The 123,289-nt window shown below is 40.8% G+C and overlaps 3 protein-coding genes across 6 annotated transcripts; 2 read left to right on the top strand and 1 right to left on the bottom strand.

Annotated features, from left to right (window-relative positions):
- The first annotated feature begins 4,276 nt into the window (after positions 1-4,276).
- On the top strand, positions 4,277-10,870 carry CABYR (calcium binding tyrosine phosphorylation regulated). The gene is given in 4 exon segments (XM_055703561.1): positions 4,277-4,450; positions 5,719-5,845; positions 9,901-10,187; positions 10,190-10,870. Coding segments are annotated over 2 exon segments (609 nt in total). The 5' UTR covers positions 4,277-4,450; positions 5,719-5,845; positions 9,901-9,902; the 3' UTR covers positions 10,514-10,870.
- A 1,172-nt stretch (positions 10,871-12,042) lies between these two features.
- OSBPL1A (oxysterol binding protein like 1A) lies at positions 12,043-90,458 on the bottom strand. 3 transcript variants are annotated; one of them, XM_055703555.1, is made up of 29 exons: positions 90,309-90,456; positions 89,509-89,688; positions 84,806-84,928; positions 80,101-80,186; positions 77,898-77,972; positions 76,668-76,779; positions 75,471-75,556; positions 71,778-71,922; positions 70,960-71,027; positions 70,835-70,879; positions 69,744-69,817; positions 69,602-69,665; positions 68,542-68,643; positions 66,998-67,123; positions 65,760-65,841; positions 63,026-63,132; positions 42,342-42,504; positions 33,945-34,098; positions 28,840-28,915; positions 26,199-26,333; positions 25,786-25,883; positions 24,873-25,055; positions 24,260-24,367; positions 24,079-24,168; positions 23,702-23,828; positions 20,298-20,414; positions 19,393-19,516; positions 16,838-16,928; positions 12,043-13,218 (listed from the first exon to the last, which is right to left on the bottom strand). In XM_055703555.1, exons 3-29 carry the CDS (start codon positions 84,924-84,926, stop codon positions 13,116-13,118), a joined length of 2,862 nt encoding a protein of 953 aa, XP_055559530.1. In that variant the 5' UTR covers positions 84,927-84,928; positions 89,509-89,688; positions 90,309-90,456; the 3' UTR covers positions 12,043-13,115. The 3 variants fall into 3 exon arrangements, with proteins under 3 accessions (XP_055559530.1, XP_055559528.1, XP_055559529.1); XM_055703553.1 differs by lacking the exon at positions 12,043-13,218 and adding an exon at positions 13,225-15,922 and having other exon boundaries at positions 90,309-90,458; XM_055703554.1 differs by lacking the exons at positions 12,043-13,218; positions 89,509-89,688 and adding an exon at positions 13,225-15,922 and having other exon boundaries at positions 90,309-90,414.
- A 7,148-nt stretch (positions 90,459-97,606) lies between these two features.
- On the top strand, positions 97,607-116,821 carry IMPACT (impact RWD domain protein). Of its 2 annotated transcripts, none has more exons than XM_055703557.1 (11): positions 97,607-98,901; positions 99,575-99,703; positions 100,470-100,522; positions 101,511-101,573; positions 104,595-104,680; positions 106,379-106,507; positions 106,794-106,891; positions 110,569-110,642; positions 112,155-112,245; positions 114,796-114,930; positions 116,620-116,821. In XM_055703557.1, exons 1-11 carry the CDS (start codon positions 98,206-98,208, stop codon positions 116,686-116,688), a joined length of 1,623 nt encoding a protein of 540 aa, XP_055559532.1. In that variant the 5' UTR covers positions 97,607-98,205; the 3' UTR covers positions 116,689-116,821. The 2 variants fall into 2 exon arrangements, with proteins under 2 accessions (XP_055559532.1, XP_055559533.1); XM_055703558.1 differs by having other exon boundaries at positions 97,610-98,901; positions 106,797-106,891.
- Positions 116,822-123,289: the final 6,468 nt, after the last annotated feature.

The raw sequence follows: 123,289 nt of genomic DNA, 5'->3' as shown, positions 1-123,289 counted from the left end.
TTCAACAGGCATGAGAACCTGCTGTTTCTACACAGTTATCTGTATCTATAGAGAATACTTCTAATTCATGCCAAAGCAAGTTCCTGTATGAAATTAGCTGGTGTACAAGGTACACTAGAAGAAAGATTGGGTCCTTTTACGAAAGGCTTACTTTATCACAGTGTTGCAGATCTGTATTTTCCCTGAACTTCAAAACTTGTTCAATTAAACAGTTATAAAAGTGTGCTGATGCTAGATGGCACAAAATGATACTCCTGCTCCACCCCCACCCCCGCCTCTTATGAGACAGGAAGAAATTCAACTTGAGGCAGGCTTTCCAGAGTTAAACACTGAATTATTTCTGTTTTTTACCACACTTCTATGTGTGTTTGGGACCCCAAAACTGAACCCAACATAGGTTAACAGGTTAGGTGCATGTTAGAGTTGCATATTGCCTCCCTGCTTCTGCTCAGAATCTCGATTAATTACCCAATTCTGTATTACAAATTTTATGTATATAAATTTTCATGACCTATTTAGCTGCTGTGTTTTGACCGCCAGTGTGTTTTACCACGGGGAGTTCATGTTCAGTTGCCTTACTGTTAGCTAGCCCTCGTATTTTCATTGCTACTTTTTTGAAAATGCTCTTTACCTTTTGATGGGACTTCTTCCAAGACATTCCAATCAAGTAATCTGCTAAGCTCCGCAGAACTGGCTGGTCCTCAGTGTTTTTCAGTTGTTTTTTGGCAAGCTGTGTTTATCTATAGGAGATGCCCAGAAGGGTTCCCAGGTAAAGGGGTTAAGAGAAGGAAAAAAAGCTAGTTTGAATTGAATAGTTGAGGGGGGAGAGAGATTATCAGGCTTTGCCGAGCAAAACCATTACTTAACAAACACCTCCTAGTCTTTCACTAAAAGCAATTTGTTTACTGTATTGCAAAAAAGATAATTGTACTGCTGGGGCATACACTTCTCCCCACTTGTAGCAAAGGCCCCAACAAAGGTAAAGACAAGAGTCAGATATGTGTGAAGATACCTTAAATAAAACCAGTGTATTGTACCTTTGGTAGGAAAAGCAAGAAGGTTTTCATGCAGATGAATGCAAAAAGCCCTACTTGGAATTCTACTGAATTGGCAGGTAGAAACACAAAGATGGTGCTTGCAAAAAATGCAAGTCCTCCTGCCTGTTTAGCTGAAGCTTTGAAAGAGATTGCAAGTTAAAAAAATTAAAACTGAACACACCCCACATGCCCCCAACCAGTATGTTTCATTAACCTGTTGTGAACTCTAATGATTCAATGAAGTGGATTTTTTTTTTTGGCAGAAAAATAAGGCTCATCTGGGACCTTGATATGCTGAACTTCAGTCCAATCTCTTACCTTCTTAAGACTTTAATGTTGTCTGGAAGCTGTTACTTCTGCAGATGGGGCAAAGGATGGTAGGACAAGGTAGTTACCTTCAATTGGGCAAACTGCTGTTAGGCTGAAAAGCTCTTCAGCTTGGGGCCAAAGGGTAACTAACGTATGGAGTAACTGGTACGCTTGGTATGATGGATTTACTCTAGATGGCTTCCAAATACAGCATTCAAGTTCCAGCACAGTGAATTAGTTTCCAGTCATATTTTTCCTGTAGCTCTTCGAAAGTTTGAGACATGCAGACTTCCTTGTTAAGGGCTGAAGCCTTTTTAAATATTTAAGGAGGTTTATGCTTCTGTTACCTCTGATAATAAATTTTTCTGTGGTGTATGATATCTGTACTTAATCATCTTTGAAGCTTTTGCTGTGCAGAGCTTTGCAGACCTAGAATTTTGGAAATTTCCAAAAGAAGCAAATTTAGAAGTCCTCTTCTGGTCTGTATTTGTTAAGGATGGTTCCAAAGTAACCTTGCGACTGCCTTTGCACCCAGGTATGTTTAACGCCTTTATGGCTTCTCTATGTTCTCCATAGTAATCTGAAATTTTGATTTCTGTATCTCAGCTGTAGAGATACAGATATATCTCTACATATATCCTTGAAGTATATCTTATTCTTTCTATAGGATAGCTGTTCTTCCTAATTTCATAAGTCATAACATATTCCTATTTAACTTTTTTCATATTATAGTATGTGTTATCACTCTTGAGAACTGATGAGTTATTGTGAGAAGTTTTCTTAATGAGAAATTACTTGCTAAGGATCCTTTTATGGAAGAAGCATTTTGTGGTGAGTTTACTGTTAACATACTTTCCAGTAAACTAATTTGAAAGTGATACAATAGTCTGTTAATTTTGAATGACCTCTTACGAATATGTTGATTACTAAAGGAAGCTATTGTAGATAGTCAGAATGTTTTAGCAGCAGCGACACTTGAGTCTTCAGTACTGTAGGAATTCCTCTTGGGTTTTTATAGAGATGCAGACATCCAGGAATGCAAGAGCAGGTAGGTAAATTATGGTTTTCCAACTGTGATGAAGACTGAACTGTAGCTTTGTTGGTGGGTAAAAGTTTTTATCCTGTGGCAGACTCCTGATCATGGCTTGCCCCCATGATCTTCCTGCCTTCATGATCCTCAGAAACACAGTGGTAACCTTCAAAATACAGCACTGTACAGTTACTTTTCTTGTGCTTCTTTTATTGGAACAGAAAAATATGTGTGTATCCACTGAAAGTATGTACTGGAAAACAAAAGTTGTCCCTGAGGCTGTTGAGGTTTGTTTGAAGTTTTGCCCTTCCAGTCATTAGGTTCTGCAGTATGAATGGAACCATATTAAGGAATAATCTTGTTGTTCTTTGGGTGTAGCTGCTGTGGCTGAAGAGATTACAGTCCCCAGCCATTTGCTGTGAGCTCCTGCCAGAGGTCACTGCAGAACATCGCTTCTCGGGTGCTATATTTCGTAGTCTGTTATGTCAGTTTAAATCCCTTGGGTGTTGTGTGTCACCTATCTTAAAAGGCCAGGCTGTGAACCAGGGGATGGGTCTGTGCACCCAGCTCCCTGGTGTGGCTAGCAGAGGGGTGGGGGGGATGTGGCTGCAGCCTTTCTGCAGGTTGCAGCGTTGGATCGTGTGAAGTCATCATAACCCAAGACTGAGCACAAAGTTACATTCTTCCTGTGCTGGCAGGAAATGTCTCTGGTTTGGCTGCCTGCTGCTAGCGAGGAAAACTGGTGTTTCAGCAAAGGCAAAACACTTTTCTTGAAGGTGTTCTGCATGTGCTGCGGGTTCAGCCAGATAGGTGCTTGAAGGCAAAAGCTGGTGGCAGAAGCAGGGAGGGGTTTCATGGTGGTGTGGGAAGGGAGAAAAGGCAGCAGCGCAGGGGGTGTGAGCTTCCCCTGCGCCCTGTGGCAGGCAGCACCCACGGGTGCTCAGCCTCGCCCTCGCAGCCCTTGCGCTGCTCATCCTGAGTAATGGTAGCCACGACACTGTACTTTGGTCTTAAAAGACGTTATTGAGAGGGTTATAAATAGAGTTGTGCTCAAATTGTTATGTCCGTTAAATGCACCGGTTCTTGTGTGGCAGTGGCAATCAGGGTGTTTATTGCAGGAGAAAAGCTCTTTCTGGTAAGTGGCAGTGTCACCTGGCCGCAGAGTGCTCTACTGCCCAGAGGTAAGTTTTAATCATGTATTTTTGCCTCCTACTCCTTCCTGTAATCCTTTATGACCAACAAACTTAATGCTGCAGACACTGCGCAAACCTGTGGGTGATGCAAGGGCACTGTGACCATCCCTCCCGGCTGGGTGTGGCACCACCCTTGTACGGATCTGTTGGTGGGAGGCCAGGACCAGGAGAGAGCAAGTAGGGGAGGGGATGGATGAGGAGGAGAGAGGAGGAAGAAGTGTCCTGTAAACTCTTTGTTTGAACACGAATGGCTGTTCTGGCTCATTGGGTGCTTTAGTGGACCTTACCTTTAAAACAGTGAATCCAGGGCATGGGTTTGAATTCACATCGTGGTTCCCTAGTTGGCTGGCCACCTGCCGCCTAAACGTGCAGAGGGGAAGTAAAGGATTTGGTCACTGCAGATGGTGGATATCCCCTTTAAGTTAAAGGAGTGTTTGGGAAGGGGTGGAGGAAGGCTGTTGATGGCGTGGCAAGGGAATAGCAGCTGTGATCACACTGTTGGCATTAGACACCACGCTGGAGTGGGGCAGATGCTCAGCTGAGGTTTTCTGTTTGTCTGTACAGATGGGAAACTGTCAGCCAACTTGAGAGGGTGAAGATGCAGTCTTCAGTTTGGGCTGCTTGTTCCACACAGCCTCAAGGGCCTGCTCAAGGGGGTGAGCTGGGCTGCCATAGAAGACGACCTGGACAACATTGCTTAGTGTTTTGCTCTATTTCCAAGAGCTTGTCGCCTTCCGAAAAGGTTTGTTCCGACTGGTGCTTCATCTGAAGAGCTGAGCTGTTTGAGAGTGCTATCCCACTGCAGCTTCATTTCTGCTTTTGTTTTCAGGGCATCCAAATCTGGATATAACAACTGGTTGAAAAGTTTGAGATCATTAGCGGTAAGATGGTTGCTGTTTGTTCTTTCAAGATATTTTGAGATAATGTTCTAGCCTGAATGGATGCAAGTAGTTTTCACTTACGGGTTGCATTCCATCTGTGTCTAGTCATGTGAAGGATGCACATAGGCTATGGGCTATCAAAAAGTCTGGCATCTTCAGAAAGCACTTGATTCTATTTAATGTGGAAAGAATTAGTCCCCTGGATGCCGTACTTTCTCCTTGAGTATAGAGAGCAGCCTTGATGCCTTTAGTCATTCTAATTTTAAGATACTGCAGTGCGAACTGTCACCCTCTAAGCAGATAGTGACTTTCTGCCTACATATTCCTTGTAAATAGATATTGTATCTCTTTGTTTATAAAAACATTATTTAGTTCTGTGGGATGCTGATTCCTTTGGGAAGTGCTGGGAGCTTTCAGCTGCTCCTTGGGTTTGGCTGTAAGGCTGGAAGACCTCGTGCCGCCTGCAGGTTGTGTGGGACCAGTGATAGGGGTGTGTGTCTAGCCCACAGCCTGTTTGTATTTGCCCTACTGGTTTGGGGCTCCATCATCTGGTTACTATAAGGTTCAGCAGCTTCAAATATACCTTTTATTCAAAAAGGATGCCTAAGCTGGGTTCCAGGTAACCCAGGAACCAGCCAGCATTGAGACAGCCTTGGTCTGTAGATTGAGAGCTATACACTAAGGTAATTACAGCAATGAAGAGAAGCCCCAGCTATGAACAGAAAGTACTACTATCTTATTCCTAGCTTAGGCTCTCCTCTAAAAAAGCTAACCACTGCCGACTTCAGCACTTGAAGCAGTTTCCTTGTAAAAATGACTGGTGGATGTTGCAGTGCAACTTGGCACCGAAGGCTGAATTTTGGTACATTTGCAAATGTTGCATTGATGATACTACACAGCAGGTTTTGCATAATCATGGAGTAACGGAGTAGTTTGAGTTGGAAGGGACCTTTAAAGATCATTTAGTCCAACCCCCCTGCCCTTGGCAGGAACATCTTTCACCAGACCAGGTTGCTCAGAGCCCCATCCTACCTGCCCTTGAACACTTCCAAGGATGGGGCATCCACAGCTTCTCTGGGCAGCCTGTCCCAGGATCTCATTGTAAAAAATTCCCAATATCTAATGTAAATCTACCCTCTTTCAGTTCAAAACTGTTGCCCCTTGTCCTGTCCATGCAGGCCTTAGTAAAAAGTCTTAGTCTTTTTTAAAGCCCCCTTTAAGTATTGAAAGGCCACAATAATGTCTCCCCGGTGTCTTCTCTTCTCCAGGCTGAACATCCCCAACTCTCTCAGCCTTTCGTCACAGGAAAGGTGTTCCAGACCTCTGATCACTTTCATGGCCCTCATCCATGTCTTTCATCCGCTGTGGATCCCAGCGCTGAACACTGTACTCCTGGTGGCTCTCAGGAGAGCAGAGGGTCAGACCCACCTTCCTCCACCCACTGGCCATGCTTCTTTTGATGCTTTCTGGGCTGTGAGCACACATTGCTGGGCCACACTGCGCTTTTCATCCACCAGTACCACCAAGTCCTTTTCCAAAGGGCAGCTCTCAATCTGTTCCTCCTCCAGTCTTTATTGATACTGGGGATTGCCCCAACTCGGGTGCAGGTCTTCGCACTTGGCCTTACTGAACTTCATGAGATTTCATATGGGCCCACTGCTCAGGCCTGCCCAGGTCCCTCTGGATGGCATCCCTTCCCTCTAGTGACTCAACTGCACCACTCAGCTTGGCCTCACCTGAAAGCTTGCTGAGGGTGCACTCAGTTTAACTCTGTCATTGATGAAGATATTAAACAGAGTTGGTCCCAGTGTGGACCCTTGAGGGGTTTCCACTTGGACATTGAGCTGTTGACTGTAGCTCTTTGGGGGCAGCCATCTGGCCAGTTCCTTATCCATCAAATAGTTCACCCATCGAACCCATCTCTCTCCAATTTAGCGGCCGGGATGCTGTGGCAGACCATACCAAAGGCCTTACAGAAGTCCAGGTAGATGGCTTTGTAGCTCTTCCCTTGTCCGCTGGTGCTGTCACTCCATTGGAGAAGGCCACTAGATTAGTCAGGCACCATTTGCCTCTGTGAACTTGCCCTTGCTGGCTGTCTTTAATCAACTCTCCGTCTTCTGTATGTTCTGATGGATCTTCCAGGAGGATCCGTACCATGATGTTACCAGGTGTGGAGGTGAGGCTGGCTGATCGGTAGCTCCTAGAGATCCCATTACAGTTCTAAAAACAGGTATGATATTCCCCTTTCTCGGCACTGGGGACTTTGCCTGACTGCTGTGACTTAAGCGTGTTGGAGGGTGGCTGCTTAACGCAGCAGTTTTCTGTCTGAATGCCTGTCAGTGGCTTGCTTATTGTGACCTGACCCCTGCATGCTCACCGGTCTCTAATACAGGTCCTTCTCTGACCCCTCTCTTTCTGTGTCATCCATCCCCGACTATAACTGTGTTATGAGAGGCAATGATCAGAGAGGAATTCCTTTGCAAGCTCGAGCAAGGTTTCCTCTGGAGTCTCCTGCCCACAGTGCCAGCATGGGTTTTGGGACTGTGCACCAGTAGGTAGCTAGCTGGCTTGTATAGCTGCAAGGGAGCCTTTCTTTTCTGTGGCATTGCCTGATACTGACACTAGATTATAAATGGGTATGAGTTGGCTTGGGATGGCAGTCAGACTAATGTGGGTTTTTTTCAGAGAGGATTTAGCTCTATCATCCTTTGAGTTATGGCTCTCATACCTCGTCTAGTCATGACTTCAGAAAAAAACCTCAGTGCTGAGCTATGATGATGTATTAAAGACATCTCTTCTGCTACTGTGCTGGTTTTCTGTATTGGCCAACTCTTGCCCATCATGATAGAAACCAAATCTCTTGGTTTGTTGGGGTTTTTTTTTTTCAATGCTGAGGGTTTTACTAACCATGTGATGAAACACTCTTTTCATCTTCCAAGTACTCTCGTGTTCCTCCCCGATAACTAATCTAGAGGCCATTTTTCACTCTGTATTTAAAACTTGGTCGTGTCTTACCCTGTTCTTCACTTCATTAACGTGTCAGTTCAACTACTCGAGACTCTTGAGGAAGCTAAAATATCGCCATATATGCATCTATAATAACTTCTGTGGATCCAAAGAGAGTTCTGAGGTATTGCAAAGAGGAGCTGTACTCATCCAGCTGAGATATCTGATGTGCTTAATGTAAAAGGTTTAATCTCTTAACCCTTCAGTGTAGCAATGTTTGTGGGCAGGAGGTAAGAACGTAGCCATTACTGCAGGATCAGGAGTACCCTTGAGGCTTCCTAGGTTTTGAAGTGCTCTCTGAATTCTTATTTCCCCCTTATTGATAGGCAGGGAGCAAACCCCCTCCTTAAATTATTCAGTCTTTGCAACCCGGGAAGCCTCATAAATGTGCTGTAGAGCATCTAATTGAGCTGTTGTTGAAATCACTCTTATTTCAATGGGAACAGTTGCTCATGTATTGCCATTATGTGCTTTTTACCTTGCTGAAAATGGGAATGAGGGACTGGAAGAGAAGACATCACAGTACACAGACACTTGGTTTTCTGGGGAGCCTAAGCAGAGGGACAGGTGTACTGACACAGAAGAAGACCAGCTCCTTGAAAAACCTGATACTCAATATAGCTCCAAAGTAACTCAGTACCCATCAATTGCCAGTTCCATTGCAGAAAGCAGATCCTGCCCTGGATCTGATGGAGCTTCATCCCTTCAGGGACTGGTGTACATCCCTGCTAAGCCTGCACAGCTTGCTGCCCATGTGCTATGTAACAGTGATTCTTTTTATTCTGTGAGGGATGCGGCAGTGTGCAGACTCTTTATGAAGACTCTCAGTTCTCAGAGAATGAACTTACACCAGTAGAAGGTGCTGCTGAAGATGATGCTGCCGTGGAGGCCGTTAGGTCACAACCAGGAGTGCCGAGTCAGGGCCCTGTAGCTGGAGAACTAGGGCCTGCAGATGGACAGGCTCATGTCTCAACAAATGATGCAAATCGAGGTCCCTCAGTCCCCTTTTGGGAAGAACCATCACCTCTTTCACCATCACCTACTCCTGAAGATCCATTGCAGGCTGTGCCTTCCTGCAGCAAAGCTGAGGTTGCCTCAACCACTGAGGTTGCATCACTGTGCTGAGATGATGAGCCAGTTATGGATGCAGAGGTTCCACCTTACGTAGAGAGCAGTTTCCAGAGAAAATAATCATTCCCTTTGTAGACCAAACAGCTTATCTGTTGAAGATTGAGCAGCCATTAAATGCATACCAGGGCTCAAGTGCTACAACCTTAGGTCCATTGGATGATGATCTAATGTGCCATCCTGAGAGAATGGAATCTACAGCACAAGTGGAATCAGCTGAAAAAGTTTGTCTGGTCAGGTAAGAAAGTTTGGGGTCTTTGTGTCATCTTCCTGTTCCAGCTTCTAGCTTTGCAGCTTCATCTGTGGTCATTAAATGGAAAAGCATCTATGTCAGCGCAGGGCAGGGTAGAGATGACTTCTAAGAAACTACTGTATCAATACTGTCTGCTTGGCCCCAGTGCACGTGTGTTAGATCTACTGCCATCTACAACGTCTGTTCCAAAAGATGTGGCTAGCTGTGGGCAGGACTTCCACAGGCAAACATACAGGTACGAGTGATGGGAAGGTGCCTATCGATGCCAAATGGTCTTGCTCAAAACAAGCTGGATTTTCTGAAACAGGGTTAAGATACCTAATACGTAATAACACGTGCTCTGTGGCTGAAGAGAGATGACCAGCTGGAGGCTTTGTTTTGATTCTCCTCCCTTGAAAGTTCTTATATTACAGCACTGACCTAGGCGGTTTTCCATTAGAAAAAAAAAAAATACAGTGGTGGTTGCCTCTGCTGTCTTGAGCTTGGTGAGTTTCTGTAGCTGGACTAAACACTTGTCACCAGTTCCACAAACAGCAAGAGTGCTGGTGCTCACCTTTCGTGGTGAGGCTGTCACCAGCATCTCTTCCCTGTGGTGACACGTGCCCAGCTCATCCCTTGCCCAGCTGGAGAAACCCTCCACGGTGGAGCTCCCCTGCCCTGAGTCTCCCTGGTACTGCAGAATCCATCCCAAGCCCCAGGAGAAGCAGTACAGCTGAGGTTTCAGCAGAGCATTTTGTAGAGGAGAGCTGAGCTTGGGCAGATTTGTAAATTAACATTGGCTTTTCTTAAAAAAAATCAAACTTTTAGGGGAGTTTGACAGACTTTGGTTTCAGAAATACCTGGTAAATACTTTTCCAGAAGAGCCTCTGCTCTGACCATAGAGAGTTTTACTTTTTCTAGGCTGCAGGTGTTTGTCAGCCCCATACCAAACTGCTAGGCCAGCTCTCTTCTCTAACATGCTTGCTTCACCAAGTGTAGCCATGTCTGTTTTAGACATAAGGATTTACAGTTTACAGAATTCACTGCTCCTGATTCCAGCGCTCTTATTTTTGTATCTTTGTAGCCATGGTATCAAGTGAAGCGGGACAGCTCCCTCCACATTCTAATGTGTGGACCTTCTGTCACCTAACTGACTTGAGACCAGGTCAGAAATCGCCACCATCCGTCTCTCCTGCTGGAGCTGGTGTTCCTTATTCCCAGTCAACCCTCAGCCTTCCCTGGAGGGAAGGTCATCAATGTGGTCAACTGTCACAAGTATCTGCTCCAATTTCTGTGATGCAAGAAGAAAGCAAGAGAAGTGCTCCACCTTTCATTTCAGTGGGTTCTAATGTTCAGAACACACAGGACTGGGGAAACCTATTCCTCGCCCTGCTGTCTTCGCACAGCAGGAAGCAGGTGCCAGGAGATTCACTACTGTCCTGGTCTCAGGTGCCAGGCCTGCTGTTGAGGAAACGGATACGGCAAGCCCCAATTCTAATTCTGCAGAGGAAACTGCAGTGAAGCCATGCACACCCGGTGTTTTCTCAGTTGCCATCCCTCTGGATGATGCGATACCTACAAAGAAACGCTTTCCAGCTGATGCTAAGCGCCCAGGTATAAATGCTCTTGCAGAAAGCTACGGCACCACAGGACAGATCACCATTACTCCAGGTCCTCTTGCCAGGGCAGGGTCCTGAAGAAGTAAGCTTGCTTCTTGCATGGGTCTTGCAGAGGGAGATGCTAGCATTTGGATTTTACTGCTAAAAGCTTAATTAGGTTTAAGATCAGTGGTTAAAGTACTTGTCATATATACCAGGCCCAGTGCCTTCCTCTGCTTGTTACACTTTGCAAGTAGTAGTACCAGTCTTGCTCTGGTTTTAGCCTAAAGTAACAAAGTTTTTAGTCTCATATTTACATACGTCTTTATGCCTGCAGCCTGACCTCTCACCATTTGTGTAATATTCAGAATGGGACAAAATACCGTCACCTTAGAGTACACTTAAGTAGCCATTAAAGTAGTTCTTGCTGTGTATTTTCTACCGCGTTCATGTTATTTTTTTAAACAGGTTGAGATGAGAGGCTGTTTGTACTTCAGGAACAGTTCAAGAGGAATGGAGTTTACACTGTAATAAATCAAATAATGCAAATGCTCCAAAAAAGCCAGCAGTTAAAATGCATGGGAATGCAATTCTGTGTTCTCCTAGCACAGCACAACATCCTGAATGTTGACTCCATGTGAATTACGACCACTGATAAACATCTGTTGCAGCTGTTTCACTTCTTCACTGTGCTAACATCATGTATGCATAAAGCCCAATGATTCTGACAAACTACACGCAGAGCCGAAGTTAGTTCCTTGTAAGCAGGCATAGTCTACACTGTTGAGGTTCTGTTCCAGGAAGGAACTGTACACAAAAGTCAGGAGCAAGAGGACAGTCCTACTATCAACTAAAGGAAAGAATTATTCTTGCACATGGTCAAGTCATTCAAACTAGAGGTTTATCAAGGAGGACAGCTGAGGTTATGCTTCTTGGAAGGGGTTACAGAATAAAATCTGTTCTTATGAAACAAGTTGCTCAAAACAAAAGAAGCAAAGTTGATGTTGTGTAGAGGTTTCCCCTTCTTGAACCTGGGGCAGGGCAGGAAGGACCTAAATGCTTTGTTTAGGAAGAATGAGCACTGGGTGTTCATGCTGTGTGACCGGCTGAAGCACTGACCCAACAGCTAGACTTTCTACAGCTCTCGGACTCACAGTTGAAGTTGCACAGGAATTAAGACAGGCTTCAAGAAATTCTGGCCAGAGTCTTGGATTGGGGGCAGAGATGAGGCTCCGAGAGACAACGCAGGTATTCAGTTTCTGCATCTACAAGTCCCAGTGAGATCTAGGCCCTCACTCGAAAGGCTGCCGAAGAAAAGTCTTTCCCTTACCTATGCAAATAAGCACTGGCATCACTACCTGGGTAATTCTAGTAGTGCACAGAATAAAAATAGAAAGTATCTTATTGCCTTACTAATGGTTGCAGTAGTCTACCCTCGAGCTGCAGCCTCACTGCATCTTTAAGGAGGAAGCGCTTGGCTCCCCAGCCGCCCCCCTCCCATAAGCAAACTGTTCCTGCTTAGGGGAAAAGAGGTCCCTGAAGCACAGGAAAGCACATTGCAGCAGCTTTTGGAGTAGGCTTGCTCAGAAAGGGTCAGCACTGTCAAACACCACTCACTTTAGACTAGATGCAAGAAGTTTTGAAGCCTTTATTTAGTAGCAATTAAATTATTTAATTAACACTAATCTCCAGACAGCAGTTAAAATATTGTACAAAGAGCAGCTTGCCCTCTAGAAGCTCTGTACACAGTTCAATATAAACTTACACTCTAAGATTGAACGCACCCCACTGAAAAGGGGTAAAGCAGCTGTGCACAGGAGGCCTCACTGAGGTGCTGTACTACCTTTGAAATGCACAAGACTTCCTCCCAGGGCATTTGCACGGTACAGACACTGGTCCTGTGCCCCCTGCCATGTTCTACCCAGTCCTGGACTGATTAGGTTCTTGCCTTTTTGCAGTGGTGCTGGGCACCAGAACTTCTAGTGTGTGAAACAGGTTCTTTTAAAACCTGTAGTGTGCAGTTCAATCAAATCTGTAGGTTATTTAAATGGCTCTTAATTCCTTAAACCATAAGGCTGGTAGCAAAACAGGAGAGCAAAATTCAAAACACACTGCACAAAACATTGAATAAATACCTCTGAGTAATGTTACCAGCTTAAACAACTGCATTAATGCTCCAGAGACAGGAACGCTTCTGGAATCTCTGGCCAGGATTCAAGGGAGTTACTTTAGTAAAAGAAAAGTCACTTTATGAAAAAATTACATCTTTACAAAAAATGACACACCCTTCTTCATTTAAGAACAGAATATTGCAGTTACTGTGTGTGCTTTGAAACATTCCCTTGTCACAATAAATAAAACCAGTTTTACTTGTGCCAATGTTATCTATGAAAGAAAGTATTCACAGAACAGCCGAAGGTGTTCTATTGCTCATACACCACAACCTAATACAGGTGTACTCGGCAAACAGGGCAGCTTGAAACCATGGCAATTTACTTCATCCACACAGGACCCACCATTGGCCAGAAAAATCATTCCCCAACCTATGGGACTGCAGATCGTGTACCACCAGATCTACTGCGGAGATGCTTAATATTCCACTTGATACCATGTCAGTTTTTTCAGGAGATAAGTAAAATAAGGGAAAACATTAAAACAGATTAAGACTTATTTGTATCAGTCACAGGCTCCTTACTGCATTTTAATAAATATCGGGCAAGTTAAAGTAGTTTCTGTCCCAGTAGTTGCCAGAATAAAGCCAGTCCTGTGTACCAGTATAGGGATTGGGGCCTTGGTGGAACCATCTGCAAGGAAACACAGCATGTTAGTGAAGCTGTTAACACACACTATTACAGAAGTTCAGAACTGCTTTGCTGCATCTTCAGCAGTTCATTGTTCAAAGTAATTACTGTGATCACAGAACCCCTCTTGGTTTAAAATTCACGAGTGAATTTGAAGTCGTCTTCAGCGGCCAGGATCTCCCCATTCGTCACACGACTTACAATGTCTCCTAGGGGAAATTACTGACACCAGTGTTTTGTCGCTTGAAGCAGTCAAGACTATCACATAAAAAAGGGCCGGTACAGTTTCAAAGCAGTTGTGAACAATGATTTTGGCATGCATAAGCAGTAACAATTTTTGCAAGACATGTAAACACCACAAGCACTGCAGTCCTGAAAACAGAAAAACATTATTTCCCCTTGGTTTTTAAAGCCTTGTTTTGCAATGCACTTAACTCGGACCAAGTGTAGATGAAATCACCCACAGGCTGCAGGAAAAGGCCTGGCTTATTACAACTTAACTGTGTTGCATTACGCTGTTAGCCATGGGAGGCTCAATCTAAATGCCCAGAAATCTGATTCCACCTGCCAGAAGTCACCTGCACGCTCTTGCTAAGCTGGTCGTTGGTAGAAACGCTTCTTTCCTTCCCTCTCCCCTCCTACCTAATCTGGAGGCACCGTGTGTACACGTGCACTGCTGACACCTGCATGTGTACGTAACCTTTTGAGGGGGGCTGTGTATCGGAGGTAAGGTATCTGTAAATAAGGTGCACCCAGAAGGCCATACCGCTGGCAAGTTATCTCAGTGGTGAGTACAACCCTGCCAAATCACCGTGGCACGGACATTTGTCCTTCCTCCTCTCGCACCGCTGTGTCTGGCAGTCCTGCAGCCCGTTGCCGAACGGCACTCTCGGTTTGGGCCCAGTTACTCCATAGTCTGCCTCAACAGCACACACCGCACAGTACCAGACCTTTTAGCTTCTTGTTGCATTTTGCCAAGCCATGTTTGTGGCACAGATCAGCTTGCTGCAGGCTACTTCTCTGCTTAATATGCTCCACAGCTTCCTTTCACCTCCTCAACGGCCACAAGAGCCAGTTCTTTATGTGCTTCACTGCAGCGAACACTCAAATAAATCATGCGTGCAAGGCAACCCATTTTAACTCAGGTCTTCCCTTGGAGGGTACCGTAAGCTTTCAGAACAGAAATTAAAGCACGTTCGGACCAAATATGACTTAACCTTTTTAAAAAGCAAAACCACAAAGGCCACCAGTATCACAGCGTCACATTACAAAGCAGGGCTGCTAACGGGTAAGTCTTCCTTGGCTCAAAAGATCTGAGATGTGTATCAGAAGAAACGCCTTGTACCATCTTCACGGTGGTAAACTGGACAGTCGAATGCTTAAACGGTTCTCCTGCTGTCCTGGTTAAATGAACCGAAGTCAACAGAAGACAGAAGTCATTCACCCCTGGTGCTGCACGTGGTTCACTACTGCATCACCTCCACGCAGGACAAGGCAACTATTCCGAAGTAACTGGTGTGTGCGCCTGTGCGTGTGTCTAGTTCACCTGAGCTCCCAGGAAACGGCAGCTCATTCCAGCGCGCAAAGCCAAGCATTTGCCGAGGGGCAGGGCTGTAAGCGCAGTTACCTCATCTCTCAGAGGAAGGAATTGTGCCACCCAGGACCTCGCTTAGTGTGTCTTTGACACTTGTACAGGTCAGGGCAGTGTACCCCTCCTCCAGTGACGACCTACTTCAGCAGGAAGGGGAAAGGCGATGGGAAAAACTCATTGCAGCCAGGTAAGTGATAGGAGGAGGAGGAGACTGATTTTCATCAAAAGCAACAGACCACTACTGTGTTTCAGAACTGGACTACTCTTTTACCCAAGGTTTAAGACTCCTGGTCAGTCTCTAAAGCATTAAGTGTTCAACACAAATCACTTCTTCAGAACCGCCAAGACCCCGCTTCTAAAGTGGATTCAAAATAATGAAAAGAATCAATAGGCACTTTGGATAACTGTCTGACGAGTGAGGAGCTCTACTAGACAAAGAAGTCTGCTTTTCTGTGGCAAGAAAATGGCAGTTACATCAGAGTTTATATTACACCGCAGATGAAGACCTGTGGTTCACTTTCTGGGAACAGGTAGGACAGCTTCCCTTCGCAGTATGCATTTTTTGCCCCCAAAGCACAACTCTTCCTACACACTTCACATTCACCCTTTGGAGGCAGTCACACCTGGCATGCCAACGAAAGAGATCAGACACTAGGAATTTTCTGCCATAACTTTAGAATCCTGGAAAAGAACTCTTAGAAGATATCCCAGGCAAGTACTAAGCAGGTCTACAGTACCTGCACAACAGCAACTGAAGAACCTTGTGAATGGTTTCTGCATTGCTCTGAGTTGCCCTGTGGAAATTCCCCAATTTCCAATACCAACCTCAAGGTGCTTTGAGCTATACCTTAAGCTACTGCAGGCACCTGGAAGAACACAATATAACGAACCCTTGCTTTGAAAACACTTGGTGAGGGCTAGAACCACTCTGAATTCAGGAAAGGAAGAGGGAGGCGCAAGGCTGTCCAGCACTTAACACATTTACTTGGAAGCATTACAAAGATGTTATTTTCCATCAGTCTCGGGGCAAACAAACCCAAACACTTCAGAAGAGCAGGCACAGGAAAAAGACAAAGGCAGACATGTCCAAACCTGGGACTCTGGGATGATGGGTGACTTCATTTGAGAAAAAAAAAGAAAAAAAAAAAGAAAAAAGTGATTTATAGTTACAAACAGACATTTTAAAGATACTTAATCCACAGTGTCTGGCTGTCTTAATCGCTAGTTGACAGGGAAGAGATGAAGCTTGCTTACTTTTAAAGAGTTTAGCCCTACCTTTTTTTTTCTGTGAAGACACCACCAATGTTATTACTATACTTTTAAATAGACCGTGTCTGGTCAAACTAGACTCATTTCATGATGTTTTCAGTTTCAACTTCGCTTGTGTGTAAGAGCTCCCAACTGACTCTCGCCTTACAGTAACAACAAAAAAACCCCAAACATCCTGGCAGATCCCTTGTAAGCTAACTTTTCCCTTAGCTCTTCCAACTTCTGTAGTTAGCAACCCTCTCAGAAAGACGACCAATGACTTGGATAGCTGGGTGATACAAGTTTTGCACTGACTTTAAGAACTGTACACAGTGGGAATTGCAGTATTGCCAGCAGACGGCAACTGATCTGAGAAGTCACGGCAGTAAGCTATCAGGTCCACCGGGGGAAGCATTTCCTCCTCTCTGTGGCCGAGCATGCAAATTTGAGGCAATTACCAATTTATCAGCAAAAACTGTCCTTACAAGCAGCTATCGGTGGCAACATCTTTTTCGCGTCAGAACCAAGAGGTGCTCAGGAAAGACAACACAGTTTGTATTTGAATACGGGTGTGCAAGCAGTGAGGGAAGGAACTGAGACCAGCCCTGATGCTTCTCCCTGGAAGCACTACAGCCTGCACATACAGCAGCGGTACTACCAAACCTGAGGATGCCAGCTCTTCGTGCTGACACAACACTGCAGGTCACCGGCGTGAACTGGCAGTTAATCTGAATATTCAAAACCTTTATGTAATAACATGAACACAGAAGCAAGCACGCTAACCTCGTCTTCCAGTCTTCCTCTGACTTTGAACGATTTTTGCGGGCAGTCCTTTGTTTTTCTTCTAGCCTCTTCTTTTCTTCACTAGCTAGATCTTGAAGGAATAAAACCACACAAATAAAAATAAAGAGGATGTTAAAGTGTAATATAAGACAGGGCCATTACTCCATCTGAGCCAGCAAATAAATACGGGAACTAGTAGAAGATGTCCGTTTAAAAAGCTGCCTACATAACACAGAAGACTTCTCGTTTAGTCTAATAGCGACGCCAGGCCAGCTGTGGCACAGGGTGAAACTGCTAAATACATGTTTATGCTTGTGGCCCGAGGACCCTGAAAATGTGTTTGCTGTAGACAGCAAATGTGAGCTAGGGGAGGTGGCGTACCTAGAATTTATTTCAGTAGGGAAACTGATTAAGATAATGCTGGATTTACTTCAGAAGTCTGACCTCCTGCTTCTTGTTAAGGTTTGGGGTAAATTGTTACTAGTGCCCAGTCCCTGGGCAATAAGGGTTTGGAATATTCATTTCCAAACCACAAAGAATTGTCTCTCTGCAGTATCCCTTCTTTTTTTTTTGTTAACACACTAAGATAGCACAGATCACAGACCTCAACAAGCAGAGCAGTTGCTTCTGTTTGGCACAAGGGATGGTCAGAAGGTCTGAGGAGTAAGTCAGACTAAGAAGCAGATTAGGTGAAGGGCGATCTCTTTCACACCTGAATCCTCAAAAAGCATTTCATAAACATCACATCTTAGAAAGACATAGTTGAGAGAACCATTTTTGAAGACTATCAGCTGTTCCCAGTTACCTTGCCAGCTACTAACACACTGCGTATTACCAGTCTGTCTGCTAGAGGAACTTTATGGTGTTACTACAGAGCTGGGGAATATGGCCCATTGCAGACAGCGTAACTGTTTGCACTTCAAGTTTAGACAAATTACTGGGGATGCTCTGAACCAAGTACATCCATCCTGCTGGCCACAAAAGAATCACACAGGCTGGAGACTGGTTGTGGGAATTCACTGATCTGCTTTTTTAAAAGTTTCAAATAAATGGTTATCAGCTTCTGTGAAAAAAAAAAAAAAAAAAGCACAAGTATAATTGCACTGTATTATGCCTGTGTCACTGTTTTTCGTACCTAGACCTCAGAGTACCTATCAGATGTGGTCACAGCCATTGCCCTATTACACAGGTGAAACTGAATCAGAGGTTTCATGACTTACCCCAATCACTAAGCAATCCAGAGAAAGCAAGAGCCCCTACGCTTTTAGTCTACAAAGCTGGCCATCCTGCTTTAATACGCAAAATGCCAAAGGAGCAAAAGAGGGCCAGGGGAAGGCTGTTCCACACCGTATTGAAGGATTTAACACCGAGTCATGTGTCAGAATACTAAGACACTTTTCACTCTATGGCATCTACAGTAATAATTTCGATGAGGTTTCCAAGAAGTACACTGTCCCTACTCACTGGAAATCTCATAATGCATTTCTAATTCACTATTCCAGGACAACAGAAGTGTTCAACTCCCAGTGAAGAATGATTCTGTATTAACTATATTTTTTGGCATTACAGTTTCACTTAAATATTTTAGACTGTATTTCTCAGAACTGGTATATCAAAATACTTCTTTTGCATCAGGCTAACAGAAACAGAAAACTGAAAATTTCACAAATACTCCCTTTCGATGCTCAGAGATTTTAGTCTTAGGCTAGTTTCCACTTACAGGGCTTGACTACGGAGCACAGCAGAGGGCCTAAAGCTAAATAAATAGCATAGCATCGTGAAGTTTACGATTCATGCTTACATGGAAGATCATAAGCAAGGAGGTGGCATGGTGGGCTGCTGGCCAGCAGCTAAGCACCCACAAGCCACTTGTGCACTCCTATCTACTCCAGTGGGTTAAGGGAGAGAATCAAAGAGCAAAAGTGAAAAAACCTTACAGGTCAAGGTAAAGACAGTTTAGTAAGTGAAAGGACAGAAAAAAAGGAGGAAACATTGATGCAAAGGCAATCACTACCTTCTACCAGCAGACCTGTTTCCAGCCAGTCTCCCAAGCAATAGCTGCTTCCCCCTGACACAAAGAATTTATTGCTGAGCATGATGTTACATGGTTGGAATATCTCTTTGGTCAGTTTGGGTCAGCTGTCCCAGTTGTGTGCTCTCCCAGCCTCGTGCCAACCCCAGAAACAGAGGGCCTTAACACTGTGCAGATGCTATTCGGCAATAGCTACAACAGTCTCGTGTTATCAACACTGCTCTGGTCACCAACGTGGCCAAAACGTTTGTCAAACACAGCACAATATATGGGCTGCTACGAAGAAACTCCATCTCAACCAGCCCTAGTACAGGTGGATGACATACCTTTCTAGAAGTTTACTGCAACCTGCAGAAGGCTGTACTAAAGAGTTACTGTCTTGCAGCATGGAGGAATGTATCTTTATGGGAAGCTACTTACTCTAACAGTTCATCTAACAGCTTGAATGTGGAATTTACTTTTTCCCCAGTCCCTCAGTTTTAGCATAAAATATAAAACCACCGTTGCCAATAACTGAAGTTACCTATTTCTCCATTTTCCATGGCTCTGATATCTGGTCGTAGCCGGCAGTCAGTTTTGGGAATGACACTCTCCATTTCTTTGTCCAACTCATTCAAAGCCATAGCAAAGCTAGTAAAATTATACATCTGAAATTCAGAGACAAAGATAAAATGTGACTTTACGATGTCTCTAGCTGCTAATCTTAATACACAAGAAAGCTGCCATCTGAAAACAAACATCCAAGCGCTTTTTTATTATTTAGTCACTCAAGATAGGAATACTCAAGATACCAGCAAATCTGCACTGTCAGGCAGCGTGTAGGTGATCCTTGGTGTTTCTGTTTAAGCAGGCCAGCATCCAATTACTCAGTGCACTATTTCTCTCTTATCTTCTTTTTCCAGTCCTACTGGTATTTTCCCTATCTCTGTAGAGAGATTCCCCCTTGATTAACCCACTGAGGGCACTTTTTCTCATTCCAATTCTTTGTCTTTCCAGTTGCACACATACCCTTGTATTCCACCCACTGGCTCTCAAGCTCCACAGCCCTTCATGCACCAATGCACGCTATGCAGGCTCTGCATCTCCTAGCAAGTACATGTCGTCAAATAAAGCACTTCAGAAGAGACTTCTCACAAGGTAGGCACCTCAGCAGGGGGAGCAGGGTAGAAAGGAGAGGTGGGGAAAGTCCCCATACCACTAGCTACACGAAGCGTCCTGTTTTCCAGAGAAATACCACTAACTCTGGAGTCATGCCTGTGGCAGTCATCCTTCCAACCCCCCATTATAGAGTTACAATTGTAGTGGGAAAGTTTGTTGCAATAAACAGGTGACTTGAGACTTAATGAAAAAGACATCAAATGGATTTGTTTTGTGTTGAACACAGTAACAGGATAGCACACACTTTCAGTAAGCAGAAGCATAGCTGACCTGTGCTGAATTTGGAGGTCTTGGAGTTATCTTCCATAGCAAAATACTTCCAGGAATAACATACACACTCTCAGAATCTGGCAGCGGCATCTCATCTGGGTCCTCAGTATTGCCCACCTAAAGGCAGCACACAAAGACAAGAGGAGGTCATAAACCATCTGGAGTCATAAACCATTTACACCCATTCATTTCAACACTGGAACTTACGTAAAATTATTTCCTTGACCAAAAGTAAGTAATTTCAGCAACAAAGAAAGTTTTCTAGATGTTTGGCAAGAAGGATAACAGCACAAACAGCGCACTCCCAATTCTTTCACAATGGAAGACTACCAGCAGTTTCCTGCATCAATTTCCTCATAGATATAATCTGGATGTTCAAGTGTTATGAAATGCCAATTTTTCCACCACAGACATGTCCCGTTTCCTTAAACACAAGCATTTCCATGCCTGATATTTGACTCCATTGCTGCTTCATTAAAGCTGAAGAACAGAACTTACATTCCTCACCCTTCCACATCAAAGGAACACCAGCACATAATGCAAACGCCGCCTTCAGTTTGTGCACGACAGAAAGCCCTACGCTACTGCTCTTCGCTCAGAGGAACCTGCCTTTCCATTGACCACTATACTACTGAAACGGCAAACTGCAAAGGTTAAATGAATACCCCAGATTAGCCACTTCTTTTGGGAAGGGCATCCTACGAAGGCAGACATACACAGCCTGAAGCAGCTGCAGGCACAGCACTGTGACGTGGTTTTCCCAGAAAGGGAAAAACTCCACCCAGGGGTACAAGGGCAGTAGAGAATAACTGGTGGTCACAGTGTAGATGTGACCTGAAGTAGTTCTTAAGCATCACCCTTTTTACAAACAGCTTTAAAGCAGCTGGGGCCCAATGCTGCTGACGCTAATTCTGCCACACAAGCCTATGTTACAATACTGAACTAAAACCAGCTAGACAATGAATACGGCTCTCCTAAGAAAACTTGGTGTCACTAGCACAGCTAAAAACAGCAGCATGTTTCAAAGACACTGGAAATTAAAGCTGCACTTAAAGGCAACTAATTCTTTGAATGCTTTGGCTACATGCCAACTGCTTTAATCCTGCTGTTAATAAGCTTTGATCTCTGATGGCTGCATCAGATAATACAGACTGATGTTTTAGCGCAGAAAAATCCAGTACCCAAACTGGTCTTGGTTGAGCTCTTAGAAGATTCATGTGTTACTCCTCCAAGAAAATTAGGAAGTAGTAAGGATTCCGTTTCACTGTGGAGCACTTGGGTACAGTGCTTTTAATAACGAACAGGTCGCAAAGTAACCAGAACAACATGCAGACCAGGTTCAGTCCCTCAGCTACTAGGAAAACAAACAGGGCTTTTAGTTGACTACATCTGAACTGTGCTGGCAACCTGCCATTCTTTCCTTTAAAGGACACCAATCAGTCTTTCAGAAATAGGGAATTTGAAGCAGAACAGGTTAGAAATATATACTTATATCAAAACAAAGACACTTCAATACCAGACTGTCAAACTCCAAACCAACTTTTATAGAAATGCTACAGTACACACTGCAATTCGTGCTTGCTGGATACATAATCTTAAAAATGTGGTAAGAATTACAAAGAACTAGGTAAAAAGTGAATTTTCATGTGCTCTTGCCACAGTGATCCGTATTTTATACTCGGCACTACTCAACCTCTCAATATATTTCTAGCAGGGTAGCAAGTGACTTTGCCAAAGCAAGACTTCTGGTGTCTGTAAAAGAGGCAAATGTGAGGGCAGTAGCTGTCGCCTTACATTATGCTCTTCCATACATTTGCACTGACAATTCGGCATGAAATGCTTGGTCTTGATTAAAGAAGGCTCCGGTTCATTCAGAGCAGAATCACCCTGGTGTAACCCCAGGTTTACTGTAACTCTCCTGATGTTGGTAAAATACCACCTTAGCATACATGAAGGTTTGCCTAGCTCCCTGCAAAATTATTTTAAGTTTTATCCCTAAAAAAAATCAAAGGGATTTGGGGGGAAAATCCAAGACAACTTGCAAAAAGACTTGCATCCAAGCAGGTCCCCTAAAGGGAGAAGAAGTGATTATTCATTAGTAGCAATGCAGCACAAAGGAATAGCTGGAAAACAACTAAATAAATCTGAAAATTCTAATTGGGAGCAATTTGAAAGGCCATGTACTTTCATGCCTGAATGAACCTTTCACTACCATGAAGGGACAAACCACATCCAGACATTATGCATGAGACTTGGCTCACTTAGATGCTCAAAATTGTAAATAACAGCCCCTCAAACACAAGGCGGCAGCAGGAACATACTCAACAAAGACTACCCGATTCATAAGAGTGCGCTACAAAGCTTAGAGTTTCCTAACACAGAAATAGTTCTATTAAATAAGTAGAAAAAGCATGCTTTTCTGGAGCCAGAGCAACATTGCAGCTTGAGCTTTATGCAATAGGATGCTTCATTTTGAAGTGAAAAGCAAGATCCTTCTTAAGCATTGTTGGAAAATGCAAAGTGGTAGCTGAACAAAGATACAGGGTATGTTTTTCTTTGCTCCTTCTCCCTAGAGCTCACAGGGTCAGACTAGAAGAGAAGCAGTAATCCCCAGTGCTTTAACACTCTCCTGATGACAAGCACTGGAGCAATCTCACATAGAGCAACAATCTGAACCTGCTCAGGAACAACTGCTTTCAGACTTCTCTGTCTCTTTTTCTCTTAAGTACAAAAATTACCAACATCCAAACCAACAAAAAAGGTATCTCGCTTCAGTCAAAGAAGAACAGTCCCTGGTTTAACCTACTATGTGAGTGGTTGTTCTTCATCAAGCTGTATGTTGCCACATTCACCTTAAACAAAAAAGATACTGTTGACCAGAAATCTGGAAGAATTAAGAAAGAGGGTTTTTTCCAGAAGGGGGGGAAAAAAAAGCAACTGTGGAGAAAAAACAAAAGCAAGCTTTTCTATGGTTGTGAAAATTTAACAGCAAGCAATACACAAATTCCTTGTAAAAGCTGGAAAATATGATCTTCTATCAAGATGAGAAACTAGTCTATCCTGCCTCTAAGAGTCCAAATCCTCTTACTAGGATACAAATATTATCACATATGATCAGAACCATGGTCCAACCAATAGCCATGTGATTTTCTGCATGCAACTTGGGAAGAAAAGGCAGGTATATAGACCAGTATTTAGAAGTATCCAGTTTTGGGAAGTCTGGATACAAATCCTTGAGAGAGAAAGCATTTTATCCCTTAGTGCTGGTACTCATCCAATCTGTTTTGTATCCTACCAGGAAAGAGAGAATAAGTGAAAAGAAATCTTAATGCTCTTAAATGCTACTAAAGTATTTAGCTGTGTTATCATACTTTTGAGATACCACCTCTTTACGTGATTAATACCTGTTTACCACTTTTCTTCTCTTCTGCATTCTTCTTGTCATTTTTTTTGTAAGCTTCAAAAGTAGCTGGGTCAACGCTGTACAAACACTCAGTCCACTTCCCGTACAGCGCACAAAGTTTCTTTTTGCTGCCAAAAAAAGACCACGTTTACAAAGGAGCTTAAAGAGATTTAATGCATCATTTCAGACAAAAATATTTAAAAGAGCTTTTGAGAACAACTCTCCAAACTCCATTGCTGGTGCTACACAATCCATAACCTTGCTGTTGCAGGTTCATGCCCTTGACAGGCTATGCAGTTCTACAAGACATTCAGTTCTACAGCTCCCATCAGAAACAGAGGGCAGCCAATTGTTTCCTACTAGGAATGAAGCTGTTACCTTTTGTCCTGAATGTAGCCTTCAACTTTGTGCAGCTCCTTCCCAAAGAGGCCACAGGGCTTGAAGCTTAGTACACATTTCTCACCAGTTCTAAAGGCAGAACAAGAGGGCACCAATTACTTCCAAATGCTTTTCCTTTTCAAACTGGCAGCAAGTGAAAGCACTCACACTCTTGACTTACTTATGGTTAGTTATTTCCACATTTCCATACTGCTCAATCCAAAGCTTGCCCACGATAATGTTATGCACACAGCACGTAGGATTCGTCCACGTGTAGGCTTCATTGTGTCTAAGGGAGTGGAATAAAAATTAAAATACTGTATCTTTGTACTGGATGTCACTCCTGCAACAAGCCATCATCTATAAATCACACCAAGTCTTGAAACGGGCATGGCAGTAAGTCAGGAAACCCAAGAATTTTATTAACCTATTGCTACCAATTTTATCTGTTCCTTAGAACAGCTGCTTCAGTGCAGTCACTGTTGCACTGAATGACACAAGGAAAGCCAACAGCACCCTAAGTGTGCTAGTCTTAGTAGGACTGACATCCAGGCGTCTGCAGAACATACAGACACAAGCCCCAACTACTGCTACCATTAGCATGCAGTATATTAAAAGAAATGATGGTAGTTCCTTTCATCTTCTCACCCCCTCCTCCCCACAAAGTCATCTGCCATCAGACATTAGGATGTGGGTGTTAGACACATCCATTCCTAAGCCACGAGACTTTACTGCACACTAATCGTCATGGATGTGGGCACTTGTGCCTACGCAGTTATTGTTTATCAACTTACTCAAGAAGCTCCAAAGTCATTGTGCCTTTTGGTTCCGCTTCCACACTCTTGCCCCAGAATTTCAGTTTAGGATAAATTGATCCATGAAACACAAAATCATTATGTAAGCCTTCAGCATAGAAAGCACTGATTGGTGGATGATGGCTAACTTGCTCCGAGAGAAGTCTAAATCCAAGATCATCTCTGCAAAATAAAGATTACCAAAAACATGTATCTACATATCAAGTGTAGTGAAGCTGCAGTTCTTTTCCCCAGAGTGAAGCAGATTGGACCCATGCACAGTTGTACTCAGTGCAAGAGTTAAAACTCTAGGACAAAACAAAAAGACAGATCAACTAATACATAGAACATCCTCATTCTAAATAACTGAGGCCATAATGTAAAAAGGTAACAAGAATTACCAAATCTGATCAGACAATATGTTTACTTTTGATAGTGACCTCCTCCTTAAAATGTCACATAAAAATCGGCCAAACCCTCATCTGAGAGAAAAATCTGCTAAGTCCAGCTACATACTATTAGTCTATTAGCCTAACGTTGCCTATTGGTATTCTGGACACTCATATAATGAATATCACAATTCCAACACCTCCCTTATGTACCGTGCATCTTTTCATTCAGAATTCCATTCAGAAATTTTTCAGAAGAAAAGTAATTTTTGTAAAAAAACTTACATTTAAACCTGGCAAACTTCCTTTGACTGCTCTGAGTTGAAAAGTTAAGTAGTTTCCCTTCACTGGAAGGTGCATGGCTGAACACCAAAATGCACTGCAAGCACCTCCAGCAGCTGCTAGGAGAACGGGTGGAATATTACACACCAACGAGCAGTCTGCAAGCCACCTGACAAGTCTAATGAAACATCCATTACACAGAACATCACTCTCCACTTTCCAGTGCATTTTCTGTTCACTACCTGATCAGTTCATAAGTCTCTCCAAGCAATGGGTTGAATGGCTTCCCTGTACGTTCCCACTGCGAGGCTACAGCAGACACAGCAAACGCAGCAACACACTATTCAAAAAAGTAAGAGTACAAAGTTAATCTCCTGAATTTTAGACTTTATCAAGCATCAACAGCAGCCATGGTATTGCAGAATGATTCTTCTGAAATAGCTTAGCAAAGTTCTATTTGCAAGGCAGAGGAATAAACAATTTTCATCAAAAGCCTTTTTTAGGCAAGCCTTAGGAAAAGCAAAACTTTCCCAGATAAGCAAAACTAGGTAACGAATAAGAGAATCTGACATGCAGCGAATTACAGGCGTTTCTCCTATAATAAGACTATCAATGAAGAAAAAAGAGCTAGCACAAATTAGTGCACTCGAAGTACCTGCATTCGCTCGGTTGTGCTGGAAAGTGAGCTGGCTTTGTGGATGAGGTATGTATGCTCCATATACTCTGTAAGTCGCTGTAGAAAGCTCAGTGGCTCGTTGAATATAACCGGCATTGTGATCTTGGACAACTCCTGAAGCACAAATGAAATTTGTGTTAAAAACCAAATGATTAGATACACTGGCCTGCAGTAACCCAAGTGTAATTGGCTTATTACAAAAATAAATGATACTCTTAGGGCTAATGCAATGTGCTTGACCTGGCTCTGCTAATGCTGCAAAGAAAAAACCCTGTATATCCCTTATGAGCTTGATAAGCTTATCTGTGTTGATGTTAAGGCTACTTTTAACACAAAAAGAAAATCAAACTTCAAGCAAACTAACTTCCTATCAACAAATGCATTAAGAAGCTGAGACGAAACAATGGAATGAAGTATTAAGGACCCTTCTAAAGACAAAATTATTTATCACTCTTAAAATAGCTATAGGCCATCTAATTACTTAAACACTATTATCTTTTTTGGAGGCAGGTGGGGGCAGGAGGATGAGAAAGGACAGGGCAACATGGTGGCACAGGAGTAAAAACATAGATTCTGTATTCTGAAGAAAAAAGGTATTTTTTGTAACAGGAATAAAAATGTAAAAGAAGTCCTATAGCTTTGATGCTGTTTATTCTCTTTCCCAGTTTTAAAAAGCATGCTCTCTGAATGCACAACATAGCATGTTCTAAACTGCCTGCAGTAGCAAACTGAAAGCATATATATGACCATTGGCAATGTGCGCAGTAAACAGTACTGTTCTTAACCATAATATCAGCATCTGGCACTAACAACTGGAGCAGACACTTCAGCACAACTCACTCCAAGTTCTGCCGAACCCTCCCTTCAAACTGCAACTTCTGTACAGCAATTTCTGCAAAGCAGAATTAAGACCTTTGTGGATATTTTTCCTGCACACACCTTATGCAAGACAGGTGTTCAATCTACTCTTTGTATCTTAAGGTTACAATGCTTCTCTGCTAAAGCCACTGTGAGAAGCCTCAGATACTTCACAACAACTCAGGAGACTTGGAGCTGCTGAAACATGCACCCCCCGGCATTTCCACATCTCATTGCTTGGTGCTGTTTCTAACTACAGCATGAAGAGGAGGAGAAAACAACAGTGACTAAATATACACTTTCCTTTCTGTAGGCTACTGTTACAGGCTGATAAGAGATTTATCAGCAGTAAGTACTTTCAACCTACTGCAGGATCTAACGGAGAGAAGCAATCTTCTCAATTCACCCTTAGCTGGAAACAGATTAGCTGCCAACCAGCTAACCTCTGATCTGGCCACCATCTGGCCAGTAACACCATGGGGGTGGGGGGGTGGGGGGGGGAGGGGAAGACAGAGATACTAAGGACAAGGGAGAAGAGCAAAATTAAAGTAGCTTTTTATGTTTGGTTTGGTTGGTTTGGTTTTTCACAAAGTAAAAATAAAAAGAAAAATTGCTACCTCGAAGTACTTTAAGGGTTAAAATCGAGAGACATTTTCAGTTCCCCAGGGGTCAGTTTTGAGTCCAGTCTTGTTCAACATATTCATCAGTGACCTGGCTGAAGGGGCAGAGCGCACCCTCAGCAAGGTTGCTGATGATACAAAACTGGGAGGAGTGGCTGATACACCAGCGGCTGCGCTGCCATTCAGCGAGGCCTGGACAGGCTGGAGACGTGGGAGGAGAGGAACCTCATGAAGGTCAACAAAGCCAAGTGTGAGGTCCTGCACCTGGGGAGGAACAGCCCCATGCACCAGTACAGGCTGGGGGTGACCTGCTGGGAGGCAGCTCTGGGAGAAGGACCTGGGAGACCTGGTGGACAGCAAGCTGGCCATGAGCCAGCAGTGTGCCCTGGTGGCCAAGAAGGCCAGTGGGATCCTGAGGTGCAGCGAACCTGGCCAGTAAGTCGAGGGAGGTTGTCCTCCCCCTCTGCTCTGTCCTGCTGAGGCCACACCTGGAGCGCTGTGTCCAGTTCTGGGCTCCCCAGTTCAAGAGAGACAGGGAACTACTGGAGAGGGTCCAGCAGAGGGCTACAAAAGGCTGAGAGAGCTGGGCACGTTTAGCCTGGAAAAGAGAAGGTTGAGAGTCAAGACTCTCTAAGACTGGAACTTCTCAATGTCTGCAAATATCTTAAGGGCGCGTTTCAAGAGGACAGGGCCAGGCTCTTTTCAGTAGTGCCCAGTAACAGGACAAGGAGCAACGGGCACAAACTGCAGCACAGGCAGTTCCACCTGAATATGAGGAAGAACTTCTTTACCTTGAAGGTGACAGAGCAGTGGCACAGGCTGCCCAGAGAGGTTGTGGAGTCTCCTTCTCTGGAGACATTCAAAACCCACCTGGACATGATCCCATGCAACCTGCTCGAGGTGAACCTGCTTTAGTAGGATGGATTGGACTAGATGATCTCCAGAAATCCACTCCAACCCCAACCATGCTGTAATTCTGTGAATATTGCTCTGACCAAGTCTTACCTTCTCAAGTTGTGAAAGGAAATAAAGCATAAGCAGCAAATTTAAAAAAAAAAAATTATCTCCCCAAAAAGTTTTATTTTGGGCTTCAAGTGAAACAATTACTTCACATCTTTTATCATAGCTTTCTGATTACCTACCATTCCAATGCATTTTCTTAAGATACTCCAGATACTGAAGTCATTTCTGGAAAACATCGGAGATGGCAAGCTTGTTCTGAGGAAAGGAACGAAAGAAAGCAGAAGTAAGAAAAGTTTTCCATCACTAACCATTACTAAGAAACCCAAATGATCTTTCTGGAAAGTGACAGTTTTCAAATTTTTAAATTAATTCCCAAGGGTTTTTTACAGTGCTACTTTGAAGAACTTAAACTGTTTTACCTACACAGAAATCTGAATTTCCCCAAAAACAGAATTAGAGCCATTCCCTTCGTTTTGCATAAGTGCAGTGGAAGAGAATTTCTAAATCAGTTATTGAAACAATATTTTCATAGTGGCTATTTAGTTGTGTCTTTGTAAGAAAAAGTTCTTTCTGAGTAGGTACATAAGTATGTTCACTACATCTGAACAGATTTGTGGGTTTGGGATTTTTTTGCTAGTCACTTGTATACGGACAACAAAAGGCCATGAAATTTATTGCCCGTATTAAAACCAGCCCTCAGCTACAACAGAAAAAGCAGCATTGTTAAAGAAAAGAAAAGAGAGCAGCCTGTTCTACAGGAAGCTGATGTATTCTGAAGCAAGTCTTAAATGTACTTTCAAGACCAACATTTAGGCTGAGTAATGCAGACTGTATTTCTCAGCTTTATGATAAATCAGGTACAGATTTCATTCAGTTTTCTTACTGCTACTGACCAGCTAAACTATTAATCCGATATACCTATAGAAAGGCATAAATACAGCCAAAGCCCTTTGTCTACAACACTAAAATCTGTTTGGCTCATGAAGCTATTACCAATGAGAAAAATTCTCAGTAGATAAGAATCACCTACAGCTCAGTCAAACTGCATGAACTGTTTGATTTTTGAAGTTTAGTTAGCTGTCTGAATGATCACGTTGCCCTCCTAACCAAGGAGGTCTCTTCTCTGCTCAAAGCAACTAAAGCAATACCTTTCCAGAGAGTGCAAACAGGCTGTAGCTGCCTCCTCCACACCCCTTTTCTGATAAACAGAAACACGGTCAAGAGAAAAAAAATAACAGAAAATCAGCCTGAGTAGTGGTTAAGTTGTTAGTTTCAGTAGCCCTGCTTGCTGTGTTGCCTCCCATATTTATCTGTTACTGAAACACCTTTACCAGGGCTGATGCTTCAGTTTTCAGAAAGAACAAACCCAAAAAATGCTCATATTTTAAGGAGCACCCATCCAATCAAAAACCTAGCCATATGCCTGAGCTCCTCACAGTACCAAACTGTTTTGTTAGCAAGTAGCTAACAACCTAACACTGAATTGTTTTACTAAGCTCCCATGCAAGGGATGAGTGTGTAGGAGGATTTCTTTTAATTGACAAACATGATATCACTCACTCCCTATTCTGATTTTCCACTGATACAAAAGTATTTCATGAAACAGATAATCTTGAAAAATATGAAGTATAAAATACTTCTGTGGATGCTTTGATACAAATGTCCAGAAGAGGACAGTGTCCACCAAGTATTCAGTCTTACCTTCATTTGTAGTGTTAACTTTTTTCTGTGTGTTCTTTAACAAAAGCAGTTAGCAGAGTGGGAATTTGTGTTTAAGTAAGCCCTTCTGCATATAAAACACACTGATGTGCCTCTAGTTTTCTCAAGTGTATACATTGTTAAAGTTTGCTACAGTATACACATTGCTTTCCTTTCACAACAAAACTTAAATTTCATTAAAGTTAACATGTCCCTCTGTTCAATTTGCTTGCTTACTTGAAAGCTATCATTCAGTTTCATCCATATTTCTTATCTGTATCAGCCACACCTGATATGAGAGCCAGTTCTTTTCCCCACAGAACACACACATACTGAGGAAACAAAGCAGTTTTAAGCCACCGAGAAAGATCCCAGGGACAAGTAAGAACACGTGGAAAAATGACAGGCAGCCAAGACCTGAGTCCTACTAACCTTGACATACTCCCTACGATTAAGGGTAAGGTTTGTGAATGCAAAAATTTCCTTCCAGATGTCAATTTTAGAAACGACTCAGGAAGTTAATTATAGCTTTAAGTGACAAAAACATCTGCTGGAATTTCTGTGCAGTAGAACAGATAAGATGTATTTAAGAGCATTCATTTTAACAAAAACACTTGTCCAAAGCGTTATCTATAGCATATCAACTGTTACAGGAATCTTGTGGGGAAGGAGAGGCATATGGTGTGAAAAAGGCATGTTTAGCTTGTTCTTCATCTGACCGAATAACCTCCTGGCTCGCAAAAAGTTAAACCGAAACACATCTACATTCTGAAAGGCCCCCAGTCAGCGGACCAAAGGGAAAGCTGACTACGAAACCTCAGCAGTAAGAGGTAAACAGCAGCAACAAGTGGCTGTTAAATGTTGACAGGTATTAATAAAACATTTTTGTGCAAGGGTCTTTTGGGGTTTTGGTTGGGTGGTTGGGTTTTTTGGGTTTTGGTTTTCTTTTTGAGGTTTGTTTTTGTGTGTGGGTGGGGTTTTTTTGTTGTTTGGTTTTTTTTGGTTTTGGTTTTGGTTTTTTTAATTTGGCTCAAATGAAACAGTTCCCTCTTAAAAAGAAGTGATTTGAATGCTTCCGGATTACTTAATGGACTATTTTCCTGTCTCTCAAATTCCCTCCCAAAAAGTTTTCAAAAATTAAGTCCACTGTCAAAATACTCTATGAAAAATCAGTAGGATGGAAACTACCTTAATAAAAAAATCAGAATAAGGTAAATGGCACTGGTTCCACCTATATTTATAAGTACATCCCAACACTTTAAATTCCTTGGAAACAGCAGGCTTATTCCTATATCTCCAAAACCACCCTCCCACCCCCACCCCAACCCTCCATTAAAAACTGACCTCCACCTCCCTGTGCAAAACCCTCATCGCTCAAGCGAGGCAGATTAGAGCTCAGGTTTTCTAGATTAAGGTAAGAAATAGTCTTCTTTATACTGACTGCTAAACAGTGTTAGGTATTTTCACATGCAACCCAGATGGAGATGCAGATCCTCGGTTCATCTGAGGAATCACAAGAAAGTATCAAGACTTTAAGCAAAGGACATCGATCTAGGCTATTCTCTAAGTGACTTGTTTCCATGTGGCTAACACAAAAAGAAGTAAACAAAGTTACAGCAAACACAAGGATGTAATCACAGAATTAAGTTCTGTCAAACTATTCTGACCCCCTCATTTTGCACAGCATCAAGAAGTTAAGGTGTCTGCTCCAAAAAGGACGCAGGTGGCATCACAGACGATGCATAGTTGACCACATGCTCTCTAACTAGCCCCAAACCCAAAAGAGGTACTAACTGGAGCCAGCAGCTCCAGGTAGCTAACACGGTTCTGAAGTCACATCAAACAGATCCCATACCAGGCCAAGTATCACTGCCACCAAGAAACTCAGAAATGAGCCTAGAAACACCACACAACTCCCATTCCCTGAGAAGGTTCTCTAGGAGGTAAAGTTTAAATTGGCTGAGCTCTGGGGAAAAACAGTTTGCATCAATATCTTTGTGGACAAATCCTGATGTGTCACCAAGGTGCCAGGTAAAAAAGCTTGAAGTTACAGCTCAATCTAGAACATGCTCTGTAGCCATTTAGTCACATAAATATAACCACACATACTTACCTACATGCAAGTCAGATGTTTCCACTTTTCTTTAGCAGTATATTATTAGCTAGCCAATTTACACATTCATTTTACGCCAATACCCCATACTCTCTTTACCACTAAAGACATGCAACTCAGAGGAACAACTCATGCACAGGTACTTGCTTATTACTTTTCATTCCCCTTTACAAAATCAGCAGATCTTAAATGCTCCTCCAGTCACCGGCTGCCTACAGTTTGGACAGCGTAAGTGCAGCAATATGGAAACCTGCCAATTTTTGGGTTTTTTTGTAGTAAACAGAAGATCAATTTCTGTTAAAACTCTTAAAGACAATGCATGTCAACATGCATCACCATTTTCTTGCGGATCATGAATTGCCTTTCTCCTCATAGTTTCCTAGGCAATGAATGCAATTCAATGTCCACCTTCACCTAGTGCTTCTCCCCCACCCTTGAACTTCCTGCTCTAATTAGGAAAGGCACTTAGCCAAGGCCATAAATACCACCTTGCTAACAGCACAAGAGTGCAGAGCAACACGCTTAGTCAGCTGCTTTATGTTACCTTCCCAAACAACCCCATTACTCCACTCACACCCTCATCTGCACGCCCTCATCTGCCTTATTCTTTGCCTACTATGGGAGGGATACACATGCAAAGGTTGAACCTTGAAACATCAGGTCTCTGGCATTACCACATGCTTCAACAGTCACTGCAATTTAGCTATTTAAGATACCAAGTAATTATGCGTGCCTGTTCTGCTTCTGTAAAATTGAACATTAATTTCCTGTTTTTACAGAAGTGTGGTGCCCCCATCATCATTCTGCATATCCAAAACACTTCCAAAGTAGTCTTTTTGAAACATGCTGAAGTCTGGCTTGATCTGTAGCACAAACTTTATATTGCCCTTTCACTGAAACTCGAGAATAGTGGTGTCTATTACATCTCATTAACTCCAGACCTATTGTCCTTCTTTATCAGCAAGGAAACAAACAAAAATGGATCATTTGACAACACAAAATAAGCACATAAAACATGGATGAGGACTTTTAGAATAGGACTCCCTTTGTTCATATCTGAGTTTCTGATGCCAGGCTAGCAATATTTTTCACTCATTCCTGATACCAACGGAAGGATCAAATGACTGGAAATTAAAGAGGCAATAGGAGGCATAGGTCATTAAAGATACATGAAGGAATTAAAATCCACATAGATTTCAATAAGATCTATTAAAAGCCAAGTGTGTTCATTTTTACATAGCACATTATATTTTATTTTCACTTAATCAGAGTTGATCATCAAAAAACAAGATGCAAAGGAGCATACTAGCCTTGGAAAAATATTCTTTATAAAATCATAGCACAACCAACTACTTGTCAATCATTCCTAACAAAGTTTTGGAAGTTTTCACAGTTAGCTTATCAGAGATTCCTGTGGTCTTTTACTCACCATTAATGCATATTGTAATACCTTAAGAACAGGCAACATCCTACCTGTGTTTTTTGATCCCGTTAGACAGCGACTCCCCACTGCCACAAACCTTTTCTTCAGACATGCTTGAAGTTATTGTATCTTTTGAATCCATGCTGTCCTCCAACGAGTAGGCTGTTGTTTCAAACCCACTTAATGATTTTTCAGATTCTGAATCTGCAAAAGAGCAGGTGCATGTTAATGAATCTACCGCCTGTGCTAGACTTCAGTCACTAACAGATCTTCTTTCTTTGTACAAAACTGAAACCTAAGTAGGCTGCCGTGTTCTGATGACAGCATCCATTTGGTAAGTAACTAGTACTGCCACAGACCACTGCAGCTCTGTATCTAGATATAAAGAGACTGCTTGACAAGCAAGAACACAATACATTAAAAATCACCTAGCAAACAGAGGCAAAATTTGACATTCTTACTAAGCTGAAGCTACTACAACTTGCTTAGGAGAAGTGCCAGTGTCATAAAGACACCAGTACCTCACCTAACTAAACACAGTTACCTCAACATTCAAGTATTGACTCCTTCTTCTATATAATATTTCACTTTGGACTAAATTCTTACGACAGTCACTGCTGTTCAGCAACCTTCACTTCCCACCTTACAAAACAAGTATCAAAGAACAGAAGGAGGTATCACACACAGTGTATTACATTAGCCATAAAAGTCCCAGCAAAGTCAAAATGATGAGCTCTCCAATCAGTAAGATAAACTTTGTACTCTGGAAGGTAGGTTAATAGTGCAATCCACAATCACATCTAGAACTAAAAATAACATTAGTGACACCACTTTATTTCCAACCAGTGTTTTGGTCAGGTAACGCTTAACCAGCTCTGGAGAAGAGTCGGTCTTGCCCCAAATCAGAAAGTAAAAATTTCTTGGCAAAAGGCTGTATTTTTGTTTCATGTTTTTCTTTCATAACTGACAACACTGTGAAAGGATTATCCAATTGCAAGTTCCAGGAAGCAAAGGAACGACTCAAGACAAGTAAAGATGCACCTTCTATCCCATTTGGGAAATCCTTTAGCAGAAACCAGGTACAACATCGAATGGTAAATAGCTTAATGCAAGCCTCACCACTTCTGAAAAAAGTGAACAGAAACTGCAGCAGACACCATTCCAGCTACGTACTATTTCTTTCAGCATATGCTCCTGCTTTTGGCTGCAAATACCCAGAGAAACAATTGCAAGATTAGTCATTCTCTCACATGCTGATTCTAATTCAAAACTAGTAATCAAAACCTGTTGAAGTAGTAGTCCATCCAAAAGAGTATCTCAGTCACAGCTGTCCATTCCCAGGTGCTTTCCTGTTTTCTCTTAAAAAAACCCCAAAACTATGCCAGCAGCTTCTCTACAACATGTAAATTATGTTTGGTGAAAGGGACAGTGATAAGAGGATTTTCTACTACATCCACATTACAAAAGGGTCAAGAATAGGATAAAATCCTGATGAATGGATGGCTGTGCCACCATGTCTCCATCCTCTCTAGAGTGAGATCTAGGAGCATAAAGGAAATCTTTCCTTTCATCAAAAACATCCATCCCTACCCTCATCAAGACAGTACTGAAATTAAGCCAGTTGCTAGGGAATGAAAAAGAACTGCCAGCTGGTGCTGAGGATATGCTAAAAAAGTGGACTGGCACTCCAGAGAATCTTCTCACAAGTTTCCCCATTTGTCAGTCTAGTTCTGTGCCATATTATGATATAACATATCAAAGCATTAGTTTGGTGGTACTATATATAACAAGTAGGATAAGGAGAAGCATTTTTACTTGTGGACAAGTCTGTTACATAAAATACAGATTTCTCCAGAGATCAGGAGCCCAGGTAGTCAGGAAAACACTGTTGTGTATCCAAATATCAGAGAGGCAGAGACACTCTAGCAGTGTAACACGTGGGCCTAAGCATCCTGACCACAGGGCAAGCTATAAATCTCTTCAAGGTGAAGTATTCCACATCTCTATTGAAAGAGCTGCCCAACATGTGGTTATCATGACAAGAAATGCACGAAGCCAACCCAGTAACATAAAGCAAAGCGTCTGCCTCCTGTAAGGTTCCCTTCTTCTGTACCATCCAGCGCTGTCTTGTTTTCAGACAAGAGTCACAACACACAAATTCCGTCAGTCTGAGTTTCTGCAACAGGCCTAGGACTGCACAGGCAGAAAGGGCAGAACAGGTAGGCTGCACCAGAGCTACTGACCACCCTCTGATACGCTTCTCAGTATAACCAAGGATTTTTTACACACATGATCAGTTCTCCTAAGGCTGACCTTACAGTGCCGAGAGGCGATTCTGCTGGACTGAGCTCAGCACCTGGCAAACCTCTCCAGAGCTGTAGACGGTGACCAGCCAGCCTTCTCCAGGGCACGTGCCTTGCTTAATACAACAAAAGCATGCTATACAACAAAGAACAGTAGAAGAATGAATCCGGGCACTGTTATAAGAATCTGCTCCCTAGAGACATCTCTCTGATCTTCCTGAGAAATTGCTCTCACTGAGAAAGTACGTCTACACCAGCTCCTGCCAACGATCTCAGTCTCCAATCCCTCAACCTCAGTTACCTCCTTTGACCCAACAAGCTTAACAAGCCTTGCGTTTGTTTAGGTGTCAGAGGGAACAAGCCTAGTATTGTATTGTGAGCACAGACCAACAGGCAACTCAGCCTGAGCTCTTTCCCGTGTACTTGCAGCTAACTCTTTTCTGAATTAAGATTTGCATACTCCCCCGTCACTGCAAAAAAAGATTTATATTCACAAGTTGCTACAGAGCAGCTGTCAAACAGATGACTAGAAGAAAATGAGGTGGATTTTTTTTCTATTGAACTTAAGTGGGTGTGGGCTGAGGAGAGGGGAGAAGGAATAAGAATGCCTGTTCAGAAGCCAAACTTTTTAAGTGATCCTGAGACACCACCAGGCTGACTAGGAAGCTCTCCAGCTCATGAAACCTGAAGTGTCAGGGTAACAGTAAAAACACCGGCTACATTTTGCAAGAGTGGAAGAGCAAGGGGAAACAGCGGAAGCAATGACAGAAACTTAACTCAAGGGAAGTTCATCTCCTATTGCAACAACTGGTAAATCTTCAGTTCCAAATAGAAAAGTTTGGCCAATGTATTTGATTAACAAATACACCTGAAAAAAGGTAGTGTTTAACCGCTAGCAAGGTTGGGTTTGAGTTCTGACCAGGTGTTTCCCATCCCTCTCTGAGATACCTGAATTCATGCTTTTAACTATATTCAAAGCAAGAAGCCCACAGGCAGCACAGAGGTTGTGGAGCATTTTTGGTAGCGTTCAAAAAAAGCCCTTGACAAGCTACCCTAAACATGGAAGGAAGGGCAGTAAGTTTCTATGCTTTTTGTACAACTTTTAAAGTGAGCTGGTAACGGGAGACAAACTAGGAAGTGAGCAAAAAGCAAAAGAACTAGTCTACTACTTCTCTTGTACCATTTAGAAGCATTCTTTATAAACAGCACCCGTTAGTGGTACCTAACAGCTCAAGCTTTACTATGACAGGTTAGCTTTAGTACAGTCTAAATATTCCTCTAAACAACTGCTTTTATAGTAAGATTGCATCTATGTAAAACCATCAATACCCCCTTTGATACACACAAAAGCTGCGTTTGCAGAAAATCCCCACCTCTCAGATAAAACCTGTTAAAAAGAAAAATTAGGACAGTTCTAAGCTCTTCCCAAATTGGGTATGCAATTTGCATACAACCAACAACCAGGGAGCCTTATCTGCGAGTACCTTCACTCTTTAATTCTTGACATGGTTAGCCATTTTTCAGCATTCTGCACATGTATTCTGTTTCCATATGCTTCCTGAGGTCTGTATTCTTAATCAAAGCTAGTAACTTCCCTAGCTCTCTAGGAGATGCCATTGGTCTTAGAATGTTTTGCTACTTGTTTGGTGCTTCTTCTCTTCCCCAATGCTCCCCCGGCCCCCATCACCTGCCTGACACACACCCCCCACCCCCCGATCACCATAAAAGAGTTTGACATGTTAAGCTTTCAATCCTGAAACCAAGAGCTCTCCTGCAATCCATGTGTTATCGAGTTTAATTACACGTTTCCACCACTCCCATGATGAGAGGATCAGCACACCAGGAGACACTGTTGACCAACCTATTGCTATCAGAGTTCAGATTAATAACACCCTTAACTTTACAGTTCTTAACACTGGATACCATGCTTCAGTAACACAAATAACTCCCATTTCCTGAAGGTTCTTCCTTTCATGTCCAGTGTCTACTGCTCTCCCCTTGCAGGGACTTAGGAGTTACCACAACATTTTGAAAGCATTGATAGTCAGTAGCACATCACTTAAAAAGAGGAGAGAGACTTGAGAAAATAGACTACTACTTCAGTAAGCAATCTTACCACGTTACAAACATTTTTTTCACCACAGTTCTGGAAAAGAAAGAGGATATTTCCGTAATTGTATCTACAATTTCTACACACAGGACCACAGAACAGAGACTTATGAGTGACCAGTTTCATCTATGCCAACATTAGCAGGCAGTATAGCTCAGTTGAAGCAGATTTGCAAGCCAAACAGATAGTGCTGATCACTGGACACTTGAACTAGATAAATTCCTGGTGGTGTTCTCTTCAGATTAGCTGTCCAATAGCAACTGGACTGTATCTTCTGATTCAGCTTCATTCAGGAGCCTGGTTGATGCAATCAGATTGCTCTACAAATGTGAATCACGTCATGGTAAATGGGGACAAGTAGCTGCTGCTGTGGACATATCCTTTCTAATACACTTGTTCCAAAACCTGTTTGAAAATTCTTGCATTGCACTGAATTATCAAAGCTAGAAATACTTTTTTGGGGGAGTAAACATGCAGAAGTGTCTAATATGCAGACAACATTCTTTTAAAAAACGAAACAAAAAGTAGCAGTGGCTTCTTCTTTCAACCTGTCAAGTCAAAGCTAACGATTCTTCAGCTCAAAGTGCAAGCCTAGTTATGCAATACTCTCACTTCTAAACTCACTCCTACGTTGGAGATTTAAAAACTCAGAGAACTGTAGCTAGAATAAGACGGTATCCTAATAAAAACACTCTCAAAGCAGTGGCATCTTCCCACTGACAGACACTATAACTTGTCACATCACCCTGTTAAAATACATCGGTGTTTGCTCCATCTCCTATTATCCTAGTAAGATAATTCAGGGATATGACTATTTATCCAAAATCAGTATCATTTCACTTAATACTATCAGACTGCAAATCAAGTTTAGCAAAAGCTTTGAAGACAAAGTCCTAGTAGTTTAGATTTCTGGAGATAGAAATTTTTAGCTTCTGACAACTAGGCCTAGTCACTGTGCTTTCTTATAAAAATGTTTATGATCGTATTCCTGTTTCTCAATAGCCCAAGAAAGAAGACCCACATTCCCAAATTCTGAGCCAGTGTCAAATATTCCTGACCCCCCTGCTCTCACTGTATCTTGTCATACAGAGATAAGAAGCCTTCTAGCTGAGACTCCATAGACATGGCAGAAAAGCAAGAAAGTATTACCAGGATCCCAGTGATCAGCAAAAAAACCCCACTCCAAATCACACCCACAAAAAACTAATTCCTTTTGTGCTCAAGGTGAAAGTCGTAAAGTGCATCCAGCAGCCAGGAAAATATGTCACATTACCCCTTCTCTAGCCGCACCCCCTCAATCACAAATGGCCATCCTCCAAACACATGCCTTCAGAGACAGAGAGGACCCTAATCACTGCAAAGCACTGAATGTTAACAACCTACAGAAGACAACCTAACAGATGCCTGATGAAGTTGAGAGCCAGTCAAGAAAGTGAGTCTGTGCTGGAAAATTATTTCAAGTACAATAAAGATGAATTTGTCAAGTAACTTCTAATGGAGAAAGAATTTACATATATGCTTTATATATGTATATATGGAAAAAACTGGACTTGTGCAAAGCATTTGACGCTGTTCTTCATGACATCCTCATCTCTAAACTGGAGACATATGGATCTGATGGATGGACTGCTCAGTAGATAAGGAATTGGCTGGATGGTCGCAATCAAGAGTTGCAGTCAACTGCTCAATGTCTAGGTAGAAACCAGTGATAGGTGGTGTTACTCGGGGGTTGGTATGGGACGGGCACTGTTTAACATCTTTGTTGGCAACGTGAACAGCAGGAATGAGTTCACCTCAGTAAGTTTGACAATGACACCAAGCTGTGTGGTGCAGTTGACACACTGGAAGGAAAGGATGCCATCCAGAGGGACCTTGACAGGCTTAAGAGGTGGGCCCGTGTGAACCTCATGAAGTTCAACAAGGCCAAGTGCACCGTCCTGCACATTGGTTGGGGCCAGCCCAAGCACAAATACAGGCTGAGCAGAGAATGGATTGACAACGGCCCTGAGGAGAAAGACTTGGGAATGTTAGTGGATGAGAAGCTTGACACGGCCCAACAATGTGCATTCACAGCCCCAAAAGCCAACCGAATCCTGGGCTGCGTCAAAAGAAGCGTGGCCAGCAGGTCAAGGGAGGTGATTCTCCCCCTCTGCTCCACTCTCATGACACCCTGCCTGCAGTGCTGCATGCAGCTCTGGGGCCCCCAACATAAGAAGGACATGGACCTGTTGCAGCAGGTCCAGAGGAGGTCCACAAAGATGATCAGAGGGCTGGAGCACCTCTCCTACAAAGGAAAGATGAGAGAGTTGGGATTGTTTGGCCTGGAGAAGAGGAGGCTCTAGGAGACCTTACAGCAGCCTTCCAGCGCCTAAAGGGGGCCTGCAAGAAAGCTGGAGAGGGACTTTTTACAATGGCACGTAGTGATAGGATATGGGTAATGGCTTTAAGCTGAAAGAGGGCAGATTTAGATTAGATATTATGAAGCAATTCTTGATGGCAAGACACTGGAACGGGTTGTCCAGAGAAGCTGTGGATGCCCCATCCCTGGAAGTGTTCAAGGCCAGGCTGGATGGGGCTTTGAGCAACCTGGTCTAGGGGGGGTGGAACTTCAAGGTCCCTTCAAAGTATGTGTGTGTGCACGCGCACACACATATACTTAACAAGTTTCACAGTTACACATACCCACTTGATGCAATTTGTTTGCAGCTTCACCTGACAAAACTACCACCTCTCCCACCTAGAGAAGAGGCTTTGGACACTTCCATTCAAGAAGATTTAGAGACTGGTCAGTTATGAGATATATAAACTAACAGTTCTTTAAAGCTGAGTATTCTCTCATATACACAAAGAAAGCCTGGCTGGAGAGACTACGTTCCAGCAACACCGGATAAACAACTGTTCTCAGCTTTGTTGCAACAAGTGAAAAAGCCTGAGGCCTGCCAGCAGAATTGTTCTTTTGGTTCTGGTTGAATAACCTGTTTCTAGTGCTCCTCAATCTCATCTCGTCCTTGAAGGCTTGATAATTTGCTACTGCACCAAGCAGCAAAGCCTGCTGTTGATCCACTGTGTTCCTGTGCTAGTGCTCTACTCGAGCATAGACTCCACTTTGGTTGTTTTTATTCTTTAAGTTGTACACTGCAGAACACCTACCAAGGATTCTAGGAACACTGCCTTTCTCACCCACCAGAAGCATCAGACAGTTAAGCTCGCATAAAAAGCACCCCCACAGCTGCTCATGAAGTATGCCATCACAACCTAATTGACTGCTACAGTTAGATTATGTTCACCCTCAAGCTTTTCCAGATCCTTCATAGTGGTAGACAGCTGTGTGCTGCGGGATCACCCAGTTAGAGTTATTGTTGAGCTGCACTATGTACAGCCTCTCTATACAGATGCACATTGTAATCATCTTATGCAGTTCAGTTTTCCAAAATCACTATTTTTGTGTTTTGCATGTGATAATATGAAAGATACTAAACTGAAGAGCAGACAGAAAAAGAAAAGATATTTCAGAAATACACAAAGTATTTTGATTCATCCTTTTCTTCCACCTGTGACACTTAAGGTAGACAAAATTGAAACAGAACAAACCTCATTATCCCTCAAAACTAGGGATTTTTATGGATCAGTCTTAACAACAAAAGAAAAAACATACACCACCATGGAGAAAGTGAGTCAGAAGGCTACCAGATACAGTTACATCCACTAAAATAGGAGCCTTAACTTAACTTTTGCTATTTAAAAAAAAGGGCGTAGTCACCTAAGGAATCAGACCTTTCATGACCGCCCCGTGGTTTTATAACTTTTTATTATACTAAGGTAAACTAATCCAATTCTACAGCCGGACTCAGGCAAATTTTTAGAGGCCCACTCATAAAGCACATGAAGCATTCTCCTAAAATTAGTTCCACATTAGAAAGGCTGAGACTTCACTTAAAGTGAGACTGTTCCCACCCCCCCACCCCCACTGCATTCACCACAAACATTCACCACAAACATGACTACACACTCACATTCCAAACATCACTACTTACCTGAAACAGCATCATAGAACTGCTCTTCACTGATGATGCTAAGAGGCGGAGACCCCTTAACCAGAGACTGTTCTAGTTCATGGTGTTCAGTAGCTAGCGTCTCTAATGCTTCTGACAAGATCTTGTTTTTCTCCTGCTCATGCTCCAGTTTCAAATTCCTCACCTATAAGTAGATACATGTATGAATAAAATCTCATGTCTCTGGAGAATGTGTAGCTGGAAGCTGTTCAGAAAATAAACTCAAATAAATAACTGGCAAACAGCTGGAACTGAAAATACATGGATTAATGAAAATATTACAGTATTTTTGTGATGAAAATAAGGTTGTTACTCAGCATTTTCAGCAGTTGAGAAATCTGACAAGCTCTGAGGGTATAAACCCCAATTCCACAAATGAATTCAAGCCAAGTAACTAACTATACCTTAAAACTGAGGGGAAATACTTACAACTCTATTTGGATGACCTTAACTATGGAGTTAGCGATTGGTTTCTACATGTACCAAGCTCCTTGTACTAGTCTGCTCTAATTTGGGCTGAGCAGCATCATCTAAATTGAATTACAGAGCAAATGTGAATGCTAGCTACAAATAACTGCGACTGAACTATGAGCTGAAAACATTTAACCCTGAGGATTACAGAGGGAGGTTAAAAAAGACATTCCTCTACTAACTGATTTAATGTCGATATAAACAGCCCTCTCTCCCCGCTCCCAAAACAGTTTACAGAGGAGGCAGAAGATGACAAAACAAACGAAATTAAAAAAAAAAAGTCGTCCAGCCACCAGATGGTGGACATTTTTTTTAAGCCCACACAGGCAATCAGCTCCAGAGAGGATGATGTTATCCACATTTTGAGTCCAGGACTAGTAATGGGAGAGCAACATGTCCTTCCTATTTCCTCTTCATTTTTTTTTTTGCTCATGCCTTCCCACCTCCTCTTTCTGCCAGGGGAGGGGAGAGGATTGGAGCTGAAGGCTCAGGAAGGGCCTCCGAAGCCTTGCTGGGCTGGGAGAAACGTGCTGCTTTTTCTCCTTCGGTTCCTAAACCACAGCCTCTTCTCCTTCCTCCCTTCCCGTCCCTTTTTAAAAGCACCCCAACCCCTGCCTCATCCTCTACCTTACTCTCAAAGGTCAGTTTACAATGCTGATTCTCCCTCCACTAAGAACACACGAGGACATGACAATCTCTTGGAACAGTTACAGGGACAACTCACACATATACCAGCATCACCTTTTTGAATCTGATTTAAGAACCATGGATGTGTCCTATCTGGTTACATTTTACATTACAGCTTTACTTTGGAGGCTTCAGCCCCCTGGGTTATAAGAACCATTCGAAGAGTGGATTTGGAGTTTGGCATAAATGAGGGGGTGCAAATTTAGAGGCTAGGAAGGAAATACTAAAGCAGATTTGCCACTTCCAGAGAAGAGCTGCTATGCTGGCAGTACCATATCGTCTAGAGAAAGATTTGTGAAAGAAGTTTTCACCTCCTCAGTTGTGCCAAACACTGCATCAGTTGGTTTGGTTGCCAGGTTCTAAGAGTAAAGGGGCAATCCAATTAAATGATAATTACCAGAGTATAAAATTGGGTTGCTAATTGAAAGCAATAAAACTAATAAGTCACTTACTGTCTAATAGTTTTACCCTGAACAAAATGAAAGAAGTCTGGACTAGTTACTGTCACTTTCATTTAAAGTTCATTCCAACAATACCAACAAAGCCAATTACTGCAATGTTTCACACACATCAGACACACCACTGCAAAAGATCTGTTATTAAGCAGTTTCTGCAGGGGTTACATTTTCTATACTATCAAGTAGTTAAGGAAATGCCCATTTAGAGAAACAGCATCAGTATTTCACTCTCCTGAAGGAGGGGAAAGGACTGAAAATAAAATGGGACTTTCCATTCTTATTAAACAGCAAAGCAAAACCAGTAATTAATGTGCTATTTGCATTTTTTTTGCAGTATTGAATTAGATGCCTTTATGCTCTAATGCTCTGTTTTGATAAACTGGGTGGTTTAAATCTTTACATAACACTTATATTTCAATATTTAACAGCAAATTGAAAAAAAGTAAAAATGTATCTGACAAAACCCAGATGAAGCTTTTTTCCCACATCCCCTAAAAGCACAGTAGTATGACTGAACAAGCAACAACAGATACAGGCTTAAGACACCACACCTCCCTCAGAAAAGTCTTTTATGACTTTAAGGTTCCTCTGCCTTATCATAATGTAAAGCTATTCACAACTGTAGAAGGTATACTAGAAGTAAATTCCCCTTCTGGAAAATAAACAGCCAGCTTTACAGTAAGGTTCACTCTTCTGTGTACTTCCAGGCTTTCGAGTTGCCCAACACTTACTAGTACAGCAATTACACACTACTAGTAGGTAACAAAAAAAGTTTTTCATCTGTTACATAAGGAACATGACACTAGCCAGAAGCTAAGGAAAAAAGAAAACGTGTTTAAGTTTGTTGCCTGTAACTTTTGGGATGTTCATTTTTTTTTTAAATGGGGGTTCATTGTGTTAAAGCATTAATTCAGTACTTGGGGTGGGAGACGAAAAACCAATAAAAACCTTTTGTCAGCAATACTGAGCTTGTGGGATGGACACACACACTCCAGAGGGCCAAGAGGCAGCTCTGCGAATCTGTACAGCCTAGTACTCCGTGAAGGGTAAGAGTTTACACCAGCAGCTCTCTGAAGGTAGCGGTCTGGAAATACTGTCTGTAACTATACTATGTCCTTAAGCACCAAAACAGCTCCACAGTGACAATGTGAGAACTCAGGGGGGGGTGGGGGGGTGGCTCTACAGCCACTATTTGACTGATTTCACCTCTAGAAAAGCAATGCTTGCAGAGTTACTACAACCTCCACGTACTCTCTTAAAAAAATACAGATATCACTGGAGAAAGAATCTTGTTTGAAATAAGCATACTGTTTATTTTTTTTTTTTTAAACACAAAGCAGCTTTAAGTGATACCACCCTTTTATCACCTTGTCTTTTATTATTGACAAGATATATTTCCTAAACCCTTGGAATAATTTAACTGTAAAGGCAGGATGCTTTGGTTTGGTTTTTTGTTGTCCAGGGGGTGGGGGGTGGTTTGATTTGTTGGGGTTTTTTCCCCCAGAACCACACACTCCTTTCTTCCAAGCTTAACAAGAAATATGCAGGCAGATCGGTACTATTTTCAAAGCATAAGTTTATTGAACAACATAATTGACCAACTGAGTCTCAGGTTTTACCAAAATTTAAGTAGATTGCTATTACGCATAATTTTGCCACACTCCATTTTTCATTCACAAGATTTGACTTATGATTAAATTCTGAGGTTAGTTATTCCATCTTCCCGGCCACTCCACCACCATTTCTGGAGATTAAACTTCAGCTTTATTCCTTCCCAAAGTTTTTTCTTCCCCGTCTTGTCTTACTTCACTGTCCCAACACAAACACAACTGCAAGATTGTAGAAGGACCTTCCAGACTAGTTTTAAAAATGCTTATTGACACAAAATCTTTAGGATCTATGTATAAAGCAGGAAGACAAGCATAAAACGACAAAGAAAACATTCTCTTTCAGAAGCATACGCATTTCAGTCTATTTAACTGGACACACACAGACCAACATTTTTCAGAGGAATATCATGAAGTTTGATTAGCTGAGTGCACGAAGTTGCACTAGCCAAGTTCTGCACTGTTTTAGACAGTGACAAATACTTATGTAAGGTTGTAAATATTACACCAAAATGATGCAGGTATCAGTGTATACACTGGATATAGCTCTGGAAATGCAGTCTGAGCACACTCAGGGAAGTATCAGAAGGGACATTTTATTGACAGCCTGCGTATGGCTGCACAGCTTGGGATACAGCTGTGGTTTCTGTACCTTTAGTAGTGGTGCCTGAGCTGAGAAAGAGACAGATGGCAATTCACATCATACTGGGTTCAGCTCCTCATCTTCCAGCTATGGAACAGCTGTCATCTTTTTGATCCCTGTCACTGGTCCCCACAATGCCAGTACCACCATCAGCATTGTAAGCTTTCCACTGAGCTCCACAGGGATAGTGCCACAGAGAGCTCTAGCAAGCCCAGCATGAGGCCAGCCAGGTTCCCGATCTTCAGCTGGTCAGTCTTCCTATCTCACCCCCTTGTAAGGAGTTATTCTGCACAAGAGCAATTATGGTTATCAATAAAGTTGGGCTTGTGCTTGCACTATCAGACAACAACAGTGAAGATCCATCTTGTTGTAATCTCTAAAGAGAATAATATTATTATGGTAAAACTTTAGGGTTTTAATTGCTGATGGAAACTATCTAGCTTTGTCTCACAGAAGTGTAAATACTCACTCATTAACCTTACAGCTATAGACACGGTTATAGTCTGATACACAGACCTACCAAGATTTCAGTATCTAGGTCAGTGCAACAATTCATTTTTTTTAAAAAAGAAACACTTCTCCACTGAAGAGTTTTGATATCCATGTTCTGGTAACTGGTTTCATTTCTGGTTTAACTGAAAGGGAATCTGATTCCAACAGCTTCCCATAAATATTTGAGTCCTTCAAGCTGCAAGCACTGAATTGCAAGTTTAAATGGTAAAATTATTTTAGCAGTTAGACCTTTATTTCTTTTTTCTAAAGGAATGCAATAAGCTATTTGAAGACACTTCTATTGTCCTTCCATGCTGTTAGAAATCCTGCTAAGCACAAGAACATGTTTTAAAAGTTAACTCCTTCAACTGCATATTACTAGCAGAAAGTTCACATGCCTATTTTGAAATATCAAAAAGCTTATCTGTGTGAACAGACACCAGGCCCATTTCTTTCTGTACCCTCAGCTTCCATCAAGCAGATGGGAGACCAGCGACACGCACCAAAAAACTATTTTCCTCTTTTTTTTTTTTCCTTCTTTTCTTAAAGCCTGAAGTCTTGAACTATATTGTCATAGCCTAGCCTGTAACCAAGGCTTCTCTGTCCATCCTGAAGACATCTCAGTACAACACACAAAATACTTGCTTTGTTTGGTACTGGATGCTTTTTATTTATTAATGCCCAACAACAGTGGCACTTTTGTGGGGTAGGAAAGGGTCACACCACTGTATGCCCAGCTAATAAATCATCATCCCAGCAACGTGCTATTGCAGCTGCAAGTAAATCCTAAAAACAGTACATAGCAAGCAAGGCATAGAACAAATACAGACACCTCAACAACATGTAGGGCTACCTGTCTTTAACATCAGAGTAGCAAATTAAAAGGCAGCATACCTTAGCTCTAGGTTCTCCTGGACTGAGAGAAAAAATTCTAAGACAGTCTTCACAACACTGCAAGGTGGTTTAGTTGAATTTCACTTTCAAGACCATTCAACTTCAGTGTTAGGAATCAGAATGCCCGAAATATGCAGACTTTCAAGCTGTAGGAAGGAAGAACCACCTCTTTCACATAGCAACCACCAGAGGATCTGAAGCCAGACTCTGCCGGAACGTCAGTACGCCGCGTACTGATTCTGCTCTGCAGTAAGCTGAGTGCAGGAAAACAGCCTATGACACTACCTCAATGTCTCTGACTACTCAGAAGTGGGGTTGGTTTTCAAAATGAATGGCTTTGTCCAACTGCCACAGAAATTCCATCCTCCCAAAAACGTCACCGCTTATGGGATGTCTGCCACAAAGCACAGACACAAGGTGCAAGTTTTCAGTAGCAAGCTAAGGGCTAGTCTAACACCTGGCTGGAAATTAACATGTAACCAAGGGATGAGAAAAACACTGCTACAGTAGAATTGACAGTTTTCTGTAGGTACCTCCTGACATTAAGAAATGTAATCCTGCTTTCTGTGATGACGTAAATGTCAATCAAACCTCAGATTTGTTTCACACTGTATCTATTTATATGAAACTGTTAGTTTCCAGGGTCAGATACTCCAACAGGACATATTATCCTGCAAGACAGGACCTACAAAGCTCTGTGTTGTAACACATTACACTATGGAAAACTATTCACAGGAAGCACTGGGAATCCAAAGTGAGGATTCTTTCCCTTCTTCTATGACCTTCATACTAAATGAAAACCCCTCCCAAAACATCTGAGGCAATCAGCGCAAACCATAACTTCAATGCAGTTTGATATGTATTCTATTTGTCTATTCTAACAGACAAGCTCACATTGCTGCAGTTTTGCTGTTAGTACAATACAGTCCCTATTGCTAGCGTCTCCTTACATAAACCAGTTCTTTGTGATGACCAGTTTAAACCAGTGCTGAGTAAATCTGTTATTCTATTACATTTAACGTAGAATGAGAACTACATAGTTTCAAGAAGTCTCAGGTCTGCCTCCATGTCTTGAACAAAACCTGCCTTTTCATTTCATCATGGAAGAAATGTAAAGACTTCGAGTATCTTCCACTAGGCATCTCTGTTTAGAAATTGAACAGATCTACGTATTTTGTTAGCTAACTTTGAAGCGTGCTTCTGCAGCACTAATTCTACAGAATATGCTTCTATGAAAAAGTGCTTTTAGATTTTCCGACAATAGCTAAGTTGTTGCTTAAGCTGCTGAATTGAAAACTGAAACCAGTTGCTCTCACATGGAGTTCTTATAGTTTTAACCACATCTGAAATTTAACAGAGGAAGTTTTCCAGAAAGAAAATAAAAAGGCTTGATTTTTACTCATGGGACTAACTCCCACTAAGCACTCATCAGTACATGATGTTAATGTGTATCACCTGCTTTTTTCCTAACAATCCGTACCTTAAACAAAGGAACAAAAGTTTCCCTATGTTTCTTTGCAAGCACACCTCAGGTATTTGAAGCATTAGGGAAAGGAACAAGTGCTTTATGAATACTCCTATGACATGTCATAAAACTGCAAATGTGACACTGCTCACATTAAAGCAAAAACAAAGATGCAATCAGTTTCATGAACACATCGCTAGATTGCTAAAGCATGTAAATATTTCATACAAAACTTTTGGAGTTCTCATCTGTTTACACACAGGCCTTTCCACACAGCCCCCTGCTGACTCACCACTCCCCACCACCATCAACCACAAGAAACTTGTGATGAACATCTTAACGTGCTGTAAGGCCTTGTATCAGAGCTCTTCATTTGCTGGAGTAAACTAGCTCTTGTCAACTTCATCATAGCCTTGGCTCACCCCAGGGCACAGAGGACTGATCCCAAGAGTCATGCTTTGCTTCAACCATTGTTTCTTGCTTAGGTTTTCTCTCTCTCTGTATTATAAACTTACCATTTACCTGGCTGCAGAAATCTATCAGATCTCCAGTTAAAAATAGAATAGTTAGATAGCACTTGCCAGTGACTTGAACTACTGTTAGTGCGACTACTGAAATGTAAAACAAGATGTTATCAGTTAATCAAGGAGGTAAGCTGAGCTCACTGACGACAAGTAAAGGGTTACTTACTGTATCACAAGACAGCATCAGTCTTCATCTCAGAAGTCTGGCCAGCTGACTACAGCTACAGCATCAGAGTACCACATCTTACTGAGATCATCAAATTGAAAAGCAAACAAAAAACTCAGAAGGCTAACGTAACATTTTGCTTTCTTTCAGATCCATATACAGGATACATCAGCACTAAAGTTCCTTTTTGTACAAAGGCTGAAAGACTACCATACATATCTATTTGAACTCCTGGTAAATCTACTCACATCTCAAAGCCTATAGAAGAAATAAAAGGCTTCGTAAATCAAGTCATAAGACTCTGCCTTAATCATTCTCCAGATGAACACAAGGACTTATTGTTAGTCAACTACAAATGTTCACCTCAAAAGTTTAAGAGGAGGAGTTTAGCAGGGCAGATTTGAAAAGGACACATTTCATTCTTCTGAGTACAAAGTTATAATTTCTCTATATCTGACTGACTTAAATAATAAAATTCTGGTAACGAAGGACCACATATAATCATAAAACTTAAAAAGACAGTGGAACCACTGCCAGAAGCAAGAACCAAGCTATCATCCACACAAAAGAAATTCAGACTTTAGCAGGATCACACCAACACAGACAGACATCAAAGTAGCAACAGAACTGCTGTTCAAGAGGAGAGCTGGAGACGCTGAGAGCAGTCAGTACCCTTCTTGCAACATATAAGTCTATTCTAAAACTCCATGATTCAAGACTGCCTGGATTAACAGTTTCTAAACTATCCACATGCTAGGGACAAAGGCAAGTTTGCCTCCCACCTTTCCCTAAGACACTCACACTTCCTTCTCAACATGGACCTTGCTGCCTTCCTTCCCCTCTCCTGTTTCCACATTTGGCTATGTCAAAGTTTGTTTATTCAGAGGCTGATGAAGCACCGCAGTTTTAACCAGTGGGGAATGTTGTAGTTCTGAGCCAAGAACCTGTCTAGAAGCGCAAGAAAAAATTGCAAAGATTTCAGTTCTGGTTGCAGATTAGAAGGATGGTTATGGCTTAAAAGCTTCGGTTTAAGCTTTTTTTATCAGAGAAACTGCTTTCTTCAAAGTGATTCTGCACTGGTCAAGACTTCACAGAGTTTTTCCTGGTTTGTTTCTGAAGTAAGACTTAATGGCAATTTCAAGTCTTCTTCTTAGAGACTTCCTAAGTCTCTGCTTAGGTTTGAAAGCTGCAGAAGTTGCCAGTTTCCAGAGTGCATTCTGTCCCTACTCATGTTCCAGTATTATAATAATGATCAGTCAAGTATCAGCAGTTCAAACAAAAAGCCTTCTGATTTTGTTGTTTTCCATTAAGTATTGTTTCTATTCTGAGTAAAGCTGAAATTAAATATGGCTGCTATTCATGTTTGCCAATAGCTTATGCCAAAATAAGCTGAGACTGAATGACATCAGCAGCGATGTACATGTTTGGGAAGATTGTTTCAAGTTGCAGAGCTACACTATTACCAGAAAAAAAAACATCTCTGCCATAGCGAGATTAAGCATCTACTTCTTCAGAGGAATGTGTCACAAGTAACCTTACCCAAACTAAGGGTCTCATTCACGCTGATATATTACACTAATGCCAACAGGACTAGAACAGTATATTGCTGTCTGTTTTCAGATCTAGTAAGGACTTTTCTGTGTCTTCTCCCTTTGAGAGACTCAAGACATCTTTGAAGTTAACTAGTCCCACAGACAGAGAGACCAGGCTTTAAGATGCAGGGGTTCTTAAAAACACACACAGGAAACATTTCCTTTTTATTCTTAAGGACTGTTTTGAAAAGAGATTTTAAGGCAGTTTTGCTCTAACTACTTCCTTTAAGTATTTTTTGGTATACACAACTGATTTCTTTGATCAAGCCCTTTGTATTCTCTCCCCCACACTTCTTCCCAGTTGGATCACAGCAAATGCATGTGTATTAATGTTTTATCTTCTGAAGCAACTGTCATGTTTTTGCTGTTTTTGTTGGCTCTTAGTGACTCAGAGTGAAACCAGCTTCCTATTAAAAAAATTAACACTTCTGAAGCTGGTTGTCTGTTCTTCAAGCTCCGTTATTGGGATCCTTGTTAATTATTCATGAAAAATAACTGACAAGTTTTATTAAAAAGCAACTCCAAAACAAACACGCAAGCTGTATAGTTGTTCTGCATTTATGGACAACGCAAATGTCTTATTTGCTAGTTTTTATTTCATTCTGGATGCTAACCAAACCAGTTAAAAATGAAAAAAGTTGAATGTCTACACAGGCCAGAAGTCAACGGTGAGTTTCACAATGCAGTGCTAGAGTTCTGATCTCCAAACAAAACCCACCTTGGAAAGCATTCTCACTTGCTGTTGCCCAGAACATGCTCTTCTCAACTTTCCAGTGTTAAAGAATCAGACTTCACAGAGACACACACATGCCAAAATCTCACCTATACTTCAGATTTTAGGAGGACTTGCAGCATTAAGGAGTTTGTCTCTTCTTAGGGGTAAGGACAGAACAGTGTCTCAGAGGAAAATTGTCCCTAAGCAGGCCACAGCCAGCAGACATCAGCTAAGCCCTGGGCAGGCTGATAAGATATTTCCTGAAATTAGAATATGTCATATGGAAGTTTGTCCAGCAGTTAGGCAGACAGATAACCATGCTTTGGGCTACTGAAATCCAAACAAAAAGTTCACCACCTCAGATCAAATTAGCAAAAATACATTTGCATACTGTGAATGAGATCTGAAATACTGCTGCTCTGTTCTTATTTTTGTTATAAATAATTGCTAGTCTCAAACCACTACCGTTATCCCTACTGGTATATTACAAGGAGACACAACAGAACACCCATCATTGCCATGCAGAACAACTAGATAATCCGAGCATTCAAATTCAGTGGAACAGATCTTCTCTCTTCATGAATGATCTCAACCACTTTTGCCCTTATCTAGTGGTGGCTAGGTTTTGGGGGGGGGTTTGCTTTGTTTTTTTGGGGGGGATTGTTTTTGGTTTTACTTCCTCTGTTGCAAGAATGCAGTATATTACTCACTGCTACTCAGGCCCCCCTTGTGCAAAAAGTAACTAAAGATGAATTGAATAGGTAGAACAAGCCCACTTCTCCTGGAAATATATGCTTAACACTGTAGCAAAGCTATTTACTGATAAATCAGTTTATTACTCCCAGATAGGCAATCCAAGTAGCATCTACATTTCAGAGGAAGAAGTGGCCCTAGCTTAAACTTCTAGTAAGCTCTTTTATGAACTTCTCCAATAAAATCCACTGGCTTCTAAAATAAAACTAGAAGGTAGATTTGATAAAAGTCTAAGGAACACCAAGAGTTCTCCCCACGCCAAGCTGAAGCAGGATCTGACAGCCTGGCGTGACATATCTCTTTTTAGCATCAGTAAATTATACGTGGGAGCAAAGACAATAGTAAAAAAGCACTGACCATATGTTATCGCTTGATCTGTGGAACATGGTTCACTGAAATTGTCTAGAACTACTGGACAGGACTGCCTGGATACAGTACTGCATGGATGCCTGAGGACTGTTCAGGCTAGAGAAGAGAAGGCTCAGGGTGGATGTCAATCTATATAAATATCTGAAGGGAAGGTGCAAAGACAACACAGCCAGGCTCCTCTCAGTGGTGCCCATTTACAGTCCCAGAGGCAATGGGCACAAACTGAAACACAGGAGGTTCCCTCTGAACATCAATAAACACTTTTTTTACTATGAGGGTGACTAAGCACTGGCACAGGTTGCCTAGAGAGGTTGTAAAGTACCCATCCTTGGATGTACTCAAAAGCCATCTGGACACAGTCCTGGGCAACCAGCTCTAGGTGGCCCTGTCTGAGCAGAGGGGTTGGACCAGAGGACCTCCAGAGGTCCCTGCCAAGCTCAACTATTTCCATTTTTTTTATCCTGTGAGATTACAGTTTAGCCCTTAGCCTGAAATGTGGTTTCAGATGGAAGAGAATACTGGTCAGATAAAACTAGATTTCTGCTATCCATAGGCACAGATGCAACTGTCCAAAGTTTCAAGACGTCTTAAAGGCTCAGCCAGCTCATTTTCATCTCAATTTGATTTGTCTGACCTTGCAGCAAAGTGTTTCACTGGAACAATAGACAATCCAATTTGCACGCACAGCACAGAATGTTTCCACAATTGATAATCTTGTGGGCATTTCCAGAAAGGTACCAGCTACTGACATATATGGATTATCACACTACCTAGAGGAGCTATACCATGATCTCGACAACTTAAGATTATTCCGCACCACAGTGGTAAAATGCCTGTGTATGGCTGTGCCCCGTTAGTTCATGCCTATCTGTTCAAACCCTACCCTCCAAGTTCCTGCAGATGTTTCCAGACAAGGCAAGAGTAGTTTTCTTTTCCCTACCCTTTCTCCCACTATAGCTTTTGACTCAAAAAATAGCAACACTATTAAATTATGAGATTAATAGGAAACTGTATTTCTAGTCATGGGCCAAATATCTGAATGAGCTTCAGATGCTGCCAGATGAAAAAGTTTACAGTCTGCTTCTGCGACAAAACTATTCTCTTCTAAACTAAGGAACACCCCTATGGTATGATGTACACTGCAGACTTCCTTCAAATAGGCATGCGTTAAAGCCATTCTCAAAATCTCCTAGTGTACCCGTGGATCCAAGAGTTACCACACTGATGTCCAAGTTTTAAAATTAATAATGTAGCAGTGACAAGCATTAGAGGAGGGAAAACATTCCTATTCAAAACCACTGATAAGTCTACATTTACCTTACAAGTGGCTTAACATCGAGCTATGCAAACAGAGTAAGCGCATCACAGGTGTCAATTCCCAAATGCATTCCATGAAGATGACATACTCAGATGAGGGTTATTCTTACATCAGAACTGGACATCCTCTTATACTGGACTCTTCAGGATATTCACAACAAATGGATATGCTTTATTCATAAGAGGCCTTCTATCTTACCACTCCACTCCTCTGCAGCAACATTCAGCTCAGCTTTTTACTATAAATGGAGCATCATTTGTTTTGTGCGTGCTGATCAACTATCCTTATAGGATTATCACAGGCCTGCATTTCCCCCATTTGTACATAACACTGAATACATTTAAAGTATATTATTGTTGCATTTAAAAGGGGGTGATGTTAAGAACCATACAAGCACTCTGGAGAAAGAGGTTACTAGCGTTCCTTGATGACCAGGCCTGGCATGTACCTTCAAGGAAAACTGTAATATTAGTGATTAATTTTCAGTACAAATACTTTCTAAGCACAGCCCATTTACTAATTCTGGTGATAACCTCAGTGACTCAGCAGCCAGCATTACACTGATGCATTTCTTTACGGGACAGCACAACAAGCAGAGATAACACGGTCCTGAATATTAATATTAAAACAAAAAAGCTTTTAAAGTCACTGGCTGCGTGGAGGAGAGATAGAGGCCATCAAGTACATGTTCGGTTCATGAGATTAAAAATCAGACAAGAGGTCAAATTCCACAATGGCTTACCTCTATTACAAAATGGTATCAGCTCTGAAGAGTTATTCAATAAACAAAGTAAAAAAAAATAGTTTTGGATGAAAAGCCCTGACTGTGGCCAAGTGAAGTGGAAAAAAAAAAAATAGATAACACACCCTCATACTAGTACTGTCTAAACAGGAGATCATCCATTTTATTCTTCATAGCTAGAAGACCCCTATATTTCATGTAACCAGAAGTGACTAAAATACAACAACTAAAAAGACAGCAAAGAACAGCAGAGAAGTAAGTTTAGATTGAGTCAACATGCTTTATTCAAGGAAAGGCTAACACAACTGCACATGGACAGCCTACTAAGCCATAAAGGCAATAGATCTGAAGTCATTGACATTTAAGGAAGTCAAATAAAACACACCAAAAATCCCACCACATGGTGAATTTAAGATGATTTGACAACAGTTCGGTCAAGCCTTAAGTTACTTTTGCTACTCAGAGACAATGCATTAAATAACATCATACAAAATGTATGGGTAAAAAAAAATTAAATAACTTATCTCCCTCAAAAGCAAGTGTTAATATCCAATACTGGACAGACTAAATGAAGTTTGTTTTACATGTGTAGACATAATTTTTTTAATTATTATTCTAAGAAACTAGCTTTTAACAGCTTTACAAGGAAAAACGGCATTATAAAACCCCTAAGTTTAAAAAAAGAAAGGTCAAGAAGGAAAAATATATCTCCAGTGAATTAGTAAATGTGTGTGACTGCAGTTACAGAGCTCAGCATTCTGATGTTTTATGCAGCTGGGAGACAGACCGCTCAGCCAAACTGCCACTGCAGTCATGTATCTCAGACACTAGCATGCAAAAATCCCTGCGAACAAAGTTAACAAGTATGGTGCTATGTGCAGAGGTTCAGCCTTAAATCCCGGGTTTTGCTGCTTCAGTTTTTTCCTGAAATGTTAACAGACCTTAAGTAACAATACACTGGCTGTCTGGGAGCTAGCGAATTTTAGAACTCTGCTGTTCATCCATTCTTACAAAACACATCAGATAGATATTAAGCAAGAACACTGAAAACGTCCTGATCAGCTTTGCATGCCATTATGAAATCACAATGAAACTAGAAGAATAAAAGTATGTACCCTTCCCACTCCAATTTGTTTTCCAAGCATGAAGAAAAAAAAAAAAAAAAGAGAGCAATACCTTCATAGCAGTAAGTAGCAAAAGAAAATTTCCACATTATGTATTTTTTTGTTCCTCTATTAGCTTAGAGACAGCAGCACTGTTTTTCAAATAGTAATTCTGTTTTCTATTAACATAATTTTTATCTGAGAAGCTTACTATAACAAGTACTATTCTATTAAACTTGGTTGCTGCTTGATCTTTCCCCCCTGCAGCCTCATCTAAGCCCCTTTTCTCCGTGTTTTTGCATTAAAAAGTAAAATCCCCCAACAAGTTGTAGACAACCTCAGAAGTAAACCTCAGAATGGGAGCTGCAGAAACACAGTGAGAAGGAGTCTCATTTCAAACTAATATGTTTTTACACTCTGTTTCCCCAGAGGCCCATAAATGGATTCCAAGTTAGTTTACATAAGGCTGCTTAACAACGGCCAAGAAAAAAAACACACCTACAAGCCAAGCTTTGAAAAGTATTAATCCACTCTGGAAAGTGCAAGAACAGGTTAGCAGTGTGATTCAAATTGGGCAATACAGTACTGAGTGGAGAATGCCTTCAGACAAGTTGTGTGACCAGCTTTCATGTAGGCTTGTAGAGCTCCAAGTCAGCAGCAGTTTCACTGTTGCTAGATATTAGCACATAACTTCGAATATAATCTACTGGCAACCATATCACCAGCTACAAGGAAAACTGTTAACTTCTGAAGTACACACTCTTAAGGAAAAAAAAATAACAATAACACAAAAACCAAACCCCAAAAGTTGGGACCCTGCTGTGCTAAAAAGACCAGTAGCATTCATCTTTTGCCCTACAGTAACATCCAAGTGTCATTGTGTCAGCCAGGACCGTCTACCATTCAGAAGCCTTCTGTATACAGCACTTAACCAAGGATCTTATCGACTGCTTCAAAATTTAAGTATTCTGTCAACACACAATACCCTTTAATAAAAGAAAAGCAGTAATACTTACTTATTTTTCCCCTGAATGGAATCCCAGTACTTGTTATTTTAACAAGCTTCTGTCTAAGCTGCTGCTTAGCTTCTCTGCCCACTCTGGTGACCTATTCAGTCTTGGCTGCTCTAGGAAAGTCTTTCAAAAAAAGTTATGTTCTTTAACTCCCCTATTTCCTAGACACTTTGGACTCACTAAACTGCTTCCTTTACATAGTGCTGATAAGGACAGTGTCTTCACAGACATGTAGTTCGTTTTCTATCTGCAAGCCTGCAGTACAGTGGCAGAAAGAAAATGCTTCCAGAGCAAGAACACTATGCCATCTGCAAACATTTAATTATCAAGTTCTTCTGATTTGAATAGCTTCTCTTTAGAGCTTTAGTACATATGAAAGACACATGCATATACAGCACCCAAAAATGAGCACAGCAAGAATCATCAAGGCATGACTAGACCTGCCACCATTCTAGTAGGAGAAACCACCTGCCAAATGATTTTCCTGTCGGTAGCTTTGTTCTCCCACATGCCATGCATATACATGACCCGTAACGCATTATATTTCATGCTCTTCTGTGTAAGGGAAAAATACCAATCTTTACCTGGGCACCTGTTTGAGCACAGAGAACCTTCCAATGAACTTGTTACTTTCAAACAAGATTAAAGGTGCACTAGGTATTTCTAGGACACTTCTACTCATTTGGAGGGGAGGGGAAGAAATAGGGACAAGTCAGAAATGCATACAGCCAGCACAGGTTTTCTTGGTGCAGACACACTTTTAGTTTCTCAACAATTATCAATGATGAGTGCAATTATCAGCTGTTGGAAAACACTCTCCTTTCCCCAAGTTTGCAAGTTGAACAGTGTTTCAGTTGTTTGGGGCATTGCCTACAGGCCTTGACACACTGAGGTCTCACCTTGATTTCCACTATTTCAAGCAAGAGCTGCAGAACAGAATTGACAACAGAATTGCTCTGTTGTGCTCCAATGATTGAAAGAAAGCAAAAAAAAAAATAAAACCCAACACCAAAAACCAACCAGAAAAGGCTGTCATCTGTTTCTAAGCTCAAGGAGAAAAGAGCAGAGAAACACAGGTACTGGTGCCATGATTGAGGGGCTAAAGACTCTATGGTTCTAGGTCTAGTACAACAGTCAGCCATGACACCATCCCCAGACCTAACTTTGAAATCACAAAATTAACCTCTTTCTTAGCTTCCCTGATTTTGAGTCCCTCATCCCTCTTCATCTCTCCCTCCCACACACCGAAGGCTCCCTAGACCTTACAGAGATTAGCATAGCTGACTGCATTGCCAGGTGGCAGAAAAAAGGACTGCTGATGGACTCCAGGATTTTTCTAGACAGATTTGCCCAGGGTGCCCATATCAATAGTTTTCCCTTGACTGCAGGGTGTCATCACTGCTCCCCTCACCTCCACATGGAAACGTAACAAAAAGTCTTATTAAGGTGTCACCTGGACACAGTTTACAGGCACCTTCTTCATTCACAATCCAGTAAGGTAGTAGGTCTAAGTTTAACAGCCACACATGTCTCCCAGACCACAAACCAGACACATATTAAAAGACAATTATTTGTATCCCAAAGAGCATGCATGCATTCATTCACAAGAACACACACAGCCACATCTAACCCTCGGACATTCAATTACATTTCCAAAAATTATGAAACAAATTAAGGCAGTACACCGAACTCCTAGAGATTAATATTTGCTAGTTGAACTGCATGCATTTTTTTATTTATAGTACATCAGTTATATATGCAAGAGATAATCTCTACCATGGCGTAACCTAACTAAACTCAAGGACTATGACCCACAGCATTTTGACCTTAAAGTTTCTCTAAAAGTGACAAGCTTAATTTGTTACGACAGATTCCCTAGTTGAGTATAGAACCCATTTAAAACAAGAAATGAAGAAACCTTTCCTGAATCCCTTGTCTCATTTGCTGAGGTTTTTCATCAGCTTGTAAACAAATGCCCTTTTCAAAAACACACACCCCCCCCACAAAAAAAAAAAAAGGAAGGAATGACACTAGCTACAAAGTAAGAAGATCAAACAGACTACAAATGAAGTCAGTTTACAATTGTTATTTGTTCTAAACTCATGCAATGTGAGCTTTTAATTTACTGTTAAATATAACCTTTGATAGTAAAAGTGAAACTTAGAAGAGTCAGTATACTCATCAGCATGCTTTATCTAGCATTAGTTAATGAAGAAGCAAGTTTAAAATAAAAATAAAGCTGATTCCTTTAAAGAGTACCTTTCATACAGCTTCAGTGCTGGCAGCTCAAGTACTGGAGATAAATGTCAAACTCAGCCAGAAAATCTAGCAGAGATAATAGCGTGCAAGAAACCTTGTGTTAAACTTCTCCTACAACTATATAAAAATACTAAAATCCAACTGCTCTTGGAATGCAGGTTCTGGTATCTGCTAGACATAGTACAAGGGAAGTCCTGGTTTGCAACAATACTTACTAACCTTGTGCCAAAGTCACTGCAGAAAACGTTTCCAGTGGTACGATCTCCGACACAAACGCCTCAATAAATGTTCACATTAAAGCAATCGAATTATCTTCCTTTTTCCCCCTCACATGTTTTAACTGTTCGGCAAGAAGTATCTGCGCTCATCTCCGCCTGACTCTGAAGGGTTCATCCCAATGTCAAGAGAAAAAGCCACCCAACCACACGGAAATGCCAAACCCGGTCCCCCGCGCGCAGCACCTACCGCGGACCCGGAGTCGTGCGGCGGCAGCAGCGGCAGGAGGTGCCGGGGCGCGCAGCGCGGCGGGCGGCCCCTTCACCTTGCACCAGGGCGCGCAGCGCGGCGCGGCGCAGGGCAGGGCCGGGCAGGGCGGGGGGTGGCGCCCGCCGCGCAGCCCGCGCCCCGCCAGGGCCGGCGGGTCCCGCCGAGCGCGGGGCACGGAGAAGGGGCGGAGGAGGCCGACCCGAAATAGCGGGGCGGGCCCGCTCCCAGCCCGGCTAAAAATGGCCCGACAGGCCGAGCGCTGCCGCCCCGCCCCGCCGCCGGGGCCGGGCCATCCGCCCGCCGCTCATGGGCCGCGGCGAGTCCCGCAGCCCGCCGGGCCGCCCCGCACGGAGCCCCGCCGCAGTGGCCTATTTTTGGAAGCGCCGTCGCCGCTCCCCTCTGCGGCGTCGCAGCAGCTCCCGCCGAGCGGGGCGGCGAGGTCACGCCTTCTCCGGCACGGGTGGCGGCCAGCACGGCGCTGCGGGGACCCCGCTCCCGCAGCCGGCACCGCAGCGGGCCACAGCGCCCGCCCCCGGGCGAGGAACCCGGCGGCGCTGTCCCGCAGCCGCTCGCAAGCGTCCCCGCCGCCGCGGACAGCGGCGCTGGGGGAAGGAGCGGCACCGGACAGATGGAGCGTTCCCCGGTCACGCTCATGCACCATTTCTAAGGCAAGCGGAGGATGCTGGAGCTCGCCGTCTTTTTTTTTCCTCTTTAGTGCTGCATTAGCAGTTCCATTTGCAGGCTGCACGCTTACGCTACAGTTTACACAGCGCAGCAATGGGCAATGCTAAACAAAGAAGTTTTCTCTAAAAGACAAAGCATGTTCGCTGGGGTTATCCTTACGGAAGCTAGCAGCCCAGCCTCCCCTCATTAGTCAAACAGTGGCTTCTGGTATGCTGACAATTTAAGTTATAGGGAAAAGAATTCTCCTTAAAGTGGCAAGATAAAAAAGGTACCAAGAAGCTTGAGAAAATGTTCGTCCTAGAGGGAACCAGATTTCACGGGACACATACACTACAACTGAAAGGTCTCACGGAGCAATTAATTCCTCTGTACTCACAGGAAGCCCCCGTAAGACAAGCTGCAGTCAAACAGTTGCCTGGAGACAACAGGACAGGCAGGAAAGAAGCTTTTCGACAACAGTTGCAGAGTTATCCTTCCTGAAGGTCATTCAGCAGTTTCAAGTCGACAGCAGCCAATTATTGCCAGAGCATTCACGGAAGTTGGTCCCAAACATTGACAACACCTAAGCCTTAACTTCATTATTGAGGATCATGATCAGAAGAGAAACAAACACTAAAGATATATAATTTTTTTTTTAGAGTACTTTACACAAGTGTTTTTATATTAGAGTTTGATACTTATCTACTTGGAAGGAATATTAAAGCATTTAATTGGGGTCCTATCACTTGTCAATACAGAACCCAATATATTGTTTTTGCGATGCCAGCAGAACTGCAGCCTAGAAATCAACACTGAATGGCAAAAAACAGGGCCTTTTCTTACAATGGACAACAAACCCAAATGCTGTGGGTTCAATAACAGTAATGCTCAAGGAACGTAACTTTTTGGAAAGGTTCAAGTCTTAGGAAGAGATTGCTGCTGTAATTTCCCTCATGAGCTTATGGCATCTTTAAAAGCCTATATTACATTCTGGAATTGCAATAGTTTTAAGTTTAAAAATATCAAGACGCAAAACTCTCCACAATCACATTGCCTTGTCATGACCAACTGATCTCACTAGCTATGGTGGAAATTTGAGTTCACACCTCAGCCTATCCCTCTGTGCCGAAACCTAGTGCTTCCAGATTAAAGTAAGGCCTCTACAACACCTACTGAGACTGTTCAAGTTCAAGTAAGGTGAAATTACAATTTCACCATATGTTTTGCCATATTCTACTCTGGAAAGCTATTTTAGTCTGGCTTGAAGCAAGATGCCAACACAGTTAAGGAATACTAACTAACACTATACACCCACTGTTGTAACAATTTCCCCCTCATCCACAAATGGAACTGTCAACTTTAATATTAGATTTTCTTAAAGAAAAAAACCCTCACTGTAAAAAAGCAATGCTTGTTCCACTCTGCCAGAGTTTGACTCAAGCAAGTCTAGAAGACTCGTGACTGAAGACAAGAAGAATTGGAAAGGAATGAGGGGAAAAAAAAAAAATGTATCTTAAACCAGCCCTAGACAATGGAGCCAGTGTTTGCAGCTCACTGTTAAAAGAACTGGAAGACTAACAGCACCAACACAAACCTCATTTTGAAACAGCTTACTGACGACAACAGAAGCCTAACTAAGCGATTACTGTTACTACAATACAGGAAGACAAGTTTATTCCACGGACTAAGGTATCTTTAAGAGGGGAGAGAAACACCAGATATCCTACCCCATAAATTAATCAGTTTGACATACATTCGCAAATTGAAGCATTTGCATGATGTTTAACACCATACATTTGTCACTGGGAAAGCCAAGTTCAATAGATAGCATTTGCACACCCACCAAGCACATGGTCTGAAAAACAAATTCAGAAGCAGTATTGTTCAACAATTCAGTTAGCCAGTACAAGAAAAAAAAAAATCTCAACATTTTAACCTTCAAATCAGCAAAGCAACTGCCTTATTGAATTCAAGCATTCAGTTTGAACCTTAGAAGCAGTAGTTTGTAAGAAAAATCTGTGTCTCTTCTGAACACTCAATAGTAAGATATCCTTTTGTAGAGGAACTTAGCTACTCTTTCTTTAAAAGCATGAGTTTTCATCACATTCAGTATGCAAAAGGACAGCTTACCAACAATATGAAGATCTATGTGTTTGCGCATTTATTTTTGTAACAGGTAAGCAGGGAACTAGCAAAATATACTAAGCCATTCAACCCTTTATAGACTCATGCAGCACAATACATACCCCTTCTTGCTTTGCAAATAGGTTGAGGCAGTCAGCCAGGGCCTCACATGTTTCCTGGGATACTTCAGAGACCACATCAACTTTTTGCAGGAGGGGAGAAGATATTCCTGAAAGCACAAAAGATTAGTAGCATTAGGGGGACACTGTAAATTGCAGGATTCTTTTAATTATTTTTTTCCTCCAAGTAATACAGGCATAACATTCATATCCTACAGGAAGGCTGGTGAACTGCAAGATCTGTGTGAGGAAACGGCAAGGAAAAGTAGCACCGAGGGAACATAAGTTCTTTCTTTTGCATTCTTTCCCTAGTACTGGTATAAATGGCACATGAATGGATCAAGTTTCTCTTTCAGCATGGCTTAGAAAACAGAGGTAGTAAGCTATGACAGCAACACACTGGAAAGTTACTAGCAACAATCTCCTTTTAACCACTTTCTAGATCTAAGAGCCTCAGAATTGCCAGCTGACAGAATTCAAATACAAAGGAAACTGCACTGGTTTAATGTAAGTGAGAAATGTAGCTCCTTTTGCCTTCTGCCACGGTATTACATAGAACAGAAAAAATTTTCCACAGTGCAGCTGGAGATTTAGGTTTGAAAAAATAGATGGAGACTTACAAGTGCACTGATCAATAAAAGGGGAAGGAAATCTTATTTTAGTGGACTCATCTTCTGGATAAGTAGCACTGCTTGCAGGGCAACAGTACCTCACATCCTGCCTTCTGTGACCATTTATAGCAGCAGCTACATGCCTAGAACCAGCAGAAAACCATGATAACCCAATCAGCCAGTAGAAGTTATTTAATATTTGAGTTCATCTTTGAAGATTTATGATGTACAGCAACTCCTCAGAAGTCATGCAAACTATTCTCTCAGGAAGCATACTTGTTACAATTAAAATAAGGGTTCATTTAGAGGCCACAGACTCCAGGATCAGTTGACACCATTTAGTAACACAGGTGCTTCAAGTTGATGTCATAACAATATAGACTAAGTAGTCTGGCAGTGACAGTTCTTGAATATTTTGCAACTTATACTGCTCATGCAGGACAAGATACAGTACATATCCACACACTAATTGGTGTCTGATACCACATCTCACTACTGACTTAGGAATTAGGAGTCTCTACTTAGAGCAGCTATCAAGAACAGCTAGCACCTCTAGAAGAAGGGGCAGCACAGTGAGTCAGTACAGGTCCTAAGGTAGCCTTTTTTATTACTCAAAAGCTTTTAGGAGATGTTCCACATGGAAGAACATTTAACTCGAAATCTGCATTCTTCTGGAGCCAGGGGAGTCAAATACTTTAAAGATACCACATCAACCTAATGTGAGAACTGGGAGAGCTGCAGCAGTTCTCTCTGTTAAGACCCACAGAAGTTGCACATGAATGTGGAAACAGTTCACTGACCTGTCAAGTCACAAACATTCATTAGGATGAAAACAGGAACTTATGCCTGCTATTGGCCAAGACTAGCGGTTTCTAGGAAAGAGACAGTATCTGGTTTTGCTTTACTATGGGTTTTGGTTACTCAAGCTGTGTATTTCTTGAGAGTAGTGAGTATCCTCACTAGTTCTTCAGGTCAGCAATATGGGGTCAGAGAAGCTGCCCCTACATCTACCCAAGAGAAATTTTTCCACCTCATGCTAATTTTCAAACTGCTTTTTTTGTGACTAATTCAGATTTTATTGTATTATTAATTACAAAGGCTTCCCAATAAAACACTCATATGTATTATAAAACCTTACTTTTCTTTGTGAAATAAAAATTCGGTAAGAATTCAGTTAGTGCAAGATATGTTAACATCATGCAGTAACTTACACAGTAGCATATGGAGAAAAAGCTGGGGTTAGACTCCTTTTGGGAGGCCACAGGGATGGAAAAGGAAGAATTTTTTTCCACCTGAAACTTGTTCTGTTACAGACTAGGATTTGTACAGATAAACAACTTGTTGTCTAGTTTGAGCTTCATAAATTTTAGTCACAATATGTAACTAGGACTCATGTTCACAAGGAACAACAGTTACATACTCTTACAGAACTCCTTAGTTTAGTACATGAGCAACTTGTGTACATGTTTTAGACATTAAATGAAACCGGTTATAAACTCTTAACAGCCTGATGCCTGTGCTATTTTTTGGCAGTTATGCTTCAAAAATCCAGGTACACATCGAGATTTATTATATAGAAATGAAGCCCAAGAAGTTCAAATCTGGCATAAAACTCACAGAAGTCTGTGGAATATATTCCATCACACCATGGCTCCAGTTCCTTGTATAGTTTTGTGATTTCACTTCACATCCTGTCTATCATGCCTCAGCTTTCATTGTATTTCTACTCACTACAAGTTTTTTTTTTTGAGTAAGACAGCTAGCTCTTTGTAGCTGTCAGGGGACACTTATGCTCTGCAATAAGCTACCAACTATAGATTCTTTTTAAACCTTCAAAGCAAACCCCTATGTGATAGTACTCAGTAAGCACTGTATCTAATGGCAGTTTCACATTTGCAGCCACAGAAAGCTGCTTTCAATAAATGTACTTATTAGTCATTTCTCCAAATCTGAAATCTTAGTTCTTAGCAGTTACTATAATGTTACTTTATTTGAAGCTTTTTCAATGAGGAAGACAATCCTATATTTTCAAGCTCCTGAAAATTTAATTTCAGATTAAAGCACATGCTGCTTAAAAGAAAATAGTTGCCTGCTAACAAACTGCATTTTAGAAGAATAAGTTTTACCTTTTGCAGCATCCAAAGATTTAACCATTGCAAGGAAATCCGAAATCTCTTTACTGAGTCTTTGTTGGCATGCTTGTGCTTTCTGAAAGACAGCAAGGATAGCTAGTTCAGAAATGCCTTGTTCCGAGGGAAGTGTATGTTTATTCTCCATCAACTATATTGAAATGTTTAAATTTGGAGAGCATTAAAACTTAACAAAGATTCCCAGTGACAGATACATTAAATCTGAAAAAAATTACCTGAAGTCCCTCTAAAGTCACAAAAGCAAACAGAAGATTTATGCACATTATATGGCTGACCAGCTTTTGTTTAAATTAGCATAGCAAACCAAACACCAAAGGATGTTGGATGTACCACTTTTGCATTTCCTCCCCTTTTTTATTAAAAAGTTTGAAAACCCAGAAGAGCCAATGCTTGTTCTTTGACAAACCTGAGGCCAAAAGTAAGCAAATGCATAGGTTAACTGATGTACAGCAAGTACAGTGACATGCAGGAATACACCCCAAGATCCTATTCCAAGCCTGCATTTGAACTTGGAGACAGTTATCTATTAGATAATACCATCTTCTTCCATAGGCTGCTGGGAACTGCCAGCACCAGCTACCTCCCGTCTCTGTTCTGCCACGAACCACTTCAAGTTCTTGTACCAAAAGGTATGGTACAAGCCACTTGGAGTTCAGTCTCATGAAGATTTTTGCATGGCAGTGTCAACTTTTCCTTAGAGTAAAAGCTTTTAGAAGTATACGTGTGGCAAAAAGCAAGAAACAGACTGAATGCTCTAATTATCAAGGAAGACTCATTTCCATTGCAGGTCTCTGCGATCACTGTACAACACATCTAACGTGACCTGAGGTTCATTTCTAAGCCATTCCATTGCCTGCTTTATAGAGGTAGAGATCGCTGAAGGGTATTTTTGTTATCCTGCAGTTTTGGTGTCACCAAATAGAGTACACAAGGCTCCCTCTCCTGGCTGAAAATCTCAAGCAACTGTCTACCTTGCAGTAAGTGCTGGTAAAACTGAAAACCACAGCCCTTTAGCTGTAGATTAACATAATTTTACACATAGTCCGAACAGGAGTACATGACAGTAAGCAGTACAAATACAAGCAGCACTTATGCATCCATGGGACAAAAGAATCATTAATTTTAGCTGAAAGTACACTAAAGCATTTCAACACACAACAATACTAAACTGCAACAGCCTAGATGCACGAGCCAAGTAAGTACTTGAGACATACTTTCAAAGTATCCTGTAGATCTGTAACAGATACTGTATCATCTTCCTCATCATCACTACTCAACTGTTCTTGTGTGCAGTAATGAGTGCTATAAGCAGAGTGGTCTTCTATTGCTTCCAGCCAACTCTGAACAAAAAAACCCAGAGTTAATACACATTTGAAAGGTCATCCCCAGAAGGCAACAGCATACATGCAAAAGAAAAAATCAAAATTTTCGATTGATGTGAGATATTAATTAGTAACATGAGACATCTTAATAAGCAGAAAATAAGATTATTAAAAATGGTTACCTGTATTGAAGATGAGATACTCTGTGGTCAGACTGTCACAGACTTATCTGATTAAACTTTAAGCACAAACATAACCCACCCCTCAGCCTACCCAAAGTCACACAGAAAAAAGTTGCACCAATTAAGAAAAGACTGTAGGGAATGTGTTCTGCATCTTTGGTTTTCCATTCAGACAGCAAGATCCCTGTGACAAAGTCTGCTGCCTTATGTGTGACAAACTGTTTACAAAACCGGAAGCGCTATCATAATTAAGAGGTAGATTATTTTCTTGTTCATTACATCAGAGTGGCAGAGTTTGGCAGGGACCTCTGGAGGTCATCTGGGCCAGCCCCCACCCCCACTCGCCCGCTTCAAGCGGGGCCACCTAGAGCTGGTTGTCCAGGACCACATCCAGATGGCTTTTGAATATCTTCAAGAATAGAGACTCTACAGCACCTCTGGGCAACCTGTGTCAGTGCTCGGTCACCCTCACATTTTTTCTTATGTTCAGAGGGAATGTCCTGTGTTTCAGTTTGTGCCCATCGCCTCTGGTCCTGTCACCAGGCATCACTGGAAAGGGCCTGGCTCCATCCCTCTTTGCACCCTCCCTTCAGGTATTTACATATATTGATAAGATACCCCAGAGCCTCTCTCCTCTAGGCTCAGCAATCCCAGCACTGCCAGCCTTTCCTAGTATTAGAGATGCTCTTGTCCCTGTAATCATCTTAGTGGGGAGCCCAGAACTGGACGCAGTACTCCAGTTGCCTCCACCACTACTTCATCATGTTAGTACAGTTACAGAAGCACAATAGTAAATACACTACAAATAACCCTAAAAAAAAAAGTTATGCTCTTGTTTCAGGCCCATCTTTTAAGAAAATATAATTAAGTCATCTAGGAGGATGGCTAAGAGTAGAACGTACCATTAAACACTTTTGTTTAGGATAACAAACGATGAAAGAAAGTGCAACAGAAGGAAGTTGCAATAGAAATTTACCACATGGAAAAGAAAAAGAGGTAGTTAGACTAAGAACATAATACAGGCACAGACCTGGAAAACAGGGTGGCAATAATTCTAAAAAACAGAATGACAATCTGTCCATTTTTGCTATTTAGTCCATAGTCATGCTACAAGATTCAGTATCTGCACTTATGTTACCAAGTCCTGGTGATCAAGATACTGAACCCACTGCTAATGCATTCACAGCAAGTAGTACGCAAATTATTCATTACGGAAATTAGATTTTAAAGTCTTTGATGGAGAGTCATTATTACCTCTCTAGTCTGAGAAGGAAGGCTATTTTTAGGAATCTTGAAACGATGAACAGTGTCATCAAAACATCTGACAGAAAAGAAGCAACTGTCTGTAGATTTTACCTAAAGCATTGTGGAGAAAACACAAAATTAGTATAATGAATTAGTAAGAAAAGAGAACACTTAGGAGTAACCAAGGAGGAGAATTACTTCCAAATCAGATGGTTTTGCTTCAGTTTTGACACAAATTAACTATTGTTTACAAAACCTGGTCAGAACAGTTTTGCAAAGTATGCTGTCTTGCATTTTACATCTTGAATGAGAATACAGAGGTTATGTCAAAATACTACATTTGCACCACTTGATTCAGGCAAAAATCACAGCAATGGTGCAAGACCACCAATATTAAGGAATTTGTAGATACGGGAAAGTAAGAGTGACTTTTCATGTATTAAGCGTATATATAACTGTAGTTTAAAAGAACTTGTTGTGCCAATCCACTAGGACAGGTTTACTTCTAAAACAAAAAGTATTGAAATGATTCTAAATGCATTTTCCTTACACACTTCATCTTCCTTTGTATTATAAATGACACCTGGCCTGTTTTTCTTCTGTCCTCTGTTCACCCCTTCCAAAAGGAATACCCACAAGCATAATAGAATTTAAGAAAGTTTTCAAAAAATCACCTTCAGAATTGATCATCTCTGCAACTTGAGATCAGCTTAAGTTACACAATCAGTCACAAGTAGCCAACGACAGCTACAGGAGGAACTAGAGCTTTGCTATTCTGTATCACATGCCCCAAACAGTTGTTTTGCACAACTGAAGAGGCATGGTTTTAGGAAGCCTTATGTTTGTTTAAATCTTGAAGACTTTAGGAAGAAGTGAAGGAGCTTTATGGCCACTTTACATATAAGAATACTTTGCTTGAAAAGAACTAGCATTTTTTTGCAACACCACAAGCTTTTTCCCTTTTTTATAAACTAGGGATGCCTACCAAGCTAGCTGAAGTTTTCATTGCCTAGGTATGGACTACCATGATACAGAAAAGCCAGTAGACAGAAGTAATTTCACTTCCTACCGTGCAGACAGCTTGTGTCAGATGCTTGCATCCCTGACGATGATCATTATTCACTGCATCAGCTCTTTAAAAGAAAAAGAGATTTAATAAAGTGAAGACAGGAATTCAAAACGCTTTTCAGAAATTTAAACACAGAACTTACTGTCTCCGATACCAGGAAAGGACTCCATGTTCTAGAACTATCCAGTAGAGTTTCCAACCAAAAAATCGTGAGCTCTAAAAAACCCAAAAGAATTGTAAAAGGCCAGGTAAGGTTAACAGCTGAAGAGTTAGCTTGAAGGCTCTTACATAGAACTGGTAGTCATTAGGAACACATTTCAGGTTTTACATATCTTGGTGATCACAGCAACCTGAGAATACTTCACAGTTACAGTGCTATTCTCTTTTTTGGAAATATCTAAAGACAAAAGTGCTGTTGAGCCTGTTATTCAGTTAGAACTTAAATATTAAATATTAAAATGCTGATTTTTTTAATATTACAGGGGTTGTTGATCACCACAAAATTCTACATTGTAAAAGCAAATAAGAAACAAAAGACACTGGGATATCCAAATACAATATTTTACCTTCCACAAGCTTTAGTATATAGTCCTGGTTTAAAAACAGTTTCTTGTATTACAATTGTGAGTGAATACCTAGGAAAATTTACACTGAAGAAAACTTCAAAGATTTCATTAAGGAAAATAAAAATTAAGTATTTATGTAGAAAAATCGAGAAACTTTTTTGTTTAAGCAAGGAAAAAAATAACCACTTGAGTATCAGAGCAAAACAAACTTGAAACAACCATTTGATTGACATCTTCCCTCAAAGTTTTAAAATTTCCAGAAGGTGGAGAACTTGTGGCAAAACATTAGCAATAGATTATGAAAGATATTATATTAGTCATAGATTAAAGACATCTATTCGGGAAAGAAAAAGAAACAAACCAAAACCCATTTTGCCCATCACACAGACAAGGAATACAAACTAACCACAGTTAAGCTTTGCCACAGAAATTACCAAGAAATGGAGACTTTAGGGACTGAGGTTAAGGTCAGAGTGCCATGAATCTAGTAACTGCTCCACCCAGCCAGCCCATCTACAATTTATCCAATATACCAGACTAAAGTAATTTAACAAATGTATTATTGAAAAGTTCCATCATGCATCAGTTCTTACTGAAGGGCAGAAAAGCACATACCGACATACTTTGAGATTTTACAAGCTATTTTAGAACAGGAAATAAGGCATACCTTCCATAGGAGACCTTCATATCGTCTCAGAGGTTTGTTGATAACCTGCATAAAAATTAAAGCTCATGTAGGAATAGCTCCAACTAGACAGCCTCGGAATTTGAAGTGGATATAAAAGCTCCTACCTTTCCGGTTTTACCTCCCAGTATCAGTTTCATTTCGGCACCTTGGGCTAGATCACAGGGTGTCTGATCTGTTTAGTAATCAAGATGGGGCATGAGAATTTGATGCAAACAAACCTAGATGTACTTAACTTAAAAACAATCTGACACTCTGTTTACCCATTAAAGTTTGGTCCCACAAGCATCTACATTTACTAGGAACTGGGGAATATAAACTCCTCAGAGGCAGAAGACTAGAAAGGCTCTGAACTTTTGTGCACTGAACTGTCCTTCAGAGTTCTACTTGCCACAGAGAGGCTTCTGCTTTTACTTAAGATTTTTATAGCTGAAGAGCTAAAAATTAACAGTTCAGAACACTCACAAATATCAAGACAGAGACGTTTTTAATCAGATGACAAGTACACAGTTTGCATAACATCCGAGTAAAGTTCTCCTGGATTTGCTCCCATTAGAAGCCACCTTCTGAAGAGTCACTTTGTCTGGAGCACCTCTTCAAACTTACCACTCCTTCTGTTACCTGTGTTCAGTGTTTAGCATCAAGAAAACAAGTGTCAGACACATTTCACGGTTATGACATACAGCAGGTAAATTTTCTAGGAATGGGTAAGTTTGGAAAATAACAGCATATATGCTAAGTATTTTGCTACAGTTCTTAAGTCTCTTGCAATCTGGTCAGTGTTGGGCTTCTTTTATTTGTGATACAAAGCTTTTAAAGCACTGTAAGATTTTCCCTGAACGCTGAGTGATAAGTAACATAGCTTATTAGATGCTGTTGAATTTGTCTCCTCTTAACACTTTATGTACTTTCATTTGGTACTTACCATTTTTGTTTCTTATTTTAGGATCTGCTCCATTTTTTAGAAGTTTCAATGCACAGTGCTTATGGGCACGATATGCTGCACAATGCAATGGTGTGTTCCCCATCTGATCTGTACAGTTGATATCAGGTGGTTTGGGTTTGTTCAACTGGGAAAAAAAAAAGTTTTGCTTACTTATTATTTTTTTCTCCCCAGGTGCCATGTTCATTCTTTTGAAAGTTAGCTTTTCCTAACTACGATGCTTCAATGCAGATCTGGCAACAAAGAGGGCATGTAGCAAGTATTATGAGAAGGACAAGGACTACAGCAATTAAGCAAGATGTTTGGCTAGAGTAAGGAACTTCTCAGTTTTTTGTTTGCTATAATCCCTTCTGCTGCACAACATGAAACATTTATCCTGGTCAGCTGCACAGTGCCAGAGAGAGTTGCCCAGCAATATGAATGACTGAACTACAATGCTAGAATGGTCCTGTATGATTCTACTGTCAAAATTTACCGTTTCCTCTAGAAGACTCCCAGGCACAGTCTAAAAGTCAGCACAGGCCAGTGCTAAATCCTGTGTTGTCACCCTGTTTCAGACAGTAAGAACTTCATACAGAAGGGTGGCAGGCTTGCCAGTCTCAGTGACAGAGCTATCATACACCATTTGGAAGCTCCTAGTACAGGCAGTCTGTTACACAAACAGTTCCACTGCACTCTGAAGTCTAACTATTGCGGAAATTAAGGTTAGAGCAACTATGTAACAGAGGAAACCCAAGTTCTACCTGGACATAATATGAATGTTTTGAGAAGCTGTCCTCAAAGAGAAGGGTCATTAAGCATGACACTACTAAGTGCCCTAAAATACAACACTTCTACTCAGATATATGGCTACTGGATGTGTACAAGGGGGTTGGACGCTATGATCCTTAAAGGTCCCTTTCAATATAAACCATTCCAAGCCAAATGGGACTACCTTAATAGAAAGGCTATGCTACTGTTAAGCAGTGACAAGCAGTGCATGACAACTTTAGAGAAACTCGATTTAAGCCTTCTGCATTAGCTATATGCTATCTTAAGAGAAATTACTCATAACAACAGAACACCCATTGGAGCAATTCAACGTAGCATCAACAGTAACCACCTTAAAAGTGCTTCAGTAATAGTCAAATAAAGGATAAACTCCTGCAGCTGTTATTTACAGTTCAACTGAAAAGAGAACACAAGTCAAGAACAGACAGCTTGGGGGAGTATAATATCATTAATACTGAGGTCAAATACTTCCTGAGGATTCCTAGGTTTTAGCTCTTTCCAACCAGTTGTTTTACATCTGCCTTATCTCTGCCTCCTGACTTCTTGCCTCCAGACCTTTTAAGCGGCATGCCTGTGCTTTCAGCAGCTTACACCATATTGTAAGTATTTTGAAGGAAGTTTTGTGCATTGACTCAGTGACATAAAAAGCTCTCCAGTCATTTCAGCAAACGTACAGTATGTTTTTGAGAACTCTTAGGAAGAACACACTAGTTTTGGTTCAAGTAGACTAAAAAGCTTGGGTTAAGGTTCAACTACTGAAGGTCTAGCTTTTAATAGCAAAACACAAAACACACTGGGATCTTGTAAGAATCTTGACAGAAGAGACACACAAAAGCCAACGCTATCATTTGACTTAAAGAAACTTCAATAGAATGAGCAGTTGTAAAGTTAAAGTGCATGCTGGAAAAGGAGGGAAAAAATTAGATCTGAAGCGCAATTAGAAAGCTTAGAGGAACTGCACCGTTAAATTATCTCTTCCAGACAACTGTGTTACAATATGCAGTACAGTTTTTTGGTAAAAATAATCAAGATAAAGGAGAATTAACAATACAAGGGTATCTTTCAAGTAAGTGGCACACTGTTCCAAAAGCAGGGCAGTAGAGACTAAATTCTGGTGTGTTAGGTCTCAATAAAAGCAGATGTAAGCAGCCAATGTTTCACGAGTATAACAGTCTGCTAATAAAAGATACACTAGGAGCAGAAAGGCCTGAAAATCAGTAGGTAAGTATGAGGAATTCTCAAGACAAAGGGCAGCTCAAAGAGCTACACCAGCTCTCCACAGAGGTATTAACCTAAGGGTAGGAAAGTCATGAAGGTTTACACCACAGAGCTGTAAGTGGAAAAAGTTCTTTGGACTTCCTCAAGAATCAGCGGAAGTATTAAAATTGTAATTCAACAGTCACAGGTCCAAGCACTCACTGAAGGATTCCAAGAAACACCTGTTATGACTTAAGAACTGCCTCAGGGTCAAGAATGTGATAAGTACTTTGAAAAGTTTTAGAGGTCAACATATATCTGTCCTCACAAATACAGATCTCAATGATACAAAATATTTTAAAAAATCACTTAGAAACTAAAACATTCACAGGAACAGTTACATGTGCATGCATGGTTACATGGTACATGAGAAAAAGCACAGTTCTTTAATGACAGACTTCTATGAGGAGTCACCTTTTTCTTATTTTTTCTGCATCAGTTTAATGCTTAGTCAGCAGGCATGCAACAGATGTTACAAGTTATTACAATCAAGAACAGATCCTTATGCCAATGTATTAATTGCAATTAATACAATCATACCAGTGAATTAACACACTATTTTTCTACATCTTATGTACTGTGTACAGCTCTGGTTCTCTCTCCATTTCAAAGAGGACAGTACAAAATGTACAAATAAGAATTACAAGGATGACCAAAGATTTAAAAATTTTCCATGCAAGGAGGAGTTAGAAAGACAAGGGTTCTTCAGACTAGGAGAGACAAATTTAGAGAATGGAAATAACAAATTTTGAATAAGTGTTCACTCTGTCTTCTAGACAGAAAAGAATTTCAAATTTCTCAAAATACAAATCTCTAATTTGTGAATTTTCCAGTAGAAGCAAGCAGAAGTATTCAGACTGATTTGATGTCTTAAAAGGTATTATTACAGGTGCTAACCAGGTAGAAAGTATTCCACACTGCATGTCTTACTTCCAAGGAAACTCTTCAGGACTCACAAAAGCCTGAGTTCAAGCACTGAGACCCTGCTTCAAAACCCATCTGGATATGGTCCTAGGTCATCTGCTCTAGCTGATTCTGCTCTGCAAACAGGAATTGGCACCCTCCAGCCTCAATTCTTCTTTGATTTGCTTCTCCAATAACCTTTCCACTCCACGGTATTGTTCAGTTTGAATTACTATGAGTGTGCACATGTGCACATAACAGCTTTCAGTTCCTGCTCAGCCTGAAATTGTGTTATGCACTGAATTTGATGTCGTCCATTAAAATGGATGTTGACTGTCCATTAGAAACTACAGAGACTTCAGCTGCAATGGGTGCTAACAACAAAAGCTTACTTTCAAGATTTAAAATAGGCCATACTATAGTGAAAACCTAGGCACCCACGACATTAAAGTATCCACAAAAACATAACCAGCTTACACCAGTAGATCTAGAACTGCTATTTACAACTAACTGAGGAGTATTTAGAAATATGAGAGAAGCTAAAAAACATTGTTTTTCAGTCTCCAACAGGAAGGCTGGAAAACCCTTGAAGGTTTGGCACTTTACCAATATACCACAGTCCACAGCAGTAATATTCTGAAGTCACAGCCCTTTGGAATGCAAGGCCTAATGTCTTATGTTGTTACATTAGCATTATGGCTTGAACAACTTCACACAAAGTATTACAAGTACTTGAATTCTTACCAAGGCAGTCAGCTTCCCCATTTCCCCCTCTCTTGCTGCTCCTAAGAGTTCTTCTTCCAGTTTCCTTTCTTGTGTCCTTTCCACTGCTATTTAAAAAAAACCCCAAGTTTAAGGTCAGTTTCAATGAAGTAGCACATAAAGTACAGCATTCAAGAAACTGTATCAAAACAAGCGTTTCCAGTATTATCTGAGATGGGTATAAATGAAATATTTATTCAGAAAAGTCTACGTCAGAGCAAAAATATGTTCAATACATGTAATATTTGACAAGATATGTAAAAGTGTATACACACGCACATATATATGGTTGGTTTTTTTTTTAGACACAACCCAACCTCACTCCCTTTAAAAAGCAAAAATAGGGGAACTATGCAACATCCCATCAGATCTTCCCTGTGTTCTTTTCAATTTCTCTTCTCTTCCTATCATCCTACAGAAATTTCATTCTTCTCTAACAATTCAGCAGATAAGCAACATAAAGGACTTTTATCTGTAACTTGCATGCAGAATCAGAAGAGAGTTCACTTTTCATATACACAGTCTGTGCTATTGGACACAGAGCTTCAGCAGTATTTAGGGGTATCACATAATAATACCAGGAAGCAACACAGTTCTTGAAATCTCCAAAAATCTAAGCAGTGGGCATATGTAAGTATTTGGACACAATCTCACTCATTTTCAATACCTGTAAGGCAACAGAGCAAATGTGGGGAAGGGTTTTTACTTTTTTCTCCTTTTGACACAACCTGTAAGATTGCAATAGCAAGTCCTAAACTTGATCCAAAAATGGGCCACCTTTGAAAACTGTTCAGAATTTTGCTTTTTAATGATTTTGTTGACACAAAGTCACTTACTATTCTTGAGTTTTTTCTCTGCCAGTGAGCTAAGGCTTTGACTGCCATGTACCATTCAGAGCTGTACCAAGTATTACCCCCAAGAAGGCTGAAATTGTTACTTGAATAATGCTATTGGCATTCAGGATACCTAACTCTCCAAGTCACTTGCAGACATATTGTGAAAAAAAAAAACTTCCAACTGTCAGTACTGCAGAGAGGAACAAAAACCTATGACTTTTTTCTTTCTAATAACCAAATTTAAAGCGAAAATTCAATTGAGCTTCAGTAACTTGCAGAAGAAAATCAGCTTTTAGAATATACAAGTGTTGAAACAAATGAGGTTATGACCTATTAAAGTTACCTTCCAACATAGTCCTTATGTCTTTATCATGAGTAACTTCTTTTGCAGTCTCTCCACTCCCATTAACAATAGAAGTATCAGCATTGTGCTGCAAGAGTAACATCACCACCTCCTGGAAAACAATTTGAAAAACACTGCTTATCTATGTCTGTTACAGCAAGGCCACAATCAGGCTTTCCAGCTACTGACATCCTGTAAAACGAGCTGTGTAACGGCTTCTCACCATGGCTGACTTACAAAAACAGGAAGGGATGTTTTAGAGATTGAAGAGTGGGACTAAGAGGATTGCAACCTTCTCTCTCACATCAGTCAGGCTGAAAGAACTAACAAGAGATTAGTTACAGCTGAACAGGCCCACTCTGATTCAAAAGCTGGTGTACCTGGTGTGAATGCTGAATTTAACAGATAAAAATAGTACAGTTGGCTCTTTTGATTATAGAGACTTTAAGTAATCACTCCTTCAGAAGGGTGAAGAGGTTATCCATTGAGGCAGTACTGGTTTGGGAATGATGGCGGCACGTGGGGGAAAAAATCAAACTAGTCTTACATTATAGGCCTATAAAAAGCTCTTTAGTTCTAGTTTTCTATAAAGAAACAGCACTTCCAGACATCCAATGGACCAGTGTGTCCTAATTTACAGTTTTTAGCCCTCCATGTAAATTTCTTTTGTAAATATTGTTTCTCCTAACTAACTGCATCTCTACTCCTTTTCCTGTGTCAACCATACCAGGCACAAACACAAATTAATATGTTGTACTTTAGCAGCTGATGAGAGATCTTCACCCTGGCTTCCACACGGTAATTAGCACCTGCAGCTAGAGGTAGCGTTATGCTTCAGCAGTTTCTCTGACACACAGCAGAAGCAGAACAGAAGCAACATCAGTTAGTTACAGAGCTGATAGCAGGTTTTTTTCCACTGTAGCACTCAACTGTGTATCTTTCTCTGCCCGCAAAATCTTTGCCAACAAAAAGCTAAAAAAATATGACAAAGAATACGAAGGAAATCCATGGACCAGTATTCTCCCATCTTCAAGAAAAGATATTTGTACCATGTTTTTGTTTTGGACAGTTATACTAGCTACGCAATGTGCCTAGTCATTTGAACACGCTGTACCAAAACAGGTAAATAATCTTTAGACACTGTACAAACATGTTTTTGAAGTGATCTTATTGCTAGTACTTCTTTAATAATTCCAAAATTGAGGCTTACAAAAAGGCAACATATTTTACCTTACGTCCTGTGAAAGCTGCACGATGGAGTGGAGTGTCCCCCATGTCATTCAGCACATTCACAGCTGCACCAGCCTAAACAGCAAGACCAAAAGATACCGAATGTCCTTCCAACAAGAACTACACAGTTATTCCCTCTGACTGAGAGGAAGGGGAAGACAGTACAAATCATATCAGAACTGTAACACAGCCATCCTGGAAACAAAGATACATTACATATACAAGCTTCATAACCAACATTCTATAAACTGTTTCAAAAAGGAAAAGCCTCCTGCATTTTTTCCAGGTATCCCTCTCACTTTTAAGAATGTGGTATATGGAACATAAGATTAACACCCGGGGCAGGGGGGGGTGTTGGTTTGGTTTACATTTATTGGGGGTGGCTGGGGAGTGGGGTTGTGTATTTGGGGGTGGGTGGGTTGGTGGTTGAGGGTAGGCATTGGGGGAAAAAAAAACAACTTAATGAAAGAACTGCAGTAGTACTGTATAACAAGCATACATATATTATTACATATGTACACACAGTAGCACCAGCCTCCTGGTGCTCCTGATTTAGCAAGTGGTGTTGTTCTCTCTAGGCACCTATTGCTATTCCTTCACTTAGAGTGAAAACTTCCATTTCAGCATTAAGATGGTACCATCTGAAACTTAACCTTTCTTCTCCTTTTTCTCTTCTGCAATCTTTGTCTTGAATCTCCTTTCCTTGTCTTATGCAATTTCTCCAACCTGTACCTTTTATCTGACAGGACGACTGATAGCTGCACTGCACAGACACTGTTCCAGGAAACCAATAAATCCTATCCTTCTTTCTTTCAAGATCTCTTCTACACTGCTTTACTTAACCTCTCAAAGGGTCAGAAAAAGGGCAGGACATATTTAACTATCACATATGTTTACATCACATAATTTAGCCAGGTCACTGCTGCCTGCCTAAAGTTAAATAATGAACCTGACCAGTTCCAGAGCTCTGTTTCTGATAATACCTCACTCACTCTTTGAGCACAAAAATCTAGGCACAAGTACACAGACACAACCTGTATATGCTGGGCTTCCAGAGGCGCACAGCCTGCTTTATTATTCAACTTACTCTTCAAATAATACTCTATCATGAGCCAAAGTTACATACTCTTCCAACTCTGGAAGTGCTGATAAATGCATTAAGTGACAAAACTTTACCTTTTGCTTTAAGTAGCCCTCTTGGATTGAGAACAGCATTATCTACTAAGCAAACATGTAGGCTAGAGAAGAACTTCTCAAAGAAACTCAACTTTATTTCCTGCTTTAGAGTCATGATAATGGCTGGTGGCCTTTATTCTGAATGAAATTCAAGGTTAGATTAGCTACCTATGTGTTCGAGGCTGTTTAGCATGTTCCTTCCATCTGCAGCAAAATCTTTCAAACACGAATAGGGTATAATACAGTTAGGGTTGAAGCTACTCTGAGAGCTGAGGGTAAAAAAAAATAAACTCAGAAACAACTGCAAATGCAGTGCAAACATGGCTATGAAAATACAAACAGGTCAGCTTTGACAACAGATGTTCACCATTTCAAAGTTCATTATTTCAAATACATTAGAAAGAAATCATGAGTCAAACTATGTTAGCTCGTGCCTGGAAAGAAACACATACCGGTTACTTTGCACAGAATTCTGGACATACTTCTATGCACAACATAAAGGTAGATAATGCAGATCATTTTGCATTTGAAACACTGAACTGTCTTGTACAACTCAGTAAACGAAACTGCCTAAATTATATACTTTATGTACTACAGTAAGCAAGATCAGGCCCTTGAAGCATTTGCATTATTGACAAAAGCTAAGACTTTCATGAGTGCATGCCTATACACATTTTTAATTCCTACATTTGGGTGGTTACCTAGACAAACACACATACCCCATGAGAAAGTCAGATAAGTACTGATAATTGTAAACACTGTTCAGATTAACAACTGTACACTACTGTACAGACTTCCAGTGTCACTATTTTGGGTCCTTGTAAACTAGGCTGATCTTAATACTGCAACTATTCCATTCCTTAGTTTTAACAATCAGTTATTTCCATGTTACATGCAGATAAACTGTAGGAGTGGCTCTGCCTCTCTACAAAGCCACCTTTCTTCTATCACAAAAACCTGAATAAATACCGTTTCTAGCATAACAAAGAATTTTCTGCCTTACCCACACAGGCAAGTAGAAACATACCTTCAGCAAATCCTCTACCACAACAGCATGTCCAAAATAGCAAGCAAGATGAAGAGGTGTCCAACCCATATTAGATTTACTTCTACCTAAAAGACAAAATAAGTAAATTAAATTTTGTCACACAATACAAAAAAATCTTGTCATGTACTTAGATGATCATTCTTCACAGTAACAGAGGCAAGGAGGCTAGAAACATCAATACTACTCACGTCATCAAAATTACTAAATCAGGATGCAGTTTGAGAATGTTAAGATTCAAACCTACAAAATATTCCTGAAAGGAGAAAGTCATGTAGTCTGATGGTAAATAAAACTTTTGTTTTCATGTAATACTTTGTTCAACAGTAGCAAGAAGCTTCAATTACTTTCATTAACTATGAAAACAGTACATGCAAGTACACATTTTTCTCTTGTTTAATCAAAAACCTGTTTGGTTTACCTGACTCTTTTCTACATACAAATGAGAGGTAGGACAACCCATCTTCCAAATAAAGAATTTTTTAAAAAAAAACAAAAACCCGGGTGGGACAACTTAATGTTAAGACATTTTTTGTTGTCTTGTGCTCATTTCATTTTCAATAAAGATAGCCTTTCTAAGCATCATGATTTGAAATCTTTGTGCGCTGTAGAACTCATGTACCACCTACAGCTCTAAGCCTTTGCAGGAATGATAAGCGCAGGCACAGAAGTGACCATGCAAAGAAAACTATGATTTATGATTCAAAAAGCAATTAACATGCTCTGTAAGACTGGCTGTATGAATGAAATTCAAGAACTGTCCTACAGTTGCTTCTTTAAAAGCAAGACACTAAAGCATTAGAGATTACTAAATTAATAATGCACAATACAATTGAATATTAGAATTGGAATGTATTAATCTAAGTTGACGTGCTTTGTTTTCACTAAGCAACAGACCTACAGCATTGTAAGCACCACCTAAAAGCTATCACTTTGTATTTGGAAGAAAAATGAAAACAAGGCATTTGAAATTGTTTTGAAATTACTGCCACAATTAAGTTTTCCCCTTTCATGTATCCCCAAGCATTGATACTTGGAACACGCACAATATAAGTTTGCCCTGAGGAGACAAGCCACTAGCATAAGGAAAGAGAGAACTGCTGAGTGTCTTGCAAGTTCATCACTCTTTCTGCTCTCATATTACAAATTAACATTAGAATGTGGTTCACAGCTGAAATATTTCTTGTAATTGTTTCCAGCTAACATTTTTGCCCTTTATTTTTGTTACTTTTTTGTTACATTTTGCCTATTTCTTTTGTTACTTGATTCTCTTTTCAACATCTTCTGTTGTTCCAACCCCAGATCTAATGTTTTTCCCTCATCCCAGTCTGGCCTACAACAGAGTTCCCACCCTATGCGACTGATGGGTTAAAGTACCTGAGAAGATAAATATTTTGTGGATCACCAACTCTGGGGCTGCTTATGCTGGATAACATACCAAATGGACGTCATTCAACCTTCAGTCTAGTAAGGAAGAAGGTTCTTTCAAAGAACACAGGATAGGTCCAAGTTTCACTGGATTCATCCAATTAGCCCAAGACATCATGAGTTACAGCACTGACAAGACAATACTGCTGCCAAGGAATTCAGTCACAGAAAAAAATCAGGATCCCATCCAGATTTTTAGTTCTTACTGGATAAAGTGCCAAAGGCCCTTGTTGTGCATGCACTCTGAATGTTTGCATTTCTGATGTTAGCTGACCAGTTACTTCTCGAGCTCTTGAGGTGTTTGTTACTTCTCTTCAAGTAACCACAAGTGTTTGCGCTTTTTTATTATTATTTTAAACCAGGACATCATTACACAGGGGAGAATGCAAGGACAAGAATGTAGAACACACAAAAAAATTTCCCCTACCCCTCCAAACCAGTTCTTTGCTTTGATGCCAGTTAACTTCAAGTCTCAAGCATTACTGTTTTTTTTCAGAGAACAGAGACAAGCTAGGCAGTTATTTCCTGGTTGTGTTCTACTAGGCTACTGTGCAGTCATTCAAATGGATATTTTGCCATAACACTATTGACCATTGATCTTATTTTACAGTTTTCTCACTTTGCAGAGTCCTAGATATTCTATTTTCTGGTATTTAAGGAGAATGAGCCAACATAAACAGCCTTAGAAAACATAATTGTTTTGGATGAAACCTGGGTTTAGTGCTGTTTTAATGTGAATACCTTCTTTTGAAATCATTGAACTGAGAAAACTGGAAATGGAAGTTCACTTCACGTGGCTGGATTCTCATCAAGCAAGTCTTGCTTATCTGCAGCTAGAATCCAGTCACAACAGTGCAAGTACAGGAAGCTTGGATTTATTTTCTCCTCCTTTGCTTTGGCTGAAATCTAGATGTTTGGGATCACTGTTGTCAGACTTCATACTTGTAAACCTAGAGCACAGTCTCAGATATAAGCTCACCCATGGAAAGACAAGATAGGTTTCACAAGATGTTGAAGGTAGGCTTTGACACCCAGGCACATCAATGTGTCGGACTTACACACTCCCAAGGCACACTCTGGGGGAAGTTTACACTACCTCCAGTACAGCCTCCCACCTGCTCCAAAAGTACTTTATTCCAAGCCAAGTGTCACTGCCACATCAGATGCAAGTCCTGAAGGAACTGCTGCAGCATTGAAGACATTCCCCATACCCTGACTTTCTAGGGACATCTACTTATCCAGAAGGTAATGACAGAAGGACAAGAGGCTGTAAGGAAGAGAAGAAAGATTGAGGGTTGCAAAAAGTTGCAGTCTACAGCCTGTATTTTAGTTAATCATCATGTGGTTATGCAATTACTATCTGGTAGTGCCTAACAGATCAGGTTTTGTAGCAAGACGTAGTGCTTTTACTAGTGAGGAGGCAGAATGGCAGGGGTAGTTACGCTGCAGATTGAGGCCGTTTGGCTTGAAATTGTCTTAAGTCTATTTCCAATGGAGTACTCTACAGGAGCAGAGTGATTGAAACAGTCTCTGAAGAGTGACTGTGGAATAATAGAGTTTTAACTCTGAAGTTTCATACAACCACAACAGTTCCCAAGAGAACACTTCAGCTACGCTTTGCATCCTCTAACATTTAGAGGAATCAGAACTTGGAATTTATACATAGCGAAGTCTCTGCTGTTCATATTCACAATTATTTTGTTTAACCTGAACTACCACCAGCACGTTCCCTCTAGCTTCCTACACCTCCCACTAGCAAGCATGTATTAGCTGCCTGGCCATGTACTGCTAAACTGGAAGAACAGCTAAGCACCATGTTTCCTTTAGTCAGCTAAGTCTCTACTATGCTGCAGACTTTCACAATACTAAGACTTGAGTTTGAGCATAAACGCTGAGCAGAGACCAGTTTGCTTGACATAATACAGGACTGAAGATTATGCTTTCTTCGCTTCATTTTATGTTTAAGAACACATATGAGAAGCTCTGAAATCTCTTCTAAGCACAAGACATTTCAGCAACTTGTTTGTGGGTGTTGCATATATCTTTAGGTGCTTTCATTCCAATTGTTTGGGTACTACATATGCTGTCATGAAAATTTGCAAAGAATATACTTGTGAGGGTGGAGGACTTCAGCACCATCAAGCTCTGTCTAGTTCCCTTTTAAATTGTGAACTAGCGCAGTAAAGATGAAGTGGCAAGGGTTTGGGATTTACGACTTGTTTTGCTGAGGTGAGTACATTATCTATTGGGAAAACACAGACGTGGCTGAGTAAAACAAAAGGATGAGTAAACTGATGATTAAGAACAAGACTTGGGGAAGGGATAGAGCTTGTTTAAAGAGCAGTGAAGCCTGTTATCTAGGGCAAGGTGTTCCCTCTGTCATGGCTGAGAAGAAGCCTAGTTGCTCTCTCCCTTCTCCTTTTTGCAGTGCTACTTAACAGTTAAATGCTGAACAAAAATACCGACCTGTACAGAAAGACTGGGATGCACATCCACTTTTTTTGAAGCAACCAGAAACACACTCATGTAAATAAAGAGAAATATAAAGCTACTAAAAGAATAAAGAAATAGGGCAGTCTGCAATTGCTAGCAAGCTTGCAAATGCAGCCCCAGTTTGAAGTTTTAATGCTCAGCAAGTTGCTTAGCTATAACTACTGTAGCTATGCACATGCAAAACTTCAGTGTTGGCCAAATACTTAGATAACTAGCAGTTTTGCTTTCTTTTCCCAGGTAACCTAGTATACTGCTAATGCTAAAAAGCATATATTTGTCTCAACCATTCCTGCAAATGGCAAGAGATGTAGCTGCTCCTACTACATGATAATGAAACATGGCCTAAAAAAAATAAAATAAAAATCAGAGCTAGCAGAGCACAAATAAATGACCTAATCTTCTCTGCAGCCCTGATGGAAGCTCTTTACCTCCCCTGAACCATGCCCTCGCATTTGTTTAGTATTACAAGCTCTGAAATTGGCATAAGCATGAATACAAGCAAAAAGAGGTACTGATTCTTTGTCTTTCTGACACTTCGGGCCTCTGTGAATTACTCTGAGGTCTTCTAAATTACAATTATCTGTACTCCACTTTTATGAACTCTCCCCTATGCAAGTATGGCCTTTATTCACAGGGTAAAAGCAGCTAAGTGTTTTTTATTACTCTACTGAGCACTCCAAAGAAAGCAAGATTATACTATCAGCAACAGTTTCACTGCATGTGGCTTTAACAGTGAAATTACGAACATTTGAGGAGGGCTACTAACCTTTACAGTTGATATCAAAGTTTATTTCTCCTTTGACCATGGTATCCAACAGCTGTTTAACTTCTTCAGCATTTCCATTTCTAGCATCATGGAGAAGCTGCTGTTCTGCTTCAGTACTCATCTCTAATAAAGATACGAAAGAACGAATTCTGCAATCTCTTATGCTGCTATAAATTACGGCTTAACATTACGTCACTTTTATCCGTTGTTTAATACTAACACTGGCATGAGAAAGCTAATTATTTCCTCTGTGGAACACAAGTAATGTGCAAGCTCTTTTCAACAATCCAGCACTTCATCATGCCACTAAGACGCATTAAAATTCCTTATACAAAGCAGTTAAATAACAAAATATCCATGCTTTCTTGTTTCTCAGTTTTCTAGGTTCTAAATGTGGCTTGGGAGTTTGGAATGTATGCCACAAATGAGGCAAGCTTTCCTACAAGCATAACTAGTAAGCACCTACTTTTTCCTCATCAGGTTTCCACCTTTACCCCTAAAGGTTAGGTTTCCAGAGGCAAGGAGTTAAAAAAATAGTAATTATGCATGCCTATTAGCCCAAGTATTTCTTCAGAATTAATTGAGACTTATTTTGGCTGCCAGCCCCAGGGAACAGAATCTGTTTTCACATGGATGAATTTGCATGGAGGTCCCAGATACCCATCAGTGACTGTTACTATCAGTGCTGAACTCAGATACCTGTTCCCCTGCTCCTGCCTTGACTTAAAGGGGAGTCAAGACAAACAACTTTGTAGATTTGACCTTATCTTTAAGAAACACAATAGTATAATATAAAGAAGTAACAACTGTAAAACATCACTAGGTAATGCTCATCTTACCATTGCTCTTGAACTAAAAAAAAAAAATAAAAATCAGTATTTACATCTGTCAAGAAGGGAGAAAACAAATCCTGTTACCATAGCTATTTTTACAGCTCTTTATTGGACAGGGAGCCTTAGATCTTTGGGCAAGTGACACTGCTACTTACCGTGTCTCTTGCAGAATACAATTATTAGGCGATATCTTAACCAATCTTTTTCCACACTGACAGAATCACAATCTGAAGTTGTTTTGCTGCTTTTTAAATGTTATTACAACAACTAGATCCAGACGCAACACAGCTCACCACAGGCAAAAAAAAAAATTAATGTCCTATTTAAATACACTGCTTCTTGACACCTCTTAAAAGCAATTTTAAAAGCAGCCTCAAAAGATTGTGCTGCAATACACAATTTATTGCTGCTAAAAGCAACAGTAAAAGAAGAGGTTGTCCAAATTTAGTGTCTCCAGTTTAGCGTCTTCCCATGACACACTAGGTCTACCAGATCGTGCAGAATCTAGGCTACTAGTCAGATTGTTGCAGAGATCATTACTGGCCTCCCATAGTTAGCTCTCCTATACCAGCAGAAGTTTGATTGGTCTCACAAACTGTTTACACCCTGCTGCATTGGTCAGGCAGCTTGACCACACCACACACACTCATAGCTGAAACATGCAGGGAGCCCTTTGACTACTGCAAGATGAAAAGCCACTCAGCAAGAAAAGAGACAGTGAGAACACTGGGTAAGCAACAAAAAGCCTGTAACAGTGACAGATCTTGTAACATTCAAGACAGAGACAGAATCTAGAACAGGACAGACTGCCAAAGAGCTAACAATAGAAAAGAGTTTTCCCCTAGCTTTCGCTCAATCAGCAAAGGGAAAGAGCAAATCTGTTTTCCAAGAATTTGACAGGGAGACTAAGCAAGCCCTTTCTATCATGTTTCAGAAGAATAGACTGGATCAGTCCTTGCAATCTATCACAGACGTGGGATACAAATGCCTTCTCCAGCAGTGGTTATAGACAATACTCCTGCTTGTGCCAACTTTTCAGTTTTACTACCAAAAAAACCCCCGAACAACAAACCACCAGTACTAGTCCTCCTTCTAGTAATCCTTCAAGCCCTGAAGCTACCTTCTACTTTAACAGGAGTCTATCCACTTGTCCAAGGCAACACAGCACAGTTTGTTGTTACTGGGGCAGACCAAAATCACGTATGTTAATATATTATCAGTCTGTAATACTTTCTCTGAGGCTGAGTGATATTGTTTCAGGGGCAGACAGAGAATGCAAGCACTGAGAATCATACAGCTAAGAGGATAGTTAGAGCTCATTTTGCTGGTCTGCCCATCAGCAATGGGGGTGGGGTGTGTATGGGAGCAAAACTCATCTTTTGTTTTCACCCCCTCCCACACACTATTTCTTTAGCAATCTCTCAAATGTCTCAGATGAAGCATGCTCCTATCATTACCCTGTATCATTTGTCAACATCCCACATACACAGCAGGTATGAATAGCAATGCACTTTCAACATATTAAGAACCTGCAGTTTCCATCTGATATTGATGAGAAGGAAAAAAAGGCTGCTTGGGAAGGGAACCAAGAAGCTGATCCAAATGCACAACTCTTGTATGCAGCAAGCGCAGCTACACACATAAGCAGAATCTTAAATAGCTTAAAATACACAGAAAGCTGAATCACTGTGTAAAACTATTTGCATGATTTTTCTCCCCCCAAATAGCCATCAGGTTAAAACCACCAATTTGTTTACACTCTTGCAACAAATATTAGCAGTAGAGTGATATGCATAGTAACATGGCTAAGGAAGGTCTGTCCGCCTCACTGGTTTAGTCTCAAAGACTTTGCTGTTTAGGCCAACCTTCCCATTTCAAATACACTTTGTAAGCTTGAAGCATGCAATGATGCGGAAGAATGGCTGGCTATTACTCAGTTAGAAGGATCACTCACATGAAAACGTTCCTACAATCCATGCTGGAAAGTGAAACTGCATGCAGTAACTCATCAGACAAGTGATACAGAACCTGAAGTTTTTGCTAACAAGCTAAATAGAGTGTCTAAATGAAGCTGGCAGCAAAAGGGCTCTTAACAGGACTTAGCATAATCTTGAAAATACAGTTTCAAGCAACAGGATTTGCTCTATAATGGAGTTGAGCAACCATCAGCAGAAGTCTGAGTGGCAAGTTTAGAGTATGGAAAGAAAATGACACACAGGCACTCAAAAGCTATGTGCTTACAACTCAACTGTACTTCCCACACCCGTATTCCCCTGCAGGCAAGTTTATTTAATCACATGATGCACCACCAAAAGAGCTCCAAAATCCTCACCCACTAGTTTTGAGGTAGCGAGCCAGACCATCAGCACTGAGGGAGAAACTTAATAGTTTAGTTTGGATTTATTAGGCATAAGATACTAATAGCAGGTTAATCTATATGAATTGCGCTGCCCATATGCAAAAGCTACTAGTCACTTAAGAGAGCTGACATGTTCAGTCAGTGGTGTTGCCGCCATTACCTTACTCCTTTAATCAGCTAATATAAGTTAAACTGCCTTTCACAGTCCATCTTTACGCCTTCTGTTATTGAAAAGCTTGTATGGTAGTCTCTACAGTCACTGATATACCCTGAGAAAACACCACAAAACCAGTATTTAGTGTCTCCTATACAGCTGAGATGTGACTGCAAGGCACTTCCACTGAACTCATTAGGACTACTGGAGCAGTACTTGGCTGCTAATTGAATCTTATCCTTTAAGAAGGTATAAAAAATAGCATTGACATGCTCTGCTTTTATCTTCTTCTATGAGATCTATGCCAGAGTGATCTCATGCTATTACAGCATTTGTCTGCACGCAGAGGTTGTTTCCAACACAGAGTAGAGCTCTCAGGTTAGTAATCTGCCTGCATGCCTGCTGAAGGGAGTTTTGCAGAATGCTTAATCACAGAAGGCCACCTAACAACTGATCTACAAACTACCAACCTTACTCAACCACTAGGAGAGAGTCCAAGCCAAAAAAGGTGCTTTTCTTTCAAAGCAGTTTACAAAGACCTAAAGCACCATCCCCCACCACAGGGCAGCACAATTGATAAGACCCAATTGCTTTTGCTTTGGGTTCTTCTGCTGAGGCCTCCTGCCACGTACACATCCCAGAATAACAAGAATACACACTAAGCAGAAGGTGGCTAGTTTTCACTCTGCCGCAGCTTGACAAGTGGCAATGCCAGTATTTGATGTTAAGGTTCTGAGTCAGCAGCCACTGGTTGCATAGGAAGCTTTCTATCTGTGACAAATAGTAAGACTGGTAAAAAGCACAGCACTGGCTAGTATTTCAAGAGATCTCCTTCCAGCAATGAAGACTAGATTCCTGTAGAAAAGGGTGATACTCGCTCAGGAAGACTTCTTACACGTCCCAGCATGCACACGCTATGATGTGATGCTTTTAAAGGAGGAGGACAAAATGCACTAAAACCACACAAACAGACAGAACCTGTCTACAAACCCACACAACACACTGCACTGACAGGAGCTGTTCCAAGAAGAAAGAGTTGCAGTACTAGAAGCATGAGTGATGTTATCTAAAAGCAGTTATTTCAAACTTCCAAGTAAAGGATTCTAGAAGTTGAACTTGCTTCTGTAACAGTCTCATGGTACCTCATGTGCAAGAACCACCTTGTCTAAAAATCAAGTTACTGCCTGCTCAGTAGCAATTAACACAGATGCAACAACACAGTATCAATTCAATACCATTGCCAAGGCAATAGGTAAACTAATCCTCATTCTTAGGCATCTCCTGGCTGTTTGCTGCACATAGTTTCTAGTTCTGTTACATCAAAGACTTTCAGCCCAAGAGCTCTGAATAAGCTTACCACAGCTAGTGTGAGATCCCACCGGATCAGCAGGCAAGCACAGTGCCAAGCACCGAAGAACTTCAGCAGAGCCGCTAGAGTTCTCCACGCGCTGGAATCGGGCAGTTCGTTTCCGTACCGGTAATTAAAACACTTTTTTGAGGCGACAGGCCCGCGTGTCACGGCAACGGCACTTCTTGCCTACGGGAAAGGTGCGCTCAGACCGCCGCACCGGCCCCCGGCCGCGGCTACGGGGCTGCTGCAGGGAGAGGGAGGAAGAGGAGGAGGAGGAGGAGGAGGAGGAGGATGGGGGTGGGGGGGGAAGGCCCACCCGCGCCCCACAGCGGGCCCCCACACCGCTTCCCAAAGGCCAGGGCTCCCCCGCGCCCGGCTACCGAGGCTGCCTCCGCTTCGGCTCCTCAGCCCCGGCCTCCGGGCCGCTCCCCCGCACGGCTGGCCGCCTCACGCTGACCGGCTCCGAGCGGGAGAGGCAGCGACAGCCGCACCACACCCCCGGACACGCTCCTGGCAGCTCCGGGGCCGAGACGACGCCTGAGGCTGCCAGCGAACCGGGGTCCCGCGGGGCGGGCGGCCCGGTGGGAGCAGGCACCCCCCTCACGCACCGCCGGCCCCGCAGGCCTCTCCGGCCCGGCCGCCCTGCCGCGCCCCTCGCAGCCAGCTCCGGCCGAACTTGGCGCCCTCTCCCGCCCCGCAGGCACGAGCGGGCAGCGCCGGCCCGGGAGCAGCCCGGGGAGATGGGGCAGCCAAAGGCGTAACACGGGCAGCAACAAAACAAACGCCGCGGCGGGAGGACGCGTCACCTGCCGTTCCCCAGTCCCCGCTGCGCGCCGCGGAAGAGTTACGCGGGCTGGGCTGGGCTGACCCGCCGCCAGTCTCGCCGCGCCGCGCCTCACCGCTCCTGCCGCCGCCCGCCCCGCAGTGCCGTACGCACCGGCCCCGCACGTGACCGCCGGCGGCGCCCCGGCAGCGCGGGCCGCTCCCCCCCCGCCGCGCGGGGCGGGCGAAGCTCCGCCCCCCTCGCCACGGCCCCACCCCCCGCCTCGACCACCCCGGCAGGGCCGGGCGGCGGGGCCGTTCCCTGTGCGCGGGGCAGGTCCCGGGGGTTCGGGGGTCCCCGGAGCTGCCGCGGGTCTTGCGCCCGCCCCTTCTCTGAGAGGAGCGAGCCCACACCGGGCGCCGGCGGCCGCTCTTCCCAGGGAGGGACAGCGATGCCTGCGAGCCCGGGGCTGCCTGGCCGGCCGCTCTGCGCTCGCTTGGGTTCGCCTGGTGGGTCGCGGCGCCGGCTCCCCCCGCCCTCAGGGCGCCCCGGCCTGCGCCGCTGCGGAGGGGAGCCGCGGGGCGGAACGGAGAGGCGGCGGGAGCGCGGGCCGGCCGCCACGGGGGCGTAGCGGCCTCGGGAGAGGGCTGTGAGGGTGCGGGGACGGTGTGTCCCCAGAGGGGACAAAGGGCCTTCCCGGGAATCCCTTCAGTCTCATACACAAACGTGATGCGAGTAAAAGGGAATTGTGAATACGTTACCCTCCTGAGAACAGCGTGGCCAAGAGTAACCTAAAAAGTGAGAGGAACTGGGTACTGCTGAGGACAAAAAGCAAAGTATTCCCTTCCTTCAAGGCCCTTTGGCCCACCGCTCCTTCCCAGCTGTTTGCCCTGCCCTTATTTATTCTCTGCTACACGTTTGCTTGGAGCCAATAGCCAGCACCTTGTTTGTCTGCCTTTAGCATCTGAGAGGGGTTTCACATCCTGAAAGCTCCCACAGTGCCTCTGAAATCCTGCAGGAATTTATTAGGGAAGCTTTGTGGTGTTGAGGCACAACCAAGTCTGTCCCATATGCGGGAAGGCTGAAAAGGCAGGGCGGGAGCTTGAGGTGCTATGAGAAGCTATCTCAAAAGATGAGGATGAAACTTCTGTTCCAACAGTGGCCAAGTTTAAACCTGAGCAATTCTTGTGAAACGCTTGAGACATAAATAACGAGGCACGCTTCATTTTTCTGTATTGTCTATAACTACATATATTTTTGATGTTTTAAGAATGAATTACAGAAAGAAGAAAAGGAACGCTTCAACACCTGCAGAGATAACACAAATTTATCGTGTTTGGACTTCTGCTTTTCATTACTAAAACAAACTTCTAAACTTCAGTTAAGAGATCTAATTCCAGGGATGCTTCAGCAGTAAGTATCTGCCAGCTGAGAGGCTGCTGTGAAGGGTTGCATTGGCTTTTTTTCCTTAGGAGCAGGTCTTCAAGTTGCTGTCCTGACTTTCAGAGGACTAGCTGTTTCATTGCCACATTCATCTTCCCTTATGCTCCTGGCCACTGCTATCAGTCTGTCTAAGCTTCTTTCCCTTTATTTCTTCCTCTGGCTTCTGGCTTTGAGCAATCTTTCACAATGCATAACTGCTTTTAACAGCCTCACAATAAAATCAAGCATCCCTCCCTTTTCCTATTTTGTATTGTATTTTACATACACAAATACTATATGAAAATATTTATATTATTTCCTCATATTTATTATAATCTTTGTAATAAAATGTAAGTATCAGCATCTCCCTACTCTGCAACCTGTTGCAATGCAGCACAGAGTTTATAGCACAGAGCTTTATCCTGCAGCCAGTCAGTTACCCTGTAGCGCCCTGTTCTGCACCGGGGAGTAAGGGCAACACATTGGGAGGGATGGTGCAGGGTTTTTTCTCTGAATCTCATTAAGGAACACTTGACAACAAATGATGTAATAAAATTTCTCCTCTAAAAAGACAAAATGGAGATGACTAATACAGATAGCAAGTAAATCTTACACCCCTTCAGATTCCTGCAGCATTGGACTGACTCTGGGTGGACTTATCCCACAGCACACTGCACAGGCCCCATCCATAGAGGGAAGCTCCTCCTTGGTCATTCAAGCTTTTTAAATATTCTTACATGAAAACAGCTATTCACAAAGGATGTTCACATGAGAACTTCTTGCTGCACTTCTAGATAAAGGCAAGGTCACGCAGGTGGTGTAACCGCCTGCACCAAGTGGGAGCTGCCAGCAGGCTCCTCTGAGAAGATGCTGGTGGAGTATGTCTGTCCTGCAGCCAAGGAATTTGTGTGTCACACCATAGGCCTGATGGCAGCACAGCACAGACCTGGACTTGCTCGAGTTCACTGTACTGTGGATCACTGACTCCTGGATGTACAGTGGTCTGGTTAGGATCACTATACTCCACCTGCTTCCAGCATCTTCAGCGTGCCTGTTTTTCACCCATATTTGGCCTCCTTGCACATCCCAGAATAATAACCCAGTGTGTTTTGAAGTGTGGAAATAAAAAAAAACCACCATAGTGTTGCTGATATCAAGGGTTCTTTCTGTTTTGAGCGTACCTTTTATCCTTCTTTTTCATGTCTTTCCTGTTTCAGATAACCTGCTGAAATTAGTGATGAAGCAAGCGTGAAACACTTCCATGTTAGAGATGAATGCACTGGTAAACAGCCTCGTAGAGAATGCACTGAACTGTTCTATGATTTTCACAGTATAGTATATTTTACACCCTCTAGCATTCTGGGATGGGGCAATGGGGCAATATGACTGCTGGATTTGAAGCTGTAAGGCCATAGCGCTTCCTGAGGAGAAACTTAGTTAGGGAGGGGACTTCTGCTGGGTGTAGCACATAGTCAACTAATTGAATTCATGGCTGCAGGCAACCAAACCCTATGACTAGAAGTATTTCACCTGGAAATTTTGAAATAATGCCACTCTTCATTGCCATTACTTGAAAAAAAATAATCACGTTATTGTGGTTGATGTCATCATTAGCAACTATACAGGCCAAGATGCTGACCTTTTCTCATTTTGAAGTACCATTCGCAGCTGAGAGAAGACAAGTAGCACCTCCCTACACCCCTTTCTGCCTCTGCACAGTTCACTTAGGTTGCTGGTGATTTATCCAGGGCTGAACTAAGGAAGAACTTTTGGAAAACATTTCAGACTTGGAGACAGACAAGAATTACTGGGCATTGATGTTGTTATCCCCCATGAAACGTTACAATTTTATTTATGATACAACTCTTTATTGTGCTGACACTTTGTTTTCTTCCTCTTCAGACTAGAGCATACTGGTCAAATTTGAGATATACAACTTAGCAAGGGAGTATATACAGGGAAATGGCAATTGGAAGTAATAAATGATACATGACAGGTTGCATGTGTTTTCATGCAGTAAAATGTTTAATGACTGAGTGTTCATTAACTGACCAATGGTCATGGGACAGAAGCTCAGTATTCGTTCCTTAGTAGCTTGCATGCAGCCCTGGTGCACTTCTTGGGAAAGTTGCTCCTCAGCTCTGTCTGGAAAGCAGTGCAAGCACAGGCTCTTATCATATTTCCATACTGATTTTTCTTACTAGACTGGCAAAAGAAAGGCACAGGAGAATTAACTAATGTGCGCTGGCACTTTCAGGCATGATTCCTCTGGATCTTCTCCCTGGATTACCAAAAGCAACTTCCAGTGAGTAATGAAAGCAAATTTTCATGTTGTTCTGAACTACCGGCACTAGGAATTTTTACAGATCTGAGTCTATTGCTGATATTTATTTTATGCTTTGCAAGAAATAACCATGTAATGTGGTTAATTTGTAGATCACAGAATCATGGAATGGTTTGGGTTGGAAGGGAGCTTAAAGATCATCTAGTTCAAACCCCCCTGCCATGGGCAGGGACAACTTCCACTATACCAGGTGGCTCAAAGGCCCATCCAGCCTGGCCTTGAACACTTCCAGGGATGGAGCATCCACAGCTTCTCTGAGGAACCTGTTCCTGTGTCTCACCACCCTCACAGTAAAGAATTTCTTCATAATATCTAACCTAAAGCTACTCTTTCTCAGCTCAAAACCGCTATCCCTTGTCCTATCACTACGTGCCCCTGTAAAGAGTCCCTCTCCAGCTTTCTTGCAGGCCCCCTTTAGGCACTGGAAGGCTGCTGTAAGGTCTTCCTGGAGCCTTCTCTTCTCTAGCCTGAACAACCCCAACTCTCTCAGCCTGTCTTCATAAGAGAGGTGCTGTAACCTTCTGATCATCTTTGTGGCCCTCCTCTGGACTCACTCCATGCTGCAACAGGTCCATGTCCTTATGTTGGGGGCCCCAGAGCTGGATGCAGCACTGCAGGCAGGGTGTCATGAGAGTGGAGCAGAGGGGGAGAATCACCTCCCTTGACCTGCTGGCCACGCTTCTTTTGACGCAGCCCAGGATTCGGTTGGCTTTTGGGGCTGTGAATGCACATTGTTGGGCCGTGTCAAGCTTCTCATCCACTAACATTCCCAAGTCTTTCTCCTCAGGGCTGTTGTCATCTATTCTCTTACTAGCCTGTATTTGTGCTTCAAATTGCGTGATGGTGTGAGCCAGATTAACTAAGATTAGGAAGGCTTTTTGCTCCTCAAAGCAGCACTGAAGCAAGCTCAGGCAGTTTCTGGAGGTATCCTGTAGCAGAAAAGAAAAGAAAAAAAACCAACAACCAAACCACATACTAGAGAAGACTTCATTTTAACATGCCCTTTTTATCTGAATATAGGTATGGCAGGAGAAAATGTAAGAATTCACTGATCCTTTTCTGCCAGGAGGCTCCTAAAACCTGCTAGCAGTTACTACTTTGTAGAAAAGCTTTTGGATTTTTCTAGCTCTATAGAAGACAACTGTACACTGCTATAGCCAGCACAAAACTGAGTTGTGGCTAAAAGAAATGTTCTTAACCAAGGTATGAGTCACCTGTACATATACTTCTCCTTAGCCTTACCAGCCATGTAGTCTTAGACCAAGATTTAGGCTTGGTTAATCACTTTTTTGTTCTTGTGATTCAATCCGTTTGATTTGGTTTTAGTTCCAAAATGATAAATTAGCTGCATGTGGAGAGTTTTTAACTATGAACTTTATAGCTAATTTATGTCAGTTTAGATTGCAATCTAGCAAAACACATCACTGTGAAACTGAAACCAGCTGAAGTACTTCATGTTTAAATGTATATATGCTCCTTATTGGATGACCCAGATTGAGATTTACATTGGATGTAGAGTAGAATGGGAACATTAGAGAAAATTGTTGCCGAGTTACTATAGGAAAATGCTCTCATTGAGCTATTAATTAAGATAAAGTTACAGTATGAGCAGAGCATCAGTAGAAGAAAAACCTACTCAAAACCGAGGGCATTAATAGGTAATACATGACATGACATTGTCCTTATTTGGTCTTAATCTTCCTCTTTTTGTAAAAGAGAAGTAGCAAATTGCTACTTGAACTGTTGTATGCAAAATCAAGCAGGGTTATTGACATTTTATTCCAATGCTTTAGGTTTTCTGTATTTCTTAGTTCTTTATTTTTCACTTATTTGTGACTCAATACTGATATATCTTTCTGTGTTTACATACTGTGCCTCTATCAGAGTCAACAGTCAAAATCTCATCAACTCTAGTGAAGTTAAGATTTCATGATGTATGCCTTACATGTGATTCTTAGTCACAGATCAGAATTCTTCACTCATATCAGCTGTGGTGTTTTATTCCTAATCAACATTTAATTTGTGCTGTCAAACTCTATGCTGTCTTCCTAATATAATTTATGTAACACTTTGTTATGCAAATCTAGATTTTTCTAAGGCTCGGATCATTAAGTTTTAAAAAACCCCCAACACTGGTGGAGATAGAATAATTTGCAACAAATAAAGCCCATATGAGCTGAAGTTATATACACAGGGAGAAGGAGCCTCTTCAGCAAGTTCCTTTTTCTTTAAAGTAAGATAAAAATGTGGCTATTTACCTCCTCCCTCTGGACAGACTTGGTAGTAGAATGTAAACAGTATTCAAATAAATGAAAAAGCATTTTTTATTTTTTTTTTCCTTCAAAACTGCGGATAGCTTTTACATGCATTGCATTTAAATAATATTCTTGTTTATGCTTTCTGTGTAAATACCGCTTCCTTAACTATGTGAATATTAGCTGTATCTGGTTTAAGCTTTTTGTGCTCTAGGATTAGATTCTGGTCCCAGAAAGGCATCAGTAATTACCCAGTGTATTATCTTGCCCTGAAAAGACAGAAAAAACAATTCACATTCCCCATAGTAACTGGGACCACTTAATGACCTTGAGGGTCTTCTTTTGATTAATTGATTTGATTTGAGCTTTAAAAGTTTTCATTTGCTATCTATAGTTCACAAAGACAGGTGGGCCAAAGGTTAGATTTAGTAACTGTCAAAGGTTAGTTTTAGTAACCATTTTAAATATCAAAGTTCATGTACTGCTGTGCAGAGTATCAGTTTGGGAGATGCTCACCATAAAGAACAGCGAGGTTCAGTTATGTACTAAAAGACCTCAAATATTTCAGTAAACTCTACAGTCAAAACTAGCAACTTATAAAGTGCAAGCACGATATAGGGATTGCTATCAGAAAGTTAAAATATGTCTTGCAGTTCTCTCTTTAAATGTATAAGGCAATTTAATATTAGAACTAACAGATGCAGCACAATCTATTTTAGGTCCTTGTAGATTAAAACTTTGTTATGTTTTGATCAGAAAGAAAGCATGTGTTCAAAAAAGCCCTCTCTCAAATTTAAGTGGAATATGTCGCTTCGCCTTTAAAATGTGCATTATTGTCATGTTCTGAGACTGGGTATATTCTTTTTATTATTGTTTCTAAAATAATTAAATGAACTCTGTCCATGACACTGAAGACAAAGAAGCCTCACTGATCCTGGAAAAAATTACCTTTCCAATTATCACATATAGAACAACCTTTAGTATTTATTATCTCACAACAGGAGAGTTATGTATTTAGCTGTATTGGTACTCAAACAAGATCAGGATAGAGCTTTATTTTATTTTTTCAATTACAACTGTTTTCAGTTACAACAATGGCACTGTTGGCAAATGCTTATCTTGGTAATCACTCTAACTCTCAAATAATTTCAGCATAACTGCTGTGTAACCAGTTGTTCTCCATCCTGAATATATGCAGCTGATAATACAGTGTTGGGTTTGTCTATGCTCAGTTGCATCTTGGGGTGTTTTTGTTACTGTTTTTTGTTTTTAGAATGTTGTGTACTGTTTCTGAACTCTAATCCTGTTATCCAGAGCAGGTGCAAATTCTCCCAGCTTTTGAGAAAGGGGAAAACAAAGATTACCTTTAATTCTTCACAACTCTGTCAGTATAGAAACACATCGGAAGAAAACATATGAACTACAAACTGCAAAAAAGGTACTCGTACTTTTCACTCAAGCAAAGAGATCTTTCTTGATCAGTGCTGTTCTCCAAAAGAAACGCATAAAACTTGCCAATATTAAGTAAATGAACTGCATTTCTGTAACTGTAATGAAAACTGCTTGAACACCTATGATTTGTTTTCAATCCTTTTTAAAAAGAAATTATATAGTTATAAGAATGCCAATTGTTCGAGTGACATAAATGCAAGGTAAAAATGACTATTTGTAAAATCATCACTGAAGTATAACTGCTTACACATTTTAAAAGTAGAATGTAATGAATAAAGCAAAAAAATGTAACGAGTAAATAAAAACCTCTTGATTCTGCAGCAAAGCATGACAGAAGTAGATTTTGTAACAATTTATTAATGCTACCTCTTGAGCAAGTTATATAGGCTACTTACTGACAGGAGTAGGAGAAATGTTGAATTTCCTTTACTTGGGACAGCAATTAAACCTAACCTGGGAACAAATTTATGACTCGAGATCACGCGTTCTTTCAGAAACACACAAGAATGGTTCAGGGGAGCTGCACGGCAGGCAATGGGGACAAAGGAACAGAAGGAGGAACTACCCCGCTTGTCCCTCAGGAACACGGGCCACAGGAAGGGAAGGCCGCGGGTGCCGAGGCAGTCCCGAGAGAACCGGAGCCGAGGGGCTGGGCAGGGAGGCCTGCAGGAGGCCCTCACACAGAAGTAGCTGATGCACGGACAGGCTTCGCCATTTCGCCTCGGTCCGGGAGGTGCCAGCCGGGGCCTGCCCAAGCAGGAGCCGCGGCCCTGCCCCGAGGCTGGGCCACCACAGCCCGGCTGTCCCGGCAACACTCTGCGAGCGCCCCTGAGCAGCCGCCTCTGCCCTTCCGACCCGCTCGCCAGGTGGGCTCCGGGACGCAACAGCGATCGCACGGGCACACCGACCAAAGAGGGCCCGGACAAGCCCCGCGGCGGCGCAGACGGACACCCACCCGTGCGCCGACACCCGCCGAGCGGCTGCGCTGCGGCTGGCCCGCCGGGGCACCGTCCTGGCGGCGGCACCGGCCGCCACGTCCCCGCCGCCCCTGCGCAACTCCCCCCGGGCGCATGCGCACACGGCCTGCGCCGGCACCGCCTGCCCTGCCCCTCCTCCCTCAGGTGCCCATGGCGGCGGGCGACGCGGAAGTGGCCCAGCAACAAGTGAGCGGCGGCGGGGTGCGGGGGGCTGCGGGCAGCGGCGTGTGTGCGCTCGGGCTGGCACGGTCCTGCCGGGCCGGGCCGGGCCGGGCTGGGGGTCCCTCGGGCGGGCAGTGCGAGAGCCCCGTCGCCGGCGGTGACTGTGGCTTCTGGTGAGCGCCGGCCTGGCGAGGGGCGTGGGCAGCTTGGCTTTGTTCAGGCACCAGCGGGTGACTGCGTATGGGCGCTGGCGCCCCATTCTAGGTGTTCCGTTTCTAGGCGGAAGGCGGCCCTCCGTTTTTTGTGGGGCTCTGTTGGGTGGCTTCGCTCGGTTTTACCCCGTAAGCGCTCGCACTCGGGGTGTTTCCCCTGCGGAGGGGCTGGGCCACCCCGGAGCGGCGCTGGGCTGCGGGGGGTGTTCTGGCAGCGCCGCCACCCTTTGCTCACCTTGTCACCGCTGAGAGTTACGGGATTAGCCATGGAAACGCAAAAGCTGGTGTGTGCATGGAAGAGCTGAGCAAAGGTCACTTGTGCTGCGAATCGGGACTGGATCCCCAATATTTGTGGCCTTCCAGTGCAGTGAATCTTGTCGCGCCTGTAAATAAGCTGTAACAGAGAGAGCCTTAAAACTGTGATCGGCACACAAGGTTGTGGCCTTTGGCAGGGTTTATTGACTTTTCCTTAATGCTTTTTACAGATTGATGAAATTGAAGCTCTTTCATCCATATATGGTGAAGACTGGTGTGTTGTTGATGAAGATGAAAAAATCTATTGCATTAAGATAAATGACTGTCTGGATCAACCAAAATGGACCATCTGTTTGCAGGTATGGTGATGTTAAGGAGTTTGGCACACAATTTGAAGTTGAACTGATTCAGGCAAAATCTTGTGCCTGCATGAAACCCTTTTAAATAGGATTTGTTATCTGCTCATGTGGATTAAGGAGCTTTTCGACTGGAAACTGGCATAGACTTTCCAGTGATTATTCCTGTAACTCATCAATGTGCTTGTGATATTTTCAGTAGTTACATATCCTAATTCCACAACTGACAAAAACTTATTTCAGTGTTTTTCTTCAAAGGCTAATTTCTGACATATTTTTTTACATTGACTTTGTGCAGGACGCCTCAGTGAATCTGCTGCAATTGCTTCAAATTTACTTTTATGGAAAATGTGGATATGAAATGAAATTCGGATCAACTTAATTGAGTAACTAGCTACTTTATGTTTACAGAACTGAAAACAGCGTTTGCTTTGTGGAAAAAACACTGAAGTGTCTTACTTATGGATGTGCAGTGCCACTTAAATCAGTCCAGTAACCATGTATGCAGCTTCTTTCAAATTTCTTTTGCACTTTATTTTGCATGACACTTCATCTGTAAAAATTGCACCATGAAATATAATATTTGTATGCATTACCATTGTTGGAATCTGCAATACAGATACTCGGGTTTTCTTGACATACTGTAACAACATACTGAACTATTTTCTTCGTTTGTGACACTAATAGTAGTCCTAGTGCTGGGCGTCAGAGTCTATCAGTAAAGCTGATAGGAGTAGTCTAGTGAATACTTACCCTGAATTTCTTTCAGGTGATTTTGCCACCAGGATATCCAACTGCAGAGCCACCTATTTATCAACTAAAGTAAGTGAAGTTTTCTTTCAAACATATGGTTTTTTTTTTCTGTATTACCTCTGTTAACTGTTTATGGTATAAGTTGAGGTTTAGATAAGATGACTCCTTGAGTTAAAACATACCAGGGATGGGGGATGTTTCCAGCAAGAATAGTCTGCTCTTTTTCCTGAGTTAGCCTCATGGAGCTCCCTGTGACAGTTTGCTCTCTTCCCTCAACTCTATTTCTTGCAGCATTATTTTGTGGCAAGGCAGCAGTTAGGCTGTGGAAGGTATGGTGGCTGCTGCCTGTTGTGTTGGACCATGATGTCTCAGTGCTTCCTTGGGTGTACACCCCATGTCTGGATCTTTGTTTCAGATTGTAAGGCATGCTTTTCATTTGAGCACTGACTCTTGTTGGGATGGAGCCTGGCATGTGCCATCTTCCTATTTTCCTTCCCTGCTCTCCCCTTATTGCCTAAAATGTAAACGAGATGGGAATGGAGACATGTAAGCTAGGTCCCTGATTTGGATGATGGAGGGACCTGCAGAGCATGACACACAGCGTTATCTACTTTTTGGTCAGCAGTATTGACAAGGCAGTGCAAAAGAGTGCTGGTAAACTTGAGGCAAAGGTTATAGTTTAACGTGAGACCAAGAGGGTACAGGTACAGAACTGAAGGGTCATTCTAAATATAATAGATACTATGGTGCTGAAGGAGTTGGAAAGGTAAACTAATAATACATAAGATGGCCCTGAAGTGACAATGGCCTACCATGAAAAATGATTCCAGCTTTTTTACCTGAGATAGGAAAAGGCAGCCCAAGTTAGGAGTCTTGAAGGAGAACTGGGTGATCATGCTTTTACCAAGATATTTACAACTGGAATCTTGTTAAATGAGAATGATTGACAATATTATATTTTTAAGGTGCTTGTCACATTTCTTTTAAAATGTATATTTGTTGAGATGTTGGAATCAGCATATGGGCACAATTTTCATTGTATTTCTTTTCATTCTAGTGCCCCTTGGCTTCGGAGAGAAGATTATATGGAACTAGCAAATAGCTTGGAAGAAATATATGTGTAAGTTAGACATTTGTGAAATACAGTAAAAGGAGACAATGCATTTTCAGTTTCTTGCCTTTCTCAGTGTATGCTTTTGAAGTACCTGCATGAAATAGCAAGTTTCTTTTATAAATCTAACAGGTAAAGGTGCCATTTGTTTAGTAAGCGTTTTGCAAGAACGAATCGTGTTAAACTGACAAATTTGATTTATGTTGTTTAGACCTGGTGTTCTGTAAGGATAGAAGCTTCATTTTGACTCCTAATAGAATAGACTCCCTTTAGAATCTATGAGATCGCTTATGAATTGGTGCTATGAAGTATGAGATTTCTGCATCTGTTCTACATTTAAATGTTAAATGGCGGGATGTGGAAACATTCGATCATGTCTTAGAGTGCATAAGTGGCAAAACAGTTTTTCTTAAAAGATAGCTAAGGGATAAGTAGGTTTTAAAACAAATTAAACATATGTAGAATCTATTAACTAGAAACTAACATAGCGGACTGTTTACTGTCACAGAGTGCATTTAACAACAATGCATAATGAATGCAGGAGAATAAAGGGAACATTTAGAAATACTCAAATTATGCGTTTCTGAATTGGTGTGAAATTGGGGTAGTAAATGTAGTAATTTTATATGGTTTACTTAATTCTTCAAGATCCCAAAGAGAATATAAATGAAATGAAATGAAAATACGTCATAAGGAAGCACAGTCATGCCCAAAGTACTAAAATCTGAACATCTCGCACAAGAGATGTTTTTTAATGCCATAAAATAAGGAAGAGAGCACTTAGCTTGCATGCGAGTTTTTGTCTAATTGCTCAGTTACTTTGATTAACTTGGGTTTCTTATCTAATTAAGCAACATGTAATTTAAGCAAGTAAAACTGCATTTGAAGTGTTTAAAAATGCACAAGGATTGTAAATGAAAAGTTCTATGGGGTCCTATTAACTACCGTTGTTCAGTGGAACTAAAAGGGCAGAGATTGTCCTTATCTCTGTCCAGATTCATAGGATTTGCTGGAGTTTCTACCAGAGGTAGAGCTGCTGTAGGTGGTTCTTCAAATGTCCTGAGCATCTTGCACAAGTTGCCACATGAGGACTGTGAGATGGAATAGCATGGTTGTGAAGCAATTTTCTTTTCTTTTCTTTCCCCCTGCAGTCTTGTAGGCTGTTAAATTGTGCTAGTTATACGAGTCCCTTGCAGCTCCATTCTGTCTGTATCAGTTGCTGTTCAGAGCCCTCACTGGTCTGCTGTCATCTTCGTTTGTTCAGCAGGAAATGAATACATTTGTACTTTAGGCCGTGTATGTCATTTTAGACTTTAAAAACCTGGAGTAGTCACTGATATGCACAGTGTTTGTAAAAGCCTTTTATCTATCCAGTGTCTAAATAGTTATCAAATAAACAAAGGTACTTTGCATCATTTACATTGTGTGTTTCACTAGGTTTCTAGTCCCTAGTGATCTAAATTATGTAGTTCTGCAATGTAAAACAGTATGAACTACACTGTCAATCACTATATTCTTAAGGAGGTGGAAAAACTGGATAATTACAGATCACAAGTCTGTTGTAGGAGACCCAAAACTCTTAAAAACGTAGCAAATGTTTGGTTTGTTTTTTGTTTCTTTTTTTTTCCGGATATTCTTCTGGTAAAACTTTTATTCAATAGAAAGCTTTGTTTCATGACATAGACAAAAATGACAAGAAAAACAGCAACATAGAAAGGTAACCTTTCAACACTGAGTGTAATTTGCGAATAGGCAGAAACTGAAATTGGGTGATAGCTGAAGAAATTGCTATTTACTTATGCAAAACAGGGCAATCTTATTAATTGTCTTATCTCTCTCATTCCATCATTAAAACAAATATAGTTCTTCATGTATTGAAGTAGTGCTTCCGTATGATAAGAAGCAACATGAAATCAGGATGTTGAATTGTTCTGGATTCTGTCCAGATTTTGAAGAGAGCGCTACAAGGTTATAAATTCCTTATTTTTGCTTGAATATTTTTCTTAACGTATCTATATTTAGATGAATTTCTGATTGTATTCAGCAGTAGTGCTGTATACATTAAGCAAAGTAAGCGTTTTCAAATGTAATTTTGTCACTTATATGTGCTTACATGGTGCCCCAGATGGTGGCAGTAAGAACAAAATTAATGAGAAACCGTGAGTTACATACAACCCTAAATCTTTAGTTTTGTTTTTGAGGCATATTAAAATATAATTGTAAAGACAAATTTTTAGGACACCATTTCAAATATATTTTGTTTGGGTCGTGCTGCACGTTAAGGCAGCATTTCTTAACTCTGAGTGTGTGCATTAAAAATGTATCCATCCCGTCCTCCCCCAGTACTTTAATACACAGCTGTGCCCCCCAGCTGAGGACTCCTAAACCTAAATCCTTACCTCTCTGTCCTATAGGACTGCTTGTTACCCAGACTCTAGCATATCAGTCCAGTGCTTCACTGTGTCGACTGCCACTCACTATCACAGTCCACTGACATCAGCCTCTGCTGTGCGTGCACTGGCTGCTTGAGGGGGAAGAGAAGTGGGGTTGTTCCAAGGAAGAGCCCACTCCCAAACGTGAAGGGAAAGAGCCCTCAGCCACAGAGCATCTGAAGGAGCTCACCACTGGCAGTACGTTTTGAGGAGAAAACTGATCTGAAACAAGCTGTAAGGCTAAACATCCTAGCTTAGTATTCTTTTGAAAATACTGAAGACTGGCCAGCTTCCTTTTCTCACAGTTGCTTTCCCTTTCCTTAGTGGTCAGAAAGCTTCTGGCTGTTCTCCAGCAGTAGTGCTTTTAATGTTGTTTTTTTAAAAAAAGCCACTCACAGAAAAAATCTATAATGATGCTGATATCATGTGTTTCACCCAGTGAACTACTGAGACAGAACTCTTCACAAGCCCATCTAAGCTCTTTATGTCACTAGATTATAATGGTCTGTTTCTGTGTGTCTGAAATCTGTATATGGTGTACTTTTCAAGTGAAATCCACAAAAATTATTCTCTGTTCACTGTGAGTTTTAACTTCCAGACAGAACCTTGGTGAAAGTATACTTTATTTATGGGTGGAGAAGATACGAGAAGTTCTGATAGAAAAGGCACGGTCATCAGATCAAGGTACTTCAGAAAATACACAGGTTTTTCAGTTTAGTTCTTGTTCCACTGTGAAGTAAAAATTCATTACAAGTTAAAACTTTATGCCCGGTTTTGTATTGGATCTAAATAACAGAAAACAGCAGTCTTCAGCATCATGGCTCATTGTTTTACCGTGATAGCTGCCTTTTTTGAAAAGCGGTAGAGGAAGAAAAGGAGGTGGGTGGGTGGCCTCAGTGAACTAGAACAAGGTCCTCAGTTCTCTCAGGAATTAAATTACTTGTGTGAAAGCAAGAGTGCTGCACACAGGTACATTATTCATTGTCCTCAGTTCTGCAAAGGGATTATTCATATCAATACTTAATTTCTGGTGTTAAGTGCACTCTTGGGGGATTGCAGTTAGCCTCAAGAGAAGATAAACTTTGGTGGAATGTGCAGACAAATAACCAAGTATTCTATCTTAGTTGCATTTTACTATATTGGGATGAGAAGTACATCATCACTAGAGTTGCAGTCATTACTCTGCCCTTACTTTTACAGTGACAGAGTTTGTGTAAACTCACAGTTTGTCTTTCAGAAAGTGGTGGAGTTTTCGTGGTGGTTTTTGTTTGTGCATTACAAAGCTAAACTGCTATGAGGTGCATGAGTGACATGCATGCATGCACTTGTGGCAAAAGGAAGAAGAAGTATTTTTCTGTTACGGATGTTAGTTTAGTCCTATGAGGAATAAAAGACTGCAGAGGAAAAAAAACAGATGTATTTTCAGTGCTGCTTCATAAGGTCTAGTTTTAGTCTTTCAATAAACAGTGCATTTTGTTGCTACATCACAGACATTTAAAAACTCATTTTTCATTGATGTGACTAAAGGAGTGGATACTGAGAAGTGCAAATTTTACTGACAATATTGGAAGTTTGTTGGGTATTTTGACTTCAGCTTGTGGCTTCTATTTAATGCATGTAATGATTTTTCTAGGCCTTTTGAGCATGCTGTATCACCCCTCTGCTTTTTCATAGAATGTACCTATGTTCTAAGAACTGCATCATCACTGCCTCATAGGCCCTCTAAATAGGAAACTACTTTGTGATATATTAACTTGTCTGTATGGTAGATTCCCTCTAAATCCAGTTGCCAGAGCACTGACTGTGTGCGATATTTACTCTTTTCCTGTTGACTGTTACTTTTTGTGTGTCCTATGAATGAAGTAAAATAGGATTTTGGGAATCCTGGAGTGCTGGAAACTTGTCCAGAGAGATGTTTGAAATATAAAGATTTTATAGCTTCATGAAATAGCATTGAACATCAGGTCTACATTTTTCCCCAAATGACCAATAAAAGATTGGAGTTCTTGTGAAATATCAGATTATTTTGGACTCTAAATTCAGACTAAATTAATGGTAGCACTGTAAAAGCTTAATGGAAATTAAAAACATTATTGTTCTTTTCTTTTTAGAAATACTGTTAATTAGTATTGAAACAGAAGATACTGTGCAAGGATCCTTGCATGAGTATTGTATTCTAAACTCTGAGGAAGATTATAGCTAATACTGGACTAAGAATTTCTGGGTTTTGTTATAATTAATGTTATCATTCTGCATTTCATAATTTTTAACAGTAAATTGATTAGAACTGAAAAGCCAGAGATTTTTGAGAAAAAGAATTTAAAAATTTGTCTGGTCTCAAAAAAGATAATGTAAGACATTCTACTACTTGTATCTTAATAGATCCAGATATTAAGAAAACCAGTGAAGAAGTTGATGAAGATGATGGAGATGATTTTCTCTTAGACTATCAGCCCATTCAGGAAGAACAAATTAAAATGTTAAATTACATTACATCTGAAAATCAAGAAGGTAAAAAATATGTCCTTGTTAATTCTGATGAAATAACTTGGAAGGGAGAGGCCGTAAGATGGTGGTTTTCTGCTCAGCTTTTGAGTAAAATTACTAACATTAAAATTATAATAAAGATTAATAACAGTCATAAAAAACCCCAGCATATTTTTGGTGGTTCTGTATGTCATCTTACGTATGTTAACAAATCCATTTTTTGAAGCTGAGACATGTTTTACTTACGTAGCCATATGCAGTGTTTCAGTACCTTTTAAAAGAAAACAAACTCTTCCTTGTTTGTGATCAGTAGATGAAGAACTGCCATCCATACATCACGGAAACCCAATTACAGATCGAAGGAGTACTTTCCAGGCACATCTGGCTCCTGTGGTAACACTCAAACAAGTTAGTAGAAATCAAATCTGCTCTTTTTGTCTGTACTTTGATCTTGAAAAAGTATTACTGAAAAGCCAAATACGTCTATCTGTCTTTGCTAATATTGTCTGAGTAGTCATCAGTTTCTCACTTTCATGATCAGCTAAATAGCTCTAAATATCATCTCTGCAGTGCTTCCTGCTATTCTTTACCATTATGTGCATTAGATGTAAAAGAATAATAAAACTGAAATTTGACTTTTGGATGTTGGCAAGTTTTATCATAAGATATTTGGAAGCTGCTGAGTCTACCATGTGTTACTTAGAAAATGAATTAAAATGAGTTTATAAATGTTTTCTTTCCTTCAGAAAGGAATTCAATTGAAAAATACACTTGGATAATGGATAAGTAAATCTTTATCAAGACCTAAGTTAGAGGGGTGAGCATGCTTCTAGAGGTGTATTTGCCTATAGCTAGAAAAAATCTTAGCGCTAGTTTTCTCTTGCTGATCCTTGGTGTGTGTAGACCTAGGCAGAGTGCTAGAAAAGGGCAGATACATTTTGTTTCCCATCATACTTCCCCTCTTTCAGCAGTTTAACACAAGGTAACAAAAGTATCCTTGTGTTTATATTACTGATTTTTCTTTTTTCTATCCTTTGAGGAATTTGTCCCATTGCTTCTTGCACCGGAAATAACTTTTAGAATTCACAGCATTGTATGAAAACATGCCTTCCAGTGTTTGCTGTGAATCAGTTGCTCATAACTGTTTGTTGCACCTCTCCACTTTCTCTGTGCAGTTACATTTTTCTAGACATCTGTCATATTTTATAGACCCTAGTTTTCTGTTTTCCAGGCTAAAAACCTCCAGTCTGTTTTGGTACATGTAATGTATGCTGTAACCTTTTTGAAATGCAGATCAGAACCGTACACAACAGTGAAGATACAATCACTCCAAGGATTTATAGTGGTGTGAAGAGTTCTTCTGTTTTCCATATTCTTTTCCTAGTAATATCTTTCAACTTACTTTTTTGACCGTTATTGAGCACTGAGTTGGTGTTTTAGTAGTAATGTCTGCTGTAACAGCAAGATCTATTTTTGCAAATGCCAATAGCTGGTTTGGAATTACTTTGTACATCACTTTGCATCTATTAATATCAGTCTCCTTTGATCTGTTTAGTGGGGAAACTACTGAACAACTCATGTTTTCTTGTAATTAACTGAGAGTTGAACCTTGAAAGGATTTTCTTGTTGCAGCCTACCAGTTTGTGCTGCAACAAGGCTTTACCGTTGGTCAGATTCTACTGTCTGTGCTGTACCTCCTTCCTCCAGAGATCAGACCACACCGCTGCTCCTCCATCCAACCCCTCTCCCATGCTCCTCAGGGCTATTTAACCACTTAGCAGAACGAGCTACACCTGCACATCATCCATGTCAATCAACCCACTGCCTCTGCGGCAAGGCCACAGCTGCATGTTATCAATGCTAATCAACCCACTGCCTTCATCCCTCTACAATTTTCTTCTTCTTTTTATCTAATTCTAGCTTTTATTTTAAGAATTTTTGGTAAGGGATCTTGTCAAATGCTTTTTGAAATTCCAGGTAAGCTAGATCTACTACATGCTCAGTGATTCTGAAAGAATGTTGGCAGATTGACAGGGTTTTGAGGCATATTTCTGTATAAAAAAGCTGTAACATTTTAAGTTGTCCATAGGTTTTGGGTTTTTGCTTCCTCATTAGTTTGCCTAGTATGGACATAAGACTTTTGTCTTTAGTTCCCTGCATCCTTTCTGAAGTACCTTTGAGGTTTTGGTATTGCATCAGTCATCTTCTGCTGCAGAAACAGTTTTAACTGGTAGGTTAGATACCTTAGCTATAGTTCAACAGGTTCATACTCCCTCATTCCAGTGAAAGCTAGCTTCTTTATCAGCTGAAGAGATTAGTATATGCCCGTAATACTTCATTTGCATAATCTATATGCTGCAATGATATTCACTGATATTTTAGGACAGATTGCTGTGTAAATTCCTTTATTGAGTATTTTTAATAGTGGAACTTAACTTCCAGTATAGTTTTGAATAATGGTAGCCAGAGTGGTACTGTAATTACTTAACAGAATATGTTACTATAAACCTTATGGGGCAAAGAAAGTGATTGTCATATTTCAGGTAGCAGGCTGTATTTGGTACCATTGCTTTTTCTTGTCTGAATTTGTCTTATTCTGACATTTAAAATGTCTGTGAGTCTTGGAATTGACATTGATTTAGTAAGGTAGCACTGAAAACTGATCTGTTTAAGCATCTTCTGTCTTTTATAAGGAGGTGTGTCACTGACATGTAGAGAATTATATCCCTTAATTCCCTAAGGCAGGAATAACAGAGAGGGGAACAGGAGAAATAAAGGCTCAGGAGCTACAACAGGAAAAAAGATAAACTGTTGTTTAGCTATAAGATGTGTGTCTTGGAGGTTCGTTGCTAATACAGATACATAATGAATCTTTAAGGTATGTTTTTAGGAGCCTGGTAGCTGACAGATAAGTAATGTCAAAGGTGATGATTATTTCATATGCCTTGTACCCTACGTCCATGTATTGAAATATATTTATGAAAGTGAATTAAGTAATATAAGTTGTCTTTCTTCAGTGTTCCCCTTTAGGGGGGAAAAAAAGGAGAAAGCATGTCTGAAGCAATGTTCTCCATTAATAAAAGGAGTTTTTTCATTGGGGTATCTTATATTTGAGGTGATTTTTATAAGCTGAATTTCTTCCAGAAAAATTGGAATTAGCATAGTATAGCTAAGACGGATATTAAATATGTATATTGATTACTCCCCAGAGACGTTTTTCTTTGGAGTGGAAGGCAATTTACTTGCCAAGCATGTTTTCCCAAATGTTTCAGTAATGTTTTGCTCAAACTAGTATTAATTTTGTATTATGTACCAAAACAATGTCTTCATCAAAGCTCTCCTTTTGCTAGACCAAATTGGAAAGGATTGAACAATTGCTAGCTTGTTTAATTAGAAATGGAAGATTAACTGATACTGATAAATGTTTTGAACTTGGTGGTACTTAGGAGCAGAGAGATGTCATGGTGGGAATATCTGTTTTCTGGGAAACAGTGACACTTCCAGACCCATAATAGAACTTTTTTTTTTAGTATTATTTCTGTGAAATGGAAACTCTGAAAAAAGGTGTGTTTGTGGAAAAAGGAAAAACTCAAAACGTAGTAGAGCTTTCTAAACATCACATGTTTTTTGTGAAATATGTAAAAGCAGTGTGTTTTTATGTTTTACATGGGAAAATGCATATCAAGTTTTGTTACATTCCAGCTTAATGTTATAGTTCAAAAAAGTAAGCAGATGTAATTGTTACTTAATGCTGATTAAAAATCTCTTCTAGATCTTACTGCCTCCCTTGTTTTGTAAAGTGATTTGACACCTCTACATCTTTAGCAATTACATGAATGTACACAATGCACAAATGCAAGGAACAGCTGTTTTCAGTATCCCAGAAAAATTATTTAAAACTAGCATGAGGGTACAGAGAAGTTGCTTCTTGAGTTATTGCTCTTAAATATTTAATTAATTTTATATCAAAGTGTAAAACTGTTTCATTATGGTATTAAGGTGGTGATGTTTGTTTAGCAGTGATATTGAGATGGTGTGTATGAAATCCCTGTTATAAAACAAAACTTATTTCTGTTTTCTTAAAGGTAAAGAGAGTTCTTGAAAAATTGAATGAGAACAAGAAAATTGCAAGTGCTACCCACAACATATATGCATACAGGTGAGAGATGAATAGTGATTTTTAAAATTTTTTTTTTCAGTGCTCTTTGAAAAATGAGTGCGGGATGTGAGAAAAGTAAAATTTCTTGCTATTAAATCTTTATAGGAGTAGGTTTCTTATTTGTATGGTGAAGGTTTTAGTCTTTATTTTAAACTTGAAGTCAAGAAAGTAGATCATATAGTAGTAAATATGTTAAGATAGTAAAGCAGCATTAGGAATAAAAAAAAAGACTAGAGGTGGATGTGAAATGTGTTGTTATACTTTGTTCTGAGTGTGAGCATGGAAATGCTTCATCATCCTGAACTAAATGTGTTTTCACTTGGGCAAAGTAACTTTTTTACCGGCAACCTTATATTTAGAAATAGCTGAACATTTTTAGTTGATACAAGAGTTGAAACAGAAAGCCTGATGCAGACATCTGACATATGAAGTTTCAGCTGTGAAACTTCAGGGAAGATGAGAAACAGGTAAAAGTGAGTTTCGCAGTGGTCTGTCTGTGGCAACTTTTGTGAGCATAGCTTGCATGAAATTAATTGCTCTCGGTCCAGACAGTGATGCAGATTTTCTGAGGAATGTAAGTGACAGTAAAAGGAGCCTTTTTCATTACTGGAGGAACCAGTTGTCTGAAAAAGCCCGTATAGACGCTGATCCATTCATATGCATTCTGGCGTGATCCTAATGAAATATGAATGAGACCAAGTGAAAGCTTACTTTACCAAGAAGTCTACCTAAGTAAAAGGTTTCTATAGAGAGGGGGTTTCTGTTATTGCCAATGATGATCTGGTTTCTTTCACTCATACTATCTAAATAGATTTCCAAAACGCAACAGAAACATAGTTTCGTATTTGTCATCTAGTACCAGAAGCCTCTTTGTCACTGTGTCACCTGTGGATTAACCAAGTTTGGAAGTTATGAAATCAATTGGTAACAAACAGTAGACCTTCAAGCATTACTTCTGGAAATTTAGACCTGGGCAGCTGTCCTTTATATCAAACAATATACCCCAAAGTTTCCTGGAGTGCCTTGTGAGGAAGGAGGTGGCATGGAGAATCTAAAGTTGAACTTCAGTAATAGTTTCATGCTGCTGCTGAAATACAGACCTAAGTAATTATTCATAATATTTTTGTTCGAGTTCTTCCAGTTTGTGGTTGTGTATCATAATTCAAACCTGTATCTGGTAGAGTTGGTTTCAGCTAGGCATAATTATTAGGTGAAAAACCTAAGGATTTTTCTGATTAGGGATTTTGCACTGGTAATGACTCTGGAGTTAAGCTGAAGCAGAATTAGCTAAAGCCCATGTAAAAGCTTCTCAAAACTTGTTCTGCTGTACAGAATAAGTACTTGTGGTTTACCCTAAGCCTCATCCTGTTTTCATGTAAATGTCCTTAGTAGAGAAGTAGAATTGATACACATGCCTATAAAAGATCTCAGACTTCATTAATCATGTCAACATGTCAGTTGATTGACTTTTTTAAAATCTGTTTTGTTTGGGTGGGGCTTTTTCTTTTTAAGAATATACTGTGAAGATAAGCAGACATTCTTACAGGATTGTGAAGATGATGGGGAGACAGCAGCAGGTGGACGTCTTCTTCATCTTATGCAGGTTATCAAAACTAATCTTTGACTTCTGGAAGTCTTGAACAGATTTTAAAAATCACTAATATATAAATAAACTTGTAGAAGATTATTTTAGTTATTGCTCTACCTGTAACCAATTAGAGGATTACTTTCTCAAAGGTGAAAGAAAACACACAAACTGTTGCATTTCCAAGTCTTGGATCATAGGAAAAAATAGTGCTTCATAGGTGCAGTAATAGTTTGAATGGTTTAAAAGATAAGTAAATTTTGATTCCTATGCTTACTGTGTGGTGTAAGGTATATAGAAAATGAAGTCTGGAAGAAGCTGATTGACAGAATGCAACAGCTGACCTTTGCACAGCCTTTCATTTGTTTTCCTCAAATACTTGTAATAAAAAGACACATTTGATCTTGCAGAGTAGAGCTGCAATTGCAAAAGGTAGTGAGAGTGAACGAGTTAATTTTTTTTTTGATCATTTAATATGTTTCTTTGTGCTGTTTCCAGTTGTGGGTCTTACTCGTACTCACATATATCTCATTTTTCAAGTGTTGAAATGATAATCCCTTGGCAAATTTGCTACTAAATGCGAGTTGAAATTGATAAATTTTGATTCGCTGGCATGATGCAAGCCCTAGTAAAACCATAAATAAAATACCATAACTACAGGGGACAGCTGGGTATATCTTATGCAGTGCCTCAAGTCACTTAGCTATATCAGCACACTAATTATTTTTTTTAATTTTCATTTTTAGATTGATGTCCCCTTTACAACAGGGGTTTTCTAAAGGTGCAATTTTCACCTCTAGGAAAACATTAAAATAGTTTATGGGCTGATTTCTGTATGTTCATAGGTCTCGTAGTTTTTCTGTTATAAGCATCTATGAAATATGATCTAGGCATGAAAATGAGATGGTTTAATACACTTAATTGTTGCTATAGTTACAGTTTTTCTTTTGCAATAGAAATCTTATCTTGTTTCAGATAAACCTAGCACTTCAGTCAAGATAGCACTTTCCGGTTACAAAACCCCCTGTATTTTAGATTAATTCTTTCGAACGTAGAGTTAAAAAATTTGCCAACTGTCTTTGGCATCCTGTTTACTGTGAACAGTTGCTATACGTAGACTTTATGGCCAGTGTGTAAATGTGGAGTAGAAAATGCCTGTCAAAAAACCTGCCCCAATCCTCCTTTCTTTTTACATTATCCTTTTTAATTTTAAAATTCTAAGAATATTTCTGTCTTCACAAACAGTAATAGAATCTTTTAATAGTATTGTTCAAATTAGACAAATATATGTATTTTTCTCCTTAATGGAGTCGATGAATAGTTGTTAACATGCCTCATTGATAGCGAGTTCTTACGTGATTTTTCTCACCTCCACCAAAGCGCCATGATACCTTGCAGACCACCGTGGTTTTGTTCAGCCTTATGTAAATAAAGCTGTGTTTGCTCCGTCTGGCTCCAAGCTGTCTGTGTGCATTAGTGTAGTTGCTTGTAAGTGAAGACCTTCCACAGAGATTTCAAGATTACTTCATTTGAGGGACAGATTCAGAATCGTGGTCACTAACCATGCAAGGCTAATTTGAGCAAAAATGCTAACTAGTGATTGTCACTGCACATTTCCATGCAGTAACGTATATCTTATATTTTGACAAGATGTGTGTTTCTTTCTGATTCTTAGTTGGCATTCCCTGTGTTACTAGTGTTTGCTGATGATGGGGGGATCTTGAGGAAAGAATTGCTGTAAGGCGGAATAAATGCCAGTTTTCAAGTCTAGTCAAACCACTTTTAGATTTTGTGAAAAGTAAAGCTGTTGAAGGCCGCCTGTGTTTCTTGCCTTCAATTCCAGTAAAAGAAATCACCACTTCTGTTTAACTCTGTGAGCAACAAAATCAAGTAGAGTCTTAATACACAATTATTTCATGTTACATGAACTCTGTGTATGCCTTTTTGAGCTCAGGAAGCAACTGCTTGGTTGTAAGGGACTAGGACTCAAACCTGGAAAATGAAGAGGGTTTTATGTATTATCTGGGTGCCGTTGCGAAGTCCTCCTGCACATTGCAACAGTACTAGCTTATAGTATTTTAGTATCCATGTGTGTAATGCCTGTCCCCTGGCTCATCCATCAGCACTTCCAAAAATGTGGATAGACAATCTGCTTAGTGTCAGAGGCTCTCTGGAAATAATAATTCATCATATCAAAGAATTATAAATGTAACTCAATAATTTTCCCTTTAAGTCATGCCTAAAGTTTGTGACATGTCGATGAACAACTGTAGCATGCATGAGATAGCTTTGTGCCCTTTCTGAAGGATATTGAGTCATTTTACTTTGAATTTACCTTTAGGTAGGAGCTTGGAGATGGAAGCTTACCACAACTGCGGACTTGTTATTGTTTGTTACCCTCTGATAATGTATGTGTGACACTTACCTGACTGAGTTCTTAAAAATGTGAGATAATAGACTTTTCTGTTTAAAATTTGTGTCAACAGTAAAACTAGTTCAATGGAAAAAAACCAAACAACCAACCAACCAACAAACCACTTTTATGTCTTCTTTTCTTTTTTAAAATAGATTCTGAATGTCCACAATGTATTAGTTGTGGTATCCCGCTGGTATGGAGGTATTCTCTTAGGACCAGATCGTTTTAAACATATAAACAATTGTGCAAGAAATGTACTTGTGGAATACAACTATGTACCTTCAGTGGTAAGTTTCTGCCACTTAGGAGGACGGCATTTGTATGTGAACTTGTGTAAATTGCCACTGTTAAGATGAAGCCAGAAGAAAAGTAGTATAACCTGTGGTGTTCTCTGGTTGCTTTGATGCATTGAAAGTGTGCATAGGATCAGTGGGAAGACTCCTGAAGAACTTCAAAATAAGTTAGTGACCTGATTTCTCAGTGTGAGGTGTGCAACAGAAGGGTGGCAGCAGTTGGGGACATTGATCCAGAATATGAATTTGAGGGTTGGGGGAGGGTGGGAGGGGGAAATGCCTCTTCCTGTGTGTTCAGAAAGCTGGAAGCTGCTGCTTCTCTTGCTTACCTGTTCTAGTGTGTAGGCAGACTGATCCTGGGAATCACTGTAACTAGAAGGCATTTTAAAAATTGAAAGCTTTGTTAGACCCAAAGAAGTTTTCAGAATTGTAGATGATAGACACCATTTAAAAAGAAAAATGACAACTAGAAGAATTCAAACAAAGTAACACTAACTGTTACAGAAAAGATTACAGGAAAATGGTCCAAGGGAGCTTAGATAACTCGGGTGACAGAAGTTCCAAATGTCTTTAAATGGCATTTTACTTCTTAAGAAACTTAGGTCATTTAATAGTCTAATATTCTTGTTTTAAGACAGTAGGGAATAATTACTAATGAATACTTGAAAAAGTATGCAACTGTCAGTTTTCCTTTTTATATGAAAGTATCAAAGATTGCTGTGGCTGAAGGCTGAGCATTTATTCCTCCTACGCTTTTCAGTTACTTGCTTTTTTGCATTTTAGAGGCAGTTTATCAATGTTCTCTTATTTGAAAGTGTTGCTCATAAAATGAAACTAACAAGATTTTGAAGCATTTACCCTCACAAAAAAGTTTAGTACCAAAAATTACACTTTTCTTTTTTCCCTTCTATTTTTAACAACTTAATTCAGACTCTATGGTGTATTAACAAAGGTATTTTGTTACCAGTGTTCATCAGAAAAATAACAGATGGAACTGACAGTAATTGATATTCTAGTACCATAGATGTGGCTCTTAGTAAAAGTATTCTTTTAGCGGAGTTCAGACATCCTGTTAGGGTCAGTTTCCCTCCCATGTGCAACAGGTAGAAGGGAATAGGTTAAAATGTCCCAGATTCTGGCCGATGTAGTGGCAGATCCCTTTGTCTTTTTGGGGAGTGCTTGGAGTGAATGCCTACTGAAGAAGAGTCTTGTTTTTCAGAATTGGCAGTCAGTAAGCTGACTTGTGCGTAAATGTAAAATGCATTACAATGGTGATCGTTGATCCAGCAAAACTGGTAAAATTTTGTTTTTCCCAGTGTAGGTTTGTTTCACTTAGGGAAGCAGTTTTAATATATTGGTGCGCGGCGTAGTGTAGAAGTATTCCTGTACTGGAAACCTCTTCCTTGAGTGGAAATGGCTTAGATTATTTTTACATTATATGCTTCTGTTGCATAGCTCTCTCTATAATTTTATCGTTGCTGAAGGCAGAAGTTTCTAAATAGCAAGATAAGCAGACAAATTAATGAAACTGGATAAATATAAAACAGTTCAAAACTTTCATAAATCTCAGTGAACTATGAACACTGTTCATATTAAAAATAATTCTCATGGGTGACTTTGAGAGAATACTCACAGTGTGTAAGAATGCTGTTTAAATTTTTAAATGCTTGTTTTTCATTTCAGGAAGAATCATCTAAACAAGCAGGAAAGAGCAAAAAGATAAGGAAGGACAAGAAGAGAACAGAACACTAATTTATTTTTAAAAACTATAAAATATTATTTTCCATGTATTTATACAAAGAAAACATGGACACTATTGCCTTATCCAATACAACAGACATTTTGTATTCAAAAAGAATTCAATAAAGCTGTAGATGTATTTTAATCTTGTTCTGTGATTTCTTTTGCTGTTCTTAAGTAGAGCTTAGGCAGAAGTTTTCTATATTCATGTGTGTTTCATAACATGGAGCTGAGTGCATTGCAACATCTGGAACCCCTTCCACACCCCACCCCCTCCCTCCAAACCATGGTTGACTAATTTAAAATGTTCTCTATTCCTGGGTTCAAACTCAAACACCTGTTTTGTATTAGTAATTGAATTCCCTAGTTTGTTGCATTGAGGGTGAGACTCATAGGGAGTCATTCATAGACCAGGTCACTTATGAAGTTTTAGATTTTCTGTACTTAAAAGGAAAGTGTGTGGCCTTGGAGAGCCTGGTCCTGTCTATGCAGTTCTTGATCATACTAGATAGGGCATGCTTGGTGACATAAGAAGGACTGACATGAGTGACAAACTAAGAAACACAAATTCCTTTGGAATTTCTTTGAGGATTGTTCTGTGGCTGTCAGGACTCTAGGAGCCTGTTGAAAAGCTGAGAATTAAGTGTTGTGTAATGAAAGAAACCAGTGATTTCAACAAAGAATATGGGGATTTTGAAATCGGATGGTTACAGCTAGTAGCGAACATCAGTAAACATTCTGAAGTGACTTCCATGGTGTAGAGTGAGGAAAAAACAAAGTGTTAACGATGTGATCACAAACACTTGAATTTTCTACTCTTTTATTAATACCTTCCAGACTGTTCTCTAATGCATTGCAAAATAATTAACAGGACCTTTTGTCAGTTAATTGTTATGTTGCTATTTAGATTAGATGTAAATATTCTTTAACATTCGCTTGATATCTTCTACTTGGGGAGTATGGACTTTAATGATCCATTGGACTTTTTTTTCTTTTTCTCAAGTTAATTTCTAAACTTTGTGATCCATTAATTACTAGCTGAGTCACAGGTGCTTTCTTAGGTCAGGTACATCTTACATAGCTCGTACAGTAATGTCAGGGCAGTGACTTTTTTTAATGATGTTTCTCTAGTGCTTTTACAGAGTTCAGAGGTGTATTTGTAAGACTAACTGATTTGCCCACCGGTTCAGTATACGACTTTTTGCCAGTATGTTTTTATACTGAACTGTTCATTATAGTTCTCTAGCATGGGTACCCCAGAAAACCTTTCCCAAGGCATCTAATCAAAGTAACTACTCCAAAGTTTGATAGCAACAGAGATATTCCTTAACTATTTCAGTAACTTGATAAGTACCACTAAAATTCATGACTTAAATTTAAATTTTTGGTTTTATTGCTGATTCTCTGGAAGATAGGTTCTGCGTTGATTTATTGAAACAGTTTTATGCAGTTACATGACCTTGTCTGCATAGTAAAACTTCTGGGTTAAGCCTTAGCATCTGCACTTGTGATAAAAAAATTGCATTCCTCCCAGGGAAGGAGATCCATGTATTACAGTATGTATCGGTCTTGCACTTTTTGGGTCATACAAGTATTTCTTGTTCATAGTTCGTCTATCTTATGGGTAGACTCTTTTAAAGTAAAAATTATGCCATTCACTTCCAGTACTTTATTGACTTAAGTATTCCAAGGTTTCTGTTGCTTTTATGAAAGTTTGAAATTGTAGCAATTACTTAATATGGGAAGCAGGTGAATTGCAAGAAGTTCTGCTGCAGCTGCCCAAGACGCAATTCCATTCATGGAAACACATGTTCTTCTTCCAAAGAGCATCCTCTAAGCTTTGAACGCTCAGAATCAACAAGGGATTCTGAAGGTCTGAAATTCTGGGTGTTCAGTCTGAGGTATGTGAAAGCTAGGTGTCTGGTCATTATTATTATTATTATTATTATTATTCAGAAAGTATTGATCCTTGCCCTCAAGAGTCTCATGTTTCAGTATGTGTTAGCAAAAACTAAAACCCCAAAATTGAAGGAAGTTGTTGATAACCACTTTCTGCGTAAATGAAATAGACAATATAGGTTATCCAGTTAGTGAGCCAAATGAATCCCCATTCCTTAAAATGGCTGGAAGCAAACCATCAAAGGGGGAATACGTATTTTCATGCAGTTTCTTTCAGAGACAACATGAATTGCTGGCTAGCTATCTTGCAGACATTTGGTTAGAGAAGCTGCATTTTCTTCCTGGTTTTCTTTGTGAGCATTCCTAAGTTTAAACTTCCCTTACTCTAAGAACAAGTTTTCACTTTCTTCTTTCAGAAGAGTTCTGCGCTGCAGGATTTTGTCCTGTCCACCATACCCTGTGGCCTAAAGAACCCGTAATTCTTTCTCTTTGATTATTAGCTGTGTTTCAAGGAGGGTGTATCCCATCACTTAGTTAAATACAATTGTTTCTGCTTTGTATTTCAGAAAATGTTAGAGCAGCAGTGGTTGTTACGTGTCAGGATCAAAAAATTTAGCACTATGAGCAGTTGAAGTCCTTGAGACGTCGAGTATTTTCGTACTGGGACTGGTAACCAAAGGACACAAATAGCCTACTCAGTGTGTAGAGCAGAGCGGCAGCAATCACAGAATATTTTGATCCCCACATTTTCATCATTACCTATAATGCATTTGGCTTGTTAACAAGTAAATCAGGAACTTAATTTTTTAAGAAACTTCTATAAAACATTTTGTTTCTCTTGCTGGGGGAAAGAGGTCCCCCAGAATCTGTGGAAGAAAACCAGTCAGCCTATTCTTACAAGCAGCTGGCTTGCTTCCTTAGTCACTTGTGCTCTGAGGCTATAAACCATTGCTAAAAAATAAAAAAAAAAATTAAAAAAGTAGCAAAAAAATAATTTCAGATATCTTACAAAAAAAAATATTGAAGTTATACTTCATATTATTTGTGGAAGTTGCAAGTTCCTGTAGTCTAACAGTCTGACCTTGGATAGGCTGATATCTCTGATGAAGTTTGGGTGTGCTTGTGAAGCATGTTGTTCTGAAGCCAGTGTGTTGCTCTTGAATGGACTGTTAAGTACTGACATCTTTTGTATCTGAACTATAGTAATTTTAGATTGGTGTTCCTTGTTAATTAAAAAATGTAAAGAGAACGAAATGGACAACTACATGTAATCATAATAACCCTGTCATTTTGATAACTAACAGCCATTTAGTTTTCATGTTGCTGATGTAAGTCGTCATTTTTTTATGTTTGGGTAACTTACAGATATGAAGAGACAAGTTGTAACACTCAGTGAGTGTCTATGCAGAAAAGAGAAAGATTTGCCTTTTCTGTTAGGTATGTGTCACTGGTTTTGCAGGTTTCTGTAGTGAAATGAAGTTAAGCAGAAAAAGTCCCCGTGACGGTGGGAAAGGAATGAATTTTTGCACTCTGTTATTTGAAGTGTGCTGACAGATCTGCTTTAGATTGCGCACAGCTTCCTCCCCTACCAGGTAACAAGGGTGGGACAGCTTTTGCCTTTGAGTAAGTTGGGGACACAACTGCTATAAATGCATTATTATAAGCACTGATATTCTAAACTCCTACTGCTAAACAATGTAATAACCTTATTTATCGATGTAAGTTATGGTGGTTTAACATTTTACTGCCAGTTAAATATTTATAAATAAGGATCTAGAAAACTGTATTGAAAAACAGCTGAATCAGAATGGAGCACCAGTGGTCTTCAGTCCAGAGCTTGATGATGCAACCCGATGAGAAATCAGATTGCATTAAATAAATTACGTGTATGTGAACTAGCAAGTGGGATCCAGCAAGGGAGATTACAAAAATGGCTTGCAACAGCGCTAACTTTAAAAATAATGTCCAAACAGAATATATGATGTTAAACTGAAGCAGCAGTTTTAACAGTTTTTATTATGAAATACTGTATATTTGTTTAAGACAATATAAACTGTATACATATCCCCTGCTTGTGGAAAAGTTAGAGAGCTGATTACAAGAAGAAAAGGTTTATAGCATTAATTCATACCTAAAGTACAGTTGGCTGTCATAAAAATGTATCTGTGTAGAATCAAACACTAGCAGAAAAAGGTAGATTGTGACTTCTGCCACTCTGTCTTACCTCTTTCTTTTACAGTTTTTGCTTTATTCTTCAGGAAATGAATCAGGAGTGTGTCTCAAACCAGATTAGCTGTTACAGGACTGCAGTCTCCTGCAAGGTAGTATCAGAATGATTTATTTTTCTTTGTTGCTCAAGAGCTGGAGTTTGTATCTGGTCTGTGATCAGGGTATGTTGATAGCAAAACACCTGCTAAAGAGCTGCCGTGTGGTCTCTCTTTAAACAGACTTCAGATAGAAAAGCCTTAATGAACTCAAGACAATTGAGCCATGGAAAAGAGCTCCTGTCATTCTTAAAAGCTTCTCTTCAAGAGTGGTGATGAGACAGAACATTTAGTCTAAATGTCCTATCATATATCTGGAAATCTTCCATGCTGGAATATCGAAAGGTCACTTGTTTTTAAAATCTATTGCCCTTAACTTTTAAATTGAAGATAATTCTCTTTCTTAATTGCAGTGTAGTGATTCTGGACTGTAATTTATTAATATTGCAATCATTAAGAAATAATTAATATTGCAATTATTAATTATTAATTAATGAAGTATTAATTATTAAAATTGCAATTTATTAATATAATAAAGTCTGAACACTTTAATAAGCAGGTAATTCAGGGTTGTGCTTTTACTGTTTGTTTAATATCTGGGGAAGAAGAAAGGGAAGAGAAAGCTGGAAAATTTACTTGTGGATCTTTTTGGTATATTAATCTGTGCTATGTGTTTATTGTCTAGCATGTCTATTTGAATGAAAATTCCATCTTTTTATAGGATTATCACTGAACAGTTCATATACTGCCCTGGCATCAGCAGAAAATCAGCAGTTTATTATCTACTTCAGATATATTTCTAGCTAGACATGTGTTCTAGACTGGTTTAATCATAGTTACAGCCACACAAAAAAAGTCTGCTAAAAGCTTATGTAGTGGATCTTCTATTAAACTTCACTTACACTACTGATGTTTTAAAAAAACTTGCTGACTGGTGTAGATTATGTTCTGGATGTGAACAGATTAGTTACGTGACATCATGACTTGTGCAAAATATGTCTGTAATCTTGGATGTATATTGACAAGGCACATGTGTAGCATCCATATTTTTAGGTGTCCTGCAGGCTTTCCAAGCATGGTGTGGAAGTTAGGTACCTAAGATTTTGGGAAACATAGTTAGATCTAAGTTAACGTCAAGAAGAAATGTTGAGGGAGGGAGATGGAAAGGGATTAGGTAGCTATATGCTCCTAGCAGGCACCCTAGGATTTAAGCCATTTGGCAAGGTCAGCTGTTTCTCATGAGAAACAGTGAAGCTGTTGAGTCTCCTCTTGAGACTGGAGAGTATATGGGTAGGGTGTTCAGCTAGGATGAATCCTGTCTTCAGCTAGATTTTGGAGGCTGTGAAATCTGGCTTCATTGCTTCCCACATGAGTTATCTTAACTAATAGATTAAGGGTACTTTGGAGAGCGTATCTTTCATTCTTTTCCACTGAAATACTTTATTAATTAATGCAGAATTACCTTCAGATTTTGAGAAGCTCACTAAGCATTACCTTCCTCTTACTGCTGAAGAAACTAAAACAAAGACTTCAAGTCACAGATTGAAAAGTCACAAGGTGGGTGGGGGTGGGTGTGTCCACTTGGACCAAAAGTGGAGCTCAGAAATTCCAGGTTCCCAGGGAGCTCTATAACTGCTCAACTTTATTGCACTTAAGATGATGTCTTAATTCTTGCAGCAATAAATACACAATATCAAAGAAAAGCAGGGAATTCAAAGTGATACTGTATTTTTTAACTTAACTGCTTAGATTCTTCTTACCTTAACAAGGTATAGCACAGCTGTTATATGCGTGTACTAAAACCTCAACAATTTATTGCATGCTACAGAAGTGAGAATGTAGGATGTGGTCATCGTATCTTGGAAGACATTGTGTGGGCAGCCTCTTCTAAGAGGAGTAATATTCTTCTAATTCAGTTCCTCAGCACTGACTATTTTGGGTTAAGATGCGAACCTTTCTATTTAAACTTTGTAGAGCAGCTTGAGGGAGAAGAAGAGGGTCCAAAACATTATACTCACTTCTGCAAAGAGCTGTAATTGCACCATGCTAAGGCGCAGTAGTTGCAAATGACATCAGTAACTTAACTGCCACTGTAGCTTTAATTATTTTAGCATAGATTCTCACTGAAGAAAAAAAAGTGTAACTCTTGAGTAAGGGTTTTGCAATTAAGAGGATCCAGTTAAAACTACAGTTGCTACCAACAGTGGCTTTCAGCCTCATGGCTTGTCTATTTGTGTGTTTTTTACAAAACTATTCTTTTGGAACACAGTTTTGATCTGATTTTTCTGCTTTTATAAGAATTTTGAAGACTTTTGGTCCTCATGGGGCTGTTGGGAAATTTTAACAAATTCTTTTCTTCTGACACTAGTGGCTGTGCATTGATTCACCATAGACACCAGTCTGTAGAAATGCTGCTAGGCCATTCAGGGACAAGCTAGGAATCAAAAGTA

The sequence above is a fragment of the Falco cherrug genome, chromosome 3, assembly GCF_023634085.1.
Source record: "Falco cherrug isolate bFalChe1 chromosome 3, bFalChe1.pri, whole genome shotgun sequence".
In the NCBI taxonomy this organism is placed as follows: domain Eukaryota; kingdom Metazoa; phylum Chordata; class Aves; order Falconiformes; family Falconidae; genus Falco; species Falco cherrug.
Note: the sequence above shows the minus strand (reverse complement) of the source record. Positions and strands in the feature narration are given on the sequence as shown.

Coding starts and splice junctions, on each gene's coding strand:
- IMPACT (XM_055703557.1), top strand. CDS start 98,206: ATGACTCGAGATCACGCGTTCTTTCAGAAACACACAAGAATGGTTCAG. Junction 106,508..106,793: donor TACATCTGAAAATCAAGAAG/GTAAAAAATATG, acceptor GTTTGTGATCAG/TAGATGAAGAACTGCCATCC. Junction 106,892..110,568: donor CTGTGGTAACACTCAAACAA/GTTAGTAGAAAT, acceptor GTTTTCTTAAAG/GTAAAGAGAGTTCTTGAAAA.
- OSBPL1A (XM_055703553.1), bottom strand. CDS start 84,926: ATGAGTACTGAAGCAGAACAGCAGCTTCTCCATGATGCTAGAAATGGA. Junction 28,916..33,944: donor AACGGGATCAAAAAACACAG/GTAGGATGTTGC, acceptor TCCTTTCCTCAG/AACAAGCTTGCCATCTCCGA. Junction 16,929..19,392: donor CATGGAAAATGGAGAAATAG/GTAACTTCAGTT, acceptor TATTCCTTCAAG/ATCTAGCTAGTGAAGAAAAG.